Source organism: Archocentrus centrarchus, chromosome 8 (assembly GCF_007364275.1).
Source record: "Archocentrus centrarchus isolate MPI-CPG fArcCen1 chromosome 8, fArcCen1, whole genome shotgun sequence".
In the NCBI taxonomy this organism is placed as follows: Eukaryota; Metazoa; Chordata; class Actinopteri; order Cichliformes; family Cichlidae; genus Archocentrus; species Archocentrus centrarchus.
In genome coordinates this window covers 3,563,264-3,704,048 of record NC_044353.1, presented here as the reverse complement: position 1 = coordinate 3,704,048, position 140,785 = coordinate 3,563,264, and the positions used below count along the sequence as shown (strand labels likewise).

Genomic DNA, 140,785 nt, shown 5'->3' with positions numbered 1-140,785 from the left:
TGCAGCCGAGCAGCGGTGAAGGGCTGCTTTAAACACAAAAACAACTTGATTAGACGGAGGCAACGATCACGGCCGGGATGAAAATAAGTACCTTTAGAGGTTAGAGGACCACCATCGTCATGGTTACAACTATAAAAACCTTGGTTGTTTAAATTTCCACTTTGGAAAAACATCCCTAAAATCAGCCGGTAACAGCTGTGAAACTGTGAGGCCACGTGAACATCGGTAGCCTCTACGGGCAGGACACACTTGGGTATCTTGGCAGGGACTGCTCGTCACACCCCATCAGTCACAGGCTGGCATAATTAGCTCGCCAGGGTGGCATTTGGACTGGAATCCTTTTCTTTGCTGGGCAGGATAGATGGCTTATTAGAAATGGGAAAGACGCCACTGACGTCAGCGAGATATGCCTTTTGATGCTATTACACTTGGTTAAAGCAATGGTTAACAGTCCTCTTAAAGAGTGACAATGAGGTAATTCTGTGTCATATTTGTGAGTAAGGTTTGGGCAGAAAAAAATGCTTGGTTATGTTGAGGAAAAGATGGCTAAAATTCAGAAATTGAAAAATGTAGCTTTACCAATTGCTTTTAAATGTGACACCAAGAGTTCCTTTTCAGGGCTTGAGGAACCCTTCTCACTGCTGCCATCACTTGGTGCATCATGGCACCAACGCTGAAGGACACCAGCAGCTTTGATGGTACAGCAGTTTTTTCTGCTCTGGGAATGAGAGCAGGCAGTTTCTTCACATTTTAACTAAAGGTCTCCTTACCTACATCATCTGACCACAGTGGGATTTGAAAACTGCTACACGGACCAACAGTTTTACCTCCATCCATGCAGCAAAACATGAACACAAAAGTGAAAATAAAAAGCTGCAGTTCCTCTAACGTCCAGCAGAGGCTCCAGCACTGAGTCAGTCCCCATAGACTCCCATGTTAAAACTTTACAGCAGAAATAACCATGTTGACAACCTGCAACAGAAACTGCTTTGGCCTCTGTAGATAATTTCCCCCTTCATAACACCTGTTTTTATAACTCACCTGTTTCAATAAACTCTGCATTATTAGGGGCGTGGCCTGCTAGGCTTCACCTCATCTCTAACTGGAGTCCCTGAACTGGACCTCTGGACCGTGTTTGTGGTGTTGGAGCATTTTTAATGCAGGTATCTGACCAATAATATGGCTGCTCTGCACTTCACTGGACTAACAGACATTCACGAAAGCTGAGCTCCAGTTTTTGAGCCTCCTCACTACATCACCTGACCTCCCCTATATAGCACGCGTCGTTAATCAAGCCATCACAATAAAAACATCATTGTGACTCATAAAACGCTGCGTGCACAAACAGCCTGCAGGGTCATTTTTTACAGGAGGGCAGTTATGTTAAGGTTTTTGGCATTAGATATTGTTTTTCATCTATGCATCAGTTACTGGCACAGGGGAGGCATTGGTAACTTTCCTATTTGTTTGATAAAGGCTGCAGATTTATCAGTCCCACCCTACAGGGAAAATAATAAAATGTAAGCTTTAAGCTCAAAAATCAATCAGTCAGATTATGATAAAGATGCAGAGGGCAGGTTATTATTTCGGGCCTGAATCTGTCAGGCCGTGGCAGACGTGTATACCTGTAATAAGGGAAGGTGCCTCTCTGCTGTTTGCGCAGGTGTGACGTGCTCAGTGAATATGTAGAAACTGAGCATCACTCTTTATCGATCAGCCGAGCAGAGAGCTCACGTCTCCGGGCACGAAAATCACCAGCGACAAGGCCGAGCCGCCCACCGCTCCGATCCATCACCGCTCATTTTATGGCTCCCACCTCCAGATCAATACAGCCAGCAAGTGTGTGTGAACATGTGTGTGTGGGGGTTATATATGTGATGTATGGAAGCTAAGGCTGATTCAGACTGATAGAGTACCTCAGGAGAGTCAATAAACAGAGCAGAACAGGGTACGCTGATAAATGTGTGATAATGCTGTTGGATTTATCCGCAGTCAACTCAGAACACTTAAAATATTAACACTCAGTTCATTGAGACCCACCCAGCTTATTTTTTAATGCCAGTTCAAACACACGAAGAAAAGCTCAGAGCTGTAGTTTGAAGAAATCCTGGTTTCAGTGCAGAAGAAACATAGAAACATGCTTTTATATCTCAGTCGTGCCTTTTGTTTGTACTTGTTTGTGTTTTTATCTTTCTCTTGTCTCCCATGATTCAATGTTTTATTTTTAAGAAACTTTAATAAACTGTATATAAAAGATGAATGGATAGGCCGGAGCTATCGAACGACCGGGAGTGGGGGGTGGGGTACTGAACGACCGCCAGCTAACTGTGACAATAGCGATCCATTCCGGCAGCGGAAATTCTCGGCCCGGTGTGACCGTACCTCAGCAAGGCGCAGCACCGGGCGGTCAGGCGCTAGCTAGAACAATGATGCTAATAAGCTTGATTTCCAAGTAACAGACTTAAACTGGAGCTTGGACGGTTAGTCCAATGAAGCACAGCAGCCATATTATTGGTCAGATAATTGCATTAAAAATGCTCCAAAATGCTCCAACAGCACAAACATGATGCAGAGGTCCAGTTCAGGGGGTCCAGTTAGCTGAGGTGAAGCCTAGCAGGCAGCTAGCAGCTACAGCCGCCTGTGTCGCCATCCACTCGTCAAACAGGTCACGCCCCTAATTCTAACATTTCAGTAGATGAGTTAAAAATTTTCAATTCCCGTGGCATTGTTATGGAGGGAGAAACTGTCTGTAAATAAAATACAGTGTGTGGTTCGCTCACATTGGTTTAAGATTCAGCCTGGAGGTCTCTGGTGTTTGTCCCACCGTAATTGGTTTTACCTCATCTATCTTATGCATAGCTCCCTGTGCATTTTTAGACCAATCCAGGTGTGATCTACTGCTTCTTAAGTCTTATGTCATTTTAGGGTCAAGTTAGAAGTTAACAGGAATTTAACTATCTAGTTTCCATCTAAAGATGATATATCAAGTTCTGACTGAAGTCGGGCTAGTTGGCAGATGTGCTGGGTACAGCATTATCTAACAAACTGCTCTCAGTAGAGGCTCATGTTGCCAGTTCAAACAAAAAAAAAGAAAAAGTCCAAACTGTAGTTTAAAGAAATCTTAGTTTCAGTGCAGAGACTGAATGACTTTGGAGAACAATTTAATTAAATAAAAGACTTATTTAGGTTCAGAGTTAAGGTTAGGGTTAGGGTTGACATCGTCACCAGTGATGACTTAAACCTCAGAGGGTTAAGTGCAACAGCGACAGTCTTCTGGCTGGAACCTTCAACTTACCCTCCATAACCCTCCAGAGATACGGGCAGAGACAAACATCATCATATGGCAGGAAGAAGATGGTGAAAACGGTCCAAATTTCAGCCAACAGAGAGTCTGAGATGATTCATCCACAACATGTTTTATTTATTAATATGTTGCTGCCTGGTTTGGATTACTCACTATGAAAAGTCCTGATCCTAAGCTTCATGCTGAATACGAACACCAAATATTTGAACACTCTTCTAAAGTGTTTAAATATTTGGTGTCTGGGACCCTGTGATCCCACTGGCTGCAGTCACGCTGTGGTTTTTTTTACAAACTTCCCTTAAAGATGTGCTGCACATGAGCAGTGGAAGCCTGAGAGGCTGAGAATGAGACTGAAGAGTTTCTTTGAGCTCGAGTCTGTTAAAAAAAACAAGAAAGCAGGAAAAATCTCATCCAACGAACCTGAAACAGGAAGTGACATCATTTCTAAAAAGACCTTTAAATGCTTACATCATAGTAGAAGTAGAAAACATGTCCTCTGGCTTCTCAGCACTTTACAAAAACACACAGAGGATGTAATATATGTTTTTTGGTTTCAGCTTTTACGTCAGCACATGATTTGGTTTCCTTTCATTTCCAAAAATAGAGCTGTGAATCATTTCATCTGTGCGAGGACCAAATCCCCTTCCTGGGCTGAAAATGCACACCTGCACTCTCTCACACTCACACTCACATATAAATGCAGTGCTGCTGGATTGATGCCCCTCACTAGATTTCCCATTGGATGTATGGGACCATCTGTGGGTTCGCCCAGGCTTTGTTTGCCGTCTGAATTGAATCCTGGCACCAGCGAGTAGATCACGACGGCCGAGTTAACACAACTCACTGCAGCAGCAGCGGGTAATACGATACACCCCAGGCGGCAATAACAACAACAGCACCAACAACACACACCCCTCCTATACACACCACACAAAGTTCTCCTCAAGTGTGTGCTCGGGATTTTAAATGTGATGAAATCCAGATTCAGGGATCTTTTATGCACTTCGTTTCAGGTTTTGGAACAACTTTCGCAGAGTGCTGGATCACTAACTTCAGCGTGATATGGTCAGCAAGGCTTTGTTCCAGAAAGCAGGTTTAGTGGACGCTCTGAAATGATTGACCCTGAGATGAGACATTTCTCAAACAGGGCTCACAAACTGTGGGGAAGTGCCGTCTCCTGCAGGTTAAACTGGACTTACCAAGCACAACAAATCCTTTAGCATCATGAAGGCTAAAAAGAAAAAACATATTTACTACTAAAACAGTTGGACAGGCTGACCTCATTTATACACAAGGTGTCCTTTAGCAGTGTGAGGAAACGGGTGGGAAGGTGTGCATTTTAACTCAAAGCCTAATCCAGTAGTTTGAGCCTAAAAGCAAAAGTAAAAACTGAGTGGAAAAGAACGATGAGAGGGGGAGAAAGAGGAACTCGAGCACATACAAAGTGATTATCACGTTGTGCATCGCTAGTAGATATTATAGGCTCCGGCTGTGTAAGTGTGTCAGTCAGCAGTGTGTTTGCTCTCATTGGTTGGTCGGATCAATCACTTCAAAGCTGAGAGTTTAATTCGGGACCAGCTGACTTTGCATCGTCAGGAATTATTTTGTCTGTTTGCTGCTTGCAGTTGCTGAACATCATTGATTTTCTGTGGTCTCAGAGGTGGATGGTGCTTAACCCTGCGAGGTCTAAGTCAACATAGGCGCTAACTCGAACCCTGCCCTCACCTTTGTTTTGGAGAAAAAGTCCAAAGGGACTTTTTTGGAAAACAAGTAAAAAAAATTTAACACATGTCAGTTACAGTGATTAAGCTGTTTGTTTTCTGATTGCCAAGACTGGAGAACAATATGTAACAAAAATTACATAATTTTATTGCCTAGGGTTAGAGTTAAGGTTAGGGTTAGGACTGATGTCATTGCATTGATAAATTAAAACCTCAGCAAATGAAGTGCAAAAACAATAGTCTTCCAGCTAACTTCAGACTTAGACTTACCACCAGCCTCCTCATATTCTTCTTTTTGGATCTATAAAAAGGGGCCAAGCTTGCTGTGGCCGTTGTGTCAGAGCACTGAAGCCAAAAGAACGTTTCCATCATCACCAAAATAATGTTAAAGCTTCAAAATGCAGTCTGACGTCACCCATGGGTGATGTCACTGTGGTTATGTCTGTATTTGATATGCAGTTATACAGACCGAGGGGGGGGGGTTAGTAAGGCTCAGGTGAACTCAATCAAGATGATAACAAAGACAGGAAACTGGAACAATGCAGGGGAGTAAAGACACACAAAGCCACCCGAGGACCTAACAAAATAAAGCAGGAAGTAAAGAGAAAAGGAAACAGCACAAAGGAAGCGAAAACTAAGCATTAGTCCCCCTCACCCCCAACCAGTCACAGAAGATGACTGCCCCTCCCTGAGCCTGGTTCTGCTGGAGGTTTCTTCCTGTTAAAAGGGAGTTTTTCCTTCCCCCTGTTGCAAAGCACCTGCTCCTAGAGGGTTGTTTGATTGTTGGGTTTTCTCTGTAATTAGTGTAGCGTCTTTACCTTACAGTGTAAAGTGCCTTGAGGCAACTGTTGTGATTTGGCGTCGACAACAGACAAGCAAGAAAGCATCCACAAAACTCTTCAGTTTGTTAGTGTAGTTCAGACAGACAGGTTTGACTGCAGATAAATGGGCCTCACGGGAAATATGTTACCATCGCAGACGTCTTCAGGTGAAATTAACACCTCTGACAGGAAGTGGTCAACATCTGGATCCCTGCAGGAGCCGTCAGAGGTGGAAAAATGCTCTCAGTGGCTCAGGTGACACATTTCTGTCTGCCACAGAAAGTGATGCAGTAAACACCCAGTCGGACGTTTAGCTCGTGTCTGAGTGCTGTCGGCGGCTGAAAGTGACCTTGGATGAAACCAACTCTGGTCGGATGTTGTGTTTAATCAGAGTCAGCGGTTCAGGTCAGAGACTCAAATCCAATAAAACTTTATTTTTGTGCCAACTTTACAAGTGAATGACAAGCTGATAAAATATTTTAAATGCAGGTGCTGTTCTGAGGTCAGTGGAGAGCCGAGATTTAGCGCTGAGATCTTTGGGGCTAGAGCACGGATTTACTTCTCATTTAACATTTGTTTTATATTCAGTCCATGAAGGAGCAGAAATTAAATGTGTTTAGAGTCATGAATCAGTCCATTTGTTAAATCTGATGGCATCAGATTTAACAAATGGATCCCAATGTTTACTCTTTTTTTAAAACTTTTTATCTGACAGGTGTCAGATCTATATCAGGATCATATCCATGTAGACAAAATGTATATTTTCCATTGTTAAAGTTAGGAAAAGTCCACGTTTGTGGACTGCTGGGGTTGGTGTAGGCCTGAATTCTTTAATTCAGTGCTCAGACCAGAGGCCAAAGATTGAGTCTCACCCTTTACACTTCAATGTTCTGCCTCCTGCACGCTCTGTAGTGGCCAATTTGGACAGTCGGGACATTTCCCAGTGAGGTGTTTAACTGCAGGCCAATGTTCTGGCCACAACCATGCTCAATCTGTACCAGTTTCCCTCTTTACAGCCTCTGACAAGCACTAAATTAATAGATGGTTGCTACCACTTCACAATTTGGTTAGGGTTGGTTGTACCCGTGCGACCCAGTTTAACATTTTGTTTCAGTCCTGAGTAGCTGTAATAAGCATCAATAAAACCCAGTGAAGGTGGAGAGAAGGAAATTATGGAGACTAACAAAAATGGAAAGAAGAGCTGATAAAATGTTCGAAGTTGACGCAGCCGACATTTCGGGATAAAGAGCGAGACAATGACGAGTCTGGTAACCGACATCAGCCTGTTTCCAAGTCTATTACGTATACCCCAAGATCCCAAATGGCAATTTTTAAAGCACGTGTGCTTTTAGCCTCTAAACAGCAGATAACCCAGCTCCTCACTGATGTTGGCCCAGAAATTAGTCATCATGAGGCCAGGACTGCTGAGAGAACAGGCAGGACACCAGCATAAGAAACAGTTCAACATTAACTGCTGTTTAAAGAAGAGTGAACTGTAGCTTTATTGATCCAGGATGCTCCACCATGAAAAAATGGGCTGGCCTGAGGCGTTTTACTCCAGCTGAAACCACATGAGCATTTCCAGAAGTGAGAACACATTTGAAGTGGGCTATTTCTTGCTGAAGAAGGACCACTGTGCAACATATCTGAACTAATTCCCCCCAAACTCTCTGAGGGGGATGTATGAACATGGTTCCAGGTTCTTGGGTTAAAAGTGGACTGCTATGTCGCTTTTCATGTTTGTGTAGCTACAAAATAGGAAAATTCACGTCCATGAACATGAATCTATAGATTTAAAGTCATGAATATTTCACATGCTGCTGTGAGACTGCATTGCAGCGAGTTAATGTGAACAGACTGGCAATAAAGCAATACAGGGGTGGCGGTGTGTTTACTCCCTGCTGCAGCTCCTCCTCACACCTGTATTTACCTCAGTCAATCATCTTGTTGGACACGCTTCTCCAAGAAAGAAAAAAAGAGGGAGAGAGATAGACCAGCAGTTTGCAGTGAAAATAACCTGTGAATCAATTCCACGCTCAGCAGATTTCACCTGGTTCTGTTTTTCCAATTATGTGTCTGGATGGGAGAGAGGGAGGAGAGTGAGGAGGTGTTAGGTGTTTATTCTGACCAGTAAATGACATTTATGCAAATTCCCTCAGGACAGATTGCTGACACAGATGTGTGTGTGTGTGTGTGTGTGTGTAGGTGTGTGTGTGTCGATACAGATGCATTACCAATCGTGTTGCTGCCCGGTGTTGTGGTGGGATTAAGTGACAAAGCAGCAGTCTGAATTCTGCATGACACCGGAGCTGCTATTCTTCCACTAATAACTTGCAGACTGAAGCTCTCCACGAGTCCTACAAAATGTCGTTTTGATGAGTGTCTCCAAAGTGCATGGTATTTATTATCTAAACAACAAAAAAAAAAGAATAGTAGGATATTGTTTCAGTGTGTACATAGACAGCATAAAAGGTGGTCGTAGCCACCGTGATGTCTCATTATGAAGCCTCCAGATGAGCATTTCCACCTTTACCATCCTGATATTTTGAAACCGGATGTGATTAGCAAGGGGTGAACCTCAGCAAACACTCCTCACCTTACAGCTTGTCAAGCACAAATCCTTAGCTAATGAGGATATTCTGGATAATCCTCCATTCTCACTCTTAAAATGACCAAAACTTACAAAATGGACTTCATGTTTTGTTCAGCATGGCCCGAATTGAGTGGCTGAGCCCATAAAGTCATCAGGAAAGTGTTTACAGCGGTCAGGATGGAGGGCTGTTCTCCCATACACTTCAATAGGACAAAAGTCATTTTGCAGCCACAGGCATCGCCCCCCTGGTGGTCATTAAACAGAATGCAGGTTTAAGGCATTTCTACGTCGGCTTCACTTTTCAGACCTGGAAGCTACGTCCATCTTGGACAGCCAGACCGGACAGCTTCTCCGGTGATGCCGATGCTGTACCGGCCTGTTATGACGAAGAGAGAGCTGAGCGTGAAAGCAGTGCTGTCGGTTCACTGGTTGGTTTATGTTTCTACCCTCACCAAGTGGTGGAAATGAGCTTCCTCTGGGGGGGGGTGTTTAAGCTCACTCTTGACAGTGGGAGAAACCCAGTCGTTTGGGTGGGGATCAAAGTAGAGCTGCTGCTCCCCAACATTGAAATGAATCAGCTGAGGTGGTTCAAAATCTCCTGGATGCTTCTTAAATGAGGTGTTTTAGGACATGTTTGGCCCAAATGCAGACCCAGGACATGCTTAAAAGATTACATCACTCTGCTGACTGCCTGGTATCTCCTTGGAAGATGTGGAGGAGGGGACTGAGGAGAGGGAGGTCTGGGCATCTTTAACTGCAGCCTCGATGGAGTGGACCTCAATCAGTTGCAGAAAATGCACGTATAGCATAAAACTCTCACTCATAGTGATCCTCAAGCTTCAGGTCACCTCACTGTTGCTAATTCTTCTTTAGCGAATTTGGCTCCATGGCCCTCCTACACTAACACTATGCTTGATGAGCTAAAATGAGATCTGTGCTTCTTTTTACTTTGAGCAGAAACCTGACAGACAGACACACGATGTGAGAATCGGTCTACCTGGTCTAACCCGATAAAGGCTGGTTTATTATTATTTTAAGGTTAAGAAAATGTTGTGACCAGATGCTGACTTCTTTAAGCTGCAGAGCTGCTGTGTGAAAGCAACTGTATTCACTCTGTGTGTGTTTGCAGTCAACTGCTCGCTCCCAGTTTTTCCTGATTTCCCTTCGGTAAAGAGCTGTGGCTGCGTGCTGACCTGCAGCTCATTATACCCTCAGCTGAACCTGCTCTCCATGCTTCTCTCCATCCTAATCTAATGGGACTCTGTGTCTATCAGTCTCTGGCAGCCATCCGTATCAGGGTTCCACCAAAATGACTTCCTGAAGGCCACTGCCAGCATTTTCATTATCTTAAGACATTATCTCTGAATGATTCTAAGCTGAAAGTTCCCTAAAATTACAAATATGTTTCTGTGAGAGGTTTTTATTCTTTCCAAAGAGGAAAACGCCTCTGAATGTGGAATGAAACTGTAATATATTAATGTGTGTATCAGTGTAACTAGGGGGCTGTGCAAGGACAAACTAAATGTAGGCTGTTTAGTCGATTTATGGTGTTATGGATGCTTTGAGTTGGTTCCACATAGCTTTAATTTGACTAAATATGTGTTATGTAACATTTTCATGTGTTAGACCAGCTGATGTCTGAACAGGACGAGGACTGGGTGACCTGCTCCATAGTCTAATCATCCTAGGGGATTCTGTGGGATCATCAATAACTGATAGCAGGACAGCAGAGGAGGTTAACGTGCACCTATGATGGCAGCGTGTTGCAAGAATGCATGAACTCACTGGAGTGCACGTGAGAGAAAAACATACACACTCGGAGTTTATTACAGTTGTCGGCTCTTTACTTTTTTTTACCTTAGACATACGGTCCTACTAACTCATCCAGCCTGGTTTTATATGTTTAAAATCTCCCACCTGTCTCTCTTCACTGTGCCCTGCCCACACGCAGCCGAGCTTTCCACCCACAAAAACACCCGGTGGGAAAAACAAACATCTCTGCAAGTGCAGAGAAAAAAAATCTGTGCAACAGTCACAAATATCCTCCTGTTTTCTGTCCTTTAAAGATGATTATGATGGGTCAGTGTCACCACCCCACATCTCCACATACACACACAGCAACCTCAAAGCATGCACAAGCCTGGCCACTGAACTTGTGTACAGCTGTGTGTAGACCTACAACATGAAACTGTAGGAGGCAGATTCAAACCGTCATGAATCTGGTAGTAATGATGATATTACTTCAATGCATTAAAAGAGGACGTTTCCTTAAAATCGCTTTGATGGTGACCCTGACATCATCCTCCATCAGTACAACCCCAAACAGGACTGATTTATATGTGGGGGACTCAGAATTTATTTTTAATTGAAATCCAAAAGATGTTTATGCTCCGGAGTGCCTCAGTCGTCCTCGTCTGCTCGCTGCATCAGCACAGAGCACCAGCGCCTGATGGCAGTTATTTCTACACAGTGGGCAAATTGGGAAGAGCTGGAAATGATTACGGCGGAGAAAACAATCACAAAGGTGGGAAAGAAGAAACAGATGGGAAGTAAAGACACAAAGGAAGTAACTCTTCAAAATAAGACAGAAGCCACTGAAAAAAAGAGTTAAGAAACTAAAAGGCACAGGAACACCTGAAAAAAAATGGCTTCTACAGAGAATGTGACATATAGATTATTTTAAGATCAGTTCTTCTAATAAATCCTGCCAAAGCTGTCCACATCATAATTCCTCTTTATGATGATTTTTATGGCTGCTTTTGTGGTTACGCTGGAAACAGAGGAGCCAGTTTTCACCCTCATCCCATGGAAATTACATTGAAGTGATGGATGGATGGATGGATGGATGGATGGATGGATGGATGGATGGAGTCTTTTTGAGGCTTAATAATGTCCTACACAAAGAAAAAACTGACATTTTCTAGTTGATCTCTTCTGTATTCGAGGAATCAAGAATTCTTTATTGCCATTCGCATCACATTTACATGCAGTGGGATGAAATTTCTGTCCTCAGGTCCCAGTGTTGCCCTTAAATGAGGAAACTAGTTATAGTACTTTGGTTTATATTTTATCACATATATGGAGAAGCACAAAAATCCAAAGACAGGAAGGTGTTGCAGTTTGGCCTACTGCCGTGTGGAGAGAACATTTTTTCCCCTTTTTTTGAAGCGTGGCACGTTGGCTCAGTGGGTGGCTCAGCATGATGAGTGTGTTAGAAAATAGATGGTATTCTTCGGCTGCTTCAGGGTCCAGCAGAGAAAAGAGAAAGGTTAACTTGCTCGTATAGTGACGCAAACACTGTGGTGTCGGTGGAACGCTGGCAATCAGTCCGGCCACGTAGCCCGACTTCAGAGAGCTCAACAGGCCTGCGCTTGTATTTCAAACCACTCAAGTCATAATTTAATTTCACACCTGCTCCTGCCTTCACGGGACCCGGGCGAGCTGCCTCACAGTCGGAATGGGACTCGAATGGTGTCAGCACCTGCCACAGCGTCTCAACTCAGGTCGCTCCGACCCGACTCATCTGTTCAGCTCCACGAGAGGAAAACTGGTGCCGGAGAGATGACTGAAAACTCAGTGCAACCTGTGGAGGAAGGATACTGAGAGCCTTAAAGTGCTTAATTACAACAATCAGATCATCGTTGTCTTCTTTCTCTTTTGTTTTGGCCTCTGGCTCTTTTCACTTTCATTCATGCTGTAGTAATGTAGTAATGGCATATTTTCTTACCCATTGCATTTGTTTTTAAAAACATTTCTATTTATAAGATAACGCATCTTCTAAGATGCCCAGAAAGTCATACACACATTTTTGAGTCATGTGCTGCCCTGTCAGAGTTCTGTGATCAGTGAAAGCAGAATATAAATATATAAATATAACTCTTTTTTTTTGCTTTTCACATCATTTCGCATCATTAAACTTAACCCAAACTTTTCCATGGATCATTTTACAGCACGAGTTTAAAATATATAAACGTGACATGAGAACTGCATCTTATATCGCCTGCTGTTTATGCAATATCCTGATATTTTGTTGGTCAAAAGGTAAATAACAATAACCTTGGTGCCAAAAACTGCAGTTCCTCTAATGTCCACTTGAGGCTGTCAGTCCCCATCCACTCCCATGTTAAAGTGTCACAAACATGTTTACAGCCTAATACAAAAAACTGTTTTGGCCTTTAATATGTTTGGCAGTATCCATATGGGCAGGGTGCAAATTTTGCACCCATGCAGTTTACAGCTTACTAACCAAGCCAGCTAGCTTTAGCTGATAACTGAGCAGTCCGTCCTCTTGTGTAAACGTGGTCACTTCTTGACTCTCAGTCGACCCCCCCCCCCCCCCCCCCCCCCCGCTCTCAATCCCACACAAAATTCACCTGACTATAAGACAAATTAGCCATTCGAGTGCTAACTCACTGTGAGTGATGACCTGAATCCTAAGAAATCCTCTCCAGAGTCTTACTAACAGACATGAGAAACTAGTTACATCTTTTCCAAATGTAATTACATTTCTATTAAATAATTATATGATAAGTGTAGTAGTCCTGCAGCTGTTACACTGCTCCTGCCTTTATTCTTCCTACATGTCCAACCTTTGGATCTTAGTGTGTACATGAAAAATGATCATTAAACTTCTTCAGAAACAGAAATATATAAATCTATGATTAAACAGCAAGGCTGCACTATGCATGAACTACCAGCATCTGAGCACATTTTGTAGATGTGATGGATTTTTTGGAGCTGGCATCTCTTTGGTGATTTCTCAGTATTTTCGGGGGGGGCAGACTCAGGGTCAGACTCGGTGGAGCCTTTTGGAGCACGATGACCTGACCGGCTTCTATTTGAAACCTTTTTTTTCCTCCAAGAAGGACCTCAAACAGACCTCAGCTGCTCTTTCACAGTGTAGAGGCTTACTGTGTTCTTTTAATTTGAAGGAGGGTAAAGCCTCTGCAGCCATAAACAATGAGGATGACTACTGTATGCAATATTTGCTCATTTCTTTATTTAATTTAACTTAAATGTATCTATAGTTTCTAATTTTGTATGGTTGTATCTCAGAAACTATTCTGCTTTTACCACCCTAACTATAATGTTTTATGAAACTCAGGAAATATTAATACATCAAACATAATGTTTTTAGAAATAAATGTAACATATTCACAAATTTATTTTGTGACGTTGCCACGATGGGACCCTCGTCTTATGTTTCAGACACACTGCAGTCATCAACCTGCATGTAACACTACAGTATGAACACTCAGTCACTTTATTAGGTACACCTAAAAATCATAGCATAGAGTCAACAAGGTTGGAAGCAGCCATCAGAGGATGGGCACACTGTGGCCATAAAGGGATGGACATAGTCATCAACAATACTGAGGGAGGCTGCAGAGTTTAAATGATCCTCAGCTGGTACTAAGGGGGCCAAAGTGTGCCAAGAAAATATCCCCCTCACCATCACACCACCAGCAGCAGCCTGAACTGCTGACAGGATGGATCCAGGCTTTCATGCTGTTTCTGACCCTGCCACCTGAACGTAGCAGCAGAAACTGAGACGCATCAGATCGGGCAGTGTTTCTACAATCTTCTATTCTCCAGTTTTGATGAGTCTGTGTGAACTGTAGCCTCAGGTTCCTGTTCTCAGCTGACAGGAGTGGTACCCGGTGTGGTCTTCTGCTGCTGCAGCCCATCTGCTTCAAGGATCAACATCCCGTGCATTCAGAGATGCTCTTCTGCACACCTTGGTTGTAACGAGAGGTTATTTGAGTTCCTGCTGCCTTCCTGTCAGCAGTCTGTCTGCATTTTCTCCCCGAGAGCTGCTGCTCACTGGATATTTTTTCTTTTTCTCTGGAAAACTTAGAAATGGATGTGTGGGAAAATCCCATGCCACATTCAAACTCACCTTCCTTCCTCATTCTGATGCTCGGTTTGAACTTCAGCAGCTCCTTGACCGTGTTTATATGGTTGAATGCATTTTTTGCCATGTGATTGGCTAGTTAGATTAACGAGCAGTGTCCAAAAAAGTGCCCATGAGTGCAATCTCAAAGTTGAATTATTTATCTGTCCAGAAACCTTGTACATCAAGCCCAGATTTGGCCAGATGAGTGGCTGATAAACTCTGAACATCTCTCCCAGCTGCACTTGTCAACCATCCAAACAGTTTTAAACCAGAGCAGAACTTTGAACAGACGCCAGTGAGCTTTCCATCCTTTGTCACAGCGAGGCCATAATGTTCCCACAGCGCAGCGGCCTTCCACCCAATCAATGGAGGTTTTTAGAAGCTTTTCTTCAGGCGGTTTTTGTTTTGTATCATCGATTGGCAAAACTTACATGAGCGCGTGAGATAAAGGGAGACAGAGTGTGACACCCGAGCATCAAGGCTAAAGTTGTAAATCTGCAGCCTCCTCTCGGCGCGCACGGAAAGTCGGCCATTACAGTAGAGGCAGACGTAATTGATGGTCGTGGCGCTTGAGGAGAGGCAGCGAGGGAAAGTGACGGACGAGGGACAGACGGCAGGAAGGAGGAGGCAGATAGATCGTCCTTCTGTTTTCACTTTCCGTCTCTGCGGGCGGATAGACAAAAGACGTCTTCACCTTCAGCATTAAAAGCACATTTCTTTGAACATCTGAATGCTGCTGAAGTCAGAAAGGAGCAGCTGGGAGCCTGAAAACAGAAGTTAAATCTAAAGTCAGTGCTTCTTACAAATAAACATATCCTTGAGCTCTTTGAAACCTCACACTCTTTACTTATTTATGTCTCCTGGTTGGGAGTTTTCTTCTTATTGGTGCACTGCAGTGTTTTTTTCTCACTGTTTCTTCTCCACAGGCTACCTTTGTATGATTTGTTACTGGACTGAAATACATGATTGCACTTTGCATGAGATCTTTTTGATCTGTGCGCTCACACAGATTAGACTGAGCAGGACTGTGGATTGTGTTCTCTTCAACACTCCAGTTCACCACACTGGGCTGCTTTTCACCGACTTTGCTCTTCATGGTAACACTTTAATGCTGAATGAAAGGTCTTTATTCAAGATTTGTCCTGATATGTGGGCATGTAAAATGTTTCAAATAATGATGTTGTGAAGCAGTTTCCTGAATGCAGCTCAGGGAATGCTGCAGAAGTAGATTTATAAGTAGCTTTCCACAGGGAGCTTAGGCAATATGAGACATAGATGTAACTTCCTGCTTCACGGTAGCCGTGTTTGTACCGTCTCTGAGAGGAAGCTGCAGGTCAAAACTGTTGATGTTTTCTACATGTAGCAGAGGTCCAGCAGTTACTCATTTTGGGGCACTGAAACTGAGACTTAACACGCGGACACAGCGGATCGTTGCCTATCAGTCTGCAGTCCTCCACAGTGAAGGTGGTGGATAATGCAGGCTCCGGAAATATGGTGAAAATACTTTGGCTGACGCCCTTTTTATAGTAAAGTAAATTTACACATTTTTTTGAAAGCATATTAAAATATCCCCCAAGAAATATATTATTTTTTTATTGCCAGTGTGCTGCTGAAAGTACTGACTCAGTGAAATGTAGATAACCATTGTGTTTCCTCTCTTGGTGCCCTACATTCTTAATGATCAAGTTTAGATTTCCATAAAGTGATGAAACAACATATCATAATATTCTGGGTAATTGATAAATTGTGGTAACTGAGAAAATAACATTTCTCCATCCTCGACACAACATATTGACCCGACCTCTGAGGCCAGGCTCTAAATGACTTCACTGAGGTGGAATGACCGTGCTGTGCTTTCTAATTTCATCTTTCACATTAAGTCATCTCAGTTTTAACACTGCAGTGATAATTATTCTCAGCTGTTTTCATTTAATGTTATTTGAAAGGCTGTCTAAGAGCATCACTTGCTGTTGAATTTCTTTTACATAAATAAAGACATTTCCACCATAAACTGGTGTCATAAAAGCTGCAGAGTGTTGCACAAAAATCCAACAAAATGCAGAAAATGAAGCATCAGAGGCTCCAAATCTACAGTGGAGGACCTCCAGACCACCCCCGACGTTCAACAAAGCCTGTGTCCACTGAATTAATGCACTACTTACAGGGTTAAAGGTAATGTGTCACGTATAACATTTCTGAGTGACCCTTTGCTTTTAATTATGCAGCTTTTTCTCACGTTCCTTTCCTCGCTCCATCACACAGAGCTGTGTTTGTATAAATGCAGATTTTGAAAGCATCGGCTGAACTCCGAGTTCCTGTGAGAAAACTCACTCAACAAAGTCTCATTCCTTGAATCCTTTGAGCCTTGATTGAAATTCACAGGGACCATTACCGCCTGAGGGTGTCGTCCAATTCAGAATAAGAGCGCCCCCTTCCTCCCCCCCACAGCAGGGACCCCGCCATGAATCGCCGCCGTCCTTCTTTTCTGAGGACCCGTCTGTCATGTGTCAGGATTACTCAGGCTCAGAGGTGGAGCTTGTTATTGGAAAGCTCGCCTGTCTTGCTCGCTCTCCCTCCGCCCGACTACCTGATCTCCAGGAGAAGGAAATGTCCAATTTCTGTGATATTTTACTTTGTAATGAAAGTGTCAGAGGGGATGTGAGAAGGAGGAGATGCACCATAAATCCCCACCTTTGGAGAACAGGGTGGGGTGTATCCATGTCTGTGCCGGTCGGACTGCTCGGTGAGTCCATGTTTTATTCACAGCTCATGTTCACCTCTCTGGGTTTTGACATCGAAGAGGACGGGCCTTCAGCTGGCAGGTGAAGAAGGACAGACAGACAGCTTGTGAGTTTTTTACCCTTTCATCTGTAAACTGTCCATTTTTTTAGAAAGAAGAGACTCGAGGAGTTAAAGTGGGCATTAAGGATGAATAAATGTGGTTCTTCTTGAATTTAGTAGAAGCTTATCTGTGGAATCTGTGCTTGTATGTGTCTACAAACCTGATTTATCTCAATTTGTGATTTAAAAAAGTTCAAAATGGGCATAAAACATAAAAATGACCCAGAGCATCCCAGACTAATCCCCCAGGATGCCCCTCCACAACCTTTAGGCCAGAGCTGAAAAAGACGGTTGGTCAATTATTTAATCAGCTAACAGAACAGGAACTGGTAACTGATGAGTAATTTATAAGCAAATATGCACCAAATTAATCTGATATCAGCTTCTTCAGCCTACAGTAAACTCTTTGTATTTTGGTTTTTGATAGTTGGGCAGACAAAAAAAAAAAAAGCACTGAAGAATCAGTGAGTTCCTCCCTCCTGGCTCCCCTGAGTTTTTATATTTAATGCTTTATTATATTTAATGAAGACTTTTCTGTAGTTAACTGATGAAAACTGTGTCCAGCTGAGCTAACTGTCGAGTTACACCGTATTGCCAAACGTCATCACTCACCCATAGTTCCATAGTACTGGAACCACTGCGCCTTTACTACAGAAGCAGGTAACTCTCTGCTGTTCTCACCTGAGCTGTCAGGGAGTGTTTGAACCAACCAGACAGCTGATTGGTCGATTTTAATTACCGGCCCCTGTGTCCCTATCTTTCTGCTGCTGATTGGACAGCTTCATTAGCTGACAGGAAACACAGTCAGTCCTCACTTTTAATTGTGTATCTGTGGCATGTCTGTGTAAAAACCAGGCTGGCAGCAGTGAAAAATATGAGCTTAAGGAGAGGAGAGAAGAGAAGTGTGTGTTTACATGAAGGATCAATAGCTAATCCTGAGCTTAATCTGGTGCCTCTGGTTTACGGCGTATCTGTCCCACCTCTCTGTGGCCAGCTGCTTCCTTATGAGGACAACAAGATCGTTTGTGTCTGACAAAAAGCTGCAGTGATTTAGGAGCTAATGCCTCCACCGGAGCAGTGTCTGCACACCGAGAGGAAGACAGAGGGACAGCTTATCTCAGCCTGACGAGATGAACCACAGAGGGAGAGAGATACAGACGCTGATTTTAAAGGTTTCCCACATGCAGTCACACTGTAAGAAAGCATCACCGTCAGCCTCCTCACTGCAGTTCCTCTAATGTCCACCAGGGTCCTCATGGACTCCCGTGTAAAACCATCCAACTTTAGAGCAGAAACAAATGTGCTTACAGCCTGATACCGAAACTGTTTTGGTGTCTTTAGCTAATTCCTTCCTTCATAGCAGCTGACGTACAGGGGAGAATGTTTTTATAACTCACCTGTTCAAAGTTTGTTAGGGGTGTGGCCTCTTTGGCTGACAGGCGGATGGTGACACAGGCGGTTATTTCTAAAATGAGGATGAAAATGAGAAGAAGGCCAGGGAGGCAACCCTCATCCATCACTTTTATGGAAATCTCCAGCTGACAGCTGTTTCATTCAACAACGATGCAGTTAAAACTAAAATTGTTGAGAAAATGTTCATCAGGATGGCGTGCATGACAATCGTGGTGCATTTGTTTGCTTTATTTTCCGTTTAATAACAGCTACTTTTAAGCTTCTGTTTTGTCATGGTTACTTTCCCAGTGAGGTGCAATTCCCTCGATCATGCTTTAAAACTATTCTGTGCACGGACACTGCACGCCCTGAACCCTAAAAGCGGGTTGGCTCCAACATGTTTGTGTCCAGAGGTCTGTAAGATGCTGATCTGGGAATGCTGATTAGTAAAATCAGCCGCTCTATTCTTTGTGCTGGAGAGCTGGCAGGTGAAAGAGTCTCTGAGGTCCAATCTGACTGCGTTCTCAGACAGAGGCAGTGCTTAGTGATGGTTTTGTTTCGTGAATAACCAAAAACAAGAGCCTAAAACTCCAGCACAGTTCTGAATGAGTCCACACAGATTCACCCATATATTCTCCCACACATGTATCCCTCCCTCTCTCTTTCATAATATCTTTGAGGCTATCTCACCTCAGATTCGATCCCGAGCCAACGCTTCAGTGCTCAGACTCATCCTCTCCCTCCTCCATCAGCCTCCAGCTTCAGCTCCGAGGAATAACTCACCGCCGGCCCGCAGTAATATCAGGCCGCCTATCGATTACAGAGCCGGCCACAGAGAGATGGAGTTCTTCAACCACAGGCAGACATGGAGGAGGCTGAGGGACACTGCAGTGTGGAGCAAATGAAGCAGAGAAATGATCTGAACACACGTGGAGTCCTGCCTTCATGCTGCTGCGCCTCTTAAACATTCAGGATCACATGTGAGCTTGTTTGTACGTCATCTCTGTGAGCTCCTGAGGCTTCATTAACCTGAGCGGGTGGGCGAACAAGGACTAATCAGTGGAGGCTGCCATCTTTTGACTTCCATCACGCGAATAGGAAATTAGAACCAAAGACGAGTGATTGTTTTCAGGCTGGAAACACATTCAGGCGTCCTTCGGCGTACTCAGTGTGTGTCTCCCACCTTGTTTCCATGTGATCCTGCAATGACACAAAGGCTAAATTAATCAAATTAAGCTCGAGATGTCCGATGGATCTGCGACCTCCACTTTGTCTTCATGCATACACAAATATATACACTGCTCACATTCACGACAAACGTACTCACCTGCCCTTCATCCCCCTCTCGCTGTAAATTTAATCAAGCTCCACTCTGATCATTAGCCTAACCAGCTGAAACTGGAGTGAAGGGAATAGCAACAGGCTGCAGAGCTCACTCGCTGCTTGTTAGCCTTCAGCTGTATTTACTCTGAGCTGTGTGAGAGCTGCTGCTGCTGACACTGAGGCAGGAAAAGAACAGTAGGACGCTCCCCATCCCTGACCCAAAGTTACCTATTCATGCCACAACTTTTAATCAGGTCTTAGTCAGTTATAGACAAAAAAGATGCGCCAATAATCAACATCTTCACCAGGAAAAGCAAATGATAAATTTGGGCCTCTGAAGGGCTTGAGAAACATTACGTTCTTCTTTGAAGGTCAGAGGTTTTCAAGTCTATCAAAAACAGAAAAAGCTTTGTAAAAGCACATCAAAATAATTTCTTCTAATTTCTTTCAAATCTGGCCTCAGTGGACATGTTGATTTTTCAGTCTAAGGATGTCCTCCTTCACTTGGACTTTCAGGGAAAATGCAACACCTCAACTCCAGATCAGCTTAATTTTCATGGAATTACGAGGAAAGGGCCTCACCTGGCCACGAGACAGTCTATTGCCCACTTACCTTTGAGCCTCTAAAAATGGGGGACTGTGTATGAAAATGCGCTTCCTGTTAATGCAATACTTTTGTTAAACCCCTTAAATTAAAGCTGGAAGTCTTCACTTCAATCATGTCTTTTAAAATCTGTGATGGTGTACAGAGAAGAAGGAAGGAAAAAATGTCTTCATCCAAATACTGTAAAACCTGCAGTAACTTCTGTTTGGATTCGGGCCCACTACAATAAATGCTTCTTATTTCCACAGCCAACAGAAACGTCATTAATTTGGAGTCTTGTTTTTTTATTGAATTAAAGTGTCATTTTCACCCTTTTGCAGCTCTGCTTTTGGATTCTACACAAACTCCTGAGGGAAATATTCAGCTCTTTAGCCATTAAATGATCTTCCATGTTCACCTGCTCATTTCTCTGTCTTCAGTTTGCTGCTAAGCAGGGAGTGAACAGAAGCTTTTTGGAGGCTTTTCTTTGAAAACAGCTGCCTGCTGCCAGGCTGAGACCACTTTTAATTTAACCCCATAAGGCCTCATTGCTTTTTTTCCCCCTTATTCTTTTGAATTTACCACCTGAAGAGCATCCTTTGGCATAGAGGCAGGAAGGGCTGAATTTAATAACCTTGGGGTCCATATGGATAAAAGTCATTTGGTATAAAGTAGCACTGGAGGAAATGGATTTAAGAACAAGGGGATGATGAAGGAAACAGTTAATGCAGGTTAAGTGTAAAAGAATCACTACTGACAATTTAAAACTGACCCGTTATCCTTATTTTTCTTCATTTCTGTCATATTTCTCCTGTTCCAGCAGTGGATCTTCATTAAACATGACACTAGTCTCAGATAAAGAGTCTATGTACAGGAAATCCCTGTGACCCAAAGGCTCACACTTCAGACTGCTCTAAACGATCAGTTTCACACAGTTTTTTTCTGCTCTTGGCTCTTAATGATCAGGATAGTATATCCGTATTGTGGTTATCTCAGGTGCAGAAGCCCCTCCCACCTGCTGTTAAACCCTTCTGTTTAGTTGCCTTAAGGAGGAGGAGGTGAAGAGCAGACGTTCATCCTCTGTCTGCTCTTTAGGAGAGTCCAGAATGAAAAATTTTCCTGAAAAAAGTGAATTACAGCAAAGGTTCCTAACAGGAGGACAAATCTGGATTCAGCAAGTCGACGAGACATGAACAAAAAACGATTTGCAAATGGTAAAACCAATGAGAGGCAGACAGGACTTAGAGAGTAAAGAAGGAAAGTCATTCAGGAGGGAGTAAGGGATCTGAGATAGTGATTGTGTGTGTGTGTGTGTGTGTGTGTGTGTGTGTGTGTGTGTGTGTGTGTGTGTGTGTGTGTGTGTGTGTGTATTTTCTTATATCCAAACATTTGTGCACCGTAAGCTGCTGAGCTGGAAGCTTTACAGAGTTTAACACTCATTACTGGAGTCTGTGAAAAACAAAAGATTACAGCTGACAGCAGTGAAAGTGTCCCAGAGACGCTGCTTTTACACCTGTCACTACAATTAAATGCTGCAAACACACACAAATACATCATACATACCGACAATTTAACAGCTTTAAAAGAAGCAGAAGAAGACAGGCAGGGGTAGTAAAGGTTCATCCTCTGGAGAGCAGGAGGGTGATCAGTAGATTTAGCTGATCTTTAAAAGCTGGTGAAAGAAGAAGAAACTATACAATAAAACAGAAAAGTTTTAACATGTTCAAAACATTTTAACAAGGAAATTTTAAAAAATCATAATAATAAAATATTATAGTAAATAACTAAGATAAATCTCTGCCAGCCTTACCTATTCATAACCAGGAATATCTTAAAATGGTAATAATAGATCGGACGCTCGGGGCCTCTTTCCTCTGACTGCCACCCAAATCCACCTCTCACCAAACACCTACGGCCCCTCCTCTAGTTAGTATCTCCACAGGAGCCCATGTGATCTGGCCACCAGGTGCACCAGTGCCCCAGTCCTGGGTGAGATGTGGTTCCTTAATTCATTCTTTGTAGGTCTTTTGATTAGTTCTGAGTGAGGAGCCAGAGAAATGTGCCTTCAGAGATCCTGCCAAGGGCAGATTGACCTTCACCTGGGCAGACAAACTCCTTCAGCAACAAAAGGTTTAGTCCCGGCTTGTTTTGTGGTTAACTTCACAGATTGAAGCTGAACCCTGAAGCAAAAGCAGCTACTCCAGTTTTATTTTTCTGGCACATACTAATGTTGGTTTGATCAGTGCAGTTATCCAGAGCTTGTATGAGACCCTGGTGATGTGCTATGAATATTTTAGGAATTTTATGACTCATCACAAAATATATTTTCAGTGAATATATTTTGTTGTTGCCAGTGGGAGCATGTCAACATTGAACAGAAGAGGCCCAAGAATGGAGCCTTGGGGTACTCCACATGTCATTTTTTACTTACTCAGATAATTAATTACCTATAGGCACAAAGCAGCCTCTGTCCATAAAGTAGGATTTAAGGATGGGGACTGCTTAGTAGCATAAGATCCCAAATAATTTGACAGCTACTGTCAGAAATGCCACTTTTCATGCTATGTGTAACCTCATAGAGGTGCTAAATGAATTTTACAACATCGTTTCAGCAGTTGTGTAGATATTTTTGCTTTGAATCTGATTTTTACTCACACAGAGTCACAGCTGGTCCTGACCTGATTCTGATTCACAGAGTAATAAAAGTGTCTGTGGGGAATAAAGCAGCAGGATGTGGGATGTTTGACTTCACCGGGGCAGGACAGGGGGGGTGCCGTGGCCCAGCGAGGGGTCACAGCAGGGAAAGGTTGAGACCCTCCATCAAAGGCGTGAATCCCAGCATCTGTGACGTCCAGGTGGGATCCCCTCACCATGGTGTGACTCAAACACATACAGACTCTGTAACCACCTGCTGGGTGTCTGATTTCCATAAGGTGACAATCCACACACTGCTCCTGTGACACCTGAGGAGAGAAAGATGAAAAATTGGTATAATCATGACAGATATTCTCATTTATAAGAAGTTTATCTCACAGTGTGTAATGAGGATGTGAAATATGTGATGCTGCAGTAGCACATTTACTTCTTTATGCATCATGACGGTGGAGAATGAGCTTCATTATCACTGAAACAGGCCTGACCAACGTCTTGGTTTGGCTTTATTGGTTTGACCACACTCAGTACCAGAGTTATAGTTAATCAGGTTTTATTTTGTTTTGTCACGGTCCAGTTCAGGGACTCCAATTAGCTGAGGTGAAGCCTAGCAGCTACAGCCGCCTGTATCGCCATCTACCTGTCATTCATAGAGGCCACGCCCCCGATGCCTTAATAAAAATTTAAACAGGAGCCAAAATAACAGCAGCACAAGACTAAGAAAGAAAGAAGGAGCGATACAACCAGATATACACTGATGGCTCATTGGTATCGAGACACAGGTGGAAACAACTGAAGAGGCAGGAAGACAAAAAATGATTTCCAAAATAAAGCAAATACAAGTAAGACCAAAAACAAGACGGGGCCTATTATACAACTCATCTATAAATCTAATATTTTACAAGAGGGAAATTTGCTACAAACAGTTTCTGTATCTGGCTTTAAACATGTTTGAACATTTTAACATTGGAGTTTTTGAAGCTTGAATTGGAGGAACAGCAGTTTCTGGCACATTCACCTCGGCTTAATTTTTTTTAACCCTGGAAGCTGAAGAACCAGAGGGCTCCAGCACGAAACCAGGATAGATGTCATGGGAGGAGCTTTAAGGTGGATTCTACCACACAGTAAAGAGGAAGGCAGACCTGCCCATAAACATTCAAGGCCCTTGCCCCACGTTGCTGCAGTGGAAGTATGCAGCATACAGATGTCTGCTTTTTAGAGGCAGCAGTACCAGAAAATGTATTCTTCACGTCCCAGCTACACCACGTTCACCATGGCTCAGGTCCATATTCTGCCACAGTAAGCCGTGACAGCGAGCCAGTGTGCACAGCCCAAAGACCCTGGAACAAGCTCATCTAAAGAGCGCCGCATGGGTGAGTTTTATGTGTGTGTCTGTGTGTCTGTGTGTAGACCAAGCCATAAGTTAGCATCACCCTGCTTTCCTCAACAAAAAGCCAACTGGATTCAGCACAGAAAATAATCTCTCAGGGGAAATAAAAGTTTGTGTTCTTCAGCTAGATCACCTCCACAAACCACCACCACCTGAATTCTCCAGAAGAACAAAAACCGCTCGGTGGAGGCTGGTTGAAGAAGCTCGTCCAAAGTCGGAACATTTGATCGTATATATGTTAACGTGTCATCAGTGGAAGACGGTGCGCCCGATCAGTGCGTCCGATCTGTCTTTCATTTGTTCCTTGTTGTGTTATTCTGCATCTTTTGGGGTTTTTGTTACTTTGCAGTTTTGGACTCTGTTTTGGATATATGTTTATGTGACTTATATCAGCCAAATAGTTATGGCAGCACTCTCCTGGGCAGGGTAAACTGGTTTCTTGGTTTTGTAGTCCTCTAGTCTCTTACCAAGGACCATGTTGCCCACTACCAGTGGCAATCCCCTCCACCACAATAAGGTACCAATTTCCCTCCATCACTCTTCACATCCAGTTTTAAAATTCCAAGATGATGTTGTTGGAAATGCTCTGCTCGCTACATCAAAACAGGATTTCACAAATCAGTGACTTAGGAAAGATTTCCTGTATCCGACCTTAGCCACTTGCCACGTAACATTTACTGTACTGTAACATTTTTAGGTTGTAGAACAGCACCTACCCAAACATCCCTTAAAACATGTTTGATTGATTTTCTGGGTGACTTTGAGACGAGGGAAAAGTCGGTGTAAAGCTCATTTCTGTTTTTAAGAACTTATCTGTGCTGCATTTTTTTATTTTAATGGCTTCTTCTGTGATACTGCAGCTATCAGCCCATACAGATAATGTAGCACTGTTTTAAATGTTTATGACACAACAGGGACTTCCTAAACACACCACAAACTTTAGTTCTTTTTTAAAATTTCGTCTGGTCTGCACGTCTTTGAGCTGTTTGGTGAAACCTTCAGACACTGAAAGGACAGCGTGCAAACGTCCCGTCGTTCCCTCTCTTTGAGGGTGAAGTTGGCGATATTCTCGTTGCAGTTTTCGGGATTCTCCGGCTCTGTGTGGTGCTTCGGCTGATCGTCTGTAATGAAACACCTCCTACTGTCTGGAGATGACGGGCACGCATACACTTCAGACCTCGTGGGGGGAGTAATAAAAGGAGATGATTTCTGGGTGAGTAGAGCTCAGGCTGTCTCACACACACACACACACACACACACACACACACACAGCCCCACTTGCAGCAGGAAGCATCTGGTCTCAGCGATGATACAGGTGGTGGAGTGTGTCACTGGCCACCTGGCTCTCTTTAAGTATCCTTTTATAGATGAAATGAATGACATTATGTCCCTGTGTGTGTGTGTGTGTGTGTGTGTGTGTGTGTGTGTGTGTGTGTGTGTGTGTGTGTGTGTGTGTGTGTGTGTGTGTGTGTAATTTCATCAAAGTCTTTATTAAAACACCTGTGTGGTTTTGTAAGGAGGATCACACCTGTCCATCAGTGAAGACACTGATCAAAGCTGCCCGGCTCTAACTGTGGATTCCTTATGAATCTGCCGTGTGTGTGTGTGTGTGTGTGTGTGTGTGTGTGTGTGTGTGTGTGTGTGTGTTTGTGTGTGTGTGTGTGTGTGTGTGTGTGTGTGTGTTTGTGTGTGTGTGTGTGTGTGTGTGTGTGTGTGTGTGTGTGTGTGTGTGTGTGTGTGTGTGTGTGTGTGACTTGGTCACCCTGCCCTGAAGCCTTCCCTGATTTATCTTCTTTTTGACTTGTATGAGGACAATAATTTCTCAAATCAGCATCATCTTGTATTCAATAAGGCATTTTCCAGACCCTGGAGCTGTGTCATTGATTTACACACAGTTAAGGAAGGTAAAAGCAGCTTAATTAAGTGAGCTATCAGGTTTTTGGGCAACATGACAATATAGCAATATAACCAACAACAGGACCTGAAGTATCCTCTTTTGCAGTACATGAAAACCTCATCACACACAGACAAAGCTGCCACTGTTGCTGGTTTCCTGCAACGTTGCCAATTACACTGACTTATTTTATCATTTCCATAAGCTGATGTTCAAATTAAACTTGGTTAGCACTGGTTCTGTAGATTCCTCGGGCTTTAAAATTATTACTATATAAATATTACTTTCAAATGTTTCTATTAGAACCAGAATGACAGCAGTACTCATGAACTTTGGCTGGTAGTTACCTGGCTCTCACAGGTATGCTAGCTAACAATAACTTTGATCATAGAGGCTAATTGTGCATTTTAACAGAATTTATGCCGACTTGCTTCTGACTGGCTGCTCCGCTCAGATTTGAACAGCAGGAGCTGCCCAATTAAAGGGCTGACCTCTCTCTATGACATCATACAGACCCAAGAGTAGAAATCACTGTGATAAACTGAGTGTTTACAGCAGTTTGAACCGGTTACTGTACATACATGGACCTCGTTATCTGAAACTTTGACCATGTTTATAATGAACATCCAACCGCTGGAACAGGAGCTATATGGCAGGAAATAAGGAGAAGCTGAAGAGGCCGGCTGCTTGCTAATATTTCCTCCCTGTGAGCGCTGATGGAAACACTTGCACACTGCTGGACAGCTGCCATGACTGTTACTCTATGTGACTCATCGTCTGCATTTTTAAACCATATGTCTCGGCTCTGGTGCAGTTCTGTGTCGGTGTACTGTGGCGCTCACGGGGCACCCAGGGGTGCTGCTCATCGGCAGGATGAATGGGTTGTTTTTCTAGAGAGCTGGAGGATCCAGATGGAGCCCAGAAATGTGGAGAGGAGCCACAGAGATTTGGTTGTGATGATGATGATGAGGGATGTGGACCAAAGAAGAACACCTGCACAAGTAAACAGCCACAGGCCATTCAGACTTTAATGAACTCCCAGTTAAAAAGGTAAATATGTATCAGTTTAGCAGGAAGTGACACGGGTAGTAAGCAAAATGCTCGTTATGAGGAAATATTGATTGTTTGAGAAGGCCCGGCCTGGAGAGACTGCATTTTGTGCACACAGACACCAATCAGTACATGTGAAAGCAGTCTGAGGGAAAACTGTGTTCAGGACCATGAAAAAAAGAAACTCGGCATCCTGCAGGCTGCTGTCAGGTGCTCGGATAACTGCAGCTTAGCTTTTTATTTAATAGCAGGTATGAAAGTAAATCCTGAGCTGCTGTAAACAGTGCAGTCGTTTGGGCTGAGGTTTGGTGTGCGTGTTGGTTCGCCGATGTTGGTTCATTGTGTGATTTGATGTTGGTGAAACACATTTACAAAATCTTACACATCCAGACATGAAGACAGGCCTGTGGATGGGCTGCAGTCCCACCGTCTGTGGGTCCCACATGGCCTTCAGACCAGGGCCAAACAGAAAACTCAACGCCACTGCCAGCCTCCACCGTCTGCTACGTCTCCGTGACCAGCTTATGAATGAAAGGTGTGTGTGCGTGTGTGTGTGTGTGTGTGTGTGTGTGTGTTTGTTTGTGTGTGTACATCTGTTATGGTTGGCATCAGTTGACAGTGGAGGCTCCTCTGTATCCCACTGGGAGGGAAAAGTTCATCTCTGAAGCCTTCAAAGTAAAACAGGAAGTAGCTGAAAGATAAACGCTAAACTCAGAGAGACAACAAGAGAGGGGAACTACAGAAAGAGGGAGGAACACTGGTGAAACTTGAACTACTCATACTCAAAGGCTCAGTGATAATATTACCACAAATAAAACACAATCTACTAGAATGATAAAGAAACAGGAAGTTCAGAAAAACACAAAACCTTGAACACTAGAATAACAAGAACACTTAAAGAGCAAAGAAAGCAAAAACAACACAAATCCCTGAGACCATGGGGACACGGAGAGACAAATCTGAGTCAAAGGGAAGTGCAGAAAGGTGAAAATCTTTCCAAAATAAATCCCCCATCTGGCCCGGGCCTTTCTGTGTGGCGTTTGCTTGTTCGCTCCAGGTTCTCCGGATTCTTCCCACAGTCCAAAGACATGCAGTTAGTGGGGTTAGGTTAAATTGTATGATTATAAATTGCCCATAGGTGTGAATGGTTGTGTATCTCTCTGTGTTAGCCCTGCGACAGGCTGGCGACCTGTCTCACCCACTGACAGCTGGGATAGGCTCCAGCCTCCACCTCGTTCTTCTTCCAGTTACATGAAAATACAGTTTAAAAACACATTTTGCATGAATAATTTTTAAATAAATAAGGCCACCACCTTATAAGTGTTTATTCAAATTTCTGTCCATGATTGACTGAAAGGAGCTTTATGGACCTCTGGCTCAGAGTTTGACTGTTCCCAGTCCACCCAGTATGATGCTGGAAGGGCTCAGCTGCTCCCGTTTGGACTGATTGGACTCGGATAAATCCAGCTCTGCAGAAAAGCTCCAAACAAAGCTAACAGGATCACAGGCAGAGACGTGTCCCAGGAGATCCCGCTCTCTTTAAACTCTCCAGCACAGTTTCATACTTCACTGACAGAGCGCCGGCTTCAATCGGTCACAACAGCACAGCAGCCACAGTTAGCCAGTCTATACCAACAGCAGCATTTTCAGGTAAAGAATCATACTTTAGCAGGCTTGGTGTTGGAGTGCTGGTGTCTGTGTGTCATAGCTGAAACCAGAACCTGTGGACCCAACACAGAAACTGGAAACACATTTTCAGCTTTTTGTTAGAAAGGCTGGAAAGAAGCAGAAGCTCCCCCCGGGCGAGCAGGAGTCTGTGACAGCGAGGTGAAGAGTGGTGGAGAAGCAGGTGACTCTTTCCCAGAGGCGAGTTTTGATCGTGAGTGGGGTGACAGTGAGCGAGCAGGCTGGCGAGTCCTTCTCGGGGGAAGTACTCTTCGTTCCAGAAATGATTTGCAAAGATTTTACATTTAAGGAAGATGCAGAGGAGCTGAGATGAAGGATGAGAAGTCTGACTTGTTATCACCGCTGAAGCTGCATCAGTGCGGCGAAGAGTGGATGATTGAGCTGGCACTTTAATATGCAGGTGATCCAACAGGAAACGGTAAGAAGACATGAGGACAGTAAAACTGCCACTCACAGCAGAAGGGGAAAAAGCATAAGAATAACTCAACAAGCACCCATTGAAATACATGGAACTTCAAAATTTCTACAGAGTTATTGGAGCAGATTACAGGACTTTTTTAAAAATGTTTGCATTTTTATGTTGCAAATCAAGCTCAATGAAGTGACCAAACATGGTTCCTCACCATTTTCCCATAAAGGGTGTACATAAAAATATAGGAGAAACACATATAACCTTAAAGGAACATTTATTTACAAACACGTTTCTTGCTATAAGGTGTTAATAATCTCCAATAAGACAATGTGGCCACACATTTATACTTTTCTTCAGAGACTAAGGTTCATTCACTGAATTGTGGATGAGGTTTCCATAAATGAGCCGAGCAAACAGCTGCAAAAAGAGTGGCTGCTGTGTCTAAAAATGGACTTTGCATCACTCACGTTGGTTTTAGGTGAACACTGCGTATGCTGCCATTGTGATGCCACAAATCTCACTAATTTCTAGAAATCCTACACAAACAGCACCTATCTCAATTTTTAGAACAACTATTAAACTACATAATTTATGAGTTTCATCAACTTACCACTGTTAGTTTTGATGTTGTGACCACAGGTGTGGGAGCAGGCAGGGGCAAAAAAAACAATTTCCCAAATTCCGGGCGAACACTGAAGTTTGAAACACTCCAGGCCACTGCTGATTGGTCAGAGTCAATAATGTCACTATCTGTCACACCGCATGATTTTAGCTGATTGGCTGGGAGAAATCTATGTGGTTAAATAGGGTTCCTTGCCCAATAACCAGCAACCGTCAGCCGAGTCTTTTCTCTGCGTCTAGTCTTGGTTGAAAAATGAAAACTGTGCTGATGACAGAGACGTCACCTCAACATCTGCTGGATGTTATTCTAACAAAGAGGCATTTGTGTGCAAGAATCTTTCTATAATATCCATTTTTTTGCCTGTAAGATGAGTTAGAAACTCATGACAAATACAAACAACCACAGAAGAGGTCATGAGTGGGTGACCGGTGGTTCCAAAATTAAAGCTCTACTGAGCTGTTTAGAAGAATTTCTGCATATCTTTTTATATATTACAACAAAAAAAACAAGAAAAAAAATGAATGTGGAACAACCAAAGGTGGGATCGTCCTCACAGCGTCATCATTGCTACCATAGCACCATAACTCTGACTAAAACCTTTAAGTATATTTGAACCTTTCAATCAAAGAGATTAGAGTTATCTCATTAAAAAATCATAAGTCCGGTCTAGCAGAAACAGCACTTCTACAAACATTAGCTCAGCAAATGTGAGCTCACATTAAAATTTGTGTTTGCCTTTATGCTGGAATCTGTTTCTATTGTTGATGTTTTATGTTTCTACTGTTGGGCTTCATTCCTGCAGCAGCAGCAGTGTTATTTACTTTCTCCTCTGTATCCCAGCTCAGGGATACGTGCTGCATATCAGGACTGTCTTAAATCAACGACAGCGAATCCCTGGCAGGTCAATTACTGTCTGACCTTGTGGGTTCAAATTTAAACTCAGAGTGAATCACAACACAAAGTCTGCGCTCACAGCTGACACTACAGGCTCGCTGCCACTGCTTTAATTTATTAAGCCTGACATTATGCTGTGGCTCTAGTCACAGCATTCAAATACATTTAGCCTGTGTAGTGTGTTTTCTACTGTTTGAGCTCTTGATTCAAAGGTTCAGCAAAATGGCATTTAAGACACAGCGTCTCCTTTCAGAGTGACTGTTGTTTGCTTCTGTCAGCTGCTCGATCTGGGAAACTTGGGATCATTTTAGTGCGACAGTTCTGCAGCCCACACTTTTCACAAGGTGCAGCTTTTAATCTGAAGGCGGTTTGCGTCAGTTTTTAAAAAGTTTTTCTACTGCTCGGCTAACAGTTAGCAAGTGTTTGCAAACTACTGGTGACCAAAGCAGTCATAAGGACGATTTTGGTGCAGCACTTCTTCACAATTGATTTCAACCCAGTTACAGCCAGCAACCTCTGGCAACCTCTGACAACCAGCTGGAGAATACACATTTTTCCTTTGTGACTGGTGATCGTATCACATCCAATTCTTGATTCATCTCTTTCTCGCCACCTTGAATTTTTTCTTCTGTCACAAAATAACACTTTAATTAATTCAATTCAATTTTCGATTTACTTTTATTTCTGCCAAGTCACAATAACAGTTGTTTCGAGGGGCTCCACGCTGTGAGGTAAAGACCATAAAATAGAGAAAGAACCCCAAGAATCAGACGATCCCCTGTGAGCGAGCATTCGGCGACGGTGGAAAAGAAAAACGTCCTTTTTTGTTTAACAGGAAGACAGCTGCTGGGGAAGCAGACTCTGGGAAGAGTCAGCCGTCTGCTGCTGTCGGTTGAAAGGGAAAGAGAAGAGGAAGAGAGAGGAGCAGAAAGAAGAAGGGAGGAAAAAAGCACAAACAGGACAAAACATGAGCTGCACTGGCTGCTTTAATGTGATGTGTGACATTTTTGTAATGGAAAATTTGACATTTGCTTTGAGACTAAAGACAAACATATTTGATAAACGCTGGAGAGGATGGGTCGAGTTTATCAAACTTTAAAGAGCACGTTTTCGGTTAAAATGCTACGAGCTTCCCTGCAGTGACCCTGGTTTTCTGATGCATTCAGATATATTTTATGATAATCGAGTTTTTCCCATGTGTTGCACATTCATCAAAACTGTATCGTGGCTTTTTATATGATTTTTATTCTTAAATGATAGAACATGAGCAAAAGAAAAGCCTTGAAGACTTCTCAGGTTGTATTTTCTGGATTAAAAAGGTGTTTGAAGAGAGTTTTCATTGAGTTTGTCTCCAGCCACACCACAGATGGTCTGTGGCAGGCAGGTAAAGGTGGATGAGGTTATTATGGTGCAGTCACGGCACAATGCCTTCTATCAGAAGCACAGTTAAGGCATTATTAGACAGAGATGACAGGCGTGTGTGTGTGTGTGAGGGCGCATAGATGAGAGAATCAAATTGACAAGGGAAATTTTCCGCTTCAGGTGTCTCCCACTTGTTTATCAAAGTGTCTGTAATCAAACTGCCTCCTCGAGAAAATGGAGCTGCCATCGTCTCAGGCTCCTAATCAACCTAACCAGCCTGTCTGTGCAGCCAATTTGGAGTCTCCACATCCTGTAGCATTGTTGTCCTCCAGATTTCCTGCGACAGATATGCCACCCTGCTGAGAGACAGCCTGCGACCTGCTGTCACTGAGGCCGCTGTAAATGTCAGCAGAGCCGTCAAGGGCCAGAGATCCCAATGGGAAACACGTGACATACACCTTTTCTTTTCTGCTTTCTTTTTTTTTTATGGCTAGCATTTTAAAGCCTCTGCTGATGAAAAGAGCCTCCTCTGTGCTTTTGGCCTTTACTTCTCTCATCTGACATTTCCCCCGAGTGTCCTGTGAAAGGCGTCTTGTGTTTTTAGCATTTAGAGACCGGCCTGTCAATTCACGAAATGCTTTGGGGAAAAAATAAAAACTGCTTGGACTGTTGTTTCAGCTCTGATGATAAAATACAAAACTGCAGTCCAGAGTCCATCCAGGGTAGATTTTTCTGTTTCTGACACTTCCTCCAAAATATAGTGAAGTGTTTTGGGAGCATTTCTTCTTTCAAACCTGTACTTTGAATAATCCGACCTACAATAAAGGGCATGTTTAGTCTGCATACTAAAGTATCCTTGGGTGAGATGCTGAACCCCAAGTTGTTAAAAAAAAAAAAACAGTTAACTTAAAGCACAATGCATATTTAATTATCTTTAAGGACCGAAGAAGTAAAATGTTTCAAAAAGACCAAAACAGCAGAGGGCTGTAAACATGTTTATTTCTGCTGTAAAGTTTGACATTTTAACACAGGAGTCTGTGGGGACCGACTGGCTTTTGAAGCTTCGAGTGGACATGTTTTTGTACTTGGGCACTGGCTTCATTTTTCAGCCCCAGAGGTTGTGGCTTGGACTAAACAAACAATGTGACTGTTTAGCTGGAGGACAAGAGCAGGAGTTTTCCAGTAAAGATGCTTGAACTGTAAGAAAACAACCTGACAAAGAACCAGGGAGCTGGATAATAAGGCACAGGTGAACTCAGCTGTGACATAACTGGGGGGGCTAAATCTTTATATGAATTTGTGCTGGGAAAAAAAACCCAAGGAAGATTACAGAAGTGTGGGAAAGTGGCACAACACAAAAACTAAAGGAGAACACACAGGTTATAAGCATGTCAGAGGTGGGGATTATAGGGCACAGGTAAACTCAATAAAGACAAAAATCAAGGGAGGTGAAAGCAAGACAAGGAGCAAAATAAGGACAGAATGCTGCATAAGGACCTGACCTTCAGAATAAACAGCAAGACACAAACAAGGGCAACACATAAAACCTAAGGTTCAGGTAAAAATGAAGTCTTAGTGTTTATCCAGCAGCTGTCCGGGTGAACCGAGCTGCGTACAGCACCTCTGTCTGGTTGTTGTCCACGACTCTGTGATTAATTTGGCCTGATGGCGAGCCAGCTCCTTTAGTAGTTTACCAGTTTAAAAATGAAAGTGAGCCATTAGCCGGTCTGATGTGCTGCAACACCTTCTGCTGTTTGTGACTCGAATCCAAAAAGTCTGCAGAGTCTCCAAACAAATTAACAAGATACTCCCCAATTCCAGCTGTTTCCTGCTTTGTTTCCAAACAAAATCCCTCTTTGTGTTTGTGTGAGCTGAGCTGCAGTGACCAAAACACACACACACACACACACACACACACACACACACACTAGTTGGCTGAGGAGCCCGGGGCATCTGGGACTTGGATTAGGAGCCATGACAGGGAGATGGAGGAGGGATTACTGTGCCTGACTCATTTTAGCTTTCCTGCTTCAGTTTGTTTGCATTAGCATGAAAGAAGAGGAAGAGGAGGGAAAAAGATGTAGTGAGCATGACTGTGCTGGTCTGACTGGCTGCTCTGTTACAGGAAAAAAAAAAACAAAATCAAAGTGAAGCAGAGAAACAGCAAAACTCAGACAGGAGATCAGTCAGGAAAACAACACAAAGTCTCCTGACTGCTGCTGGAAAGTGACTGCAAACCACAAAGTTTGGATATTTTTTAATTATTCACTTTATTAGGTACACCCTGCTCATCCTCAGATGGACCCACACAGAGTCAACAAGGTGCTGGAAACTTTCCTGAGTGATTTTGGTCCGTGTTGATGTGACAGCATCACGCAGTGGCTGCAGATTTGTCGGCTGCATCCATGATGAACATCTCACTGTAAATATGTCAGAATTAGCCAAAAGGCTACTTTACATCTGTAGTCCCTGGCAGGTCAGACAAAGACGGGGAAAGAAAACACATCACACAATGTACAACAATATAATCTAGACAACAAATGCATTAGATTACACATGAAAGGTTAGGGAATATCTCCCCGCCTTTAACTGATAACACCTGTTTACTAAATGTTGTGTCTAAAGGTTATTACACCTCTAGTAGAGACTCTGGTTAATCTTCCACTAATATTTGATTTTAACACTACGAGACTCCACCCAATGAGGGTGGAGCAAGGCTGTGCAAGATTTTATAAGCAGAGGAAGCAAACTTAAATTTAAAAAAATCTTCAAAACTCAAGATATTTCTGAAGTACGAAACGATGATGAAAAGAAAACAGCTTTTAAATAAAGATTCAACTGGTTTTAAGGCAGTAATACTTGCCACTGACCAGTTAGTAAAATAATATTATATAAATTTTGTCATAAGTCACCGCCTGTGCTCAGTGATTGGCGTTCACAGTGGACATCGATGGCTTGCTTGAACAGTGGCATCCTCAGCACGGCGTCCTGTATGCCCTCTGTGCAGATGTAGAGCTGTCGAGGTGGCTGTTCTATGCTATGATACTACTATGGTATACTACTATACTACTATGATGACTGAGAACCTACACAGACATACTGTGGCATTGTGCTAACACACACCTGAATGCTTCAGACCTGCAAACTGCCCAAACTTCAGCTTTTATGGAGGTGCTCACACATGCTGATGATGAGTTAATCAGTGCATTTGATTTAATTTAATTTAATTTTTTTTTAATTTTTATTTATTTGGGACAATGCACATTAATAAAACAATCAATACTTAGTACAGATTGTAAATGAGCCAGATTATAGCATATTTGCTAATTTGCATCTGTAGTCCCTAGGCAGAAGGACAAACAACAGAAAACATCATGAATATACAATAGTAGTAAAAGACAACACATTGACAAACATTAAAACAATATACAAATGGAAAAAGAAATAAAGGAGAAAAAAGAAAAAAATAAAATAAAATAAAAATAAAAATTAGTGAAAGTGCGAACATGTCTGGGAACTTTTAATGAAATGCTTAAGGTGCTTTTTAAAAGTACTGTAAGTGGAGCATTCTCTGATGTTAGTCGGTACAGTATTCCAGAAATGACCCCCTCTGACTGACAGAACCGTTTGTCCAAAGGTTGTTTTTCTACGGGGGATCTCAAGGTCTCCTCTGGAAGAGGCTCTGGTGCCAAAACCTCGGTCAGTTCTTGATTTAATGTATGTTGAAAGTGGAACTGGAGCTAGTCCATGAAGAACTTTATAGATCAAGCAGCTATTTTTAAATTTAATAAAATTTTCAAAATTGAGCATATTGTATTTTTCCAAAATATTACACTGATGATATGATAAGGGCTTTTGATCAAGGATTTTTATAGCCTTTTTAAATAATATTTCTATTGGTTTTAAGAACGTATCTCCAGTGAGTGACCAAGATGTAATGCAATAATCTATATGTGATAATATCATTGAATGTAGAAAAACCTTAGCTGAAACAATTGTCATTGATGGTCTAATTTGTTTGAAGTTATTTAAATTAAATTGGCTGCTACTTACCCTCTTAATCTCCATGGAAGGAGTGAGGGTGCACTTAGTTTTTCACATGACAGTACAGTGAAAACTCCAAAATATTCCCTCAGTCTCTGCAAATTTCACACTTTACAAAGTCGTCCAGTGGGCCTGTTCGGACTGTTCTTGCAGTATTTTTGATACCGAAGATTAAAATGCTTATTTGTACAATTATGAACTGTTAATTGGTGTGTGTCGGCTTATCAATCCACTCAGTGCAGCATCATTATTGATCAGAAAACACTAAAAAGTTTGTAAAATCTTTTTTAAAATCTTTTAAAATCTCTTGTTCAGAAGTGCATTTTTTCACTTTCGGTCTCTTTTCACAAATACTGAGCGAATCTCATTTCCCTCGCTTTGTTAGGTTTAATAAAGCTGGCTGTTATTTCTGTGTTTCACTGTTTAATCAAGCAGCAGAGTTTGGGTTTTTTTTTCTCTGAGAAAACATGAAAGTTAATATTTGCAAATGTTTCATTATAACAGCCACAGTCCTTTAGGATACTTCAGTTCTACAATTTTGTGAATAATACATTTTTAAAAGAGGGTGAGGCTGTGCGAATGAGGCTCCTGTTCATCATTTAATTACTTTCCAGTCTGGTGAATAAATATTTTGCCTACGGGGCCTGAGCGGCCAGGGATGTGTATCCTGATCCGAAAAGCAGTTACCATCTTGGAGAACTTGCCGCAGTTGGTTTGTGGATTTAGCTTCTCTCTGCACTCACTAACTTTTCACTTTTACGAATTTTACTGCAAATATGGCACTTTATTTCACAGGCAGCTTTTCACATCCCTCGCAGTTACCTTTCAGACCAAAATAAAATCAATCAGTTCTTTATTTTCATTACAAAAACTGAGGCTGTTCATCTTTCCCTGTACATTTTTATCACACAGATGTTATTGCTTCTTTTTGGCGAGAGTTCCTCAGCATAGTAATGCATAGAAAGCCTATGAGAGATCACATGAGAAGCTCATTTAGACCCCAGTGTCTGTGAATTCAAACAGTAAAGATAAGTGTAGATCTGCACCTGCTAAATAATGAAAGGATTTCTGTGTCTGCAGCTGAGACTGAGGAGGCTTTACATACAGCAGTGAAGAAGTGGTGGATATGTGGTGACCTTTCATGCATCCAGCTCAAAATGCTTCCACGAGAAACGAGAAACCCCAAACCAACAAATAGATGAGCAGATATTTAAAGAAATATTTCTTAAAGGAAAAAAAGAAAACAAAAATTTATTAAAAAGCAATGAAATGTTTGAAAATAAAGCTGCAGCATTTATTAAAAACAGTAATAATTGATCACATTTTAGGATTAAATTTAACTAGCGGACAGTGATGTAGTGCTGGGCGGACAGTCGGTGCAGTATCTCATTCGTTTATTGAGCGAATGCTGCTTCGGTTAGATTCTCACCAAGTGGAGTGAATTTAAATGAGACCACTTCTGCTGCCTTTGATGGTGTACAGCAGCTGCTTCTGAAGTGAAAAGACAGCAGAGCAAGAAAGTTCAGGGAAAGAGAAAGACAAGCCGGCTCTCGATGGAAGCAGCCTGATTAGAAAAGATCAGAGAAAGGAGTCACTGACATGTAAATGATTAGAGTGGGTGTGGTAGCTCACAAAGTTCAGCCATCTCAGCGGCGCAGTTTAAAGATCAGCAGAGTTGGTTAAGTAGCGGCAAGAAGTTCAGTTTCAAACATGAATGATTAAGAGCAGGAGCGTGGGTAAAAGCTGGGTCTGGGTGCCCCCAGGGTGCCCCCTACTCAACCCCTCTGAAATCTAAGTGGTGCTCCAAAAAGTGTGTTTGCCTATCAATGCAACTATGAAAGTACGGGGAGGTGTCAATGGGGTCTGGACTTTTTGTGGGAAAAGCTGTTTTGTGTGTTATTAATATAAATATATAATGTCATATTAAACAATAACATGTACTTAAAGTGTTTAGGTGGAGGTGGGCAGGTCCTGCCCTGAGCTCCACCTGCTGGTGGAGCCTTCTGGTTTCCTGCCCATCTACGCACCTGATTCTCACCAGACTCATCCACGATCAGTATTTAAGAACCAGCTCAACATGGGGACACAGTCATACGTGTAGTGGGCATAGAGGAGGGGGCTCAGCCAGGGTCAGGGTGGACCAGAGCTGATCCAACTTAACAACATGTGGTCGGATGTTTAGGAAGTCTTTGATCAGAAGCAGATGAGCGGCGGTAAGTCCAAGTCAGCCAGCTTCTCCACCAGGTTGTCAGGGCTGATGGTATTGAACGTCAAGATGTAATCGATGAACGGCATTGTGACGTACAGTAGGTTCCCAGGTGTGGAGAGCAGTTTGTTGCTGGGTGGGGAGAGGGCTGTGTGGAGAGCAGTGGCAATGGCATCCTCCGTGGACCAGTTTGCCCTGTAAGCAAACTGGCATGGGTCAAAGTTCAGGCAGAGGTGAGCTTCAAGGTGCTGGAAAACAAGCTTTTCAAAACACTTCATAACTACAGACGTCAGTGCCACTGGTCTGTAGTCAGTGAGGTCTTCTATGGCTGTTTTATTAGGTAACAGGATGATGGTGGATGGCTTTAGACAGGGCAGGACTTCAGCCAGGGACAAGGAAGTGCTGAATATCCCTGTCAGTACTCCTGCCAGCTGGTCTGCACAGGCACGAAACACTTTGCCCAGAACCCCGTCTGATCCAGCAGCTTTTCATGGATTTACAGCCGTCTTTGTGTTCTTCACTTGGTGTACCTGAAGAATGACAGGTTGAGGGCTGGAGGGTTGGCAGGGCACCAGGGGTGTGGTTAGTCTGGATGACTCAAGGCGGGCAAAGAAATGGTTGAGTTCATTCCTTACTGAGGCATCTGCATTGACAGCTGCTGACAAGTTGCCTTTGTAGATGCTGGATTCCAACAAAGTGAGTTGTTGATAGCTAGGTGAAACTCCACACTCCTCCTTAGCAGCCTTAATGCCTCTCAGGAGGTCAGATCTAGCTGTGTACAGAGTTCTGTCACCTGAGTTGAAGGCAGAGTTTCTGGCCCTCAAAGGTGCCTTCACCTCTGAGGACATCCAGGGTTTTTGGTTTGGATAGACCCGGATCCACTTATTTACAGTGGCAGTGTCTGTACAATATCTGATGTAGGATAACCCAGCATCTGTGTACTCCTGTATCTCCAGATGATCGAATACAGTCCCTGCTGTGCTCTGAAAGCAGTCCTGCAACTGAGTGAGTGCACCCTCTGGCCAGGTTTTGACCGTCTTTGTCACAGTTTTTGGAAGGTCGGGAAGATGCTTGGAATTGGCAGCTTGTGTGGTTGTTGTGCTAGCCTTACTAGCTCTTAACCCCCTCTTCTGTTTAGGATGCCTCTGCCAACAGCGCAACCTCCCAGGTCTGAGAACAAGCCAAGGAGAGCCCGGAGTTCTGGCGATATCCTCTAGAGTCCTCCACCATGACGGCCATATTTGGCTATGACCCTTACTAGCAGACAACGATCATTTACAGATGCCTCTGTTGGCACACCTGTCAGCAGCAACAAAATCCAAATGGATGAGTTCCAAAGAAATTCAAACCCAAATTCACAATAGAGATCAAAACCATTTTTATATCAGGCTGTAAACGTGTTTATTTCTGCTGTAAAGTTGGACATTTTAACATGAGGGACTGCCTCACTGCTGGACCCTCTAGTGATCAATTGAGGAACTGCAGTTTTGTTCCCCTGGGAAGTAAGGTGGCAGCTTGCTTAGGAGGGGAACAAGTCACACCACTGATGTGACTGATGTGAGGCATGAATGTGAAGAACATCTGATGAGCTGATAATTCCAAAGGAAACAGTATCAGGGTTACCAGTTTATTAACCTTCCTTTTTTGTCACATTCAGTAAGCACACACAAGGGAGTTCATAAAGCAGCTTCCAGCTCATGCAGATTAAGATCCCAAAATTAAGGGGAGGAGGCAGCTCGTCACAGCTTTGCCTCCGGGGGCCTCGTAAGTTTACCCTCTAATTTGAATGTTGTCTAAGGCTGCAGACTTTCTGTCAGTCTGAGACTACCTCTTCCTGTGCAGGGCGAAGCATCTGGACGGTCACAGAAGAAATGAAAGAAAGTGGCAGCTGCCCTTTTTCCTGACTTTAATTTATTCATGCAACACTTTGCTTGAATTGCACCTTTCAGAAACACCAGAGCACTTTAGGAAAAATGACGTCTGTGTCTAATATTACATCCCGCTGCACGGCCGCGCTCACTGCTGCTGACGAATGGACCTCCAGTGCAATGTTCTCCCACCAGAGTTTATGAGCGTTCATTCTCATCTTTCACCTTCTTCTTTTTTTTTTTTTCTAGTTAAGTCACACCACAAGCTGTTGAAGAAAATTCACCATTGAGCTATATGTAATAAAAGTCTGTTTACTTTATTGGCCAAGGGATCTCTTCTTAAATCCAGACAATGATGCAAACGGCTCCAGGATGGCGCATCACCGGGGAAAAATGATGCAATCATCCCGTCTCCTGCAGGACAGGTAAGACTGAAAGTATGCAGCTGTTTTACAGCCAGATGTTCAAATGGTGTATATATCATCCGTGCACCTCTAAAGAAGAAATCCATGTGCCTGAATACGTACGGTTAGGTTTTTGAAGCGCAAATTTATCATTTTCATTTTTTATGAAAGAAGAAATTCTGAGTGCATCATTGCAGCTTGTATAGAAAGCCACAAAGGCAACTGTGTGGAGTCAGTGACCCACTTCAAGTTTTATTTGTAGAATCAAATATGAGTTGTGAGCTTGTGAAAATGCTGTTCGTGTAATCAATAACAGCTGTGTTGATTTGCTGTAAAGCTGCTGGGTTAATTGTTGAGATATCAGAGGGCACAGAGAGATCTGCTCAATGCAGCAAAAACTGCACGTCATATCAAAAAATGTTCTACCAACTGGATTTTACTGGAAAAAAATACTGTTCAAATCCCAGGACTGTATTATACTGAAAGGGTTGCAGGAGAGAGACACACTGAGCTTCAGACTTTCTGCTTCATAATGTGAGAAGTTCTGGTCTGTGCTCCGAGGCGGGTGGTCTCAAAAATCATCTGTTCTGTTACAACAACAGTAACATTGGGTAAAAATATCCAAGTTTTGATGGATGAATTGTGCATGTAGAGGATAAGGTCCGGCCATGAAGCCATGGGAAAGCCGTTTTCTTGTGTGTCATCACTCTGGCATGCAGAATGATGGGAAACCAAAAAGTCCAACTGTGACTTTAAGAAAAAACACACGATATTAAAACAATATTTCAGTCATCAGAGTTCTGGGATATGTTTTAAACTTTGAAGCCTCATATTCCAGATCGAGCTGTGCATTTTGATAGAAGCTTTTGTCGGGTTTTCTCAAAGCTGTGGGATTCGTTATTTGCCAAAATGCAACAGAAATGGAAAAATAATAAGAGAGGGTCCACTGTGTAAACTCAGCATGGCACAGTTTCTGTTAATATTTTTTAGGTGGGATTCAAGAAACATATTAATGTATTAAATTCAGTAAACACTAAAGAATTAAAGTCAGAGTATTATGTCATTACTCGCAGTACAGAATCTGCAGGATGGATGAATGGATGAATGGCTGGCTGTGGATCAGTCTGCCAGGGCCTCTGTGCCCAACACACATTGCACCTGACCTTTACAGCGCCTCCTGCAGGTGGTGGGCCTACATAAGGGCAGGCTCATGTTTCCTCTTCTGGCTGTTCCCAGCTGGGTCCCAATGGCTAAGGCCTGGCCATCAGGCGCTCTCCCTAGAGCACCTTCCCCAGGCCTGGCTCCAGGGTGGGGCCCTGGTAACCCTGTATTGGGCAGGGTAAACTGTTCCCTTGGCCTTTTTTCCATCGGGGTCGTCTGAATCGCTCTTCATCTGGCCCCTCACCCAGGATCAGTTTGCAGTGGGAGACCCTAGCAGGATGATGTGATCACTGGGATCACTGGGACACACAAACCCCTCCACCACAATAAGGTGGTGATTTGCAGATAGTTCTGCATGTTTGATTTGGCATATCACCTTCCTGATGCAACCCCAGAGGGATTTGGGTCTCTTTATTTAAAATAAATAAATAAAGAGGCTCAATATCCTCTCACACATTTTCCTCTTGCAGGCACAGAAGATGCAGAAAAACATAACAATACGATCAGTTAAATGCTATTTCATGCATACCATGATTCAGGCAGGTGGGCCAAGTTTTGTTTTAAATCATCTTAAAAGTCTAATAAATGTTTAAAAATTATTAGGCCACTACAGTATTTTGGTCAGGCTGAGACAGCTGTCTGCTTTAAAGACCCTCTGAGCTGCTTATTCTGCGTTCTTATGTCATCTGCAGCAGGTCGCCCTTCTCCTGCATCACCTCTGCGGCTCTTCAAACAGCTACATGTAAGTTTAACGAGAGGCTTTGAGAGTCAGTAAATATCTGAAGATGACTTCTGTAACATGAGTCAGAAACAAGTTCTAATTTGTAAATAATGCAGTGAATGAAGGTCAGGTTAGGACTGATCCCTGCAAATAAGAGTGTGTCTGCTCCTCCGTATCAGCCCGTTGCACCGGCTGCACCAGCTGCAAAGTCAGAACGCGCCACACTTCTTTAGAGATGCAGTATATCGAGGTTCTCCAGCAGGATGCCACATGTAGCAGCCACCGTGCATGACTCCAGTTCAACAAGCTGAAATAAGAACCTGAGGATCTCACCTTTGTAGGTGACTCAGATGTAGATGATCAGACATCAATCATTTTTAATTTTCTCTTTAAAAAAAAGGCGACGTGTAGTTTTTACACTTACCAGCCTGCTTGATGGTAACTGAACAAGTCATGGCCGGATCAGGAATAGGACCAGGACCAGTGGCACCTCTACTTTTACAGGAGAGCAAATGGAGACAGTGAAAGCCTGTTTCTACTGCACCACAAACTGTTTCAAATAGCACTAAAAAAAACTCAGAAGGGGGATTTTCCACTGAACAAAATCTTTCATGTTCCAGAGTCTCTTTTGTTGTTTTCTCTCAGCATTTTGGATTTCTTTGCTTTTGAAGCTCGTTACAGTTTCTCTCCCTTTTTTGAGGATTTTGTTCTGTTTCGGTGACTAATTAAAGCTCCTTTTTACCACCCTGCCAGGCCGTCTGTGTTTGGTCTGCACCTGTGTCTACTTTATGTGACAAAAACATCAGCGTGCCAAGTAAAACAACTGTAGAGTAATGACAATGACTATAAAGGCATACAAAACCAGCCACACAGAAACATAAAGCGAAACAAAAATACCACAAACGGGTGCAAGAGGCATATTTTTATCATAAAGCAGAGACGGCGTGCTCTGCTGTTCAGCTTCAGCAGCTGATTCTGGGCGATGTGTGACGACTCGCGGCTGATTTAAGAGGATGCACTCTGACCTCTACACTAAGTCAAGGCCGGACTGCGTGATGAGCTGTAAAATCAATAGTCATATCTGATTCAGAGAGATTTGTGACTGCCTTTCAAGTGAGGTGTCAGAGGTCAAGGTGTATTTACAGCATCACAGAGGAAAAGGATAAAGAGGTTTTTTCCTGCTTTCAGTGGGATGAAAACAAGAAGAAAATCACATTTTATCTTTGCGCATCTCTCGGGTGAGTGCGGTGGTTCTTCTTGAGTCAAACTGATACCAAAGCTGTGTGCGGCTGACACCATAGGCCATGAAATTTGGTATTGATCTGAGCGCTCCTTTGACACTGAATTACATGTAGGACAGTTGAAGAGCCGCAGGCAGTGAATCCACTCATGAACCGATCGAGTGAGGCAAACCAATAACTCTGCGTGACCATGAATTACAGCATGAAAGTGAGCGCCGGGCTGGAGTTTTTCTGTCCACCACCTGCTCTCATGTTGTATTCATCGGGTGATTCAGCCAGCTGTCAATGACCCAAGTGAATCTGGAGTTCATGGCTTTTCTTTGGAGCTGCCTCACAAGAGGAAATCCCGCCGTGTTTGTCCGCAGTAATCACAAATCTGTTTTCTATTTTAGTGTCTTCACATATTCATGCACAATCAAACACGAAAGTGATTTAAACTAACACAAAGGTAAGCTTAATTATCTGTAAATGTTTTTCCTTCAGCTCATTTTTTCCTGTAGGTCAGTGAGGTTTGACACTCGCTGACTTACATGCGCTGGTGCGTCCCACGGTAGCTGTGACACCGGCTTTGTTTGAGTGGTGTGATGCTGCAGCCGTGGATGCGATGCACGCGGAGGACACTAAAGACACTAATGCTGCTGAGTTTGACTCAGGCACTGAAAACTGTAGATTTAGACTTTTAAAAAGCATTTGTTCAGGTTTGGGAATTTCAGCAGATACCGGCACGTTGTCAGATAACCACACCAATCATGGCAGTGGTGCCTGCAGAGACCAACAAAGCTCCCGTTTGAGGGTTTGTCTTTTGCACTTGGTTTAGATTTTTCCTCACTGAGTTTAACTTTCACTTGTTTGTTGGATTTTGGCACTAAGAACTACTTGGTTGTTTGGATGCAGGAACTAACATCACGATTCACAGGATAATCGTTGTGTTTAAATCATTCTGATTAAATTCTGACCTGGAGAAGCAGCATTCTTGTTTTCTGTGCACAGGCAGACGGACGTGTGGACACGTTGCCACAGTATGAGCTCGTCCCTTGGCCAGATGAGCAAACAGCTACTTGTAGGCATTTTGATGCTTTCTCACCGGGGGACAGTAGATGGAGTCTGTGTCTCATAAAGACTTCAGTGTTAACAAATGCTGATCCAAGTTGCAAATACTACTCGAATGCTTCAGCTTGCATACGTATCTAACTTTAAATGACATTTGGCTATTTAACCTTTAAAGGCTTTCTGCCTGTTCTCGCTGTTTATTCCTGTGTCTTAATTCAATTCAATTTTATTCAATTTTATTTATATAGCACCAAATCACAACAAACAGTCGCCTCAAGGTGCTTTATATTGTGGGTAAAGACCCTACAATAATACAGAGAAAACCCAAGAGTCAGAACAACCCCCTATGAGCAGCACTTGGTGACAGTGGGAAGGAAAAACTCCCTTTTAACAGGAAGAAACCTCCATCAGAACCAGGCTCAGGGAGGGGGGGTCATCTGCTGTGACAGGACAAAAGACACACTGTGGAAGAGAGCCAGAGATTAATAATAATTAATGATTAAATGCAGAGTGGAGTATAAACAGAGTAAAAAGAGGTCAATGAAAAGAAAACACTCATGGGAACCACTCAGTAAAACCACTTATGAAAACGTAGGTGAGCAGACGAGATCGGTAAGAAGGACACAGAGTCAAGAGAAATACTGTAAAAGTGTTGAAACATTCATTTGTGAGTTCTGCAGTTTATACTTCACGCTTTAAGCAGCTGACAGCCGCCACGGTTGTCGTCCTTTAATGTTTCTTTCACACTTTCACCTCCTCTGTTGCCTCTCTGTGTGATCCTTCCCACGTCGTCTCCTGCAGTGAGTCAGAATTGAGAGCAACGACAGATTACACTCAGTACGTTACAGCGTGCGGGATTACTCTCTCGCCGTGGCTCTGATGTAATGCATATGTGGGTCGCGGCTCAGAGGCCCAGTTAAAGCGCAGTTTCACTTTTTTGTTGCAAACACTTTTGAATCGAAGCCTCCGATGGATCACATTTCATGCCCTCAAATCCGTAAACATTTCTAGGCTAAGCTTGTGTTGCTAAGAATGGATGCTAAGTGTCACGTCTTTTAGATTTTAATAGAAATCAGTCTAAAGGCTGTTAGAGGCATTTGGTTTAAGCATTGGCTGCGAAATACATTTAATATATAATAAAGTTACCTGATACACATTAAGCATTTACTTGTCCTACCAAAATGGTTTTCTTAGCCGGGCTTCACAAACAGGTTTGATATCCACACTGGACACAAAGCTCGGGAATCACAATATATATATAAAATATAAAATATATGATGTTCACATGAAACCAAAAGAAAGATAGACGCCAACAAGTAATGAGGAGGAAAACTCTCAGCCACTCTGACACACGCAGACATTTCTGCATCTCATAGCCTGCAAGGACACTTTGTTTAAAGTTTATTTTACTTAATATTTAAAAGTGTACTTCAGCAATGAAGTCTTTTTTATGTCTTTTATTATGGGACAATACTTCATTAAAACACTTGATGATATCCAGTCACGATCACTGACACATTTCCAAAGTAAAGCATAAGGACAGCTATGCTGGCTATGCTACAGTGTAGCTACACCCAGGGTAACAGCCAAATCTAAGGTGTGTAACACAGCAACAGTCTAACAACATGTAAACAGTTAAATGTGTTGTGATTAATAGCCAAAAAAAACACCTACAGATGGTTTTTGCCAGGTCTGCAGCACTTTTTCAAACTTGTCATTCTGTATTTAGTGGTGACTCAAAGAAAATTTGTCGTAGTCCTCCACTGGTTTGTTCCCTTTGACTGTGGTCTCTGAGCTCCAGACGGGGGGCGGGGGGGTCCTGCCTTTCAGCGTGCACCTGCTTCCCATCAGCCTCCTCTGGAGCGTATATATGGACTCAGTGTGGTAATCAGGCTCCTAGAGAGCTTTTGTGTGTTCTACTGTTTTCTTTTTGTTTGTTCTTTTTTACAGTGCTTAAGGTCTCTCAGAGTTTCCTGTGTGCCTGAAGGACAACGCTGCAACCAGATGTGTTCTCCTGCTGGAAAATAACCCCTGAATCACTGCCCTCTCATCCTCATCTGCCAGCAGCCCCGCCCGTTACAACCTGCTCCCCCTCTCCAAGTAGGCCAAACTCTGGATGAATGCAGTACCACCAATTCACAGTAACCTACCTGGACTAACTCACCTTTCTTCTCCCCCAGCATCCCTGGGAGTTCCCGTGTCTCTGTCTCCCTCCTTTTTCCCCAACCGCTCGCCCCTCCCTGAGCCTGATTCTGCCGGAGTTTCTTCCCACTGTCACCAAGTGCTTACTCAAGGTTATCTGACCTTTGAACTGAATTGAAAAAGCAGCATCTATCTCCATAAATTCTGCTTACATACTTGGACTTTTGTGAACAACATTCCCATAATACACTGTTGGTTACATCACGAGCTCTACACAAATGAAAATTCCCTTTCATTCGAATCAAATTAACCTCATTTTTGAAGAAGTTTGAAGCAGAACTCTTGAGTGAATGCAATGAGTTTATTTGCAGCAGTAAGCATAAACCAGTATACATGTTTGTATAATAAGCATGCAGAGCGCAGACACAGGGAGGCCTGAATAAGGCAGCAAAACATTAAGATCATTTATCTGTGAAAAACTGCATTTATTTCCATTTTGCTTTGGTTTGTTTGTAATTAGAAAATTAAGAACAGGTTTGATGGGTCTGGATCCTGGAATTCTTAGAGAGAGAGGATCATGTCGGGTATTTTGTGTCATATCTTCACAAATACACAACAAACTCAAATCATGAAAACTGGACATTATCGCTCTTTAAGCACTAGAAATAACACCAGAAACAGCTGCTATCAGATCATTTCTGGCAGTGTTGCATTAATTTGCTTGCCAATAATAATGTGTTGGCATGTGCGCTCTGGGTGGCTTTGAGGAAATTAGAAAACTGACAGGTATAATGGAGGTGAGTATAAGGCTCCAGGCTGAGGGCTCCAGGGACCCTAAACAGGTTAACACGGCCACACGTGGGAGCTCTCACCTGATGATAATGATGAAAAAGCTCACTGCTCACTGTGGAGTCTTAGGAAAGTGAATGAAAGAGGAGCATGATTTTTAGTTTCTCTGTCCACTAATTGCATTGATTAGTAAATTGACTATAGCCAATTTTAAGGCTGATTTTGGCATTTTCCTGAATTTGCACATGCACATGAACATGCAAAAGCTCACCACACTGTATACTCTGATAATGAGAGAGTTAAATGAGGATTAGCTTCAGAGACAAACAGTCTGAGAAGAAGCAAACGTCAGAGAGGAAGGAACTCATCATAGTTGTCCGGTTAGATTGAAGTGGTGGGCTTTTTCCTCACCACCTTCCTGCCCGGCTGTCTGGCAGCTGGAGCCACAGCCGAGCCAGTGCTGGAGTCAGCGTTGGTGTTGGTGTTGGTGTTGGCGTTGGTGCTGCTGGAGCGGCTGGCTTTGACCTCGTCGATGAAAGATTCTATGGCAGCGAATTTCTCAGTCAGGTCGCCCAGGTGAGTCTTAAGAGCATTGAACTCTTTGTAGAGGTCATCCAAGGCCTCAGACAACGGCTGGATCCTGAACACAGAGCGAGAGAAGACCACACAAATCTTGAACACACATATTCGTAATTTGGAGACATTTTAATTTCCTCCTCATCCTCTACTGTTAAACTGACTGCTGCCTGCTCGACACAGGCGTAACTTTCACTCTTTGTTTTGGTGATGAAGTGCACTAAAAGCCTTTTTTTGCATGACATGTGTATGACGCCTGTCGCTGCCTGAGCTGCACCAGAAACCCAGTTAGTTCTATGCAGTTACTACTTCCTGTTATAGTTCAAAGGGAGTCTTTTTCCTGCTGATTTTACCTGTTATCTGTATGCATGTGTGTGTGTGTAAAGGAAAGCTTTAATTAATAGAAGGAAAAACATTCAGTGAGACCTCATACATGCATGAAAGTGACCAGCAGTGCAATCTGAGCTTCAACAGAAAATCTGAAAAGCAGAAAGACTTTGCTTATGTAACTTTTGGACCACGGTGATGTCGCGTTCACTGACCCGCGGTCAGAGCCAGGAAGCTGCAGACTTCCCTTCTGGAAAACTCCGGCTTGTTTTGATGCAGCTTCTTACAACAGCATCGGCCTCAGAGCGTACCCAGCAAACCCTCAGCTTCATTTCCAGCCCGCAGGCTAAAGCACATTCCTGTGGTGCCTCTCAGAGACAGACTCTTCCACTTCGCTCATGTGGAACAGTTTGTTCTCATTCTGCTTTTCACAGTGAAGAAGTCACTTACACCGATTTATGTAGCGAGAAAAGACCTAAATATACGCTTTCTGCTTTATGTTTGTCTTGATAACAGCTTTTCACACAGTTGTGAGTAAATCAGCCACTTCATGAGCTGGTTTTGGATTTCAGGACTTCTGCATGTGCCTGTCGGTTGTGCTGCAGTGAGATGATACTGACATACAGTGCATTAATCCACATACACTGCATTAATCCATATTACAGCAGGAACACAGTAGATCCAAACTGTAAGGCGCATCAGCGGTTCCTTTGTGTGCCGTGGGATTTTTGACAACCATAACTTTGTTTGGCAACAACAAAATCAAATGAATGAGGTCGTCCCCTCGTACCTGGCGTAGTCCGGCAGGAGAGACTGGTGGTCATTCTGCAGGAGTCCCTTCATCTGGTTGATTATGTCGAACTTCCAGTTGTCCAGAACCTCAGTCAGGTTGGCCACATTGCGCATGTTCACCCTGTCAGCTGGGACAGAAAGTCACAGCACACACTTCACTGCTAATTTTCAACACACAGTCACAAATAAGCCCCAGAGGTCCTAATCACTCCAGACCAAAATAAATTCAGGTTTAAGCAAGCTGCTGTTTGAGCCTCTTAAAGGAGTTTAGAAGCCTTCTTTAGTTACCCAGGGATTAATGGGAGCGTTGCACGTTTGTCCTCAGATAGCCCGAGCAGGCTGAAGATAATTTCCATTACATTTGAATTCACAGATTTAACAGACAGGATTTCTCTGACCAGCGTGATCTTTCACCTCTAGCTTTGACATCATCATGATGGGCCCTGAACTTGACCTGTGACCCAGAGTAAACAGAGAGTAATCTGGGTGCTCACAGCCATCCCTGTAGTTCCATTCGCCGGTGGCTTTGGGCGCCGGGCGTCGCCTCTGGGCCAGCACCGTTACGGCGGAGACAGCCAGCACCAGCAGCAGCAGCACGCTCAGCCTGGAGGCCATGATGGCAGTAGCACCTGGAGGGAGAAGCGGGAGAGAGATCTGATGAGGAGGAAGGGTTATTCTGATTCATCTGAGCCCCACTTTGATTGCTCATGTTCTCTGTTATCACCCTGTTTAATCCAGACCACACAGCCCACCGCAGCCTAGTGGTTCTGTCATACAACGCAACATATTTATCAGAAAACATGAAAACACGTCAACATTAAACAGATCTCAGCCTTCTTTAGTCTGATCTGTACTGTAACTATTAGAAGCGTCCAGTCTCAGAGTGATGCTCAGACTAGTCCACATGTGTTACTGCGAGGCTGCACTGTTGAAATGCTTTACAATCAGGCTGTTCTAAAAACTCCAGTCTTCAGTTATACAGCATTAGCTTCTTCCCAGAAGTGAATTTAAAATCCTTCGCTTTACATACGAAGTTTTAAATGATCGCAGTACCGTACGATCCCACCAGAGCTCTTCGCTCTCAGACTGCAGGCCTACTTCTGTTTCCTGGAGGTTCTAAAAGTGAAAAGGGGGCAGAACCTTCAGCTGGATCATGTGTTCAGTTCAGATACGTTGGGCGTCCTGCATGAACTTGTGTTCATCATCTGCCCATCTGAAATATATTGTGCCTCAATCTGCAATGAACGTGATCATACATGCTTTTATTTCTTCACACCTCACTTATTTAATTCGTCATTCCTCTGCCTGAGCAAATCCTCCCTGGATCTGCGAGGCCGCTCATGTAACACCAGCTCTGTCCTCTTTACGCTGCCTCCCCATAAAGTTTACGGTTCAGTTTAAGATTTTGGTGATCACTTTCAGACCTCTTCATGGCCACATGGCTCCCTGTGATCCACCACATCCACATGTAGCTACTTACTTACTATCAGGCCCCTCTTCTGTGGAACCAGCTCCCAGTTTGGGTTCAGGAGACAGACACCCTCTGATCATGCTTATAGCAAAGGCTGGATCAGGTGACCCTGAAGCTTTTATTCCCCCTGTGATTACGTGGGTTCTTCTGGGACACTGGGTCCTCCCACAGTCCAAAAACATGCATGTTAAGATAACTGGTGACTCTAAATTGGCCATCGGTGTATATGTGAGTAAATGGTCGTCTGTAGCCCTGCGATGAACTGGTAACTTATCCCAGCTGGCCCATATATATATATATGAAATGACCAGATAATTAGTCTGTTTGTACACTCCTTTCCTCTAGAATAAATCGGCACATTACCTACAAAGATGTCATTTTTACCTTAATTTTATATGGCATCTTATTCGGCTCTTCTTAAAGGGGGCCTGTTATGCTTTCCATTATTACCTATTATACTGCCAGGGGATGCACATATAAATAAACTTGGCCAAAATTTCAAATAATGAAGACGTTCACACTTCAGTGTCCTCTAAATATTCAGTTTCAGGCAGTTTTTTCCTGCTTCGGGCCCCTTTGGGTCCCACTTGTCTCTTTTAATCCTTGTTTATTTGCTGGCTTCACACGCAGACTCTGGGATTTTATGTCACCTCATCTTTTATTGACCACTTTGAATAAACTCTGCTGTGTAAAAATTGATTCTTTTACTGGCTGACTGATTGATTTAGAAATAATTGGCAGAGACGGTTTAACTTAGGCGCTGCAGTAATTTAATTATGTCACCAGCGAATCACCAAAGGTTCTGCATCAGATTCAAATGACTCAGACATGTCGATACGTTTGGTTGTTTGCATGACATTAAAATAATTGAATCGTATATTCAAGCTGCTTCTTTGGGCTCAGCCTTATGAAATGCAGATTTCCTCCTGCTGAAAAACAGATATCTGTGAGTTCTGTCAGGAAACATTGTTCTGTACGGCTGAAGTCAGGATGCTGTAGGGATTTCATTATTCCTCAGTGCTGTGTAAAGCCTTATATGGCTTTGCTACCACTGTGTCTATCAATCCTAATAAAGCAGAGAGAAAGGAAATCTAACTTCTGGGTGTACAAACTTCTAAGTCTTCCAAGCATGTCAGGGGTGGAACAGAGGAGGAAGCCCCGGGGCGATAAACTCTCAGCTCCTGCAGTCAGCTCGCATTAAGGAGCGAGTCCGAGCTCAAGTCAGAGAGCTGATGCACAAACCTGAACTGACAGAGCGACTTGGAGGAGAGCTGCAGAGGCACGCCGAGTACAGACTACCTCAGCAACTTGGTGTTTGTCCCGCACATGCCTGCAAAAATACACAGAGGCTGGAGCAGACTATACAGCTGGCCTTCCTGTCCACGTGTGTTTAAGAGGAAATAAACCTGCTGTAACCTCAGACTGAAGCTGTCAGCGTTTAAAGCCATTTCAAGGATAATTCTGGTTTATTTCACCCAGCTATATTTAACATTGGTGTGTCTATTTTCTGGGGAGACTTGATTGATGACATAGTTTTTTGTTTTACAGCTGTATTTTTTTGGAACAAGTTTCTGGACTACTCATTTTGAAGCCTTTTTGAAGCATTGGCAGCAGCATTCATAAACACAGGTTCCTGGTGGGGTGGGGGTATACTAAAGTAAGTATTTCTGGGGCTGAAACATGTTAAAGTCCCAAAAACTGCAGTTCCATTGGTGTCCAGCAAAGGCTCCAGCAGTGAGTCAGTCCCCATAGACTCCCATGTTAAAACATTAGCTTGACAACATTTATAGTCTGATACAGAAACTGCTTTAGTCTCTATGACTAATTTCCCCCTTCATAACAACTGGGGGTGACCCTTCTTACAAATCAACCATTTAGATTTTGTTAAGGATTAAATTTAGGGGCGTGGCCTCTTTGACTGACAGGTGAATGGCGACACAGGTGGTTGTAGCTGCTAGCTTTCTGCTAGGCTTCACCTCAGTGAGTTGGAGTCACTGAATTGGACCTCTGAGGGGAGTATTATGAAGCCAATGGCTAAGTGAACTATGTCTCTTTTTACCTGCTTTTATCAGCATGGTAACTGATGCTGATCTGGATGGGAGATAAAAACTATGGATACCGCAGTGCAAACACCTCTGGAGAGAACAGTCTTTGCCCCTGTAAAATATAAAGTATATATTCATCTGTGTTCTCCAACTGCTTATCCAGCCCCGCCAGTTTAAAATCACCAGTCTGAGGAAACCAGAGCCCCTGGACTAAACTCATCGTGCATAGCAGCGGGACTCATTATAAAGGGTCTGGTGTTGAGTGATGCCAAAATATTCTTTGCAAAAACTTTACTGATTTTTGTATTTCCAGCCAGATTATTTGGAACATCGTCCAGTGGCCATAAGAGGAACTGCACCTTTAAATAGTACAAACACAAAGCTGTGCCATGAAGCAAATGGTGAAAAAACATTTATATAATCAGCATTGTTATTAACTATAAGCCAGTCTTCCTCCAACTTTGAGTTTATAATCATAACAGCACAGATTAAGTGCCATGAGCACAACTGTTCCTGCAGGTCTGCAGACGACAACCAGATTATCTTCATGCAAACCCATCACTTACTCAGGACTCAAACATATCCTTAAACCAGTGAAACACGCTTGACCACCCATAGTGGAGATATACACACTCCCACAGGATCCAATGGATAATCACACACACAAACACAGATTTTTGCCTTTGTCTCTGCTGCAGATTTCTCCTTAACAAACATTTTAAGCGACCAAAATCTCATCAGCTCCATCCAGCCTCAATCTGGCAACCATGAAATAAGTTTGGCCTTGCAGTAAAGAAAGTCACACAGAAACATTCCCAACACTTCTTCAATATTAAAATGTCAGATGCCTGATTTATATTCATGCTCAGCATTACTAAAGAACCTCATTCAGTTTCATCTCAATCATGCATTAGACAGCAAAGTAGGAATGCAGCAGTTTAAATCAAAATAAAGCAACTGGGAAACAAGACATAAAATACTACCATTAAATGCAGATGTCTCTGACAGCGCTCCTTTCCCTTTTCTGAATCACCAACTATAAAATAAATGTAAATCAATGATCAATATCTCTGCACATACCTGCTAATGTTAATGTGTACCTGTTGTTTTGCAGTTCCTCAGCTGCAAAGCTTCTCACTCGTCCCAACAGAAGTGAGTGACGGGCATGCAAGAAGTGCAGAAAGTACCAGAAAGAGAGAGAACAAAAAACACACACACACCCCTGCTACACACAAGCATGCATGCACATGCATATAAACACTAAAAAAAGAAAAGTTAGACTCTCGCATTTACACACTCAGCATTGAGCCTTCCCTCCGTCATTATGGAGGCCCGGTGGTCAGCAGTGTGGTTTGGGTTTGAGGCGAAGCTCCAGGTTTCATCTGTTTTAGCCACTGTTTGGTGTGTTTGTGTGTGTGTTTTCTTTTCCTAAATCCTCCAGATATGAGCTCATCAGTAGATTTTAGCAGCCTGTGCTTGTGTTCTGCTGTAGGAGAAGAAGGAAATAGAGGAAGAAAACAACTGTAGGCAATAAGTAATAAGGAGTCATGTGTAAAACATATGGAAGAACAGGCCTTCAAAGCACAGGCCCAAGAGCACAAAGGATCAGAGGTCAGTGGTGATGGTTAATATTCTCACTCACAAGCCAATCAAACAGTCAAAGAGACAAAACATCAACAGGCACATACAAAATCAAAAAGTAAAGAAACAAAACAAAAGAAAGATGCAAAACCAAGACAAACAGGAGCAAAAATGACTGCAAAGAAACTGAAAGCTACCAACTGCAAAAAGAGACAAAATGACAAGAAAGAGACGCAAACTACAAAAACATATTAACATAAATACACATCAAACAACTACAGAAAGGTTTCAAAATGACAAGAAAGCAATGAAAAAGACAAAATTCACACAAACACGTGGAAAATGAAAGCAAATAGTAAAAGATGTGTTGTTCTGTATCCTTCTGAGGGCTGTTTTCCAGAAAATAGAATACAAAAGCGTCACAAGAAGAAATACAGATGTTTTCTGCCGAAACGTGAACACTGTAAACCGAACAACAAGAAAATAAAGGTTCTAGAAAAAATTACATTTATCCTCGAAGGTGATTGGCTGGTACATACGTCCGACACGTCCCTCTCCGCGCGCCTCGGTTGCTAAGTAACAGCTGCTATGCTCTCCGGTCGTCGCTAAGCGGAAGCTAGCTCAATGCTAGCTAGATCGAGATTTTAGGAAACGCGGAGCCGCGAGCGGTTTGTGTTTGATGGGAGCGCAGGTCTGAAGCAATGGCAGCTATAAAGGACGGAGAGTACACGGCTACGATCTACGGACTGGTGAGAACACAGTCCTTTAGTCAGCGTCTGAGCTTATAGTGTGGAGCTAGCAGCTGCGCAGCACGAACCAAACTCCATTCACAAATTTTTCATCTTAGTGTCTCATCTTTAATAATGGGACATGCCTCAAGACGAATTGCTTTCCCGGAACTGTGTTGTACTTCTCGTAAAATCGGCATACATTTTCATGAAACAAAGACTGAAAGAAATTTTATAAGATGTAATAAACTTCTGTAGGTTTGTGACGTCCTCGGTGCTGCAGTACATATAGCTTAAAGCGAGTGATAATTAATCCACGTATTTTAAAATTTTCTCAGTATATTTGTGTCTTTCTTTAGATTAAAGATGGTCAGTATGTGGAGGCCATTCACATCCTGAACGGCCAGCTGCAAAAACACACGAAGGTAAGTCTGTCAGTCTTTGGGGAAAATACACACAGTATACACACAGTATACACACAGTATACACACAGTATTTTAGGATGTCTCCAACTCTGGATTTCAGGGTAAACACCCCTCAAATGCCTATGCAACACCCCCAGTAAAAGACTGAAAGAAACAGGAATAACTGAGAAAAAAACATCATAAAATTTCTCAGTAAAGGGAGGGTCACTTACACTGCCAAAATATGAACACACACACACACAGTGTTGTGATCTCAATCGACAGCAGTACAGCATTCTCTCCTCTCCTCCATGCAGACGGTTTTATAACCAGTGAGGTGCCAGAAGGAAACAATATGAGGAGGTCCTATTTTAGAATGACTTTCCTCAAAAGTATAAAGTTTGAAACCAAGCACATCACATGACACATTTGTTGAGTTATTAACCTGTTAACTCACTGACATTTATATGTGACCACTCAAAGCTTTTTACACCACAGGCCACAGTTACCCTTTTTTGTGTGATGTCTCATTACTGGCAGCCAAGTTTCTCTGCACACTGATGGATTTGCCCTGTTTCAGGTTTTTAGTCACATTTCTACACAAAAATCAATCCGTAGGGAAAAGTTCAGAGACTACTCTGTGGCTTTTCTCAGCAGTGCGCACAGAGCTCTGAAACATTACAGCTTGACTGACAGCCCTGAAAAGGTGAAGTGGAAGAAGATGGATGGATGGATTTAGGATGTTTTTCTGGTGTTGGGGGCTATTGCATACCATATTGAAATATCTGTCCAAATACAGCAATTAATGGGGCTCATTTTTTTAACAGAAGGCTTCTTCCTTGGATCAAAAACACATTAATTCTCCTTCAGCTGCCTCTCATTGATCTGATTTGCCATTCTCTGTCCAAAGGGAAGCAGATGTATAAAACCTGTGCTTACACAGGTACCTGTATAACTACTTTGGGCAGTAGATTACTCACTCCTTCATCAGATTCACTCACTTTTGCCCTGCTAATTTGCGCTGCTCTCAGTAGATTGCATTGGTCATGACTGACATGAACTGGCTGCATCTTTCTTTCACATCAGTGCATTTTTGCACATTGCAGCCTTGCTTAGTAAATCTGGCCCACTGTCTGTTGCGATACATCATTTTGTAATTGTTCTGTCTTCATTTTTATTTAATGATATCTTAAAAAGCAGTTAAAACCTTAAAATGGAGCAGCAGACATCCTCAGGTTTCCACAGGTGTGCCTCAGTTGGTCACTCTCTCTACCTTTCACCTGTGTCTCAGTCCAGGGCGGCGCTGTCTCTGCTCGGTTTCTGCTATTATCACATCCAGGACTTCGCCAACGCTGCGGAGTGCTACGAGCAGCTCACACAGCTGCACCCAGAGGTGGAGGAGTATAAACTGTACTACGCCCAGTCCCTGTACAAAGCTGGTGCTTATCCCGAGGCCACCAAGGCTTCGTTTGCACTGGACAACCACGGCAGCCACACCAAGGTACAGCAGACACACACACACACACACTGCTGGGTTTAGTGTGTGTGTGTGTTTTAAATATATAAACAAGGAGTTGGAAGTGTTGTGGTCCAGGTGTTCCAGCATTGCTTCAAATTTGGCAGTTCACGAACGATTCCACTTTATTTGTACAGAATTTTTTACACCATCTGTTCCACGATCTCCATCACGGGGAGCATTTGTTCACCAGATGTGTTCTAACAAATGCATATGGCCCATAAATGCACAACAAATGAACTAAGGCAAACAAAAATGTTTATAACTCAGCAACAATGGCTGGAAAGTTACAACAAGGCAGCCGATGCCTCAGTTTTAACCCTCTGAACACCAAAGCTGGGCATCGGGGTGGAAAGGTGTCATTTCTTTACAAAAAAATCACAAATTATAGCATTTATCACAGTCTTCTAATCGAGAGGAAATGACATAACAGAAGTAATAATGTGACATTTCATCAAAATGAATTTATTCAACATGTCACTTTTAAAATTTTGGCAAAAATAAACCATTTGCACCTGTAAAAAATACATTATAAATAAAATTCTCCAGCTCAGCTGAGAAGCTGAGGCTGAGTCCGCTGGAAGCAGTGGTCACGTGACTCTTTGGTCCCCTCAGGTGGGGGTTTGTTTGTTTGTTGCACTGAATCTTAAAAAGTTTTTAAATTCTCACACATGCTCCTAAATACACTTTACAGGCAGAGAAACGTCAAGACTAAATTAAAAGACAAATGGCAAACTTGTGAGAAAATAATTAAAATTTGTGAAAAACTTTGAAAATTTCTAAGAAAAAAACCTGTAAAATTTAGGGGAAAAAAAGGAAACCTTGTGAGAAAAAGAGTGGCACATTTATGATTTTTTTAAAAAATGGCAAGTTTACTCATATTTATGTTCTCTGCTCATAAACTTCCCATTTTTTCTTGTAAAGTTAAAAATCTATTTTGTAAAGTTCAAACTTTTTCCTGCCCCACCCCATAAATTATTTTTACTGTGACGACCCCCCTGTCGTGCCTTCCTTTCCGCCTGTCTGTGTGGCAGCTCAGTGTGCAGGTACAGCCTGTTTATGATCAGCAGCACACCAACGCTCCATAAAAGCCCTCGGAGCTCAGCTGCTGGGCGGCTTCCCTCTCTGAGACACCTGCTTGGATTTTGGTGGCTCCTTGGTTTGTTCTCTAAACAACACTGAACACACCATCTATTCACACCGCTGACAGTCCTGAGCTCACACCTCATGCTTCTGTTTCGTGCTCCTTTCATTAAAACACTTTTCTAATTCCCATTTATCTGCTTGGAGTTCAGAGGATGAGGGAAGTTTTGGAGAAAGTGTTTTAATGTGGGAAAACCGGCTCGTGAAAATTGTTATAGATGACAGTTTGGATTACAAATGACACTTTGCACTGGTTCTTAGTTTTATTTTATTTGTTTTGCCCCATATTAAAGTAAGCACTTGGCCGCCGTTGCCGTGTCCCTGTTTTACCCTCGGTTTATTGTCTCTGGCACAGATGGTCAAGCTGCAGGCCAGCATCAAATATTGTGAGGAAGACTACTCCGCTGCCAAGGTGACGAGCTCTAACACGTCATCTGTTAACACATACACATGATGCCATTTCTGTTCAATATAGCAGCAGATTAATCCTTATTATCTGCAGCCAAACACGCCTTCATTAACATAAATTTCTGCCATGTTTCTGAAGTCGCTGTTGGAGCAGCTGCCGCCGGACGACCCGGACTACGTCTACAATATGGGCTGTTTGCTTTACCAGGAGGGCAAGTACGAAGAAGCCTGCAAGAAGTTCATGTCTGCCATGCAAGTGCTGGGATATATGCCAGGTGATCAGTTAAAAACTCCTGTTTTTGCTGTGTCTCCATATAAAAGCGATCTTGAACCAAACAGTTCCTCGTGCGCACAAACAAGAAGCTAGTCCTCCGTTTTTTTTATAGTCGGTGGCGTCGGGAGAATCCACAGTCTGTGGGAGAATCCACAGTCTGTGGGCCCTCGTGAATCAGTGTCAAGAGACGTTTTTCCTGAAGTAGAAATCTTTTCAACTCACATGCACACAAAATACACAAAATTCTACATGTTTCCTACACATAAGCTTTACCTGAGTGGGCTGCTCAGGTATATTTTGCATTTTGCACAATATTATTGATTTGTTGGTGGTCACTTCCAGCCAGCTAGACCAGCCCTTCCTCTCTGGTGTTACTGTGCCAGTGGGCTGAGTCCAGGGACAGTATAAAAGATGGGCGTGGTTCCTGGGTCTGAAAAGTGAACTCAGAAATACCTTTAAATTGAATTCTTTTTAATGGCCACCAGGGGGCGATGTGTGGTAAGGACCTGAGGTTAAAAGCTTTCCAGTCCTATAGAAGTTCATGGAAAAATCACCCTCGCTCTGTGACCTCAGCACGTTCCTGATGACTTTATGGGTTTAGTCACCAGTTTGGTACTTTGTGAGTGGTTGGAGTCAGAAAGTAGAATTATCTGTTATATTCTCATTGGCTAACCATTTGTCAGTTGCAAGTGGTTAGCCAATGAGCATGTGATCTCAGAGTCAGATCCACCCCTTGCTTGTGTTTCAAAACACCAAGATGGCGAAACTTTCATCTCGAGACTTCTTAACAGGACACCCACTAACCAGTGGGTGGCGTCGTGGAGGCTGCGCCCATCTTTTCTGCTGTCTATGGCTGAGCCCCAGAGAGTCTCTGTCTCCACCTCAGCTGGTGACATTAGTCTCAGTTCTTCTCTGGAGAGTCACAGGGAGATGGTTCCCTGTGCTGCACAGGGCTGTAGAGCAGAACAAGAACTATCACAGACGGGACGGTTCAGGACGGTGGAGATGGACTGAGGTCGATGTCAGACAGAATTATTCCTTCATTTCTAGTCCTCTGGACCCCAAAATAGTAAAAATAGCAAATTTTCACATATTTTGCTTTGCTGCAACAAAATTATTGAGTAACTTTTACCCGGTCCTCCTCTAATCCTTTTGTCACCATTGATACATTTTTTGTACCCCTATTTGCCCCAGACATCAATTATATGGATCTCTCTTTTTTGTACATACATTTATTATAAGGAAACTGTATGATATCTTTTTCTGCGTCCTTCTATGAACTTTCTCATGAGTGTTAATATATTCAGTAAAAATAGACTGACTGTGTTTGATTCTCTATAGGGTCCCCCCTTTTTTTTAAAAAATTTTGACAGATAAAGTTGTGAAACTGAATATTTTTCCGATAAACTGAAAACACTCAGATTCTTCTGGATGGTTTTTATTTCTGCTGAACAAGAAGAACGAGAAACCAGCTTGGATTTGATTCAAATTCATCTTTAATTCAAATTTAAAGAAGAATTGATTTCGGATAAAATCATAAACTCAAAGTTCATCCTGGGTATTTTTTTATTATCCTCCCGCCTGATATAAAGCGGGAGGATTTTGTCATCATACAGACGTCTTTCCGTCTGTGAGGTTTTATTTTTCTAGTCTATAGACTCCAAAACCACCAGGAGTTGAACCGTGAGATTGGGCATCACGTTGCGCAACATGATATTCATGGATGGATGTTTGGTACCGTTTGTACACCTTGGCTGCATTTACCTGAAGTGGAGGGTAAACAACATGGAGGATTTCAGGCCTCCAAATTAGAGATAAAATAGTTTTCTGAAGGGTTTTCTGTTATGAAATTTGTGCTGTAATGTTATCCAGACTTCTAAATTTGTTTTATACTTTCATTAATAGCAGGAGGATATCCTGATTGGTGATGAGTCTTGTTTGTGCTTCTTTTCCCTTGTGTTTCAGCGTTGTCCTACAACATTGCCCTGACGTACTACAGCCTGAAGAACCACAGTCAGGCCCTCAAGTATATCGAGGAGATCATCGACCGTGGAATCAGGGAGCATCCAGGTAAAAATACCTCTCATTATCTGCTCTTTTAGATTTTTATTGGTTTTAGGTCGTTTTCTTTTGAGCAGTAAGTTTTATTTTTGTTCATCTTTTTTTCTTTGTGTCAGAGCTGAGCATCGGCATGACGACCGAAGGCATCGACATCCACAGCGTTGGCAACACGCTGGTCCTGCATCAGTCAGCCCTGATCGAAGCCTTCAACCTCAAAGCTGCCATCGAGTACGAGCTGAAGAAGTGTAAGAACCTCAGTCTGTCTGCAACACGTCACGTAGGGAGGCAGCGAGGCGACAGGCGAGCTCTGCGTGATCTCAGAACTGCAGCCAGCGCTCAGATACAGCAAACACACAACAGCTGAGAAACCTCAGGAAGCTGCCCGTGCTTTTTTCTGTAGGCCACAGTTAACCCTAGAGGTCTGTAAAACTCGTGGTTTCACGTGTCAGTAATTTTTGCTGTCTGTTGTGACGTGTGGGGTATTATTTTAAGCAAAATCCTGCAAAATTCAAATTGTCAGATAAGAATCCCGTCAGTGTAGATGGTCTGCATCTTTTCCAGTCCTTTAACTTTTTACCTGAAAGAACATGTTGGGACTGCTTGTGCGTTTACCTGGGTTATTGTTACTCAGCTGCAGGTTCAGTGATTTCTGTCCTAAACCGGGTCACTGCCGCAGAACTTTCCCCCGTTAGTACGAGGAACAGAAACCGAGAGAAACAGATGAAAATCAGCTGCGAGAGCACTTGTAAAGCTTCCTTTTATCTTCAAAAGCAGGGTAGTCCTCCTTTCTTTCACCGTCCTCTGACACATTATCAGACCAAAGCTTTCAAGAAAAGTGATCAGAGGACGACATGCAGGAAGGAAGCCCACATCAAACGGCCGGCTCTGTCAGAAGGACGCAGAGCTGCATCACCTGCTGCATGAAACAGATGGAAGGATGAGGCGCTGCACCCAGGCTGCAGATACGGAGCTAAGAAACATTTTTAGGGGGCATCCTGAGCACGTTTTGGTTATTGAACGTTTCTCATTAATCTCATCGTCACCGTTGGTTTGGCTGTGGTTTGATCTCAGGCACATGCTAAACACTTCGAGTTTAAAGATATTTAAACCCGACCCTTAGATGGTTCTCTGAAGGTTCAGGACGCTTAAAAAAATATTCCAGTACAGTCCACTGTTTAATTATTCTTTCATCCCACATTTCCTCTCCACCAGCTGTCTGCTAACGCTCTGAGGTCTGAGGCATCATCTGTGACGGTCCTAACCCTAATCCTATTCCTAATCCTCACTCTGTCCAATGAAAAAATGTAATTTTTGTTCTTTTAAAATTGCTTTTCCCAGCTTTGGAAATCAGGACAGAAAAATTACTCCGACACACATCAAAGACTATATATTTTCCAGAATATTAGCATCATCACCAGCGAGGACTCAGACCTCACGGGATTAAAAGTAAAAGAACTTCATGACGTAGCAGTAGTTGGCTTTCCTAGATTTCCAGATGAATCCGCGCACTCTGCTGAGTTTTGGCATCCTGCCCTGAAAGTTTAGTTTGCGCAGCACCCTCAGCCTTTCAAGGTGATTGCACAGGTCACCTGGTGGGAGGCAACGTGTCTTCAAACAATTTTGGTCCGACTCAGACTGAACGCAGACAGATTGGTGAAGGTTTGCAAATAATTGCTGGCTAATTGCCAACATGCTGCAGTCAGTGTGAGTGTGTGTGCACTGGTTGGCGTCTGGTTCTATTCTCATTAGGTTCTTATGTAAGAGGAAGGTTGCTGAGCGCTTGTGTCATTCTGCAGTTACATCGCTGTCCTGCAGCGACTACGTCACTGTTTGTGGAGGAATTTCTGTTTCATATCTATGACTTATAGGCTGAGCTCTTTCTGTGTATGTAGACAATAACAGACTTGTTGTTTTTGCCAGTTTATCTCAGTTAATCACCATATTATCACAAACAGACTGCATGTAATTGCCAGCCTGACCCCGTTCAGCCTCAGAATGACTCGGTCTTTTTGCCGTTTTATCACCGTCATGATGCAGCAGAGTTGCAGATCTGTTTCCCGTGAACCATTTCAAAGGCTTCGAGATTGCAGGTTCATTGTAATAAATTTGGTCGAGCTGTGGTTTCCAGACACTGTTTTCTCCAGTGTCACTGCAGCATTACTCTAAAAGAAGGCTTTTATTAGGCAACTCAGTGGTGCAGTCCACTTGGGAACAAATTCAAACTGACACCCCAGATGTAGACAGTGGTCTGGAGAGGACCAGTGGAATATCTTTAGTCCAATAAGAAGAAATTCTAACTTTATGTTTTGCAGAAAAACTTTGTTTTGTGGAAAAAGTGGATATATTTCCTGACATGTCTCACATTGTTGCTTCATTAGATACTGACAGTTGAATGACAGGATGGTAGAGAGAGAGAATGAGGATAAAAAAATCAGCTTTACTCATATTTGAGGAACGGACTCAACACATCTGAAAGCAGCTCCACAGGGGGCACCGTCAAATGATGATTATTGACTTTCTTTATGAAGTTGTTGAGAGTCTCTTGTGTTTAGGTTTTCCAGGTGTATAACGTTCCCTCAAAGAGAAATTCCTCAGCAGAAATCCTCTGTGTGCACTAACATGAACTGTTTTCTTCTCTGTTGTGCTCCACGTGGATTCCTGCAGTGAAAACAGCTCAGGAGGCTCTGACAGACATGCCCCCGAGATCAGATGAGGTAAGGACCTGAAACTGTTTGCAGTCACACCTTGGGGGCTCCTTATGGAGGTCCACATAAACATAAATGAATTATTGTTAGGATGAAGACTTCAGGCTGGGTTATAGGCACATAGGGAGAAGGAAGGAAGGAAGTTGATGAATATTGTTGAGAATATGCTGTAGTTGTTTGAATTAAGGCCGCCTGCCTGGGCTCGCCTGTCTGACAGCCTGTGGATAACAGAGATGAATTCAAGATTAGGATGGAGATGTAGGTGTGAAGGCTTACATGGAGGCAATGATGGTATTTTTATTGTCCTAAGATGACTTCATTAAAATTAATGTACAGATGGGACACTGTCCTTGGTCCAGCCTGTCACTGCCACTGAGTCATGGCTTCCCTGTGTGAGAGCAACTAGTGCCCCCTAGTGGAAAAGAATGCAAAGTGCACTGAGTCAGATAACGTCTGTGAAACATGGGCGATTGAAGTGAAGATTTACCCAAATGCTCGCAGTCTCCAGAAGCTGTTCCAACCTGAAAACAGGGCGGGGTTTCTGGGGTTGCTTCACCTGCGTCCAAGGTGCACAGGATCAAGTCTGAAGAGGTTAAAGCTCCAGTAACACTTAAACAGCACAGGTAGTAGAAAAAATACAAAGCATTTTTATTTTATTTTAATTAATGTATTTATATGTTTTTAAGTGGATCTGTGGGGCCAAACTTAAACACCACCCCTCAGTGTCACTTTTCCAGTTCATGACTCTGTAGGATTCGCCCTCATTGGACAGTGGGGGTTCGTCTCCTCTGTCCTCCTGCCTGTGACCTGGAGCTCAATCTCAGACTGCCAGTTTGAAGAAGGTCTCAGTTTCAGGCTGAGGGATTCTGCCTTTTTCATTCCCCAAATTGCACGTCCTCGATTCGTCTCCTCAGTCCCTCCCACCTGAGACGTGAGCGGAGGAGGTGAAGGAGACACACGAGAGTGGAGATGAGACATCCTCAGCTCTGAGCATTGTTTTAAAGTGATGTCAATTAAATATGATGTTTGACACACCATCACCATAAACTGTTTTGTTGTAGCCCAGCTACAGCTGATCTTGGGTGTGATGGTGCTCGGGGGCCACTTTTAATTAAGCTCAGAACATGGAGCATCGTGAACAGAACATTTTTGCTCACACGCAGAAACAGTGACGGGGGGGGGACGTTTGATCATCTTTAAAATCTGAAACAACAATTTAAACAGGTTGTTTAAAGAGTCCTTCCCCCTCCCTGCTTTTTAGCTCCAGCTGTGCCTCTTTTATACGCTGGAGCTAAAAACACTTCTAAAGGATCCACCTCTGCAGCCTCCTCTCTCCTCTGTCCTCCTTTTTAAGAACTGAGGCATCCTTCATCAGATTGATTTCCAGGCAGTAGGATGGAGGAGACGAGGGGGCACAAATTAGAGAAAGACTCTGAACCTCATGGCCGTAGGCCCAGCCCATTCTTGTTGGTGTCTCCTTGGCAGATGTGTGTGTGATTGGTTGTTTTCTATTTTTATCTACAAACTAATTCTGAAAAATCTGAGACCCTGTATTAGCTCACGATACTGAGCAACATGTCTCAAAAACGTTAGGACAGGGTCATGTTTCCCAGGGTGGAGCGTCCCCGTTTAACAACAGTTTGTTTGGGAGAGGAATATTGTCCCATTCCTGTCTGATAGAGGATTCTAGCTGCTCCGCGGTCCTGAGTCGTCTTTGTCTTTTTTTTTTCCCACACAAATGTTCTCAGTTGGTGAGAGCTCTGGATGAGAGCGTATGCTGATCTGAAGTCTGTGTATACCTTTCAGCATTCATTTGACTTCAAGTCAAAAATAGTGCAGTTATTGTGCGCTGGTGCAGTCTTTAAATGAAGTGATATTGCTCGATTTTGTTGTACACTATTACGTACTTTAATACCATAATGTGTGTGTTTTGGCAGGAGCTTGACCCGGTGACGCTCCACAACCAGGCTCTGTTGAACATGGACACGAAACCGTCGGAGGGTTTCGAGAAGCTGGCCTTCCTCCTGCATCAGCCCTCCTTCCCCCCCGTCACCTTTGGAAACCTGCTGCTGCTCTATTGCAAGCATGAGGTGCTCAGCAGAATTTTATCTGCAAACTGCAGCAAAGCATCCCACTGACCTGCTTACACCTCAGCACAGAGATAGCTGTCTCTCTAAGGCTGCACAGGCAATTTTAGCTTTCCCTTGTCCTGCTGATTTTTGCTGAGATTGGTCAACATTTCGCTTTTTTAGGTACTTTTGTCACCTGCTGCACTTAAAGTGGACCTGTTCTGCATTTCTTGATTCTCTGTCATGTATCTGATGCTCCTGTGGTGGATGTTCATATTAAACATGGCCAAAGTTTCTGATAATGAAGTCAGTGCAGGTACAAGTAATCCCTGTGAGCCAAAGGCTGCTTTAAAAATTCAGTTTCAGGTAGTTTTTTTCTACTCTTGGCTCTGTATGATGTCACTGAGAGCAGATTTCCTTACTGTGATCATATTAGGCACACAGCTGGCCCTTTGAAGCTGATGTTTCTGAGAGGCAGCCAATCAGAAGCAAGTTGTCTTAGAAGCAGAGAGCTAAAACAGCTTGTTTCAGACACATTACGGTTTAATAAAAATAAAAAATATGGACATGGAAATAAGCACAGTAAGATCCTTTTTAATATTTCCTGCTGTGGCACAAACTCACTGAAGGCTTTGATTCTGCTGTAGAAACACGGCAAAATGAAGCGTTCTGTATTTAGTGGTATTTGGTCTTTTAGACCGCCTCTTGCTGTAGTCCAGCAAACCTCTGACACCTCATCAGGTGTCCTTTACGTTACTGTAGAAAATAATTCGCTCTGCTCCAGCAAGGCCTAAAGGCTTCTCACAGCTCAGCTCAGGTACAGGTGACTGATATAAGCTGTTTTCAATGAAGTCCACATGGCTGAACAAACCAGGAATGCAGGAAACATGAAGGAGCAGGAAGCGGGAAAACACAGACAGGAAGACAGGAAGTAACAGTAAACACAAAGAAAAGCAGACACAGTGAAGCATAAAAGTCATGGAAAAATGCCAACAAAAATAAGAATTTAACCAAGAAAACATGTTTGAAATCCTTCATCTCACATATAAGGTCTTGAATAATCCATATCACCCCAACAGAGCACTTCTCTCTCAGACTGCTGGCTTACTTGTGGTTCCTAGGATACTTCAGAGTAGAATGGGAGGCAGAGCCTTCAGCTTTCAGGCCCCTCTTCTGTGGAACCAGCTCCAGGGGCTTTGCCTTACAATATAAAGCACCTTGAGGCAACAGTTGTTGTGATTTGGTGCTATATAATTAAAATTGAATTGAATTGAAACAAGCATCTGCTATTGGACCATTACAGTATGTATAGGACAGATAAGAAAAAACAAAAGAGGTCCAGCTTTAAGCATCGACACACAGATCTGCTGTTCCAGTGTTACAGAGAGTTTTACAAATCATTTCCATATTTTTCTTTTTTTCTCAGTAAATAAAAAGTTTCCTTTCAGTTAGTTTTAATTTGCAGCTGTATAAACTGTAAACAGCTCCTCTCCCTGACGGCGCTCACGCTGACTTCATTATTCTGAGATTTATCGTGCTGTTCTCCATAAACACCACGACGCCTCTCTGTGACATGTCAGCATTTTCCACCAGTGAGCGTCCACGCAGGGAGTAACGCTGTTAGCAAAGGGATTTGGACTCATGCAGTGTGAGTTCTAGTGGAAAGTGCTGAAAAAAAAAACCCCACCAAGAGAGCTGCGAGTCTTTCATTAAAATGTCATTAAAGTCTCTGCTGGATTTTTCACAGTACTTTGACCTGGCAGCTGACATCCTGGCAGAAAACGCCCATCTCACCTACAAGTTCCTCTCCCCGGTGAGCAACGTTCATTCACAAGAGCGGAGCCAAATGGTTTTATTCTAATTAACACATCTTACCTCGTGTCATCTGCACAGTTATTACTAATAATAGTAACAATCTTCATCTGCATAAAAATCACAAAATGTTGCCCTGTTTGAGTTGTTTTTTTCTCTTTTTCAGTACATGTATGAGTTTCTTGATGCCCTGCTGACCTGCCAGACAGCACCAGAGGAGGTATGAAACACCTGACAGCTTATTGCAGCATTAAAAGCAGGACGCTGGGCCATTCCATATAAAACCAGTTGTCCACGTGATATACACCTGAAACTGAAAACACATTTAAGCTCTGTTAGAAACTGCAGTCAAATCAGTTTCTGTTTTTTGTTCAGCATTTTTGTCCTCTCACCAGCTCTGAGCAGTATGATATCGATCATAGTTTGAATAATGACATGCAGCAGTTTAATGAGGGTCCAGCATTGGCACGCTGGATGTTAATTTACTGGAGAAAACTTCCAAAAGTCCATTCTGGGAAACTTTAATGGCTCAAATGGTGCAGGCGGCTGATCGCAGTGTCAGCGTCATTCGCTGGTTTCTGATTTCTGGACTTTGCATTTTAAAGCTTTTTACACACATTTGATACCAGGCTCATCTTCTAGCCACAATTCTTTCTGTGTCAGAATTCATTTTCCAACACGATGGCTCGTATATAATACTTGTGAATTTAGCTTATGGCTGTGAAATGGAGAAATAACCTTAGTGTTCACATGTTCAATATAATAGTTTGTACTTATCGCACCGATCAAACAACTTTACGTCCTGAAGACTGAAGTGTTGCAGCAGCTGGATGTGAGTAAAAGGGACAGCGAAGCAGCAAAGAGCTGCCAACATTTCCGTGATCAGTAAGATCAGGTCCATTATAGATGGATATAAATGATAGCAAAATAAAAGTTGTGTCGACACTCAGGATATTATTCCTCCATCTAATCGGTGTCTTTTCAACTTTGTGAGCAAGATTTTTTTTTTATTAATTAGAAATTAAACAGGTCGGGCGCCCGGGTGGCTCAGTGGTGGAGCAGGCGACCATATACATACGCCATGTTGCGGTACAAGAGGCGCAGGTTTGAGTCCCGGCCCGTTGCCAGTTTGCCTGCGTGTCTTTCCCTGTATCTTTCCCCCATTTCCTGTCTCCCTCTACTGCAGACAAAAGCCGATGTGGCCAAAAACACAAAAAAGAAATGAAACAGGTCATTTCGGCGATGTGGCAGGGTGAGAATTAGCACCTTTACCCTGGGCCATGTTCTGAGCTGGGAAAGGGCAGAATGCTGACTGGGAATGAGTTGCTGCCTCAAATGAGGAAGTTCAGTTTTGTCAGATTGTTGTTCGCAAGTGAGGGGAGAGTTCAGAGAGGAGAGTGACAGATTGGTGGAGTATAGGACGCTGTAGCGTTCTGTTATGGAAAGGAGAAACCGTTTACCTCTCAGTCTGCATTCGTACCCTCACCTACGGCCACGAGCTGTGGGCAGTGACTGAAAAGGATAAGCAGAGGATGGATGGATGGATGGATACTCACTTTGTTGACAGTACTGTAGCCTCCTGAGCTAATCAGCATTCTGTCTGAATGAACCACATATACTGCTGACAGAGACGGTTGGTTGGAAAAGCCCACCTTGATGGTTCACCATCTGATTTAGTTTTTGTATCTTTTACACTTTTCATTATCTGCATTGTTTTTCAGGCCTTCAGGAAGTTTGAAGAGATGAATGGAAAACTGGCAGAGCAGCTACGCAAGCAGACGAAGCAGGTTGTTTACCTCACTGTTCTCTTTCTGTCTTACTGCACACAGCAGTTTCACATTGCCTGTATTTTATTTTGTGAATTTATACATCAAACATTTTTAATCCAAGAGGATGGTTTTTGCTATAGTAGTGGTCAGAAACAGGAGGAGCTGAGTTTGAGGTGGGTTGCAAAGCAGCTTGCAGGATTACAGCTGAGATTGACACTTTCTTGCATTAAAACAAATAAAGGAGCTGAATATGAAGAACATTTTTGTCTGAACTTCCATCTTCTTTAAGCTGCAGGAGACCAGGCTGGCTCGAGATGATGAAGCGCAGAAAAAAGCTCTCCAGGACTACGACCTGATGCAGGAAAAGTGAGGACACACAAGCATAAACACACAAAATCATGTTTCCATTTCCTCAGAGGATGGATGGATGGATGGATGGAGTGAGAGAGCGACTGACAGACAGACAGACACCAATAACAGAGGATTATTTTCTGATTGGCCGGATCCCCTCCCAGGTATATCGTGGTTCTCATGGCCCAGGCCAAAGTCTACTGGAACCGCGACAACTTCCAGATGGTGGAGAAGATTTTCCGCAAGTCGGTGGAGTACTGCAACGATAACGACACCTGGAAGCTGAACGTGGCTCATGTGCTCTTCATGCAGAACAAGTACAAGGAGGCCATCAGCTTCTACGAGCCCATTGTCAAGAAGCACTACAACAACGTGAGTCCTTCGAGGCGGATTATCGCCTGCCTGTTCACCTGTCGGCACCAGCCAGTGACAGTCTGAGGTCAGGGCTGACAGCTGACAGTGTGCCTTTTTGTCCAGGTGGAGCAGTGTAACATACAGGAGTGTCCCTGCAAGTGCAAACCATCGGTAAACAACAAACAGGCCAAACAGCTGTTTGTCTGCAGTGTCTTCACACCTGTGCATGACGCCTGTGTTTAGTGTGATGGTTTGCAGTGTGTCTAAGAAAATCACACTGAAACATGTTAACAGAGTAGACGAACACATAAAAAAAAGTTTGAGTTTTTTATGTGTTCCAGTTCACGTTTAAATTCACGTCAGTGGGCTGATTTCTCCATGTTTTTAAGGCTTCTGGTGCTGACTGAAAATATTTCCTGTAAGATCAGAGGTTGAGCCTCCGGGTCCTGCTGATAAAAACTGTGTGTTTCCTTCTGTAGATCCTGAACGTGAGCGCCGTGGTCCTGGCCAACCTGTGCGTGTCCTACATCATGACGAGCCAAAACGAAGAGGTAACGTTCAAACACGGTGCTGTCAGCTCAGAGCTGTTTCCGCTCGGTTTGTATCCTGAAGAATGCAGTTATAATAAATCCAAAAACTAAAGAACCTTTAAAGCAGACACAGAGCAGCTGTTACACACCAGCTGAGACAGATGAAATAGTTACGCATGCAAAAATATTAAATTATTCCAGTTTAATGTCCCTTCTCTAAACATTATAGAGAAAAATGATGAATAAGCATTTGTATTCTGATTGAATTAATGTCCACTGAGATGTCCTCCCAAAGACAGACTGCACACTGAAAGCTGTTTGGATTCATGTTGTTTGAATAATGTCTGCTGGGCAGAATAAAACTGAAGGATTTCTGTTCACACAGACGCGTGTAAACACTGTCAGGACTCGTTCTGTGTGATGGCCACCATCACTGTTCATTCTCAAACTGCTTGTTTCTTTCTTTTATTTTATTTCTTTCTTATATTTCTGTATTTTTATGGGGGGGGCAATATTGAATCTCCAGACTGATAGTGACGGGAAAGCAAAGAGGCAGATAAATCCAGTGATTCTGGTAGACAGGTAGCTCCAGTCCCCCTCAGTCGCTGCTGTTAGACTCTCGTCATGACTAAAAAGCCCATTATGATAATAATCCTATTATTATAGGACAGTTTGAGAGTAGTGGGAATGGCCCAGGTCAGAATCAAAGCCGGGCCTCTGTAGCAGCCTTGCTGTATATGGGTCACCTGCTCAGTCTGGTAAGTTATACCAGCACCCCCCCAGAAGGCTTTTGATGGTAGTCTTTGTTGTGCTGAGGGTCACTCTAACCAGAACCTGAAGCAGGTGGAGAACAGGTGCAGTACAGCTGCAGCTGTTATTGATTTTTGGGGGATTGATTTTCCTTTTGGGATGTTGGGGGCTGGATTGAGATGGCTGCATTTTGCCCACGTGTGCAGTAAAATGTAGCACTTTCTTCTCTGTGAGGAGAACATCTCTGGGCTAACACGTTCTTTTAACTTGTCTGACTTTGTGGATCTCATCGTGTCATCCTGGTTTAACAGGCTGAAGAGCTGATGAAGAAGATCGAGAAAGAAGAGGAGCAGATCTCCTACGACGACCCGGACAAAAAGGTCTTTCACCTCTGCATCGTCAACCTGGTCATCGGGTGAGTCTGAGGTTACACAGGAAGTGCTTTGGCTGTCTTCTCTAGTTGTAGATGCAGGACTTTGAAGTGCTCACGTACAGTATCTCAGCTGTTTTAAGTACACTGCAACCAGTGATCAAGGCTGGATGGTCCATCAGGTATTTACTGTATTCTTCAGTACTAATTAAAGGGAGTTATGAATTACTTTAGAATCAAAAATTGGTGCTAAGCATTTCATTTTTCATCATTATCAGAGAATTATCAGAAAAAAGTCCTGCCGTCATCATTAACATCATTCTGGTGTTTTCTCTTTCAGGACGCTGTACTGTGCAAAGGGGAACTACGACTTCGGCATCTCTCGTGTCATTAAGAGCCTGGAGCCTTACAACAAGAAGGTCAGTTTGCCACAGTCAGATACAACAGCTCACAGACACCTCTGGCTCACTGCAGTTATGACCGCACGCACCTCTTACCACCCAATTTAATACCCCTGATGTCCAAAAGGCTCCTGATACCTACAGCTAAGGGCTCAAGATCAGTGTTGAAAAGTCAGAGGGACAGTGGGTCACCCTGGTGGGTCACCCACACTGTAGATAAAACAGCTGAGATTTTTGGGTTAGTGTACAGAGTTCTAACCCACTCCAGGAATTTATCACAAAACCAGATTTTTTTAAAGGTTTTAATCAAATAATCACTGCATCATATCAAACCCCTTATAGACATCTACTGATAATATTGCTGCCCCCTCACCGTCATCATGTTCGGCATGCAAATTATTTAGAAATTTCTGACATTACAAAAGGAATCCATGTGTGGGATAAATCCCATCTGATCCAGATGAATGATTGTTTCTACAAGAACCAGTAATCACCTTAGGATCATAATTCAGCAGGGAGTCATCCCTACCTTTACTTTTAATAAAACACAGATGTTGGCTTCAGTGAGGGAGGATGGGAGCAGCTTGTTTTTGAAGGAATCATTAATCATTCTCGGCAAAAAAGAAGCTAAAACATCCTGAAGTGCTTGATGGGCCAAACTCATCCGGGCCGGCTGCGCTTCCACTCGGGAACGCTTTAACGGCTTCTTGGACAGCAGATGCTGGGCCTTCTTCTGCTCTCTCCAACCTCAGTAAGCTTGGGAAGTGTTGGAAGAGCAGCGGTCCCTGTTAGAGCAGAAGAAGGACTGCTGTCTCCAGCTGCAGGACTGAGCCTAACTGATCAGCAGCACCTAAACTTTCAAATTAAAAGTGACGGGCTCGTCCTCGAGTAAATCCGCCCTGGCTGGCATCATTTTTACAGATGGATGAAAAAACTGAAAAGCAAAACTAAAAGAATGAAACTTCTGTGTCATTTAACAACGGAAAGACGTCTTAATACAAGACACAGAGGCAGCAAAATGAACAAAATGCAGGCGTTTAATGGCTGCTGCAAAAAGATACAGTGAGCTTGTGCCTTGTGGCCAGGACCCGACCCTAACCAGGCCCACCTCTCTGTGGCCCACCAGCTGCAGGAGTCCGGTGCTTTAGGCAGCACTCAACGACAGAAGAGAAAACTGGCTTTATGGAATTTTTTTTCATATGTTTAACAGCTGGATCGTCTTAACTTCCATGTCCAATAACACAGATTTTTATATGAAAATGAAATAAAGGAGGGTTTATATCCTTAAACGGTTAAAGACGGGAGAGAAAATGAGGCTCTTGTATGTATAATTTTAGATTGAGAGATTTTTGAATGATGACATGCACATGCATGGTTTTCTAAGTCTGATCAATAGAACTCCTATGAACGTTTCTTCCTACGTGGATTAATTTTACTCATAAATCTGCAGTTTTGATGCATCTGATTCCAGTTACAGCTTGTTTGGACACTAATGATGATGATCCCACCGGCAGTGTTTGGATTTTATGTCCAAAGATTGAAATAGCTGAAAAACAAATACAGGCCTGATTATTTTCAACCCAAATCAGCTGCATGAGCCCTGCAAGAGTCCAGCACCTTCTCCGGGGCCGAGCTGCTCTTTTGATCCCGTTCAGTCACCGGAGTCCAGCTGCAGCTGAGTCCACTAAAATCCAGCTGGGAACACAAGCTGTCGTCCTGAGTCTTCTCTCTCCTCCCCTCCACAGTGAAAGCAGAGAGTACTTCAGGAATTCGTTCAGGAAACGGTCGTTTCCAGCTTCTCATCCGTGGTTACTTCAAATCATTTCACACAGTTTACGTCCTAAACCGCCGCGACTTCACCTCACAGTGTTCATGAAACAAAACCTGCTGTCAGGAGCTGGTTACATGTTGTTGTTGATCTGTTCTGTTTGTGTGTAGCTGGGGACGGACACGTGGTTCTACGCCAAGCGCTGTTTCCTCTCCCTGCTAGAGAACATGTCCAAACACATGGTCATGCTGAGGGACACCGTGGTACAGGAGTGTATTCAGTTCCTGGAGCACTGTGAGGGTGAGCAGCTGTCACAAACACACTTACAGGACCGCTCCCTGTTTTTTCAGATAACACATCGATGTATAGATTCCAGTTTTTAATTACTGTTAAAGGTTTCGGTGACTGAAATTCTGGGATTTTATCAGGTGTGTGTGTCTGAAGGTTGCACCGGTGCAGTTTCTGGATTCGGCTTGCTAACCAAGCTTGGTAGTGTTAGCTGATAACTTTGTACACCACCCTCTGATTTTTACCATGAGCTTCAAAAAAGATTCCTCCCATTTATTTTCCTTAACACTTTTCATGTGATCTCAATGGAAGCTGAAAGATAAAAGACTTTAATTATAGGCCAGCATCAGCTCCTCTCCTTTCATCAAGGGTGCTCCAGTGTGTCCTCTGCTAAAGGAGGTAACGAAGGAAGCACTGAAGCACCTTTCCTTCCTACTTAGACGATTCTATCACACAGCCATGCTCATACTTTAGTGTTACCTTGCTCATGGGAACCATAGTAAGAGAAACTGACCGCAACCCCACACCAACATGGCAGTGACCAGCATGGTGGCAACGTCCAGAAGTCAGTGAAGGACACAGACTCCTGTTTTGAAAAGAAGCCCGCTGCCCCACATGCTGATATGAGCCATGAAAGTTCACCAGTGAATAAAGAGTGCAGTAAAAAAAAACGTTGTATTGTCCCGGCTTTAACCGATGGGTTTCTTCTCCGCCCTGCAGTGTACGGGAAGGAGGTGCCGGCCATCATCGAGCAGCCTTTGGAGGAGGTCCGCGTTCACATCGGCAAGAACACCGTCACCTACGAGGCTCGACTTCTTAAGGCCCTATTCTACGAAGTGATTGGCTGGAACAAGTGACATCATCACACCGGTGTCACTGCCCGAGTTTTGTCAGTTTGTTCAGTTTCGAAGAAAACAAACCTTGATTTAAAAGACAGTTTGCACACAGTGACGTGTTTTCATGGGAATCGAACCTTCGTGGCTTGTGTCTGGCTGAGGCGAGAGACTTTTGACTGATGGACGTAATCTCAGTGAGCTCCCACAGATCTTACATAATCACATTTATGGACCCGCCGCCCTCTGACCTCAGCTCTGCCCCCGACTCTCACAGCCGGTAATATATCAGAGAAGGTTTGCATTTATCATCACCATGAACACATATCAACAGTTTTCAGCGCAGACGTTAGTTTTATCAGTTGTGTTTATTTCACTGACATAAACATACATGAGAACAGTCCATGCCTTCAGCTCATGCAGATCCTCTGCAGCCAGCGGCTTAAACGTTCCCGCTCGGCTATGTTTGTTGATTAAATACATGTGAAAAGCAAAAATGTGACTTAAAGCAAATAAAGATATTTTTAGAAGTAAATCTCAGGCTCTTCATCTGGAAGACAACATGAGCTGATTCTGATGTTCTTTTTCTTAAAGTAAATGTAAATATGTGTTTTTAAATAGAGATGCTTCAATCAGGGTCTTCAGCTTTATATCATTTAAAGAAAAATCCTGCAGAATCCTCAAATCTCTGAGCAGCCCAGGCTGTACCTGCTGCATCGTCTGCCCTTTTCACGCTGTGGTGTTCACACAGAGGTCATCTCCACCACCCTCCACACACAGCTGATCTCTCATTAACTCGCAGCCACTGTAAAAGTTTCTCCTAAAGCAGCTACAGCAAGAAAACACTTTCGTGGCCTTAAGTTCAGTAATGCACGGGGGTTAAAGTGGGATTTGGCTGGTTGAGTCTGTGTGGACTTTGCATGTTCTCCCTGTGTTTCTGTGGGTTTTCTGTGGGTACTCCGGTTTCCTCCCACAGTCCAAAGACATGCACTTACTGGGGTTAGGTTAACTGGTGAATATAAATTGCCCATAGGTGTGAAAGTGAGTGTGAATGGTTGTCTTTCTCTCTGTTAGCCCTGCGACAGGCTGGCGACCTGTACAGGTGTACCCTGCCTCTGGGTTGTGAACCAAACTGCTCAGAAACAATTTGAGGATATTTGTCGAGGTGTTTGAAACATCTGAAATGACTCAGAAAAACTGCGGTAAGTGCACTTTTTGGAGCTTTCTGGAGCAGCCTCATGAAGCTGTGCATGCTGCGCTCTCAGCTGAAAACTTTTGGGCCCCCCCATGGCCCCCATCATTGTGGGACTTCAACACTGTAAACAGACTTTCAGAAAGCACTGACTCTGATGCTCAGTCCCCTCCTGCAGTCTTAGCTAAATGCTGAAGCTTATTGAAATCCACATATGTGAATTATGACGTGGATGGAAGGAACTGTGCAGAGTGTGCAGGCAGTCATGTGGTCACTTTACCTTCTGATTGGTTGAGGTGGGAGCAGCTGGAAGCAAAGCAGCGCTGCAGCATTAATAACTGAACTCACTTGATATTAAAAACTGCCTATCAGACTTAATCACTCATTAACTGCAGGTGGCGTGGAGCCTTTCAGGATCGTTCTGGCCCACTTTAACCCCTGGGCATGCCAGAAAATATTGGGGACCAGCACTCTCATAAATTTAAATATCATCCTCCTAAACATTCTCATTTTACTCAGAAAATGAATGACCGTGGTTTAAATGTAACTACATCAGAGAGAGAGCGTTTCTGACCTGTCGTCGTTTGTAGGATTGGAGTATCACTACTTTCAAACTGCTTGTTTGTGGTTTATTATTTATACATAAAGGTAAAAAAATCAGCTTTACAGTTATATTCACAGAATCCCACATGACCAAAAAAACTTGTTTCCATTTTGTGCCACGCAGCCACATCCCAGGTTTTTATTAGGAGTTTTCATCATCTTAAGACTATGTTCATAAAGCATCGTGTTGTGTGGAGAATCGGTCTCATTTCATCGATGAGGAAAGTCTCTACCTGATGAACTACAGTGTTTGTCTCGTGTGAACGCCCCTCCTGGGGTTCAGGAGAGCGGCCTCTTCGTAATGTCCTGTTCTGTCAGGTAATAGTTCAGGTATCCTCCCAGAGCACCGACTGCCACCGCTGTCATGTGACTGGAACAGCCATCTGGCAGACAAAAAAATGACAGAAAATCAGCGGATATGAAGTAAAAAATACATTAGACAAAAAACACAAAACCAAATCAGATGAACTACTTAAGGTGGAGAAGATTGTTCATGCTAGCTACACACATAACATCAAATCAGATATTAGCACAGGCAGAAGGTAGAAGCTCCAAAAGCTCTGCATCCAAATACATCTTTAATTTGAGCTCCTCTGGCTTCATAACACCAACAACTCACAGCTCAGATTTCCTCCAAACCTACAAAACAACTGAAAAACTGCTGTAATTCATTTTTTAACCACAGTGGCTGAATATGAGCTCACGTGATCCTGTTACATTACGATCCTCCGCTGAGAAGAAAAACACAAACTGACCTGGAAGTATCTTCTCCCTCCTCTTCACTCTCCTGTGAGGCTGCAGCTGTTCCAGCAGCTCATCTCCAATGATCTGTGAGATGATGCTCTCTGAGGAAAACAGCAGCAGAGGGAATAAACTGCCCATCCATTCATTCACAGTGACGGCACAGACGTCAATAATTTACCTCATAAAATAGTCTCTGGAGCCTGAAAAAAGGCGACTGGACTTCTTTTTTTGCTTCTTGAAGATGTTTCACCTCTCAGCTGAAAGGCTTCTTCAGTTCTTAAAACCAGAAGAATTTTCTCCAAGCATGACATCCCAGGATACTTCAGACCAAGTCACACCCTAAGGCAAAAACTGGTTCATCCTAAGGACAAACCCCCCAAACACAAGATCAGCAATGTAGTGTCTGCTGTCCAGTGCAGTGAAGAGTGCTCGGACCTCTGCATTGGAGAAACCAACCACAACGACAGGACAAGACTCAGCTGTACATCTGCATCTGAAGGTCAAAGGTCACTCTTTGAGGATGCTAATGTTCACATTTTGGACCAGGAAGACAGATGGTTTGAAAGAGGAGTAAAAGAAGCATCTATGTCCACTGTGATCAACCATCATTGAACAGAGGAGGTGGATTTCCCCCCCTTACAGTGCTGTCCTGAGCTTCCTCCCCAGACGTCTCACCCCCCATTCACACCTTTGTTCAGGTGACTTCAGTAGGCCACAGGAAACAATGGAGTGAAGTCCTAAATTGGTTTCATCTGAAACCACTGATTGTAATGACCCACAACTCCTTTCACACCTTGGCACATGTGATTATGCACCTGAACAATAGAGGGTCACAACCACCTCCAGGGGACCACGCCCACGGGGGTTTGAATACCTGGGTCTCTCCACCATTTGGTTTGAGAACTGAAGAAGCCTTTCTGATGAGACGTGAAACGTCTTCAAGAAACAAAAAAGTCCATTCGCCTTTTTCCAATTCCAGAGATACTATGACCAGGATGACTGAGTACCATCATAGACACCTCATAAAATACAGATAATTTAGTCTTATGTAATCCACATCTGTAATAAGGGCATGCTTGTTTTCTTTAAAACTATTTTTTTAAATACATCTGGCAAATGGGATAATAAACCAGTACAGCAATTGAATATACTTTTGTTTGAAGTGTTGCATTCAAAATCATACTTAAGAACAAGCACAGATATGTCAAAAGTACTTGGCTGATATATTTATTATGTGTGTTACTGCAGGATGCTTTTACTTATCTTTGAAAGTGTGACTGTAATATTATTCTAATGATGTGGGTGATTTGATGACTTCGGACATTTGATGTTAAATGTGGTGATCCTCAGGGAAGTATTCTAGGTCCCCTTCTGTTTTGATCATACATGCCTGGGTATATCACCCGTGAGTTGTATGAATGCACCAGCTCACTGTCTTTTTTACTTGACCAAAGTGTAAATAACCTGCATCTTCTTGTATCAGAGACCATCTCTCACTGATTGTTCCATTAATCCTCCGCTGCCTTTCTCAGGTTTGCTACAAAAAAATCTGGTGAACCTGCTTTAAGCTGCTTGGTATTTTTCAAAAGAAATGAAGGACCGTCTCCTTACTGCTGTATATATACATATAGTCTATATCTAGAAACAATGAGACAAATACATTACCAAGAACATATATTTCAGGAGGCTGTAGCTGAATTTATGATACTCACTGTCTCTCCCGAAGCAGCCCACTTCCTCGTCCTGCAGCCTCAGGATGTGCTGCAGCCAGTCGGCTTTGTGGAAGTCAGAGAATCCAGACAATCCACAAATCAGGACTGCCAACACAGAGAGCAGTCAGTCAGAAGCTATTTAATTTACAACTGACTTCTCATCCTAATCCTCCAACCTCTTTCAGTTTAGTCTGAAGAGATTTTTAAAATGTTCTCAAAACAAAACAAAAAAACTTGTTTCATGAATTCTCTAAAAGTGAGCCTCGGTGTCTCATGAAAAGAGACTCCTTCTGAATGGGACATTAAAATCCACAAATTCTACAACCAACACTATTAATACGCTGAATTTTGTTGAAATTCACCAGGTTTTCCTGTGTTTTATGTAATTTGCATCATTTTTTATATTGTAATGGTAATTTATTCAACAAATGTGTAAGCGGAAATATAGACAAAGCACCAGGACACAATCATATTTGACAGTATTGTTTTTACATTCAGGTCAAGCATTTTATGAGTTTATTACTTATTATAAATTAAGTCATTTTTAAGCTTTTTTGAAAGCATCAAAATACCCCAAATATATAAAAAGCATGAAATTTGCAGTTACTAAAAATATTTCAACATTAATCAAGAAAATATAAGAATATCCAAGAAAAAGTTTCTTTTGTTTAATGACCCTCAAATTATGTGTTAGTCTTGGTTCTGGGAGTATTCTGCATCGACACTCACTGTTTTCAATGAAGATGTCTACTGTCTGTTCAGTCAGACCGTCTTTGATGATGTCCTGGTTGGTCTTCATCATGTTGGAGCAGAAGATCCTCTGGTAGTTCTGCTCGGTCATGTTGGCTCTGGATGCTCGTGTGTCACCTTTCAGCAGGTTAGTGCAGCCTTTCTGAAATGGAAATACAAAACAGTGTGATCACACTGCCGAGGTCACAGACTCTCCTCATACTGAAGACATGAATCTTTAATGGTCCCCACTACTTTAGAAATAAATTATTTCTAACAGTGGTTTTGCCACCTGTGGTGTTCCCCAAGGCTCTGTCTTTGGCCCTCTACTGGTCTCTATTTATGTCATCCTATTATAGTGGACCTGCTCATTTCCAGCTCTGTGTATTCATTCTTGAACTCTACTAGAGTTCAGTCCTTTATCTTATACTGGGCCTCAGTCCATTCTCTGTCTTTAGCTCCTCCCCTTTACTACAACTGTCTTTTGATTGGCTGCCCCTCGTCAACAGAAGATTTGAACAGCATGTGGGTGGAGCTTCTGTGCTCACAGCCACAGCTGTATTGGAGATATCCCCCCTCTGTGACATCACGCTGAGTCAAAAGCAGAAAAAAGAAAATCTTCAGCCTAGTTTTTAGATCAGTCTGCGGCCCGAGCTTTTGGCTCACAGGGATTGCTGCGCACACACACACTGACCTCGTTATTAGAAACTTTGGTCACATTTAATATGAACATGCACATATACCAGTGTAAGAGATATCTGACAGGAAATAAGGCACAGCACAACCTGGATGTCTCAAAAATGCATGCTGATCTTGATTCTTTTGCACCCTCCCCTCACCCCTAACCGGTCACAGCAGATGACCCCCCCTCCCTGAGCCTGGTTCTGCTGGAGTTTTCTTCCGGTTAAAAGGGAGTTTTTCTTCCCACCATCGCCAAGTGCTGCTCACAGGGGGTCATCTGATTGTTCTTGTTTTTTTCTCCCTAATATTGTAGGGTTTTTACCCTACAGTCAGCACTATATAAATCAAATTGAAATGAATTACTGCAACTTGTGTATTGAGATTTGACTGGCAAAAAAAAAACCTGTCCTGATCAAAACCAAACTGCTGTAAAATTACTTGTAAAAGTAATTTTGTAACTTTACAGAGGAAACTTTAATGAATAGTTTTGCTTTGGATTCATTGAGTTGCTCTGTCAGAGTTTTACCTGAAAGTAAAAAAAAAAATTTTAATCTTGTTTGTAAAACTGTCCTGGGCTGAGATAGGTAACATTCACCCAGCACTTCAGTTTGAACTTGGAGTTTCTGTCGATTGTGCAGATATAAAAACTCCACACAGAGGCGCCTGCCTGGGTCTGAACCTGGGGACCATCCTGCTGTGAGGCAGCACTGCTGCCTAAAATAAGGTCCTTCCTTTCTCCAAAATGTTTTCCGTCTCACCATTTTTCCGATCATGAAGTAGAGCAGCTGGTGGGACAGAGAGTAGTGCGGACACCCAAAACGAGTCATGGTGTCCCGGCAGGGCTTGGTGACGATGCACGGCGTCCCGTTCATCTTCCTGTCCAGACACAAACATGACTCACACAGGTGAGTGTCCTCACATTCTAACAGGTATTATTACCTTCATACATAATTACATCATAGTGAAAAACAGTCCAAACTACTGACAGCTACAGTGAGAAAAAGCATGAAACGTCCTTTTTAATGTAAATCAACAATCTAAAGTTAAAAAACGTGCCGAGGGCTTTGCATAAAAGGCAACAATCCAAATGTAGGAGAACCTGTATACACTCAGAGAAGTTAGACCCAGCACTGGGCTGTTGGTGTGGGCTCGTACCAGGTTCCCAGCAGCAGGGTCAGACATTTGTCACTGAGCTGCTCGTCATAACACTCGGTGGTCATGGTGGAGGGATAAACCAGGCTGGGATCTGTGGAGCACCATTCCCGAGGAATCAGCCAGAAACTCCACGACAACAGGGGCTCGAACTCTTGAGAGGAGGACGGAGGAAAGAGAAACCTGTTAAAAGACTCACCTTATGTAAGGGAAATCTGTCTGTGCTACCTGCCTGCTCGTTTCTCTCCAGTCAGACCTTTAAATTATGTAATTAAAAATTCATCAATACATGGGGATGATTAAAAACATAACTGGATACAAATGTAACTCAGAAAACAGCCACTAAGAGATCAAACAGCCTTTAAATGAGCTGCTCCTCTTTCAGTGAGTCACCTTCAGAGGGTCTGATCATGTTTCCACTTTGATGTTGATGTTTGTTCACTCGCTCCTGTGTGTCAGTCGTGTTTGTGTTACAGTGTCTTTTGTTAGATCACTTTTGAGAAACAGGATTTTAACCTCACTGAGACATCTGCATAAATAAAAGGTATAATAATAAAATATATATATATTTGAGACTGCCTTGAACTTCTGCAGTGATGGTGGATGCTGGGTAATAGTTTGAACCCAGCACCTTTTACCAGTGTTTTCCCTGGAACAAAATGCAATTTCTTCCAGCAAAGGACCAAAACAGTTATAAGAATGATGAGCAGTGTACCTGCAGGCTTCTGGGAAATGGAGTCTGTAAGTCTCACCTCTGTAGTATTTGGGGTCGTTCTGTCTCAGGGCGGCGTTGGCCTTCTCGAGGCTTTGGTCGAGACGTCTGACCAGAGCGACGGCGGTGGTTCTCTGAGCCCAGCTGACCGGGTCGGTGTGAGGCCACGTCCGAACTGCCTCCTTCAGTTCGGCTGAGACACAAAACAGTTTCTCTTTACTTCCTGTTTTATTTTAAAGGTGAGCTCCTTGGTGTTTTTTCTTCAGTCTCAGTCACACAGCTGCTGAAACTGTTTCAGAAGGCTCTGATTGTTCTGATCTTCTTTGTTGGTACAGTATCAGGAGTTCACATTAAAGAGTTTAATGTATTGAGGTAAATGTGTGCTAATGTGATCCCTTTAAAACAGTTTAATGCTCAAAAGTACTGGATGCTGCCCCTCAGCAGGTGCTCAGAAGCTGGCCAATCAGGAAAAGGGAGCTTTTAGGGAGGCATAAGTCTTAAAGAGACAGGATTTAAGACAAAGGATGAGCTGAAGGGCTGCAGAAACAGCCAGTGTAAAATAAAGAAGGATTATTTTGGACTGTGAATCATGCAAAGCTACTCTAACCAAATCAAGAAAAAGAAATACAGATATGAGGTGGCAAAATGAGGTAATCACAAGAAACAAAATATTTGATCAAAAATAAATGCAATGCAGAAACTACTGGGCACCGTGTTTGGGCTCTTGTAGCCCTGTGCTCTAAATACAGATGATATTACCAGAAAAGTTGGAATATACTGAAAAAGATTTTTTTTTTTTTTCCTGGTTACATTTGTTGTTTGTTTTTTGATAGAAGGGGTTGAAACAATGGATTTAATTCCAATTTTAGATTTTTGTAATAAATACTTTAATCAGCTCATATCAGAACAGTAATTAATGCAGTAATTTACTTCAAAAGCCCTGAAATGTCTGACAGTGGAGCAGAAAATGTGTTACTTTCAGACACTGCGAGGGAAAAAGGTTCAATGCATTCATTTTACTTTCTAAGCTTTTAGATCTTTTAAGAACCTCTAAAATCTGCAGGTTTCTCTCTAAAATGTAGAAATCACGGCTCACTTTAGATCCGTGATTTCAGATCAGTTCCAATACAAGCAAGCAGTGAACAGCTGCTGTTTTCCTGCAGCTGGTAAACAGTCCTACCCTGCAGCATGACGAACCCGACCACTCCGTCCAAGTTGATGTGCTCGTGCTGGCGCTCCAGGAAGGACACTCCGCGGGAGAGGCTGCTCAGGATGTCATCGATCACCTCCGCCCGAGACCCGCACACTGCGGCAAACAGGGCCAGCGCTGCGGCCAGCCGGAGAAACGCAACCCGCATCGTCCAGTCTGAGGGCTCCGGGACCGTTTCAGGCCAGCAGAGAGACGCAAAGAGAGGCGGAGGAGGGCAGACTGTCTCCGTTTTAACGGGGGGAGAGGAAAGTCAAGGGCTCGACACGGGGAGGGGGGGGATCCATGACGTCAGAAGATTATCATCAAAATATTGACAACATTTTATTTTTATTTCTGCGGGACACACAATTAATATTTTATACACCAAGCAAACCTTATCAACCTTATAGAGTTTCTGAGAGGATTTAAAGGGAACCCATCATATTTATTTTACCAAATCCAAAAAAAACAAAACTTTTTTTAAAAAGTAAATTTATGGCATAAATTCTGCACTGTATGGAAGACAAAAGATATCAAAAAGAAAGGTTTGCAGGGGTGTTTCCAGTGTTTTTGGGTGAGAGAGGGAGTCTGAATACTGGACCAGAAATATGTTGGATAGTGCAGGAGATGGGTGCAGAAAACATTGTGTACACTTTCAAGTTATTTACAGGTGGATGAATTAATAACAATCTGTCAGTAATTTACATGTAATTATTTTGTAAATATATTTTTAAAAATTACGGCTCTGAAGACAGATCTTATTTCAGTTATTTTTCTCTTTTTTGTCTATTTTGTAAAAATTTGTGAAATATTTTATATAACTACAGAATTCTCATTTAAAATGTTAAATTTAACATTTCTTTGGAATTGACTGTCACAAGTTTTTAATAATGTAAAGGGGCTCTCTGTAACGTAACCCCCGCGATAGGTGACAATCCGCAAAGTAGCAGCGTTATATTTATTTTATCATTTATTTATATTTGAAGGCTTTATAAACCCTTCCCACACTCCTAAAAACCTTTCCCACTCTCTTACTACAACTTGAATGATGAAGATGATGTAACTGTGCAGTACTGATGGCCCTGAAGGTGATGACGATGAGATGTATGTACAGGACTGCACAGCCAAGGAGAGCGTTACAGCTCTTCTGAGGGCACCACTCCATCAGGGCTTCAACAGCATCTTCATAGGCATAGGTGTAACTGATCTCTTCATCTGAGTGATGAACATAGTTATGGGGAGTTATATAAATACTTATGTACTGCAAAATCCTGCGATATAGGGAAAAGTCCACAATACAGAATTAGATATTAAAAAAAAAAAAAAAATGCAATACAGTGAAGTCGCAATAAGTAAAATGTAATATATCGAGGGACGACTGTACGTCTGTGGATTCTCCGTGCAGGTTTCCATAGTGTAATTTCGTGGGTTTATGTGTTTCTAGGATTTTTCAGGACAGGAAGTCAGATTATTTGATCAGAAATAAGTGCACTCTTTTGTCACGTGGGGTCACCGCAGTGGATCGCGGTTTGGTTTGGCAGAGTCTGCCGAACAATTTTAAGGTTCATTTGCAAATGGAAGAATATGTATGTACTATTAATTTGTTAATTCATTTAAATAATCAAAATTTTACTCACATCAATCTTGAGCAAACTTTTCATTCTTTGCTCCAAGAGGTGTGGGAAAAGAATATTTATTTAGACAAAATGTACATATACTATCAAAATCTTAATTTTAAACGTGACTGTGTGGGTAAACTTTCATTCTTTTTTAATAATTTTGATAATAATGGAAATGACACATGCTTTGATCGCTTTTATAAGTCCTTGAAAGGCTGAGATGAGAGTTCCTGCGTTGCTCCTGAACGCATCATGATGCGCGGTCTCTTTAACGGTGAAGCCCCTCCCCTTCACTGAGCCGCGTCATCACAAATCTCAAACAAATATGGCGCCGCGCTGTACCTACCCGGCGCTCCTGGCAGTTTCCGTGCTGAGTTTAGCGCTCTTAGCGGCGTTTTATGCGTCAGACTCAGTAGTGCGGGGGCTGGCGGTGTCTCTGACGGCTGCTGCCGCGTTGCTGCCGCTGTGGGGCCGCAGGCTGCGGCGGCGGGACGATGGGACGCACCGGCGGGTCTGCGTGCTGGTGCTTGGGGACATCGGTCGCAGTCCTCGGATGCAGTATCACGCTTTATCCCTCAGTAAACACGGATACCACGTGACTTTCGTGGGGTTTTTAGGTAAGATTGCAGCTCCCTGAAGCTCTGTTACACATTCATTCATCTTGCTGAGCCTAAAGCAGCTGACTCGACTTCTTTGAGTTCTCATACCGGTATGTCCAGGTAGGTGCCAATACTGAACAACGATACCAGCATTAAATCTACACGCTGTAGTATGAGGGCAGAGAGTCAGTGCTGGGGTGGGATTACATCAGGGATCTGCTCTTTGCCCCTTCTTATTTCTGATGGTGATGGACAGACTGGCAGATGAGCTCAGGCAGGAGTTTGCAGAGGACGCTGATCTGTAGTGAGAGTATGGAGCAGCTGGAAGAGAGCCTGGAGAGCTGGAGGTATGCTCTGGACAGAAGAGAATGAAGGTCAGTAGAAGCAAGACTGATGATGTCTGTGAATGAGAGGGAGACAGGTGGAAAGGTGAAGATACAAGGAGTAGAGGGAGTGAAGGTGGATGAACTTAAATAGCTGAGGTCAACCATCCAAAGAAGCAGACAGTGAAGAAGAGAGTGCAGGCAGGGTGGAGCAGGTGGAGACAAGTGTCAGGGGTGATTTGTGAGAGAAGGAGAGCAGCAAAAGTGAAAGGGAAGGTTTACAGGATGGTAGTGAGACCTGCTGTGATGGATGGTTTGGAGATGGTGGCACTGACACAAAGACTGGTGGCTGAGCTGAAGATGTTCAGATCTTCAGTGGGAGTGAGCAGGATGGACAGGATTAGAACTGAGTCCATCAGAGGGACAGCTTAGAGTCAGAGAGGCTGAGGTGGTTTGGACGTGCAGAGGAGGGAGGGTGGATACATTGGACTAAGGATGTTGATGATAGAGCTGCCAGGCAGGAGGAGAAGAGGAAGACCACAGAGAAGATTCATGGACGTAGTGAAGGAGGACATGCAGAGGGTTGGTGTTACAGAGGAGGATGATCCAATGTGGCGACCCCTAAAGGGAAGAGGATGATTCCTCGCTACGAGCAGGAGACTGGGAATATGTAAAACTACTGCAGGATTATATAAAACTGAAGAAATCATCTCTTAAATCATTGTACATACACCATATAGTTCCCTGGTAGGTCGTGACCTTCTTTACTGTTTGGGGGAAACACAAACAAACACTAAAGGGTTCATGTCCATTTGCTGCTGTAGGAATATTTCCTGCAATGTTTGACATGTGTGTGGCATTTCTGAACAGTATGTGCTCCCACGTGGATGTGCTGCAACTTCCATGAACCTCCATGAAAACTACAGCACCTTGTATGCAGTATTTTAAAGAAGCAGTATTTACATCTTGTACTCTATTAAGTTTTTAAACCATGACTCAAACTCGGGAGCAGGAGAAAGAAAATGCACAGTGAATTTGAAATGTGAGTTTTGGACCCAAACAGTCAGGATGACTTCACTCTCTGTCAGAATCTCGTGAGCTGTGAAAATGAAGGATTTTTGCTGTGGATTTCTTTCAGAAACGAAACCTCATCGAGACGTGTTGAGTGAGGAGAAAATCGCCGTAGTGCCCATCGCAGAGGTGAAAGGTGTTCAAGGTGAACTGTGGGAAGTTCTTTTTCTTCGTTTGTTTTTCGTGGTGTATTTTTTCTTTTTTAAGAATCTGTTTCCTGTTTCCAGCCGGACCAAAAGTCCTCACGTATGTGACGAAGGTGGTGGTTCAGTCTCTGCAGCTGCTGCGTGTCCTGCTGACGATGGAGCTGCAGGAACATGTCCTGATGCAGGTGTGTTACCTGGAGCTTCAGAGATCATACTTGTGTTAGTCAGACATGGAACCACACAGAGTTTTTTTTATTATTTTAAAAACCAAAAGAATCTACAATAACCGACTCTATCGGTCGTGTGCCTGTGACTGTGTGTGTTTCCCAGAATCCTCCTGGTCTCCCCAGCATCGCAGTGACCTGGTTTGTGTGTGTCCTGCGCGGCAGCAGATTCATCATCGACTGGCACAACTACGGCTACACCATCATGGCGCTGAGCCACGGTCCGACGCATCCCGTGGTCCGCCTGGCACAGTGGTCAGTACCGCCGAGAGGCGGCGAGGCTGAAGGTGGAGGGTCACCATCAGTTTTAGAGACATTTGAATTATGGGTCACAAATAAATCAAAGTTTCCAGGCTTTATGGGGGTTTCATCACTAATTATATTTGACTTAATGGTGACACATTTTACCCCACTGCTCACCCAGAAGTCCACCTACAGGGAGACTTGTTTTCCAGAGCTTAAAATAAAAAATCTCAGGATAAACTCCTGTTAGCTAACGTGATGCAGACTCCGTCCCTGCGTCTGCAGCCAGGCGCCAGAGGATGTTCTGAGCCTAGAAAAACTCTTTGTTTACCTTTTTAAAGTATGTATTGTGTATTATTCATGCACTGCACCCTTTTTGTTGCCACTGGTGAGCAGATTGTAAATTAGAGGGTTTTTTTTTTTGTTGCAGGCCCATGTTTTTTATTTCTAAATTCAGATTAACTCACATTTAACTCCTGCTGGGTTTCATCCCGATCTGAGGTGTTTCTGCCTCCGTCGTCTCTGACGGGTGTTTTCATTCTCGTCTTTCAGGTACGAGCGCTTCTTCGGCCCACTGGCCTCCCACAACCTGTGTGTCACCAACGCCATGAAGGACGACCTGCAGAAAAACTGGGGCATCAAGTATGACTTCCTTTTCTAAAATGTGCATCACTTTTCTTTTTCTCTGTTTGGCAGCAGAAGAAGCCGGTGACAGAATTCTAACTGAAAAGATGCAGACGTGTTTTTAAACATCACTTTCTAATAAAGTTGAGAAAGAAAAGTTACACAAACTGAAACGAATGAGGTGAAAGGCCTGATGTCTCACTAGCGGCCTCTGGAGGCTGTGGTGTTCATGACAGCCGAGGAGAAAATGAGGCACTGAGCATTAAAGGAGATACAATCATCGTTTTTGGCCCTTTTTTAGGCCCAAAATAAGTCAAACTGAAACTTTTGGTGACCTAAGATAAGATGCTGCAGGTCTGTTTTATACTCTAAAGCACTGCGCTGTCTACTAACAAAACAGTTTGCTCCACAGTGATGCTGATAGAAAGTCATTAAAGTCACCACTGGTCCCGCTCAGCAGGCGACTGACAGGCTGTAGCAGCAGGAAGTTGAATGAGCTCTGAATAAAAGGACGAGATTACACTGTTGTCGGTTTGTCGTTTGCAGGGCGATGACTCTGTACGACCGGCCGGCCTCCATCTTCAGGGAGACGCCGCTGAAGCTGCAGCACGAGCTCTTCGTGAGGCTCGCCGGCGTTCATCCTCAGTTCAGGTGAGCGATGAAGCTGTGAGAGGGTCAGAGAGGTGTTTTATCACGTGATGCTGGACATGCAGGACCTCTTTATTTGTGCGTAATCGCAGAGTTCAGTTTTTGGGTTTTGTTGTTTTTTTGGATAAATTCACGGTTTGAGGAAAAATGTGTAAAAGTTTATTTTTATGGGTGAAAAAAAATTCACAGCACACTCTGAAGTGCTCACCTGCTCTTTCAGGTCTGAAGAGGCGGAGGCGGAGAGGACCATCCTCTCAGTTCGTGACCCCGCTGACGGCACCGTGACCCTGAGGGCGGAGCGACCGGCGCTGCTGCTTAGCAGCACCAGCTGGACAGGTCAGAGAACGTGGCCAAAATGACGGTTTAACGAGAACGAACTCAAAGTTTATGATCTGCAGCCACTTGATGTTTTATTTGCCTTCAGCGGCCCTCATACACAGGCAGGCTGTTCTTACTCCTCACATTTTGGTGATTGGGAATAAATGTTCTTAATTTAAAGAAACAAAACAGAAGTCAATGTTTGGAAGCTGTGACCTCGACTTCTTCGATCCACAGGAAACCCTTTAAAAGATTGTAGGAGCGATTTTTGGCGACAGTTTAACTGTTCATAAAGAAATAATGCTGTCAGAACGAGTGTGAGGACTCTGAGCTGACACACCGCCGTGCACATCGCAGAGGTGGAGATGTGAGAGGATGCTCAGTGGCTGCAGCTTCTGCTGCAAATACAGAAGATAAAATTGAACCTATTTCATTTCTTTGTACATTGGCTTTATTTCCGTGATGATGTGGTTGTTTCATCTCTCAGTAAATCAGGTACAAATGTGTGCAAACACTGATTCACGTCAGTCAGAAAAGCTTTGCTCTCAGTTTGAGTCGAGCTGTTTTTAAAGCGCCATTTTTCGTTTTTCCTCCTCAGAGGATGAAGATTTCTCCGTCCTGCTGAAGGCTCTCGAAGGTGTGACCTGTTTCTTTTATTAATACTGAAACTAAAGTTAAAAATAAAAGCTTGTTTTCTGACCCCTCGTCTGTTTTTCCCCCCACAGAGTACGAAGGTTTCATTAAGGGAGGAGCTTCGTTACCACCTTTACTCTGCGTGATCACAGGTAATCCTCACTCTGTCCGCAGATTATAACCTCAAATAACTTCACGATTTTTGTTTTCCTTTTTTCAGAGTCCACCTGCGTTTTTATTAAGGTGTAATAAGAACTTTATAACTAATTTATTTTTATTTTTTCCCACCGAGCTGGAGATTTTCTCTGAGACTAAACTGGTTCATGAGAGACATTTTTCTAAAATGTATTTTTCAGTTTTTCTTCATTTTTATTTTTCAGTGTGACGTCCGTTTAGCCCGTGAAGTGTTTCGTTTCCTCGGCAGAAAAAAGAAAAGTTTGTTTTCTTACGTTTGTGACTAAAATCTGAGTTTCTTTTTGTTTTTCTTGCAAACTTATTTCATAATCTCAGAAAAATACTGCAATTTTTTTAAACTAGCAAATATATTCTCAAATATGGTGCAATTTGTCCAGTTTTAGAGACATTTGAATTATGGATCACAAACAAATCAGAGAAGGGGGGCGGTAAATGAACCCTTTTGTGTGTTTGTGCAGGTAAGGGTCCTCAGAAGGAGCACTACATGAAGCTAACTGACTCGCTGCATCTGGAGCACGTGAAGATCTGCACCCCCTGGCTGGAGGCAGAAGATTACCCTCTCTTATTAGGTATTTTATTTGACATCTGTTTAACCACTTTAATCTCACTGGTGTTTGATCACATTTATGCAGAAATGGAAGAAACCCCACAAGACATTAAATGAGTTTTACTGTCACGGTCGCCCAGGCTCAGCAGACCTGGGTGTTTGTCTCCACAAGTCGTCCAGCGGTCTGGATCTGCCCATGAAGGTGGTGGACATGTTCGGCTGCTGCCTCCCCGTCTGCGCCATCCACTACAACTGGTGAGGACGCAAATACCCGCTGACCGCTTCCCGCCGGCCAGCGCTCCTGCAAACACGCCCGTTAAATCCTAACGGTGTTTTATATTTGCAGCCGGTGTGTTTCATTCAACACAATAAGGTGCACGCTGAAGCTGCTTACAAGAAGTTGTTTTCTTAAAATTATAATTTTCTCCCTGTTTTCATGTTCAGCTGCAGTGAAACAATGTCAAAAACTTTGGAAAATATTGTTATTTTATTCCTGTGGGCCAGGAGGGGGCGACTCCTTTGGTTGCTTAGGAAGATTATCCTACTCTTCATCAGTGACCTCTTTAAACACTTTTTTATTGACTTTAAGGTCTTTTTCTTAAGTGCTGCCAGTTCACATATTAAACCTTCCCATCACAATCTTACTTTTTGAACCTTTAGGCCTAAGGGGGTTAATCGACACCCCTTTTTTTTCACCTCAAACTACATTTGTGCATTAGCTGACACAGAAGTAGCTCAAAGCTGCTCAGAAAACATTTGCCAAGTGTCCATTTACTCTTGAACTATTAGTCGGTACATAAGCTGTTAGAAGTGCTGTGTCTCCCACACAGTTCTTCTATTAAATTAGAGCTGAGACTTTGCTTTTAATGCAGCACAAATTTGTTTTTAAACTCACAAACATGCATTAAATGTGACTCTCCGGTGTTTTCCCCTCAGTTTGGATGAGCTTGTGAAGCATGAGGAGAACGGACTGATCTTCAGAGACTCTGCAGAGCTCGCCGAGCAGCTCAAGGTGAGAGACGAGGTGTAGGTACATGGTCAGGAAAGAGATTCAAGCAGACCTCCAAACAGACTCCTACAGTAATATCCAACACCAGTTACTCCTCTCTTTAAACATAGACTGTATATAAAAGATGGATGCAGTTACTGTGACATCACCCATTGGTTGTGTATTATAGTCACTAATGTCAGAACCTTAAGTGACTAGATCTGGGGTAGATGTGCTGAGTTGTTGGATGATGTTGGTTAGCATGGTAGCTAGCCAAAACCTGCAGTTCTGCTCATGCCCACTTGATGTTGGCTCCAAGAGTGAGTCAAGCCTTTCATAATAACAGTATTGGGAGGGTGGGGTATTTTTAGAGCTCATCCATTTAGATTGGATTAAGGTTTAAAGTTCAGATTGTTAGAGGCGTGGCCTCTTTGACTGACAGGTGGATGGCGACACAGGCGGCTGTAGCTGCAAGCTGTCTGCTAGGCTTCACCTCAGCTAATTGGAGTCCCTGAACTGGACCTCTGGACCACGTTTGTGCTGTTGGAGCATTTTAATGTAATTATCTAATCAAGACCATCCAAGAAGGCGGAGCTTCAGTTTTGCTGAATGAAATTTATTTGGATGTCACTGCACACTGATTAGATATGAACTACTAATAATGCAGCATGCTAACCCAGCTACTAGTGTTAGCTGATAACATTTCACCTTCTCATCCAAATACGGTGACTTCGAGCCCCAGAAAACCACCGGGGGGGTTAACTTCAATTTTCCAAATCCCAGAAACAAATGATGTCACAACAACTCTTTAATTTGATTTGAGTCAGTTTGTCATTGCATATCTCACAAGTATAAAGCAACAAAATGCAGAATTAACCAGAAGTACTTAAGCAGTGATTTAAAAGAGCATGAAATTAATATGCACAGACGTTATATAATAGTGTCTACATGAATGTATGTGCAGTTTGACTCTTTATGCACTACGACAATAAAATTGCAGCAGTTACATCTCCATCTTTTATTTACAGTCTATTCTGTATGTACGTCTCTGATTATGAGTCGAGACCTTTCACGAGCCTCATAAATTGAATCTTCTGTTCTGACTTCGGCTCTTATGTTTCCAGTCTCTCCTGTCAGGCTTTCCCAGTTCAGACGGCAAACTGGGAACCTTCAGGAGAAACCTCCGTGCCAACAGGGGGCAGCGCTGGGACGACAACTGGGACCAGAACGTCCTGCCTCTAATCACTGCTCCGAGATAACCTTGGATCTGCTGGTTGTCCCTGGTGGTCACTTGTGGTACTGCAACCAAAAAAAGTTCCTGGTGACGTTCTTGAACTGCTGCCAGCTGCAAACGAGGCCAAGCTTTACTTTTTGTTTTTTAAACAACAATGTGTTTAATCTGTGGAAGTCTCACCTTTGTAAACACTACTGGGCATGTGCGGTGGGCCTCAACGCTTAAGACTTTCTTTGCTTGTGCTGCAGGCAAATCAGGCCCCATCAGCCCTCATTTTGAGCACCAGAGTTACAGCAGAACGGGAATATCATGGACCAAAACTGATATTTTTCTAATAATTGTACATTTAAATTTAAATGTTCTAAACTGTTTTCAGTGTGATGAAGTTCAGCAGCTGGATGATCAGTGAGTGATGAGATGAAATCTTTCATCTTTTCGGTCCTTTTCCTCCTCCATCATGAAGATGCACATTTGTAAATAAAATCTTTATCGTGCTCCCTTCGTGTCATCTGTGCAGTTTGAGGAGCTCGATGGCAGACTGTCTGTTATAAGGAAACACGTGGCTGACGGGTCCTGGGATCACCTCATGGCTGATTCCTTCATTTTCTGCCAAAACAAACAGACGGTGACGTCATCAAAGCTGCATCATCAGGTTCACCGTGAAAATCCTGATTTTAGAACAGCAATGTCATCTGACACACACACACACACACACACACACACACACACACACACACACATGCACGGCTATGCTGCTGTGATAAAATCATGTTTGTAATCCCCCCAAACACGTAAACAGTGGTTTATTCCCACTGTAAGGAGGAGGTTTCCCCTCAGCAAAGATCTGCTCTGAAAGAGAGAGAGATCACTACAGAGTAAATTGTAGTAAAATGAACTGTGGATGTGCACAGCTGTTAAAGGACTTCGAGCGCACTAATTAAAAGTATTTGTCGGATTATCATCCCCACATTTGCCAGCAACCGCTACAGTATATGTCTGATTATAATTGGGTACTTCAATCATTTTTTATTGCAGTATTTGTACAGTGTGATGTACTTCATCCTTTTACTGCCAATGAAAAGTTTGAGAGACGACAATCTGAATACAGAAAGATCTTCAACACAGCCGCCTCCTCCTCCTCAGTGGCGTCTTACCAAGTTGCTGTTTAAAGCCGCCGTACGTCTCCGGGTTCCTTATAGTGGAGCAGATGAGGACCTGAGGGAAAACCTCAGCAGAAGAACACCTCAGGATCGTGGACAGCAGCTTCACCAGACTTCCTGCGATCTCGGGGTCGTACACCACATCTGCGTCACGAAGAGAGAAACGGGAATCTGCTTTAACAACGAATCTGAGAAACCAGCGTGTAAAGTGCTCCATAAAAGCAGGAACAGACTGAGGTGTGCGAACACGTGTCCACGGCATCTTTCTCGATAAATCTGACCTGCAGCGATGATGACGTCAGCCCCGACCTTCCTCAGCTCTTCCTCTGTGGCTGCCGTCCAGTCCAGCTCCTCCACACCGACCGACCGAGACGTCTGCTCGCTCAGCCCGTTCAGCCGGACATTGTCTCTGAGTTTCTGCAGCACTCTGGAGTGACAGTCACTGAACACGAATCTTTTCAGGCTGCAAGAGCGACAGATGGCGATACCTGTCAACCCCACGCCGCTGCCCAACTCCAGCACCGTCCTGAAGGTGGAGGAACAGATTTAAAATCACCAGGAAGCTCACAGCAGGAGGAGGAGGAGGATGATGGCCTGCAGTTTCAGGCGGTGCTACCTGCCAGTGAAGACCTGCTGGTTCTCCAGAGCCCACTCCGCCAGGTAAAGGGCCGCCTCCCAGGTCACCAGCCCGGTGGTCCCCTCTGAGATCAGGGCAATGTTTTCCAGCAGGCTCACAGCGCCACCAGCAGGCTGCAGGAAACAAACGTCACTGCACTTTAAATCAAGAGTCCTGCAGGTAAAAGCTGTCAGGAGCAGCGACGGGCGATTCGGACCAAAAATCATATCTTGATATTTTTATGGCTCTACACCAAGTATGATGATGCCAACACCAAACAATTTACTATAAAAGATGAGCTAACAGTGACACTAAGTGGTTTCCTGTGTTGGTACCAGCAGGTAGCTCTTGTAGCACTCGGTGGTCTCCTCAGCTCCCACCACCTCAGCCAGAGCATTGTACAGCTCATCCAGAGGTTCACAGTCTGCAGCTTCCAGCTTCGGAGACAAGAAACCACCACACACACACACACACACACACACACACACACACACACACACACACACACACAGGCAGGTTTTTACTCTGTGAGCATTTCACCATCATTCTGTCCACAGAGAAACACTCTGAAGGCCTCCACCTACCCGCCTGATGAGCTCAGTGAGAAACAGCCTCCTGTATCTGACAGAAGGCGGAAACTTCCGGCACAGTGGATGAAGACACGTCTGTAAAACACGCGGGTGTTTATTTCACTGATGACTCTGAGCTGATGTATGATCACAGCAGATGGAGGCGCACTCACCTGTTTCAGTACCTCTGAAATGAGCTCTGACGACCCGCTGCTCCGAAGCTCTTTCTCTACAAACTAAGCAGATAAAGTTTTACAGTGGAGCCCAAAAGAAGGTCTCACATATGAGGAAAAATTATTCTTGGGGGTTTAAATGTCACATTTTACGTCCGTTAAGAAATCCTAATTAAGATAAAGATGATGTGTGCGGACTGAGGCCTGCTGGTTGTTTAAACCTGAGCTGAGCTGTTCAGGAGGGCCCGCGGACTGATTTCAGTATAACTTCACTCGTGTTTTAAAGGCCGCGGGCTGCTCGGGAGCTTTGGGGTTAAAACGCGCACATTTCTGAATGGAGATCGGCGCGTCTCGTACTCACAGTCCAGGGAAACGAAGGCAGGCGGCTCATAGCGAAAAATGCCGCCTGGAAATCCTTTAAAGCGGCTTCCACCGAGGACTGCTCTGAAAGCGCCATCTCACACGTGTGTTTGTTTACTTCCTGTTTACCCATAAGTCAGCGCGACACTCTATTGGTAGAGCCTCTGGGTAGTGAAGTTTATTTTTATGTTTTAGCATAAGCTTAAACTATAGAGAGCCAGTGGGTGTGTATAACACTTACATGAAACATTACACACTTATTTTTGTTTAATATGTTTATGAGTACTGTTTGGGGTTTATTTATTCAAATATAATTTATTTATTATTTTATTTTGAAGCCGTGTGTGTGTGTGTGTGTGTGTGCTTTCTGTGTGTTTTTCCTCTCATTTTGTTGAGGGGGGTCTTCATAGCTGCTGCAGAGCTCTGCTTCTTCTCTGTGGATTTTAACACAGAGGTTCAGGGTTCGAGTCCATCGGCAGCTCTTTATTTTATTGAATTTTATACTTGAAACCAGGACAGTGTTCTCGTCCTTCGTCAGCTTAGAGGGCATTTTTATTACTGCCTTTAATAAATGTAAGGGCAGATTAACTCAAACAAAACCTCTAATAAAGTTTCGCTGTTTAAGTCATTTCCAGCCCAGACTGCTGCGCACATTTACTGTCCTTCAGATCTCTAATGAGAGGGAAACTGCAGCAGGTGAAGTCATAAATCGATGGGCGCACTCACGTTGTTTTAGGAACCGATAACCGGTGATATCTGACAGGATTTCACTCAGAGCTTCTGCTGTTTCATTTCTCCGCAGTGGAAATGCCGCTTGGTCCAGAATATTTCTCCCGCTCTTTTGCTGCTGTGTCACTGCAGCAGGAGATAAAATCTCTTCAGTTGGACCAACTCTGCATTCACAGCAGCAGCTCCGGCACGCTGAGCGTTTACTGGTGAGTATGAGCTGATTCATTTTTAAAACCACTTACTTTATTTTTCTAATTTAAAAAAAAAAAAAAAAAGGAAACGAACGGCTTTGATGAGTTTTAGATTTTTGTACATGAGGTTTGCTCTCACTGTTAGATCCACACAAACATTTCTGTTCAGGTAAATTAACTGTAAAAACGTTTACTCCAGTAAGACAACACTGCAAAGAAATAAATATATAAATAATATAGAATACCTTCATAGAGGACCAAATATCTACTGCAAAGATAGAGATGAATTCATAAAGGATGGTCAGAAAACACAACCACTAATTGTTGTCTTTAAAATCAGAGGAACTTTTTGTGACCAACGCTGAAGCCTGTGAAAGTTGAACAATTAAATTATAAAGCAAACAGAAAGCGAACATGATAAATTCAGCAGAAACTGGAATCAAAGGTAAGAAGAACTCCCTGTGGCCTTTAACTGCTTATTTTATTGTTCTGTTTTATTTTGAAAGGTTTAATTCTAGATCGTGCTATTATCAGTAGAAAATAACTATCAATTTCAGTTTCAAATTAAAGTGAGAAAACTGTTTGACAGGGTCTTTAAAATATAAACAAATACTTAATTTGTTTTTTAAATATATATTATATCTAAGAGTTTTAATTATTTCAAAAACTGAAATCTAATTGCGGTGGGAGGAACGCGGCACGTTATTGCGTTTCTCACCGGAACGTTTTGTGGGACGGACTGTCAACAAAGAAAATGGCGGCGGCGATCAGCGAATAAGTGCTGCGGGAAGGTGAACGCTCGTTTTCGTGTTAAAGAAGGTAAATGGTGCTTTTTTTTGACGCTCATATCTTGTCTCCGCTCTGACGTTAGACAGTTTGACCTTTGCACTCTTTGCTCGAGCTTCGGTTCATTGATTTTTAAAGAGCTTTTAACGGAAATATGACGAAAGTTTAGCAGGAGTGTGTGTCCGTTTGGGGACATAAAGCAGCAGTTTGGTGTGTAGCAATCCTCTTTGACTTGTTGAGTGATTCCTTCGTGTTCCTGCGGTTATCCTGTCCTAACGCTGCAGATAACCCACTTTGTGGCCTCTGAAATCGATCCCTGCCCCGGGCTTCGGTCTGATGTCTGATTGATTGAAGGGCAGAAATGAGGACAGCTCATCCGCTGTGTCCCGTCACCAAACTTCCTCCAAAAAATGGGAAATTTAGTGTTTTTCCTGCCGTCGCGTTTAAATAGAAACACGGGAATATTTATCGTTAATACAAAGAGCGACTCTTCCACTCGGCGGGTTTTTTGTGTTTTATTACTGTCATCTTTCATATACACACATACGGGCTGTTTCCCACACATGGATTAGGCTTGGTCCTAAGGTAGAAGAAATATTCAGTGACGGTCTCCACTGAAAACAGATCTAGGCTTAATCCATGTCTGGTAAACGGAGGCTTAAGGACACACAGATGCCGAAGGTCACTCAGACTTACCTTTTTTATTCAAAGAGTGTGTGTGTGTGTGTGTGTGTAGCCAGTGGGAAGGTGGAGTTTAACAATTAAATGAAAATGCACCATCATATTGCCCTTATTGGGGCAGTTATTTTGAAGCATTAGCCTATTCATTGTCCTATTCAAACTAATGACTAAAATGCCCCCCAAGGAAGAAAGAAAGAGGAGGTTAATTGGTAGATGCTTGCCAGGTGTGCCCATTCCCTCACCTGCCACACCTTTCCTCCTGCAGCTGAGTCAGAAACCACACCCCACTGCCACAACCTCCATTTCAACAGACATGAAAACTGCACATAAGGAATAACCGGAGTGAATCTGACTATAAAAATTTGCTGAACTCATTCTCCTATAAAAGAACAAAATGAAACCTTTGCTCATTATTAACAAACACAAAGGGCGTAGCATCTGTAAACCCACTGTCTGTAGACACAGGAGAGACTAGATGGTGGTGCAGAGGATGTGTGATCCTTAAACATCTCCAGGGTTAGATGAGTGTCTCAAACAGAAACAAACCCCCATTTAGGTGCATTCGGTTTTAACAGGCAGCGTCTGCTGCTAACAGCAAACAAGAATGGCTGCTCACTTTAATCAGCCGCCCTGAATGACAAATCTGCAGCACTTTCAAAGCAGCTGCAGTGATTTTTGTGTTTGTCCAGTCAATGATGGAAGAAGCTGGTTGAAGGCGGAGTGGTCTGGATGAGACGCAAGTGTGGGCGCCAGTGAGGGACCTGCACATACTAATGAGCAAACATATCTATGGTGGATGAAGAATTTCAGCTTTAAACTTTGCCTGTCACTGAAGTTAAAGCTCACCTCTGATCACATTACTTTCCTCAGATCATCAGAGCTGCTGGAGGCTGAACTCTGAGCTGCAGCAAAGTCATGGTGCTGAAGATCTTCTTCCCACAGTGCTGTAACCGGGCAGAGAGCGGGCTGCTGGTGGGCCGCTGGATATCCGGTCATGATTCAGCCGTGGTGCTGGCAGTCATTCACTACCCCTTCATCCCTGGGCAGGTCAAACAGTACATCCAGCAGGTTGGTGACTTACTGAGTCCCAGCAGGAGATTATAAACGGGGAGCTTCATCTTTGTAGGTCACTAGTTGGTCCAGTAGGTGTCACCTTTGCATTTTGAAACACAATGAGGATGATGACTTTTACTCAGGTTGCAGGTGATCAGATTAATCCAAAGACTGAAGCTGGAGATGACAAATCTTTGAGCCATTAGCCAAACTTAAAAATTCCTCCCCCAGTCACTCAACCTTCCTCTGTCTCTAAGATGCAGGCCCAGAGCGGGGTAGAGCTGTCGGTGCTCGGTGCCTGGAGTTTACCTAAAGAGGGTCAGGAGGGCATGGAGAGATTCCTCAGGGACCTCAGCACTGTCTTCCCCCAGGAGCGCTGGCTCCAGGTCAGCCGCCAGATGGGAAAGATGGGCTTCACCTGCAAGGTCGTCTACCGGGGCCAAAGTAAGACCCTCAGACTGGTACTCTCAACTAAATGGGCTTCAGACGTAAATCTGTTTCCTTCTTGACTTTTCTGCAGCCTTATTTTTATTTTGGGCTCTGCTAGAGTAGCTTCATGATTCTCAGCTCAAATAAATCCTTATTTATCTTAAACTGAGTCTTGGTGCAACCCCTCAGTTCATCCTCTGCCTGAGCTAAGGTGCTGTTGCTCCTCCCCCTTTAAGGCCACCATTTTTTGCAGCAGCAGATCCTGGACTGATAGTTCTTCTCAGCTGTCTTTCATATATTCAACCAAATGTGATCCCAAGAATGAATTTATGTCCTTAAGAGGGTAGTTTTGAATAATTATTTTTAATAAAGTATCCATTTATTTAATCTAAAAAAAGTGTTTCCTGTGCACTGATTTTAATAAACTGTCATAAGCAGATGAGCCAGCCGCTCAGCAGGAAGCAAAACAGCAGAATGAGGAAGAGGACGATGAGGAGAAGGTGATCTTTGTCCACTACGAGCAGAGGAAGGTGATGTTGTCACAGCTTCACCCCATTGAGAGCAGAGATCCTGACCCCAAAACGGAGGCACCGTCTGAGCTGAGACAGGTGGGGGTGTGGGGTGGGGCGGGCTCCAGGACATCCATGATGTGTCCACGTTGATGCAAAGTTTGGCAATCAGTTCCTCCACCAGCACCATGTAACTCCTGATGTGAGGAGCTGCTGTGTCTCTAACATGCTCCTCCTCTTCCTGTTCCAGGTGTTCCAGACAGTGGCCCGCAGCCAGCCTCTGTTCTTCCTGGACCGATACGACGACGGCCCGCTGAAGTCAACGCACTGGCAGTCCGAAGGCCGAGAGGCCAGCATCATCGTGGAGCTGCTTAAACAGGCCTCAGTGCCGCTGTGTGTGCTCATCAGCTGGCTGCTCGCTCTGTGGACGTGGATCTGCAACATCCGGTAGGAGGAAGGAAGCTAGAGCTGAAAGATTACTTTTATCTAGTGATCAATCAGCTGATTGTTTTATCAGTTAATGCATTACGCTGATACCCTCCCCCAGAGGGGGGCAAAACATCCAGTTAATTCATGACATCTGAGATGACTTTTTTTTTAACCTAACTTCCCCATGATGTGTTGTTTTCTCCTCCTGCCAAAGGTAGCGCTGCAAGTCGGCTGCATGACCCGAGGACACATATCCCCCTATGTGTGTTGTGTTTGTGTATTCTTGGATGGTGTTCTGTAACTGCAATTTCCAATGTGTGAACTTGTTCACCCACATGGCAATAAAACTTCATTCATTCATTCATTCATTCATTCATTCATTTTCAAGTGAAGCAATGAGGTGATAAAATGGCTTTTCTAACGAGAGAGAGAAACCTTAAAAGTCTGAAGAAACCACAGAGTAATTTTCCTAATTTGGCTCAAAAGCAGTTTTTGAATAAGATGATTCTTTTTCAGTGGTTTGCACTTTGTATCTTTTAGTGAGTTTATACAGTGTGAAACCTTTAAAATGCCTCTAAAAGAACAAAGCAGGTGATTTAAACGAATGAATGAAGTCTTGAGCTAATTACACTTGGTTACATCTGAGGGCTTTGGTGTGTATTTAATTTGTCTATTAAGAAGACGATTTATACTGAAAACAAACAATAGGCAGGAAATGATTCTTTTTTTCTTCTGTCCATTTTTGACTGTTTATCTACGACCGCGCTCAGGAGAGATACACAGACCTCCCTCCCCATAATCTCTCCAGTGTGTCTTAACTCTGCCCCAGAGCCTCATCCCAGTTGGATAAAACAGAATACCTCAGGTTTAAGGTGCCTGGGAGGCATCCTAGTTAGATGTTGAACACCTCAGCTGGCTCCTTTTTAATGTGGAGGAATAGCATCTCTACTCTGACCTGAAAGGGGGAGGAACACCAGAAAACACCCATCAGAGGAAGCTCATTTCTGCCACTTGTATCCTTGATCTCACCATCAGTCACTGCCAATAACATGAGGGGGGGGGAACGGTGGGTGGGAGCTTTGCATTCACACTCAGCTCTCTGTTCACCACAACCAATCAGTACAGGATCCACATCACTGCAGACACCGCATCAGTCTGTTTCAGTCTCATGCTCCTTCACCCATGAACAAAACCCCTATTTGAACCCCTCCAATTAAGGCAGGACCTCCTCTCAGACCTGGAGCTGAGAACCAAGACTTGGAGGAGATAATCTTCATCCGAGTTACTTTGCATTTGTCTGCAAACTGTTCCAGTGTGAATCCATGAAAATATGACTCCAACAAAGGGCTCTCCTGTCAAAGGCCCATCCAGAATGAGGCGAAATTACTGACAGCAAAGCTGATTTTTAACTTGGATAAAAATTATGAAGTCCTAATCCTGTCTCTTCTGTTTTAATGTGCAGGATCTTCAGTCTTTACCCGCTGCGCTTCCTGTCCAGTAAACTGTCCACATGCGTCCAGATCAGCTACAGAACCGAACACATGAGGACGCTGAGCTCACCGAAACCAGCCGCCGGGCACACGCAGTTCATGAGGTGGGTGTCTGGTGAAGAAATGGAGCTTCAGCTGGTGTCTAGTGAAAATGCTGCTGAAACAAAGCTGATGGTAACGCTGGGCCTCTGGTTTCATGTCTGCCGGCAGGAAAGCTAACATCCTGGTGTCGTTCCTGGTGGACGTGGCGCTCGGCGTCCTGCTCATGTCGTGGCTCTACAGAGACAACCACATCACCATGCTGGCTAATATGCTGGTGCCTGCAGCTGATGTAAGTGTGAGACCAGGAGTACAATACAGATATTTGCTTGCTGCATCTAATTACACCGATCAGGAATAACATTATAACCACTGACGGGTGACATGAAGAACACTGATTTTCTCTTCATCATGGCACTTGTTAGTGGGTGGGATGTATCAGGGAGCAAGTGAACATTTTGCCCTAAAAGTTGATGCGTTAGAAGCAGGAAAAATGGGCAGTCTGAGGATTTGAGTGAGTTTGAGGGCTGAACTGTGATGGCTAGACCACTGGGTCAGAGCATCTCCAAACCTGAAGCTCCTGTGGGGTGTTCCCAGTCTGCAGGGGTCAGTATCCATCATCAGTGGTCCAAGGAAGGAACAGCGGTGAACCAGCGACGGGGTCATGGGCAGCAAAGGCTGGCCCGTGTGGTCTGATCCAACAGATGACCTGCTGTAGCTCAAACTGCTGAAAATGTTAATGCTGGTTCTGATAGAGAGGAGTCAGAATACAGAGTGGATCAGAGTTTGTTTATGGGACTAGTCAGGGTGCCCGTGGTGACCCCTGTCCACCGCTGAAAGCTTCAACAATGGGCACGTGAGTCACCAGAACTGGGCCACAGAGCGATGGAAGAAGGTGGCCTGGTCTGATGAATCATTTTTCTTTTACATCACGTGGATGGCCGGGTCCGTGTGCGTAACTTACCTGGGGAACACCTGGCACCAGGATGCACTATGGGAAGAAGGCAAAGCCGGCTGAGGCAGTGTGATGCTTTGGACTGCTGGGAAACTTTGGATCCTACCATCCATGTGGATGTTACTTTGATATATACCGCCTACCTAAGCATTGTTGCAGAGCACGTGCACCCTTTCATGTAAATGTTCTCCCTGATGGCTGTGGCCTTTCTCAGCAGGATAATGCTCCCTGATACAGACACTGATCAGAAATGCTTTGAGGAGCACAGCAACAAGTTTGAGGTGTTGATTTGGCCTCCAAATGTCCCAGATCTCAGTCCAATCAAGGATCTGTGGGATGTGCTGGACAGACAAGTCTGATCCATGGAGGCCCCACCTCACAGCTTACAGGACTTAAAGGATCTGTTGGTGCATCCTGGTTTGATAATAAAAAGTCTCTTGTTAACCGAGTAAACGATGCTCCGAAATACACGTTGGTCATATTGTGTAAATGGCCTGAAGTTAAAGAAAACTTTTCCCTGCTTTCTTCCATGTTGATGTCTGTTATAAATTTAGCAGATGGAGTTCTGCTTCACCCTCCTCCACAGTACCGATAGACCTCATTAAGTCGTTTAACTGAGTGTATTTCAGCTTCCTTTCTTCTGTCATTAAACTCCTGTGGTTCTTCCTCAGCATGTGGCTAAAGAGCTGGATGAGCTGCTGCAGTGGCTGATGGGAGTTCCAGCGGGGCTGAAGATGAACCGGGCCCTGGACCAGGTCCTAGGCCGCTTCTTCCTTTACCATATTCACCTGTGGATCAGTGAGTAGCAGGAGGATTTCTGCACATTGTCACACTGAAATGACACAGAAGCTTCTGCTGGTGATCTCTCGAGGCTCATGATTCAGGTTCTTGATATCTCGCCTCTCCATCCAGGCTACATCCACCTGATGTCGCCGTTCATCGAGGGGATCCTGTGGTACGGAGGTCTGTCAGCCTGCCTCGGTCTGACCTTTGCCCTCTCGCTGCTCTCAGACATGGTGGCCCTGCTCACCTTCCACATCTACTGCTTCTACGTCTATGGAGCCAGGTACTTCTTAGAGATGCCCAGCTTTTACACTGCTATGAAGCAAAGAATCAGGGGCTGTAGTGGGGGGTGGGGGGGCTGTTTTTAATTCTTGTTTTGGGACTAGCTTGCATGAAGGCTGAGTAATACTTATGCTCTGCAAAGTAATCAGCAGTAAATCACATACAGCACTCCTGCTGCACTCAACCATCTGCTGCACAACTCTTTAATTCCACTTTAATTCTGAGGAAGACGATAAAGTTGCAGAAAGCCAAATTTGCCAAGCAGGTCTAGTGAAGAGTGTGTGGATGTGATTCAAAAAGTTGCATTTAAAAATGCCGCATGCGCCTCACTTCAGGTCGTTTGTACTCAAAGTTCCTCCTAAGACGCCTCGGGATCCTCGCAGACTTCATCAAGCAGTGAATCTCACTGCTTGGCAGTAATTTTGGAGCTTTTATCCAAACAAATGAGGAGAGAACCTCAGTACTGATTTCATGATGTCTCGTGGATATAAAAACCTCATGTACAGAATCAGATCTGGTATTTTGCATGTTTGACAGCCTTACAGCTTCATTAACTAACTACATGCTAATTCACATTATGGACTCAGTAAGCCAAGAAAATTTCATCTTTCCTCCACCACTCTGGACAGACACAGGAGACATTGTTTCTCTGCTAGCTTGGGAATACCTCTGTTTACCCAGAAAGCTGGAGAGAAATATATCTGCTCTGAATGGGGATGAGTACAGGATGAATGGACTATTTAGGATTTGGGGTCACTTTTCCAGCTCTAAATTCACTTAAAAAAAAAAAAAAAGCCTGGAATCAGTGTGTAGTATTGACCCGGGGCACAGCAAGGCTTCATCTGAGATGGTACTTCTGATAACCTGCAGGGGGCAGTTCTGTGAAATATTTTCCTTCCTCTGTATCATCAGAAAAAAACGGCTTAATTACTGAAATCTGTCCTGATTTTTATGCTTTGTTGGGTCGAAAATGGCCAAAAAGATGCCACAAAATCTGAGACATGGAAACTTCAATAAATCTAATGCCTCTGTAGATGATGACTTTTGGACAATAGTGAAAAATGAAAGATGAAGATGAGGAAAATCATTCTTGTATTCTGTGTAATGAGAACTGCTCCAGCAGCTGGTAAAATAACTGAATGTGAGTTGCAGGATGTTTTGTTTGACGTCATGGTTGCGTAACTGGGTCAGACATTTGGAGAAAGCTTCCCTCATCCTGCCTCAGCTCTGCTCGTCAGATTCAGAAGATGGTCCAAACTGTGATGAAATCTGGCACTTCTGTTATAAACATGCTACTGATGATGTCACAAAGGTCACCGGGTCCTTAGGGTGTCACAGTTCTGCTTCCCTTTAAATAATATTTTTATGTGTTAGTGTTTCTCATGCAGTAGAGACTGTTTCAGAAGTCTTGATTCACCCCTCATTTCTTCATATGTTGCTTCTATGGAGCCGAGCTTTATTGTCATGTTTATGGTGGTCCTGAGCAACAGTTCTCCAGCTTTCTGGAGGTCTCTCAGTTTTTCAGTCCAGTCCTCGTACCGGACTGTTTTCAGACGAATGTTTTCTTGTTTGTCAAGCTGCTTAACACTGACCTACAAATCATCCCAAACTGAGGGCATGAACCAGTGTTGAGTCTACACATCACAGCTTAGTGAAGAACACATTCTTAATTGTACCTTTAGGCACTTTGTTACTAGCAGCCAAAAACATTTTAGTTGAATCTATGAAGATAACGTGTCATATCCCAACATGGTGTGCAGTGTGTCCTTAAAACATTTGAGGAAATTGGACAAGTGAGGACAGAAGAAGGAGTTTCAGTCATGAATAACGATCTACAGCAGATGAAAGTCACGTTCTGCTGTTCACTGAAGCCTCGTCAGAGATGGGCTCAGTGGAAGGATGGCTGTCAGGAAGCCATTCTTTTTTTTTTAATTTGCCACAGCGGCTTGTTTATTGACAGTATAGGTTATGACATGAAAGCGGGAGAAGAGACGGGGGAAGACATGCGGCAAAGAGCACAGGCCGGGACTCGAACCTGCGCCGCCAGCTTTTGCCTCGCAGCAGGCATGTGGGCGCCCGCTCTACCACTGAGGCACCTCAGCACCCAGGAAGCGATGAAACGGGGAGGAAAGACTGGGGTTTGCCACATTACACAAGAACTGGACTGAAAATCAGTAGCAGGTCTGATGGGGGGATGAATCCAAATCTGGGGGCTGCATTTCAGCCAGTGGAGTTGGGGATCTTCTCAACATTGTTGGAATTATGAACTCAGAAAAGTACCGTCAGATTTCGATCCACCATGTAGTACCATCTGAAAAGCATCTGATTAGCAACGGCTTCGTTTCATAGTATGGCAATGATCCCAAACACACTGCCGGTGAGCATGCCTGGATAGAAAAACAGTGGAACACCGTCAGTCATGGACTCTCCTGGACCTCAACATTACTGAAGCTGTGTGGGATCATCCTGACCAAGAACTCAACAAAAGGCAGAAACATCCAAACAAGAGCTTTGAATGTCCTTCAAGAAGCCTGGAGAACTGTTCTGAAGCCTGCTTAAAGCAGTGGTTCTCAAATCCAGGCCTCGTGGCCCAGTGTCCTGTAGGTTTTAGATGTGTCCCTGATCCAACACACCTGAGTCAAATATAGAAGTCATTAGCAGGACTCTGGAGAACTTGACTGCATACTGAGGAGGTAATTCAGCCATTTGATTCAGGTGTGTTGGATCAGGGACACATCTAAAACCTGCAGGACACCGGGCCTCGAGGCCTGGATTTGAGGATCCCTGGTTTAAAGGAGTGACAGAAAGCTGCCTCAGAGTTCAGACTGTGCTGAAGAATAAAGGAGGTCAAATATGGACTTGGAAGCTCGTTAGAATCATACAAACTCTGTTTCTGCCTTATAGACTGAATTTCTATATATGATTGCTCACTTTTCAATAAATCGCTGCACCCATTTCACTAAAGAATATAATGAAATGAGGGGTGGCTCAAGACTTTTGCACAGCATTTTATTCTAAAACGTTCTAACGTTGGTTTCCAGTTGAATTTATTTCTTGTTATTCCACAAAGTACAACGAAACTCATACTGGTTGAAAACGGCACCAAGTAAGAATAAGAAATATATAAATACACTAATAAAACATATAAATACACACATACGTATACATCCATACATATATACACATGCATAAATAAGTACCAATATATATGCATATACAAATATCTGAGAATAACAAAGTAAAAGAAATTATTAGGTCATCAGAGGTGGCAAAAGTACAGACAAACAAGTACATATACTTGTGTTAAAAAGTACTTTGGTTAAAGTTGAAGTACTGATTAAACTTCTTAAGTCAAAGTGCAGAAGTTCAGATCCAAGAACTGAGCAGTCCTTCGCTCTATAATCCATCTTCTTCCTCTCCTCTCCCTCATCTCTGCGTGAGCTTCTCTCTCATTCGTCCAGCAGCTGGACCTTCACCTCACAGACACACTGTGTGACAAACTGCACACAAGCAGTTTGTGTGTTTGCTGATATGTGATGAGCTGATAGAAAGGTTGCATTTGAAATGACCTCCCACAGGTTTCACTCCTCTCCTGTAGCACTAGTTTGATGCTGAAGTACCACAACTTACAGACATCTGCACCAAAAACAGCGTTCAGGATCAACACAGCCCTCTTTACCCGCTGAGTACAGCTCTGTTAATGAAGCATAAAGTATATGGTTTGGCCCTTTTCATCTCCTTGTAAGTGGTAAACCCCAGACATGGATGCACCACTAGGATTCCCTTTTATGTGTTATTGTTCCTCCATGTTGGCTCAGATCTGATGTTTGAAGGGGCAGTGATGGGATATTAAAAGCTTCCCATAAATACCTTAAACCTAAAGTAACGAGTCTGTTTGGAAAATGTAAGGAGTAGAAAGTACAGATATTAGCTTAAAAATGTAGGCAGTAAAAGTAAAAAGTTGTACAGATAGCTGAAAATTCTGCTTAAGTACGTCCCACCTCTGTCGGTCACCATGTGTCAGTAAAACACCAGGATAAGCTGTTTCATGGTTATCCAGAGTTAAGTATGATGATGGTTCTGGGGGGTAAAGACTGTTTGAGTCTGCCTGTCCCTGCACCACCTCCCACAAGGCAACAGTTCAAACAGATGAAGTCCCAGGGCGTCCACCTCCACCTCAGCGTGTGACGAGTCTCTGAGAACGTCGGAGCTTCTTTATCAGGCAGCGGTGGCTGTAAATGAAGGGAAGTGGGAAGCCAGTGATGTTTCTGTGGTATTGGTGCTGCTTTGAAGTGGAGCAGCTGCTGAGCCGTGCAGAGGAGCAGTAGCTCAGTATGCTCTCAGTAGAGCAGCGGTTTTTTTGGGGGGGGGGGTTGAATTGGTCCCTTTCCGTCCTGAAGACTATGACGAGTTCCTTGGTTTGAAGGATTTTAGGGACACGTCAGGGTAATAAAGTCTTTATCTACTCTTTACAAAACAAATCCATTTTAAAAATCATTTTAACACCAAATTACAGATGAACTGGTGACTCCATCATAGGTTGATGATCACCTACAAATGACAGTGAAGGCCTCACAGGCTGCTGTCACTCCAGTGCTTCTGTTTCAGAGTAAAGCTGAACAAACATCTGGTTTGGAGACGAGCCGTGTTTTAAATAATTTGCGCAAAAACAGGTAAACTCGAGGCTTCAGCAGCAGGAAATGTTACAGTGTGTCTCTGATGAAGCCTGTTTGAGGATTAAAAGGTGACATTTAAGTCGTTTATTAAGTCATTATTAAGTCATTTAATTTAAGTCAGGGAACTCTCAGGTACATTTTCCTCCTTTAGTTGTAACCAGGAGAAATGAGGTCTCTCAGCCGTGTGGTGGGATGGGAGTGTGAACACTGTCATGAAGTCGAAAGATTGACTAAATTATGTATTTGCTCTAAAGATAGCTCTGCCTCGCCTCACGGTGCACAATGATATATTCCCCGTTTCCCTCCTTACATATTTATGCTCCGCCAGCTCTTCCCTTTGAGGGCCTTTTGTCAGATTTTCTTTTATTAAATCTGCACGCCCGGGTCTAAAAATATCTCCTGCCGTGATGACACTTCAGCTCTGCAGAAGATAAAAGTCGAAGAAGCTTCACTGTGCTTCACAGGGACGGCTTTCAAAACCCTCTCTGTCTATCTTTGTTTTTATCAGACAGACTGCGTCAGTAATGAGTGCTTCTGTTACAGCTTATGGTGCTTTTTTTGCAGCCGCATTTGAAATTATTTGACAGCGTTGCTGCTTATGAAGCTGGTAGGTTACCAGCTAAACAGGCCTCTGCAGCGTTCTTCTAGAAAACCTGTCTTCATATCACATATTTAACTGTTTTTAGTCGGTCATCAGCTGTTCGTGTCTCTGTCAGGCTGTACTGTCTGAAGATCTACGGGCTCTCGTCGCTCTGGAGGCTCTTCAGAGGGAAGAAGTGGAACGTCCTGCGGCAGCGAGTGGACTCCTGCTCCTACGATGTGGACCAGGTAACACACAGGAGCACCTTTGCTACCAAAGTCTCACCAAAGTCTCACCCCTTGGGCCGTTATTTTGAAACTCCTCTCAAAATGGACAGGAAGAGATCCATAAATTTGATTTCAATGTAACATCTACATGTGTAGAATCACCCGTGAAATAAAGCTTGTATTTCTACTACGAAAACACACAGCTGAATTCAGTTTTACTTATATAGCTCCAATTCACAACAACAGGTATCTCAGGTCACTTTATATTATAAGGTTAAAAACCCTTCAAAATTAGAGTGAAGTCCCCAACAATCTCAGACAGCCCCCTGTGAGCGACACTGGGCGAGGGTGGGGAGGAAAAACTCCCTTTAAACAGGAAGCAACCTCCAACAGAAGTTACAGATTGAATTATAGTGAGGAAGAGGAGGGAAGTGCACAGGGATTAAGATGAGAAGGTGGACTTGGATGTGACTGAAGGGTATCATAATCTCAGAGACACCATCATCTTCATCAGCTTCTCTGTGAGTGTTCTTGTGTTTGTGGTTCTTCCAGCTCTTCATCGGGACGCTGCTCTTCACCATCCTGCTGTTCCTGCTGCCCACCACTGCGCTCTATTACCTGGTCTTCACTCTGGTAAGCCTGTCTGTAAAAGCGCAGCACGATTTCCTGCAGAATGCTTTTAAAATCAGCTCTGGGCGTGTCGGTGTAAGTAGGTCACGGGTGAACTGTCCACCTTAATTATGAAAGTGTGACCCTGGCTTGTTGTGATTGGACGTGTAACCCAAAATGATTAGTTAATAGATGGAAGCCGTCCTTGTAATCCGCTCTGACGAGCCCGTGTTCAGATTTTAACCAGAAAGAGAGTAAAGCAGCAGCGAGTGTGACTCCAGCAGGGTGGGTTTGTTTCTGACCCCTGGGTGTCCCTGTGTCGTGCAGCTCCGGCTAGTGGTGGTGCTGTTCCAGGGCGTCCTCCACCTCAGCGTGGATTTCATCAACTCCTTCCCTCTGTTTGCCGTGGGCCTCCGCGTCTGTCGACCCTACAGACTGGCAGGTACATCGCTGTAACGTCTTTAAATGACACCGGGGAGTAAATGTGCTGATTTTTACTGTGTGGATTTGTGTTGTGCGCGTTTTCAGAAGGAGTAAAGTTCAGGGTGCTGTGTGACGAGCCGGGCACCGCCCTGCACCTGCTGATGGAGGTAAGAGGTCACACTTTGTTTCTGGGAAGGTTTTGTAGGTCCCTCAGCTGTCTGACAGATTCATACATGGAGGCATCTCATTGGCTGCTGCCATGTTGGCACAGGGAAGCCACACCTCCGGATACACGCACATCTGTCGGGACAGGAGGCCCAATCACATTTAAATAATCACAGCTGGATGAAATTTACACGATTGTCCAGCTGTGTGCTTATTTTAAATGCTAAATATTAATCACTGATTAATGTTAGTACAATAAACCACACAGCAGTGGTATTATTGGTTGCATTAAAAAGGCTCCAACAGGAAGCAATCTGGTAAAACTTACCGACACTTCAGGGTGAAAAGTTGTCTTCCTCTAACAAAGAGGAAGATGAACACACAGGAACTTGATTATATGACATGTCACAGGTGGGAACAGAGGACAGGTGAGGATAATCAGGGCGGCGCAGACGATCACAAAGACGGGAGTTAAACTAACACAGGACATGAAGGAAAACCTTGAAATGAAGACAGAAAATGAATGGAAGACAACCCTGGAGAGGAGCTCTGGAGCTTCAGAGGGGAACAAAACACAAAGAAAAGGGTGGAGGCAGGACAGAAGAAGACCTGACGGATGGCTTTGACGAGGTGTCTGACAGGCCTGCTGAGGTCATGCTTGGTAGCCCAGGAACAGACTAGAAGACCCTGGACTTGGGAGCCCACTGTGGTCCAGAAACTCAGGATGGAGACTCCATGACTTGAAAATAGGAGCAAAAGATTAAATACTAAAACAATAAAGTAACTTAAACAGGCTGTAAATGTGTTTATTTCTGCTGTAAAGTTGGACATTTTGACATGGGAGTCTATGGGGACTGACTTACTGCTGGAGCCTCTGGTGGACATTAGAGGAACTGCATTCATTGTTTAATTAATGTCGTTAATTTGATGTTCTTCCCTCAGATTAACCCTCTAAAGGGCAGCACTGTGGTTCAGACGTACCGCACCCCGACGTACAGCTGTTACCCCAGAGACTCGTGGGCCGCCCTGGTCAAGAAGCTGTTTGTCGGGGAGCTGATTTACCCCTGGAGGCACAAAAGTACGAAGACTGATTGAGAGACGGCAGCTAAAAATATGATGGAGGAAGAGGAGAGACGAGGGAGCAGAGGAAGGGGAAGAGACTGAATAAATAAAGAGATGGAAACAGACAGGAAACAGACAGACGACCTTCGGGAAGCGCTTTTATATTTGATGGGAAGAACGTCACCGAGAGCGTCGCCTGAAGCTGCCGAATCATCGCATCTACAGTTTTGTGATCAGCCTGAAGGTGGATGATGAATATTTGAACTCGCATGGATTCTAGAAACACAACAACCAGCAAGTAGTCCCGTCCTGCTGATGTAAGAACTGTGAACAAAAAGTGAGATTCTGGTAAAATGATCATTCCCTCGACTTCACAGATTTACTTTTTTGATTTGTTATTGAATGAATGAAAGGGACCAAAACCATTCCTGTACGAGGTGTGATCAGCCATAAAAAGCAAAAACTATACCTGTAATTTAGCTTAATAGGCCATTTATCTACCTGTGCCATTATCCTCATAATTAAAATTAAATGCAGTGGTGCGGCAGGAGGTCAGAGCTGGACCTCCACAGGTCCCAACAAGCCCCAGTCATCACCGTGCTAACGGAGCCTGTACGGTCTCAGGTGGAGCTCTTGGCTCTGTTGCTGTTTCTCTGAGCTTGGGGTCAGTTTGATGGGGTATTGTGTTAACACACCTGAATGCTTCAGAGCGGCAAACTGCCTAAACGTGTGCTTTTATAGAGCTGCTCACACTTTCTGATGATCAATTAATCAACAAGTATTTGATTAGCAGCACCTGCCTGCTGCTTACTTCATCTATGGAAGCCCTGGGTGTACTTACTTTTTTACTGATCCCAGTGAAGACGTGATCTTTCTCTGACATGGTGACGTATGTGTTTGAAGCTTGGACACAAAGGTGGGTGGACCACAGTGCTTATCAGACTGCCACCCAGTGTGAGGTTTATGCTACAGCTGCCCTAAATTAACAGCATTCATAAAATAGAAATATTCTTATCCATGAATTTTCACATTTACTGTTTTACAAAAAGGAAAAAAGTAGTGAAGTCGTGATTATTTTTGATTAAGGAGCCAAATCAGAGTTATTTACTTTCCTGAACGGAAGAATTTAAAGGTTTGATGTCACATTTGATTCATTTCTGGCTCCTCAGAGGCGTCCGGTTGGGTAGAAAGTCATTCAGTTGCTTAATAAATAATAAAATTGTTAGTTTTTGACAAGACTTCTAAAATATTTTTCATGTTTTTATGGCAGGTGGTCTGATGCATTTGTTAAGCACTGTATGTGCATAAAATCACATTAAATTTAACATTAAAAGTGTTTTTTTTAAAGAATGGCCATCACAGATCAACAAACTGACCTTCGTTACTTTGTTCTTTTGGTCTTAATGTGAGTGAACGCTGTGGACCGTCCACAGTGCCGGGACACTCGTCTCTGCTGTTCCAAACTCTCATAAATTTATACTTTATATTAACCGACTTGGTGTTATTAGATGTCAGGTATTTATTTACCAACTGGACTGATTATAGTATAGTTGGAATCTTTAATCCTTTATTTAACTTTGAATAATTGTAACCAGAAAACAGATTTTTTTTTCTTCTTTTAAATGTCTGTGTTTTTAATCTTAAAGCGATTTAGTCTCAATGAAATGAGTGTTTTATCACTCATTTCATTGAGTGATAAAACATTTATGGCCTAGCTCCACACACTGGAGCTAGGCCATAAATTCTGATGTTACTCCGACTCTGTTTTGTCAGCTTTTGTCTTTGGTTTAAATTTAAATGTGCCTCTTGTGTCATGTCTAATGAACTCTTTTGACTAAATTTAGCTTTTCATTAAAAGTTGTGGGGAAAAAAATCCAGAAATCTGAGTGTTTTTGCTTTGCTTCTGATGCTTGTGCTGAGTCAGGAGGAAAACTTTGTGGACTTACAAAGTGTGAAAGCTTCTGATTACATGAACAGGACACAAAGGGCCTGGATAAAAATGTGACAATATTATATTTGGTCCTTTATTTTCTAAGAAAAATGATCCAGGATTACGTCTCATAGAGTAGCAACCAAACAGCAGACAGGTAGCCTCCAGATTTACTCAGACTAATGAATGTACGGCTAATTTGACATGTTGAACATGAAATATACAGATGATGCAGTGACATCTGCTTTAATGACATTAAAATTATTGTGCACATCTGGAGGCGTTTACTTGTTGTGGTAGTTTTCATCAGATAAACACAAAGAGAAAAAAGGGAAATTATTTCTGAGAAATATGAGTGTGACTGTTGAGGGATGCTCGCTGGTTATTTTCTATCAGGCAGTCTAACTTCCTGCTCTGGTGCCTGGTATCTTTCTTTGTCTGTTTAATAATGCACTAAGATTTCAGTTCAGCAACAACACAGGATGACAAAGCTTTGTGAGTCCTGATTGGTCGCTGAGAGGCAAATGAATGAAGCATCACAGCCTCTCCAGAGTGATGGAGTTACCTGGGAACACCTTTGCAGACTTAACTGTGTCTGAAGAACTTGAATCCAGTCTAGCAGAAGTCTGCTGAACAGATCCAGGCGGTATGAGGTGTGTGTCACTTGTTCATTGTGGTGCTTTGGCTCTTGGTAAGTGTTGCCGTACTTACAGACCACTTTGTGTTAACAAAACTAACTTAACTAAGCAGCAGACCTTAAACGTTTATTCTTTCCGATGACCAGCAGGGGGCGACGCCTCTGGCAGAGAAAATGACCCCCTTCTCACTTTAATGGTTTCAGTCTCTAATTTAAAGTCTTTTTGAATATATCACGATGTCAATTTTGCAAACTGTGGCCCCATCAGAGTCAAAAAGGATGATAAAGCAGGATATCCTTTTAGCAATTACCGAAAAAAAAATCACCCTATAAATGGTCTGAAGCTTTTCAGAATAAAAGCACTTAGCTACAGAAGACCTGTTTTGCACAGCCTTCATTGGACTGCTCAGCCAGTGTTTATTTTCACTGCATGAACGGTATAAATATGATCCATACCAGATGTAAATACGCTTTAATCTCTATTTTATCTTAAATTACCTCATTCAAGCTGTTGCTGCCAGAACTCTTCATTCATTGTGCGTGTAGGAGGCTGAAGCGAGAAATGAGTCATGGTGCGATAAAAACAGGCCTGACACACATACAATCAGACACACTCGCAGCCCACTACTGTACATCACATTTCATAATATTCCTGCTGTGGTTATGTAACATGAATAATAGACTGGAAATTGGTCCAAATGTGTTTTCCTCCCCTATAAACAGTGAAATTTGAAGTATGATTGATAACAGAGCAGCTTATGACACTCTGCAGGGACATTTGGCATGCAGTTGTTATTGTTTTAAATATTTTTTGCTTTCATGGAACAAAAACAGTCCAGCATTTCAGGAAGTATTGTCCGATGAATCACACGGAAGGTTTGATGCAGTTTTTCATCTCTTGTAATCTGACTTTGGCCCGTTTTATGCGCCCATAATCAGAGATTAAACTGAGACGATTCTCTTTTTCATATAGACTGCAAGAAGGCAAACAGGATTTCCCCAAATCCCCCCACAAAAATTATCTTTAGTTTACTATAAAGGCCTAAAGTGTACGGAGGGTCAAAAGTGCCAATCAAATGTAGAAGAAGAAGAAGAAGAAGAAACAGCCTTTATTGTCCCACAGACGGGAAATTTATAAATAAATAAAGAATATATAAATAAAAAACAGAAAAGGATTCAAATTCTGGTGTATAATTAAAGTAAAATAAAGATACATATACTGTATAAAATGCCTGTTTATAAGAATGAACTGCGTATCTTGTGCTGTCAAATATGCACAGTATTATGTAATAATATGTGAAGTGTGTACTGATAATAATCCACAGGAATTTATCTGAAAGTAACACACACAGGTGTGGTAGCCCAGTAACCTAATAATTGACTCTGAATGACTCAGTAGTTACATAACTATGCCATTAAATTCAGCCAAATGTCAATTAATGTATTCATCTTAATGTTTATTTGCTTTTATAGGATTATTAATTTATGTATTCATTTTCCATTATACACCATTACTTTCTTTCTATTTTATGTGTAACAAATGAATAACTAATAGTTATGTATTTTATGTTTATGTATTTATATTGTTTTCCACTTTGTGACCCATTTTTTCTTTTTGTTTAATATGTCATTATTTTTATATTTTTTATACATACTAAACTAAATAAACAAATGAGTGAAGGGACAAAGGGAACTAAATAAATAAATAGCAAACGATTATTTATTTATGCATTAATTAATTAATTTATATGTTTTTTCACTTCACTGTAACCCTATTTATTTATTTATTTTATGACTGGGGAAGCGAAAGGTAAATAAAAAATAAGCATACCATTTTTTTTTATTTATTAACTCACCTGTACTCCTCGGTGACAGTACAGGTGTCGCTGACGCACTCGGAGCTATCCTGTGATCCCGTTTGTCCCACGTGATCACGTAAAGCACATTCTTTGCCTTTGTTCTGTTTACACTCGCGGAGAAATGAATCATCTTTGTTGTCTCCTTCACCGCCATCTGCGCCTTGTTGACGGCACTCTCTGATGGGTGTTTCCGTTGCCCAGTGGAAGCCGCGGCTCATGTCAGCGCGGTGTCAACATCCAATCAGATGCAGGAATGGGCGGGGCGTTGGTGTGAGTGGGTGGGAACAGTAGAGCAGGACGGAGCTGTCAGAGCTGCGCTCGCTCAGTTGTGTTGTAGCTGTCGTGCGGCATTGAGGAGCTGCAGTTATTATGACTGAGGATAATGGAGAAAAATGGAAACAGCACGGACTGAGCTTACCCACAGAGATCTGGACTGGACGTAGATACCCCGTGGCCTTTTGATCCCGCTGTGGGAATTTTCTGGCATACAAATGAAGTTTATGGAATCTTTTGTCATCCTGGACTGAAGAAAGAATCTAGGCGGCCTGAAATCACTCAGAGGTCCGCTGAAGCTCCGCTGCGGTTAGCTGCCTGTTAGATGGAAATATTGTTTTTTTTATTTAGTGGAAAGATATCTCGTAAGACTCACCTGTGCATGGCTAAAATTAGCGCTGTGGTGTCGTTAAGTAATTACTGTTTCAGCTGTCTGGGATAGCGGCAGCAGGGATAATAGCTAAGCTAGCTAGCGGGGCTGGGGCTAGCCTCTTGTTAGCCGGAAAGCTCCTCTGAAATGACAACAAAAAGACACCCTCCAGGTCTGAGAGTTTGTTAGCTGTATCATAAAATATATCTGCTTTCAATTTAGGCAATACCTGCCAGGCTTAAGTTAAAAATAATTGCAGACAATAAGAATATTTTTCTTGCAGCTACAACAGGCATCCTACAGCTCCAGTTATACTTTAAATATCTGCTTTAGTCTTTATCTTACAAAGACAAGAAAAGTATTTGGTCTTTTTTTTTTTAGCATATTTTAAACTCTCAGTGCTAGTTTTCCTCTATCCTAAAGTTATTAATTCTCTTATCTTTAAGAATGTTTTACTTTTCACAACCATATTTTTGGCAGCCAAGCAGGACATTCCTCTGAGACTGTGACCCCCCTTTTTTCCTATTTTTTGTCTCAAATTAAACTACCCGCAGTTCAGAAGACTGTTAACAGGCGAAACAAAGACTGCCAGACCCTCATTCAGGACATTCATGGCACAACAGACCTTGTTTGGGATCAGGGAATAGCAACACGTAAGGGTGCTGTTTGGTTTCCCCGTCAGCTGCTGCTCCCTTGACCTCCATGTGAGACAGGATGGGCAGCCAGGGCAGCCCCGTGAAAAGCTACGACTACCTGCTGAAGTTCCTCCTGGTGGGAGACAGCGACGTGGGCAAAGGCGAGATCCTGGACAGCCTGCAGGATGGATCTGCAGAGTCCCCTTACGCTTACAGTAGTGGTGAGTCACTGTTGCCTCAGCTGATCAGGCTCCTGCTGGCTCATCACTGAAGTCCTGAAAATACTAGCTGTGCACACTGCTGCTACTGCTGCAGAGAGCGTACAATGACACATTCACATACACTAAACCTCACAACACAGAAGTGAGTCAGACGGTCATGGATGTGTGTATGCATTGTTGTTGCACATAGTGGATAATTTCAATAGCTAAACAATGCTTTCCCCGGTGTCAGTCTAACAGCAGGTTATTCTTCAGTCAGTCTAGTTCCTCTTATTCCTGAACACCTTTAGGGGTGGCCAGCTGTTAAAACTAGTTTAGCAACATCAGCTCTTTTTGAGCTTTGTCCACCCTGCCATAGAGGTAGAGCTAGAGGTCAGATGGTCTCACCTTCAGTGTAGGAGCTCAGAGAGGTGTAACTAAAATACTGGGCAGTTTTCTGATCTGTGATCTACTGCAGTTCCAACCGTGTAAAACAGACCAAATTTTCTGCATCACCAACTGAATCTATGCAATTTCCCATGACAGCTGTGACTTTGCTCCATGAGTTTGTCCAATAGTGTTAGTGACAACTCAACAGGTTTCTTGTATAAAATGTTGCACCTAGAGCATGCAGTCATTAGACGAGTCAGTGAAAACCAGCAGATTTTAAACAGAATTTGAACATAACCTACGACAAAGTTCAGCAGCCGTCGAGGTGGAGTTATGGGCTCGTTATGCTCACAAACGGCAGCTGATGTCAAAAGTTACATAATATCTGCTGGCACGAGGCGCTCTTTGGTGTCATTGTGGCTGGTCGTACACCTTTGAATTTTTGTAACCTAGCACGGGTGCTGCAGCTTGCTCGACCTGGTTGAAGACATGGATGTAGGAGCCTGTTGGTTTCTAGTTTAATAACATATATGTGCAGAAGCCCAGAGAGTCACAGATCGTACAGAGGGAGATGTTGGAACAGATGACTTTCTTTTTTTTTTTTTTGTACAGAGCAATGGTGATGTCACTGTTTACGCTCAACACGACCACTGTGGCAAGTATAATGGGCACTTTAAGCGTCCGTGAGTCTGCCAGGGCCCACTCGGGTTAGGGTGATGTAAAGTTTGTCATCAGACGGTGGGCACAGGGGTCCGTGGGGACATATGTGTGTCTGCAGACTTGTCTGCAGATAATTTGGATTACAGTGCACCAACTACCCATGCACCCTGGGTGGCAGTCTTCAGAAAGGACTACTTCTACTTCTACTTCAAAGCATTGCACTCTGTTGTGGACTCGGACATGGACAGCTGGGGACCCAACAGCCAAGTAATCATTCCTGTTACACTTCTTTTTCTTTTTTTTGGGGGGGGGTGCATAGTTGTGCATGATGTGTAGTTGGTGCATTTTAATGTAAATTCTCCAACCACAACGGGAACCTGTTAACCTGCAGGTAGGGAAGCATGAGACTGAGTGGGCTGGAGTTGGCTCGTTAACAGAGATTAAACTTTAAAAACAACAAAGAGAGGATTTTTGAAATAGTTTAATTTCCAATCTATAATTTGGAATCCAAAACATAAAAGATTTTAGGTGATATTGATAATCTGTTGGTCATTTTGGAATGCTATGTAAACAAAATAAAGTTTTTTTGTTTTTTTACCAGCACTTTCAAATAGTAATGTAAAGAATAATTAGCGATGCACTGATCCGGCTTATTCCATTTCCAATACGATACCAATATCTTTGCTTCAGAATCTGCAGATACAGATTCAATACCTATATCAAATCAATAAGCTGGTATTTCAAAATCTGAGGAAGAAGATGGGAATCCTGTTTTTTATCATCAGGCTCCACTTGATATTTGTTATAAAATAATCAATGACAACAGGCCAAATTGCTGCGTTTGGAGCGAAGCTCTTTGTCCAGGTCAGCTTTCATTTACCTTCCAGCTCTCCGTCACTTTGGGAGCTAAGAATGGAGATTTATGAGTGTCTGTGGATGTGATGCTGTCAGATGAACCAGTCCATCACAATAACAACACAATGGACTGCTGAACCTGGTCGAGCCCTTGGGAAATATTTCATTGTTATGCACTGAAAGGAAAAAGGTTTAAGAGCCTCACTTGTTTAAATGATGCACTGAAACGTCTTTGCAATCGATTTTTTAATTTTTTTAAATTGTGTTCTCCGCTAAAGACCGCTGTTATGATGGCTGACATGGAGCATATCTCAGCTCAGAGAAAATTATTTGAAATCCTCTTAGAAATTATTCATTTGCAGCAGCTGTGGCACTAACAAGAACTAACTGGCAATTACACATCAGCCCTGTTCTTGCTTCCTCATTGCCTCAAAGTGAAATTTTATTTTGAAATGTCATTAATGGTGCCAAAGCCTGGCATGGCTGTGGCCTGTAAAGCAGAATTGCTGAGACCGTGTTCCAGCAGTCGGCCTCTCCGATCATCTGATTAACTCCTCCACTCGTTAAATCTAGCTGCGACCACGCTTTTGAGATTGTAGCTCCTAAACGTCGGAACAGGCTTCCTCCTCCTGTCGGATCAGCTTAAATGCAATTATTCCAGCCCCCGTGGGATATATTTCAAAGAAAATGGACTAATGACATCCAGCAAAGATGGAAGCCATTTTAGTGAACAGTGAGATTCCCTTTAATTTATCCACAGATGTTGGGAAATTCCCGGATCTGGTTTTAATGTGCTGATCACTGTTGTGTATGAAAACTGGACCTTTTGTCCTCTGCTTCGTGTGGACCTGTTGGTGAAAGGGTCACCTATTACAGCTCATTACAAAAAGATTCAATGAGCCCAATGAGTTTGTAATAATTTTCTCACTAAAGAAAAAAGTCGAGGTACGGTCCAAACTGTGGGTTTGGAGAATCGTTCCATCTCTAATCAGCATAATAATGAAAACAGGCACCTCCTTCTCCTGCACCACAGACATCTTTTTGCTCTTTCTGTGGGGCCTTTGATACCATTGCTAGACATGTGATTTATGATCAATAAAGCACACAAACTCTAATCACAAAGCAGGAAATGTGACAGACCAGTCTATCCAGCTGGCACCCCCAAATCCGACAGCGAGCTAATCACAGCCTGAGGATGGCGTTATCCAATCAGAATCTGTCCTTCTGTCCTGATTTTCTCTTCTGAAATATTCAGGGTCCTCGCAGGCACTCCAGCCTGTCTTTGCCAGAGGGATGGAAATCAATAGCAGAGCTTCCATCTGCACAAACATCCCCATCGAAGCTGCAATCCACTCTGCCCTCCATATTTAATGAAGCTCTTTGAAGGCTTTTGATCTTCCTCTCATCAAATGGGACTACTTCCTCTTTTAGAGACTGTTTAGGAGCTGGCCTAACAGCAGGGCAGCAACAAACATTTGATTTATTATCCAGTCAGCTGGCAACAATCCTGAGTCTTTTTTCTTAAAATGCAAAAACTACTTTCTTCAGTCCAGTCCATTACCCAGAGCTGTTTCCTATCTGATGGTATTCATGCACAGAATGATTAGGTCATCAATCGGGGAAGTAATCAGTAGTTGTATCAATAATGAAAGCAAAGGCAGTTAACGTCATCTCCATTTAGAAGAAACTCTGAGTCACTGTGGTCTTGACGAGGGTTATCGATGCATCCGGACAAGTGAATCACTTCCTGTGTCGACGCAGCTTCAGCCATTGGCCCATTCACATCTCTTGGTCCATCCATCTTGCAGTCCGTGTTGCTGATGTGGCGCTCCTCCATATCAATTAGTCCATAGTCCTGCAGTCGGACGGACTTCAGTGCCACGGACCTGCTGGTGAGGGCTGATCTGCTCTGAAAGGTATTTTTAACCAGCAGGTGGAGAACTGGTTCATGCGCCGCCACGCCGAGCTCACAGAGTCTTCAGAGCAGAACTCGGGCCACCAGCTTCAGTCCAGCACAGTGGAGCTGGAGTTTATCTGTGGTTTGTTTGCTGTCAGTGTTGTTGAACAGGGGCGCTCAAAGAAGTGCCGTCACAGCTGCTGAGATTTATAGTTCTGCATTAAAATCCACTTTAGTTATATCATAACTCCAAACCCGTGTGGATCCCCATGCTGTAACGTACACCATAAGCTGCAATTTTCTGATGTGTAATTGCACACTTTGTCGACACAGCGCACAGCAACTGAGTAGTGGTACCTTCGTGTCTGCTATGCATTTCTGGGTACTTCTGGTACAGTTTTTCAGATTGACCGGTAGTGAAGGGATGAACCTGAAGAGAGGACCTCTGTCACCACCAGTTAGTGTTTTATCAGCTGCAGCTGTTGCAATGAAATATTTAATTGGGTTCACTTTCTCTGAGCCAATCTCTAAGCACACATGAACTGAGGGAGGGTCTCCATGTTGCCGCCAAGTACCAACAGGCAGCATCGCTCTGTGGCACAATTCATCAGAGAAGGGCTGGAGGAAAGGGGTCACTCTGTGGCAGATAGGGGGGGGTCATCTGTGGCTGCATCTCCAGAAAGCCCAAACATTCACACAAATGGATTTTTAATATTTCAGGGATCAGAAATTCAGCACCTGAGAATTTGCAGTTGACTTTTGCAGACATATAAAGAATATGTGCTCGCGTAGACAGAAGATAGAACTAACAGATTACCTCACCACCAATACCTCATCCAGCCTCTAAATAAATTACTTAAAAAAATAAATAAGTGTCCCTTTAAAGAACCATCCATTGACAGCCTTAAAAATGTTTACACGTAAACAGTGTACCTCATTAAATGAGCGTTTCACACCACAAAGGCTCAAAAGCACAGACTTTCTTAATTAAAAAAACTCTATTTTTGCACCTTGTCAAGTTCTAGACTCTCATTGTGTTTTCACTCCTTTGTGGCAGTGTTGGCATGACCTAACCCAGCAGTGCAGCGCATTTTATTTAAAAATTTTAAGATATTAAAAAAATGCAATGTTCACGGTTTGCAAAGCAGCCCACTAGACCAAATTAGAGCATTTAGCGGGCAGTTTCTGATCCCCCGGCCCGCATGTTTGACATCATTCATTGCTGTGTGTAAACAAGGCTAAAAGTGATATGATTGTGTGTGTGTGTGTGTGTGTGTGTGTGTGTGTGTGTGTGTGTGTGTGTGTGTGTGTGTGTGTGTGTGTGTGTGTGTGTGTGTGTGTATACAGGTTACTTTCTCTTCATGTTGGAGATCATGAGGAGAAAGTACATGATCTTACAACCTGATCTTTTCACCCATGTGAAAGTCAGATAGCATCACAAAACTGCTGTTGGCTTTATGTTGTTTGGCTCCAAGAGCTGTTTTTATATTTGGTTTTTGGATGTTTAATGAAGTTTCCAAACTTCATACATGTGGGTGAGCGAAATTTATGTTGAGATTTTGTAGGCGACGCTCGTGTGTCAGACCCAAAAAATATATAAACTTTAACCACTTGTGATTTGTGTGCACGAGTTTTTAAACATGTTTAGGCTTTCATGTATATATGTCTGTATGTACCCCATCTCCTCCTTAACTGGTGGGCCAATCTGAACGAAACTCTGCACGAACATCGTCACACATACAGTGGTTATTAACACCTATATGTTTTTAAAAAAGATTTATTATAAATCCCAGTTCTTTGGGTTTTCATATATATTATGTTTGTTTCGTTGTGCCCCTGGGAATGCGATGTTGCGTTCAGTGTTTACATTTGTTTCACATGTTACATTCGGTGGATTTCGTCCATACTAACTCAACGGTTACCAAAAATTTGTATCCAGGGTAGAATTTTGTTCGAGTTGCACTAAATATGAAATAGTGAATCTAAACAGGCGCTGCAGGCCTTTTTGCTAGTAATAATAAACAGAGTAGATCTGATAGAGCCTTGTGCTAAGGTCCTCTGCAAATCTACCAGATAAAGCAGACATCTCACATCTTTGCCCCATCACTGCAGGTGTCAGACACATTTGGGATACGGTGATTCATCAGGTTTTTTCCCTGCAGTCCGGTCAGTGCTGGTAATGCGATACGTCCTGCAGTCGCTTTTATAAAGGACAGATGGAACTGCCCATTAAAACGAAATATGATGCATCAACCTGCATTTTTTATTATGTTGGACTTCTGAATGAGACAGAAGCAGGATGTTGGCTTGTATTAAGTCTTTATTGTAAAGGGTTTAAGTGCACAGTGTTTTTATATAAGTTTAGATGACGTGCTCTGATTTTTGAACATGTCAAAGCCTCTTAGACACAGACTCAACAAAAGCTGAAAGCCTGACGCTTCACACATCTTTCCCACAAACTGAGCCCATTCCCAGAATAGAAGCAGCTGTTTTCAGCTGAGACATTAAAGAAGCTATTGATTATCTGGCATGTTCTAAGTGCGCCCTGGCAACGAGCGGAAAGGAAGCGCTCGCTACGAAGCCCTGCACTCACTCCAATTCAATTAGGCTAGCCTGAGCTCAGCACTTTAGCCCAGCAGCAGCTTTATGTTGCCAGGAAAATTGGACGATGTGGGTAATGTGGTTGGCCAGCAGCTGCTATCCAGCAGAGGCTGATGGATTAAAATTTGATTGAGCTATTGTCTTTTTCATTACTGTTAGTAATGCTGAGGAGTGAGGGTTCACTGAGCTGTGGCTCGTAGGGCAGTGAGAAAAAGTTGATGCAGTGAGAAATGCAAATAAATCAAATGTATGCAAAAAGTCAGTATTTACACTTCCCTGATCTTAAGCTGATCCAGAATCTGTGGCCAATCTTTAGTACGGATTGTTTTCAGCTGTGAATCGTGCAGAGCTGCACTCGTAGAGTCCCGGGATGAAAACACAAAGACTCAAACAATGATTTAGTGACAACACTTGAACCTGTCGAGCAGAAAGATAAACATCTTATTGAATGTGGAAAACAGATTATTCAGCGGCTCACCTGTGTGGCCTCAGGTGGTAGCAGACTCAGTGCAAACCGCAGGAACATGTCCGGACGTGGAGCGGCAGGGTGGCAGGTGTAGCGGTCTGACAGGTTTGTAAGAGAAGAGCTGAACAGGCCAGAACAGAGCGAGCTGTCAGCTGTCAGTCTGTACATTCATGGTTTCCACAGGATGGCTCTAATGATTCTGAGTGTAACCTGTTTATATAATGATATTGTATTAATTTATTTGTAAATTTATATTTTATATTATGCACCTAAATGTGCAAAAATAATTAGTAACTAAGGACATAAAATTAAATGTAGTGAAATAGTTTTAGCCTCACCCCTGCATGCTGCAGGTCTAAACAATCAGACCAATGATAAAGCTCCACTGAGTAGTGTTTGTTATCACTGCTAAACGCATGGCTGGTTTCTAAAGGACCGTCACAGTCGTCTGCGGTGGCTTTTAAGTGTTCAGGGTGATGATGAGTCACTTCCTCCAGCCTCTCTCTGTCTGCAGCATTGTAACTTGATTTTACTGGCTTCATGCATCTATTTGCCTAATGCCGGTCTCTCTCTTCCTGCCCAGGTATTGACTACAAAACCACCACTATTCTTTTGGACGGCAGGAGAGTAAAGCTGGAGCTGTGGTAAGGACACAGTTTTATTTATTTTTTTTCCTCTCATCTACTCTAAAACCCTTCAGTGTGTCACTGTGGCCTGAATCCAGAGTTTGGTCAAATTAAAGCAGAAATGGGGCATGCCTTTGGTTCAGGCACGGCGAGGACTGGGACTGGAAAAGACTTTACTGATACCAGTTGTGCCGATCCAACCAGTTTCTTACTGATTCCTATCCTAATCCTGTTTTCTGTGTTTGCAAAAGCTGCAGGCCTGCACAGGATTTCAGCTTGAACAGTTTTATTATTTCTGAGTCTAAACACGGTGGGGGTGGGGGGGCTGGGGGGGAAGTAAGGCATGCATGTGACTCAGTCACTTCTGTTTATATGGCACATTTAAAAACAGGAGATGAGCCAAAGTGCAGCGAGTGAAGGAGATTAGCATTTAAGGGAAATACATGAATATGAAAAGTGCATAATGATAAACAAATAAAACAAAAATAAATGAAAGTGTGATTAAAATTAACAAAGTGAAGCAAAGATGATGCTTAAATGGGAGAAAAATACAGCCCAATGATGGTCTGAAAGGAAAAAAACACTTAAAGACAGCAGTCAGCACTGAGCTCAGTCTAATGGACGAGGTTTAAAACATCATCTGGACAAATCAACTTTAAATGCCACACACAGTGTCAGAGCAATTAGCTGAGTGGGGCTAACATTAGCCTCCCTTACAGGCATGTTAACATCCACACGCCTGTGCAGAGAGGATCACTGCCGACATACGACGCCCATCCTCTGTGTCAAAGTGTTGCAGAAACCTCACTTCGTTTACAACTTGCCATCACACAATCTGTCACAAAGGAAACATTTACCAATAAGAAGTCAGACCACAGCCAACAGCTGAATAGGTGTTAATCTAAAGCCACACGACAAACCAAAGCAAAGGCAACAGTCTCCAGAAGAGAGGTAGAGAGAGACATTTTGGGAGGAAACCAGCTCGTATCGACTCCTGTACAGGTAAAGTCATTTCCTCAGAAGGAGGAAGCAAAAGGCCGGCGCACCAACCGATACGGACGAGTTCAGTAGATGTTTCTGAAGGTAATAAAGGCAAAGAAGCAACCCTATACTGGCATTTGACCAGTGCACCTCCTTCTGCCATTTTCCCATACTTAAGATCAGCTTTCATATAAGTTGTGATTTTAAAGCTACAAGGTGTGCGTATGTAGTCCTTTTGCACGTTGTCGTGCCTGTGAAATAATCCTGCATCAATGGAGCCGCAGCAGATGCATGTATTTGGAGACACACTGCAGTGCTAGGCGAGGCCTGTTTGGTGGAAGTAGGCCAAGGATTTCAGGTCCTCAGGGGAGAACCAACGCCTCGTCTTCTGCGTGAAGAAAGAAGTTTGGAGGCAGCTGCGTGATGCAGGATCTTCTTTATTTTGCTGCCTCAGTCTGGCTTGCTCTCCTTGCTGTTTTACAATGTAAATATCATCATCTTCCTCTCACTGATGCTCTTTTTTTTTTTTTTTCCAGCTTCCTTTTTGTTTCTGTGTCGTGACTGAGGCTCCTCTGAGTCTCTGGGTTGGAAAACTGCAGATGCTCAAAACATTAAGGATACATCTGGGATTATTATTACCATTAAATCCCATGATAAGACCAAAAGGCAACATGAAATTGTTCCAACTTGTTATTCCTCTGTGCCACGGGGCTCCATTGTTGTCCATTGTTCCACTGAGTGACATGTCCCTTCATTAGTTTACTGTGACTCAGACCCTCATACGCTGTCCTCCTACCACAAGTACGCACCAGAGCACCAAATGTGGATTAATCCGCCGCTGAAAGTAGTCCCCAACAAGCTTTCTCAGGCTTGTGCTGAGGTTCTGCCTGACCTGCAAATCCACTGAATAAACTGTCAAGCTATAAAGTCACTTTGGGAGCTAAACTAACAGCATGCACAGATTGCATTTAATCTAACCTGCTGTTAACTTGTGCCCACGACTCAGATCCTTATATTTATTTATTTATTTCAATTCTGTGTGCATGCAGTCATAGTAATGTGCAGTCCTGGTGACACCCATTACAGTAGGAACTACCTCAGGGACATCTTTCAGACAGTGGTTGGTGGGAAATATCTATCTTTAGACAACTGTGCACAGTACGGTCACCTTAGCAGGTTTAGAGGGAAAGGTAAATGGACTGGCATTTGTATAGTGTTTTCCTTACTCTCACTGAGCACCCAAAGTGCTCCTAAACTACACGCCACGTTCAAGAGCTCACACACACTTTGATGCAACTCTGCTCTGCTTTTAATTTGTGACTCACACTTGCAGCTGGTGCCTCAGGCGCAATTTAGGATTCAATTTCTTGCCCAAGAACACCTCGATATGTGGACTGAAAAAGCCAGGGTTGACCCCCCCCCCCCCTTCCCCACATGAAGTTGTAACGAAGCATTAAATTAGCTTTGCTTCTGATTTCCAGCTGAATGTTTGGAAGCTGTTTTATAATGCATCCCTGTACACTTGTGGAGGCATTTGTGTCGAAACTGTAAGTCCTTTTATAACAACAGTAACATGAGGTGAAAGAGGACAAATACGTCCACGCTTCGGTGTATGATTTGTGCTCGTGGAGGGGAAGGTCTGGGCGTGAAACAATGGGAAAGCCATTTTTTTTCCCAGAGTAATCTGCAGGCATTGGATGTCATCGCTCTGGAATGCAGAATGAAGGGGGAAACTCATTTCTTCACATAACCTAAACTGTGGCTGTGAAAAAGCTTTAAGAGATATCCAAACATCAGTTCACTCATCAAAGGTCCAAAGCTTTGTGACCGAGTTCAACTTTGAGTGATATTTCTATGATTAAAATGTGTCTAAGAGCACAGGTGCCGAAGGTAGGCTGGATTTTTCTTTAAGATGGTTTCTCATTCATGTCAGTGGTGGGAAAAAAACATGTCTTACTTTACAAATGTTATCAAAAAACATACGACTCACTACCAAAGATAGAGCACCCCATCTTTGATCAAGTCTCACATTTTTATATAACTTCCTGCAAGAGGTTCTCACAGAGCTGTCGGGCTAGTTTCAGCTTAAAAATTCATGATGGAGCTATGTAATATGCCTCAAAGCTCAATAATAAAGTAATAATGGCTGCTGAGGACTCGTGGGTCAGAACGTCAGCAGGTTGAAGGGTGTTGTGAATAGATGGATGAAGGCAATTGAATTGCAGCAGGACTCTGCTGCTGGCGCTGCTGAATCTGAAACCCACCCAAAAAAAAAAGTCAGCTTAGATTTTCGTCCTGTTGGCTGAAGCCTGCTGCTTGTCTTGCTGTTTACCCCAAAAGAGAAGAGGCATTTATTTGCTTGCAGCTGCACAAATCTGAGTGGAGTGTTTAATTGCTGCTGCCTTCCTCAGGGACACCTCAGGACAGGGGAGGTTCTGCACCATCTTTCGCTCGTACTCCCGTGGGGCTCAGGTGAGGAACAAACAGCTGCATTCGTTTAAAGGCTCTTGGAGGTTGCACGCTGCATGTTTCTCTGATAACTTTGTGGGATAATCTTTTGTCTCTCTTCAGGGGATCCTGCTGGTGTACGATATCACAAACAGGTGGTCCTTTGACGGCATCGACAGGTGGATCAGGGAGATCGATGAGGTGAGTCTTAGAGAGTTTGGCTTCATTTCTAAATCGAATCCAACCTGACCACATGACACAGAACTGGAATATTCTCTGCACTGTATCTCCATAAAGATGCAGAGTTTGGATGCACATGGAGCTTTGTTTCCTCTCCACATCATGTCCTGCTAAAGCCAGTGTTGTTTAGTTTTATGCTTGATTTTGATTCGATAGAATTTCATATCTTTAATTGTGTCATACAGACACAGATACCTGCTAATTAGTGCTCTGTAACATCCAAATAAAATCCCAGAATTTAACCCACCAAAACTGGAGCTCCGCCTTCTTAGACGGTCTGTTAGTCCAATGAAGCACAGCAGCCATGTTATTGGTCAGATAACTGCATTAAAAGGCTCCAACAGCACAAACACGGTCCAGAGGTCCAGTTCAGGGGCTCCAGTTAGCTGAGGGGAAGCCTATTTTAAACAGGTGAATTATTACAACACACACACACACACACACACACACACACCACACACACAGCTGTTATGAAGGAGGAAATTAGTTACAGCGACCAAATCAGTTTCTGTATCAGGCTGTAAACATGTTTATTTCTGCTGTAAAGTTGTAACATGGGGTCTCTGGGGGACTGACTCACTGCTGGAGCCTCTGCTGGACTGGTTTTTGAGCGCGCCTTCATCTTCACAGATCAGTCCTTGTAGTTGTCATATAAAACGCTGAATATCAGGGGAAAAGCATAAACTGCATAAAAGTATATAAACATGCTGATGTATATTCACATGGGTCTGGTGCAATACTTGTTGCAGAAAATTAGCTATCAAATATTTTGATATAATCGATTAACAGGCAGGTTCATTTTTTTTTTTCTTAGCAAACTATATCATCAGTTTTCATCTGTTTATCTTTCACCTTCCAGACATTCTTGAATCTCACTTTATTTCTGTCTTTAAAAGTGGTCACTTCTGTGGAGGTGGAGCAGGAAAGGCCAAACTGGAACACACATTCCAGAGGCCAAAAATACCAACACACACACACACACACACACACAGACACAGACACACACACACACACAGACAAAGCGGACATCCTCTTTGTTTCCAAGTCATCAGGAAGGACACAAAGTGAGCACACACATACACATGCAGGCATTGTTAAGTGATTTGCTGCTTACTCATATAGGGGTATATGAGAGTAAGACAAAAACCAACCTAAAATAATCCCTGCAGGACGAGTGAAAGATCAAGCTGGATTGTTCAGAAATAAAATATAATATTCCAGGGAAAAAAGAGGGGCGGGGGGTAACAGTAACACAGCAAAGTGTCCACAGCAGCTTAATATGCAGGCCAAATAAATCAGCTGATAAAAATCCTTAGATGGAGGTTCAGACATTCAGCATAGTTACAGTGATATTATTTATATGCATGTGTCCCCCTCCACCCTGAACCCTGCTGATTGGGAAAAGCCACATAGTCCTCCTTAGCACCACTGCATGGAATTTATTATAAGGCTTCAAAAATTGCTTAGGGTAAGGCCTCCAAATTAGGGCAAAAATTGTTTTGCAGAAGGTGATATGATGTCTGCTGAAGGGTTTTATGAAGTGGGGCTGTAATGTTATCCTGACTTCTACATTTATTTTATAGTTTCGTTTGTTGCAGAAGGATATCCCCATCGTTGATGGGTCTTGTCTTAATAGATGTCCGAAGTACACCAATCAACAGTTTCGATTTTAATACCATAAAAGGCTTTTATAGACCAAAGCTCATGAGTGTTTCTGTGGTAAATAAGAGGACCAAGAATGGCTCCCTGTGGAACGCTTGTACTGATGGCAAGGGTCCACGTTCTCCTGTGGTGAAGGTATAAAGAAAAAAACTGAGTATCTGCTGCTGCCTCCAGAATGATGTAGCTGGAGGGCTTCTGAGTGTAAAAAGGCGGAAGGGATGAAACTCTGAGAAGAAACTGATGAGTGGTGACAGTCAGGAGGAGTGAAGGAGGACAGCGGTCATGTTTCATTCAGTTTGTCAGGACAGATGGAGGTGAATTAGAGACGTACATTCTGCATGCTGACCTCTGGAGCCTGTTGAATTAATAACAAACCTCTGCCAGTCACTTTGTGTGGATGTAACATCACTTCATCACTCCAAGCACTTTTTACCTGTTAGGGACTCAGAGTTCCAAAAATAGCCCATAGTCCAATTAACCCAACATCTCACAGCAGTGGGTAACTCTCTTTTTTTCCCTCCCAGCATGCCCCGGGCGTGCCTCGGATCCTCGTAGGTAACCGTCTGCATCTGGCATTCAAGCGGCAAGTTCCCACTGAGCAGGCGAGGGCGTACGCCGAGAAGAACGGCATGACCTTCTTTGAAGTGAGCCCCCTGTGTAACTTCAACGTCATCGAGTCCTTCACGGAGCTGTCGCGCATCGTCCTCATGAGGCACGGCATGGAGAAGTTCTGGAGGCCCAACAGAGGTGGGTGGATGTGGCGCTGGGGGCGTTAAAGTGAGCTGCCGGATTCACACTGCTCCTGAGAGCAAGAGTAAATGAGAGCGAGTCCGTGAAGCACCGTGGAGCCCAGTCATCAGCAGATGGATGTCACGTCTCTGCACAAACTCTCTCAAACTAATTAATTTGACCTCATTCCTGTCATCGCTCTGTCTCCTCCGTGTGTAATTACAGTTTAAAGCAGTGGGAAGTGATGTCCTGCATATCCTTTGAGACGTAACAGACTCGGGCTCATCGTGCTGAAACTCGCCTCCTCTGCGAGTCTGAGCTTCATCCAGAGTAGCAGTGCGAGCTCTGCAGACACAAATGAAGTCTGAGCTGTTCTCCTGGAAGCAGCTTCAGATGTTTTGCTTTCCCTGCTTTTAAGGACAAATTTATTCAGACGAGCTATGTTGCTGTCAGATTAAAGTAGAGGAACCGCTTTAGTTTGAGAAGCATCTTTGGAAATTTCATTTAATATCATTTCTGCTGGGATTTTTTTTTTAAGCCATGTCAGAGTTTCTCTGCAGGTTAAAGGTTTAAGTCACAAATCACAACTTATAGGAGCTCCTTAGAAAATCGTTATGAAATCCGTCCACAGGTTTGTTTAGGCAACGAGATGCATGATGAACCTCTCTGTTTACCTCCCTCTCTGCAGTCTTCAGCCTGCAGGACCTCTGCTGCAGAGCCATTGTGTCGTGCACGCCGGTCCACCTCATCGATAAGCTCCCGCTGCCTGTCGCAATCAAGTCCCATCTCAAGTCCTTCTCCATGGCCAACGGCATGAACGCCGTCATGATGCACGGGCGCTCCTACTCGCTGGCCAACCCGGCCGGCGGGTCCAAGGGCAACAGCCTGAAGCGCTCCAAGTCTATCCGTCCGCCACAGAGCCCACCACAGAACTGCACCCGCAGCAACTGTAAGATCTCCTAACATGTGCTGCACCCCAGATTACGGTTTGGAGACGGCGTGGGATCAGGAGACAGATGTGCAGGCAGGGTGGTGTTAGCTGGAGGAAATCCCTGAACCCGAAGAGCAGGAATGATGGATAAAGGGATGAGTGAGCGGCTACCGCCCCACTACATGAGGTCATGTTTAAAGTGTTTAATGTTCTTTCCAGGTGAAATGGGGGAGGGGGGTTCGATTGGTGCCTCAGGAAATTTAGAGAGTGACTATGAACTTTTTGACCTTATTTACACTAAAACAGGAGAGAAAAGACTCCAGAAACTCTCCTCCCTGCTGGAGCTTCAACTACATGAACAGAAAGCCCTCACCAGTGCAGATTTAGTTACTCTACATGATGCACGCCGCTCTGTGTCTGTGCATCACCTCAGCCTCTATCCTTCTCTCTCACATCTTTCCTTGTTTATAACCCTTCCTGTTTTCTGGCCACACCGCCATTATTATTTTATTTTATGCCCAATAAGCTAACGATCAAAACACTAGAAATGATCAATCGCTCCTTTATCAGTACTGTTGTTTTATGGTGATTTTATATCATAAATCCACAGAGGTGTAGAAGTTCCCACCCCCAAAAAACCTGAAGGACGCGGCCTGAGCCGAGTCCAGACTTGTTAGTGTGCCTTGAGCCCAAGTGAACAAGCATGCAGCAGATAGCTCGCTAAAAGCACCACAGTAACCATGAAGATCCACAGAGTTTATTATTTACAGCTTTCAGTCCCTTCATCCTTTAATGAACTTAAAATGCAGCCAAATGCAGACCAGACACGAATAAGGGATCATATTGAGGAAACCCCCTTATTTTAAGCAGGCTTTTTATAATTTTTTTTAAGGAAAATGTGGTTGTTATTTAATATTTCATGTTAGCAGTCAGCAAATCAAATGTACAAATCCAAAGTAAGAGTTTTTCAGAGAAGGTGGAAATTTGCTGGGGACTATTTTCAGTGGAGGATTGATCCACATTTGGTGTTGTAGTGAGGAGTTTGGTTGTGTGTCAGTGGTGCTTCTTTTCTTCCTCCTCCTCCTCTCTTTGGGACTCTTCGTCATGCTTTTCACAACTCACCTATCATATCACACCTTTCCAGCATCACCACCTGCTTTTCTCAGATCATGCCACTGATCTGGACTCCACCCAAACTCCATGCTCATGTTAGTAACAGATCATTGAGGGACGCTGAGTTTGTCCTTTAATCCGTGTGTTGGTCAACAGAAAACATCAGCGTACAGCAGCTGTAGCATATTTAATGAAGCCGTGCAGAAGTTTGCTTTCATACTTTGAATATTTTCAGTTAGCTGATCTTGAAGCACATAAGGGTGGGTTAAGAACATTAAACTGCTGCAGTTTATTGAAGCTGTGATATATCCGAGTTTGTTACAGGAAGAAATTGTGACACTTGGAGTGGGTGTAAGGCTGATTTGGTTGCAGTTTTTGACAGAGCTTAAATGTGTTTTTCAGCCTTGCAACGAGTGTCAGTTAATCACTGATTAATAAAACCTCCATCAGCCTGAACTCCGCTGGCTTTGCTGGAATTGTGAGCCTTCCAGCAGTCAGTGAGTTTCTGTCATGTCTGTCTGCCACCGTGAAGCTGAAGCTGTTGTCAAACTGCTGTTCCTGTGCAGCGACATCATTCTGGTTGCTAATTGGTGATTTTGGTGGCCGGGGGCGGGATAACTGCCATCTATGGCGTTTCTGCTTTCTCCCATTCAGGCTTCTGTTAGTGCCGCGCCCGAGCACATCTCCGAAGAATGAAAAACTTTTGGGTGGAGTTTAACCCCCCCGAGTCCCAAATTTTAACCCACTGAACTTCTGCTGTAAGTCGGGGGCAACCCCCCCCCCCCCCCCCCCCCCCCCCCCCCCCCCACCGACTACCTCCTGATGTGTTTTCCAGAGCTCAAAGCTCGAGGGGAGCTCTGAGGCCGTCTGGAAAAACTCTTCAGAGTTCAAGTTGTGATGAGGGCAAACAGAAAGCAGTCAGGTCAGCTGTTCGAGTTGGTGGAAACTTTCCAGTATTGGTAGTAAACAGTGACCCGTACGTGTCGGTCTGCCCTGAATGTCACTCACAGTCTTTCATAACCAGCTTCTCTGAAATACTGACGAGTTTCCACGGAAAGCTCAGCAGAACATCAACAAAGAGGAACCTTTCAGATTTTAATCGGCTCTTCTCATCGCTCTGCGCCGCATCGCAGACCAAAACATTCACCAAGTCATAAAAACGATCAGATCATTAAAATATAAAGACTTTCTCTCTATGGAGGCACAGATGCTTTCACTTTGTTTCAGGATGCTTTCAACACTTTTAACTTCCCTTTTTATTTCATAAAATCAGCGTGTTTTAGAGAACCTTACAGCAGGTCCTCCCACCATTTTTTTTTTTTTAATTATTTAGGAGAATTTCTGAATTTTTTTCACAAACTTTATAACCTCAAACTAAAAATCTTTTACCTCATGAATGCACCACATTGATCTTGGAGAATCTCTTTTTTTGGCTTGTTTTTCTCATAAATTTAGAAAATCTCTTCAAATATTCCTCCAAGTCCTCCTGGCTCTGCACATTTTTAACCTAATATGATTAACTGGAGTCGGCCTTTAAAGCTCAGTCCTGATTTAGTTTATTAAATGAAGCCATGCAAATATTTCATACTGGATATTTTCTGTTTAACACGGCCTCAAAGTCCAGGAGAGATCCACGGGAACATTTCAGGGCTGAAAAACTCTTTTTGGAAAACTGCAGCCACATAAATTTTCCACCCACTCAGAGTGTCACAATCTGAAGATAAAACGTGTCCCTCGTCTCATTCACAGCACTCAGCTGCATTCACGAACGGTTCAAAAACAACTAGATTAGAAAACGTTTTTGACCCAGAAGGATTTGGATGATCCTGTCATCCAAATGTAGGTAAAAAGGAGACATTTCCTGTTCTCTGACTTGTTTTGAGCAGCCGCTTATCCCCCATGGTCACATGATCCTTGAATGTTAGTTAGAAAGTAGGATATATCCCATGACACTGATGCTCAGAGTCGGTTAAATAAAAACCAGCAGTTGGAGCTGCTGCGGTTTTTAAAGAGCTTCATTGTGTTTTTCAGGCCTGAAAGTTTCACATCTCCTGGACTTTGAGGGGCTGCGACTCAGAAAATGTTCACAGTGTGAAGGTAAAACTTTGCACAGCTTCCTAAATAAACTGAAGTTATTGTTCAACAAAATCAGCTGATTATTGGGGGGGGGGGGGGGGGGCTGCAGAGCTGAAATGAAGAAGCTCTGATTTGGGTTTTAGAGGATTGAAGCACAGACGTGTGAACTCTGCCTTTCTCGATAATAGAATCAAGCTATGATCATAAGGAATCGATGAATTGACCGCAGCCTTGCGTTCGCCCCCCACGTCCCCACTCTGATCTTCTTGTAAACACGGCTCTGCGTCGGTCTCTGCGGCCGATCCGCTGCTCGTGTAGAAATGAGCTGGAATGCGTGAACTCTTCCGAGTCGCTGCTTTTTAAACTCCTCCGACTGGATCTCCCACGGGAGTGAAAGCAGCGCGTCGTCTTCTCTCTCTGCCTCTGATGTGCACCGCCGCCTCCACATGCTGTCCCATGATTCATAGCTGCTGAATAATAGATGCTCCTTTCATAGATCTCTGGAGGGCTTCATCTTCGTCTCTTTCATCCTCCTCTCTGCTCGCTGCGTGGTTTGTTTCCTCCTCAGCGTCTGCCTCCTTTTCCTTCTCTTTGCTAACCTGCTGACGAGCAGTCTCGCTCATTTTGCTTCGGGTTTTGTGGCGTCTCCTCGGGCGATTGGTGGGAGCGCCCTCTCCATCCACTCAGCTTTGCTTTGCCTTTTTTCTCGCTGTCTTTCCTCGCCTTTAATGTTGCCCCTGCTGATCCAGAGTCAGATTATTCCTCAACCACACACATTAACTTTTGCTCCAGAACCACCCTCAGGACTACTGTAATGTTCTCTAAGAATAGCTAAATCATGAAGCTAGTCTTTTATTTATGGTGGTTTAATGTTCACTCAGTTCAGTTAACTGCAGGATAAACTGCATCCTTGGTGATTTTTAGTTCAAAGCTTCCAGAAAGAGCAGCTTAATCAGGCTGAATGCTGCTCAGGTTTATCTAAAATAATGCACAAGTCGCCTGAAGGGTCAAATAAAGAAGATTCAGAGTTCAAATTATTGATGAATTGCAGAAATATAAATCAGTTATTGAAGGAGAAACAATAGAAATCTGTATTCAGCTCATTTCCTGCTTTACTAGAGCAGCTTTGTATGATTCACAGTTCAAACTAAGCCGCCTTTATCTCATACTAGGCCTCAGTGCAGCCCCTCACTTCATCCACTGTCTGAACCTGGATATTTTAGTTCCTCCCCATTTAAGCAATCTTTCATCTGATTGGCTGCCACTTGCAAACAGAAGGTCTGAGATGACAGTATTGGGTGTGTTCCTTCTCTGTGACATCAGACTGAGCCGAGAGTAGAAGAAACTTGAGTGTTTGGAGCAGCCTGAGTCAGGGATTACTGCACACACTGACCTCATAATTATAAGCTTTGGCCATGTTTAATATGAACATCCATCACTGTGGCTTTAAAGAGTTGGAAAAGACAAACAGTGAGGAACACGATTATTTTCATGGTTCTAAACTTAATTAAATGGATTTGTATTTTTGAACCCCGTGTTTCCTGCAGGGTCGGGTCTAATCTGGATTGCAAAGCTATGTTTCTGTTGTGTCAGATTTTTTGGCCGTAGTTTCTAATAATGAGGTGAAGGCATGTAAATGTAATCCTGTAAAGCCAAAGGTTCAGCTTCAGTCGGTTTATAGCCTGTTTTCTGCCTTTTAGAGAAGCTAATATCAGCTCATCACAGGCAGCTTCATCCTTTCATCAAGTGCAGACAGTACAGCTCACAGACACTTTTAAAGCTGCCCCTGGGCAGACTTCCAGAAGTTAGCCAATCAGAATAAGGCGGGTGTTCGGGGTGGGGGTGGGGGCCTTAAAGAGATCGGAGCTGCATAAAGGGCCGAGCCAGGATAAACAAGTCCAGAATAAAGACAAATGGAAGAACGAGAACCCTTTAACTCAGAGCGCTGCTGCTGTGGTTGAATAAAAGGAAATCAGCTGGGCCAGCAGGTCACATGGTTTGTAGTAGTAGATGTGCAGAAACACTCGTGTGGCAGTAACAGCAGGAAGTGAAGAAAACGTACTCATGAAGGGGAACATGTGAATGTGGTTTCTGTTTTCCTGCAGCTCTCTGACCAGTTTTTGCCGCTCGGGACGAGTTCATGAATGAAAAGTGTTAAAAGCTCTCACACCATTAGATTTTTAGCTTCGCCCCCTCTCGGGCTTTTATTTTTATTGACTCTGCATCAACACAGCCGCCCTCCCATGTGTTGTTGTGTTCTTTGTACATCCCACCACTGTTTTCTTTTTTCTCTCATAACCATAGAAACGTTTGCAGAGGATGGTGGAAATGTTTGTACCGGAAAACACTACACCTGTCTTTTTGGCTGAAGCTGCTGAACGAGTGTGTGTGTGTGTGTGTGTGTGTGTGTGTGTGTGTGTGTGTGTGTGCGTGTGTGTGCGTGTGTGTGTGCATGTGTGTGTGTGCATGTGTGTGTGTGTGTGTGTGTGTGTGTGTGTGTGTGTGTGTGTGAGGGAGGGAGGGAGAGGTAATGATCTTAAAACATCGAGCTGAACATTTTTCTTTCTTTCTTTTTTTTTTTTTTTTTTTTTTTTTTAAATTATTGATTGTACAGTTCAAGGCAATGTGTATGAAGATTTTTCACAATAAAATTATTGAATGTTGACATCGACATATCTCAGGATTTTATTTATTTTACAGCCTGAAAAACTGAAACAAAATAACTGAATCTTTTCATCAGTCCCTGCTTCAGTGATGGGGCTTCATTAGAGCAGGCTGCCATCTACTGGAAGCTTGTGTGGCTTTATTTTGAAAAGAAGTCCAACAGGAAGGATTCGGACTAGTTAGGAGCATCTGAAAAATAAATAAATTTTTATTTTATTTTAATTAAAATGTGTTTTTCATAGATGGTTCTGCTTTTTAGTTTAATGTCAGTACGCTGTGAGAACATTTATTCAGGTGTCACTCAGGTAAGTAAATTATTTTTTTCTGCGCTGCTTTGCCGGAAAAGGGTGGAGTGCCATCTCCGGCTCAGGAACGAGTTCTTGCCTCAAGTGGAGGAGTTTAAGTATCTCGGGGTCTTGTTCACGAGTGATGGGCGAAGGGAACGGGAGATCGACAGGCGGATCGGGGCTGCTTCTGCAGTGATGCGGACGCTGCACCGGTCCGTCGTGGTGAAGAGGGAGCTTAGCGTAAAAGCGAAGCTCTCGATTTACCGGTCGATCTACGTTCCTACCCTCACCTATGGTCACGAGCTTTGGGTAGTGACCGAAAGAATAAGATCGCGAATACAAGCGGCAGAAATGAGTTTCCTTCGAAGGGTGGCTGGCCTCTCCCTTAGAGATAAGGTAAGGAGTGCGGCCATCCGGGAGGGGCTCAGAGTAGAGCCGCTGCTCCTCCACATCGAAAGGAGCCAGTTGAGGTGGCTCGGGCATCTGATTAGGATGCCTCCTGGCCGCCTCCTGGGTGAGGTGTTCCGGGCATGTCCCACCGGGAAGAGGCCCCGTGGTAGACCCAGGACACGCTGGAGAGATTATGTATCTCGGCTGGCCTGGGAACGCCTTGGGGTCCCTCCGGATGAGCTGGAGGAGGTGGCTGGGGAGAGGGAAGCTTGGGCTTCTCTGCTTAGGCTTCTGCCCCCGCGACCCGGCCCCGGATAAGCGGAAGAAAATGGATGGATGGATGGATGCTTTGTTATCCTCATACAAATAAACAAAAATTATGTAAGTAAAGGCTGCTTATCATCATCCACACGGGCATAATTTAGCGTAGAGGTCGTGTCCCTGCCACTTTTCTGGTCACCCATCAATCAGTCTTAATTCTAATGAATGCACTCAGCTTGAATACTGTTTTGTAAAACATGAGCAGAGAAAAAGAGCTCTGTTTAAAAAGCTCTATTTGCTGTTACCTGCATTTTAGAGGGTGAGTCTGCCTCACCTGAACGGGAAAATGAGTGCAGTCGATTCAGCAGGTAAGCTTTTAAGTTCCAGCTTATCATTGAGCAGTCCTTTCCTCTCCTCTTCCTCCATCTCTGAGTGAACTTCTCTCTCATTTATACAGCAGCTGGACCTTCAGCTCACAGACACTGTGTGACAAACTGCACACAAACACACAGTTTGTGTGTTTGTTGGCCTGATAGAAACATTGCATTTGGAATTAGCTGCCACAGCACGTTACTGCCTTCATGCTCGCTCCTCTGCTGTAGCGCTAGCTTGATGCCGAAGTATCATGACCACAACTTACAGACATCTGCACCGGTTTGACCCACTGTGACCCCTGAGTAATAAATGATGTGGTTTTGCCTCCTTCGTGTCTTTGTATGCGATAAGCCCCGGGGACGGACACACCACTACAGTTGTCCCTCATCTGCTGTTACTCCTCCACTTAGGCTCAGATCAGTTTGAAGTTTGAAGGCGCAGTGATGTGAAATAAAATCTTCCCTCAGATGTTAAAGTAACGAGCAGAAAGTTCAGATATCTGTGTAAAAATGTAGGGAGGAGAAGTAAAAAGTCAGAATAGTAAATACTCAAGTGCAGATACCTGAAAACTCTATTTAAGTGCAGTAACAAAGTATTTGTACTTCATTACTTTCCACCTCTGCTGGCTGAAGTGCAGCCCAAACCATGACGGAGCCTGCACCGTGTTTTACAGATGGCTGTAGACCCTCACTGCTGGACCGCTCTCCTGATCCATCGCTCCATCAGAGCTGCTGCTGGT

At 43.4% G+C, this 140,785-nt stretch overlaps 6 protein-coding genes across 9 annotated transcripts; 4 read left to right on the top strand and 2 right to left on the bottom strand.

The window, feature by feature from the left end:
- The first annotated feature begins 55,402 nt into the window (after positions 1 to 55,402).
- Positions 55,403 to 75,917, top strand: ift70 (intraflagellar transport 70). Of its 2 annotated transcripts, none has more exons than XM_030735350.1 (19): positions 55,403 to 55,603; positions 55,942 to 56,007; positions 57,278 to 57,487; positions 59,001 to 59,057; positions 59,193 to 59,328; positions 61,293 to 61,397; positions 61,505 to 61,633; positions 64,053 to 64,102; positions 66,031 to 66,183; positions 67,910 to 67,975; positions 68,141 to 68,194; positions 69,696 to 69,761; positions 70,039 to 70,109; positions 70,259 to 70,466; positions 70,928 to 70,999; positions 72,040 to 72,143; positions 72,439 to 72,517; positions 74,438 to 74,567; positions 75,276 to 75,917. In XM_030735350.1, the coding sequence occupies exons 1-19, from the start codon at positions 55,556 to 55,558 to the stop codon at positions 75,410 to 75,412; spliced, it is 1,941 nt and encodes a 646-aa protein (XP_030591210.1). In that variant the 5' UTR covers positions 55,403 to 55,555; the 3' UTR covers positions 75,413 to 75,917. The 2 variants fall into 2 exon arrangements, with proteins under 2 accessions (XP_030591210.1, XP_030591209.1); XM_030735349.1 differs by having other exon boundaries at positions 55,404 to 55,603; positions 70,033 to 70,109.
- A 468-nt stretch (positions 75,918 to 76,385) lies between these two features.
- c8h16orf89 (chromosome 8 C16orf89 homolog) lies at positions 76,386 to 84,330 on the bottom strand. Its single transcript, XM_030735353.1, has 8 exons — positions 84,094 to 84,330; positions 82,954 to 83,106; positions 82,205 to 82,355; positions 81,808 to 81,925; positions 80,369 to 80,531; positions 79,640 to 79,744; positions 77,939 to 78,028; positions 76,386 to 77,566 (listed from the first exon to the last, which is right to left on the bottom strand). Exons 1-8 carry the CDS (start codon positions 84,269 to 84,271, stop codon positions 77,463 to 77,465), a joined length of 1,062 nt encoding a protein of 353 aa, XP_030591213.1. The 5' UTR covers positions 84,272 to 84,330; the 3' UTR covers positions 76,386 to 77,462.
- A 1,716-nt stretch (positions 84,331 to 86,046) lies between these two features.
- Positions 86,047 to 93,566, top strand: alg1 (ALG1 chitobiosyldiphosphodolichol beta-mannosyltransferase). Its single transcript, XM_030735351.1, has 13 exons — positions 86,047 to 86,338; positions 87,782 to 87,859; positions 87,942 to 88,045; positions 88,191 to 88,339; positions 88,880 to 88,969; positions 89,498 to 89,602; positions 89,820 to 89,935; positions 90,516 to 90,554; positions 90,643 to 90,702; positions 91,204 to 91,314; positions 91,433 to 91,547; positions 92,229 to 92,304; positions 93,405 to 93,566. Exons 1-13 carry the CDS (start codon positions 86,047 to 86,049, stop codon positions 93,537 to 93,539), a joined length of 1,470 nt encoding a protein of 489 aa, XP_030591211.1. The 3' UTR covers positions 93,540 to 93,566.
- A 396-nt stretch (positions 93,567 to 93,962) lies between these two features.
- On the bottom strand, positions 93,963 to 96,525 carry eef2kmt (eukaryotic elongation factor 2 lysine methyltransferase). The gene is made up of 8 exons (XM_030735354.1): positions 96,394 to 96,525; positions 96,033 to 96,095; positions 95,875 to 95,955; positions 95,626 to 95,727; positions 95,291 to 95,424; positions 94,956 to 95,200; positions 94,669 to 94,818; positions 93,963 to 94,120 (listed from the first exon to the last, which is right to left on the bottom strand). Exons 1-8 carry the CDS (start codon positions 96,523 to 96,525, stop codon positions 94,020 to 94,022), a joined length of 1,008 nt encoding a protein of 335 aa, XP_030591214.1. The 3' UTR covers positions 93,963 to 94,019.
- A 677-nt stretch (positions 96,526 to 97,202) lies between these two features.
- pigq (phosphatidylinositol glycan anchor biosynthesis, class Q) lies at positions 97,203 to 114,352 on the top strand. 3 transcript variants are annotated; one of them, XM_030736832.1, is made up of 14 exons: positions 97,203 to 97,327; positions 99,650 to 99,847; positions 100,090 to 100,276; positions 100,700 to 100,869; positions 101,021 to 101,217; positions 102,662 to 102,793; positions 102,900 to 103,020; positions 104,355 to 104,481; positions 104,596 to 104,749; positions 110,141 to 110,252; positions 110,784 to 110,864; positions 111,168 to 111,282; positions 111,369 to 111,430; positions 112,371 to 114,352. In XM_030736832.1, the coding sequence occupies exons 2-14, from the start codon at positions 99,695 to 99,697 to the stop codon at positions 112,521 to 112,523; spliced, it is 1,764 nt and encodes a 587-aa protein (XP_030592692.1). In that variant the 5' UTR covers positions 97,203 to 97,327; positions 99,650 to 99,694; the 3' UTR covers positions 112,524 to 114,352. The 3 variants fall into 3 exon arrangements, with proteins under 3 accessions (XP_030592692.1, XP_030592691.1, XP_030592693.1); XM_030736831.1 differs by lacking the exon at positions 97,203 to 97,327 and adding an exon at positions 98,022 to 98,131; XM_030736833.1 differs by lacking the exons at positions 97,203 to 97,327; positions 99,650 to 99,847 and adding an exon at positions 98,041 to 98,131.
- Positions 114,353 to 118,261: 3,909 nt separating this feature from the next.
- Positions 118,262 to 134,792, top strand: rab40c (RAB40c, member RAS oncogene family). The gene is made up of 6 exons (XM_030735651.1): positions 118,262 to 118,415; positions 125,847 to 125,907; positions 129,282 to 129,342; positions 129,442 to 129,519; positions 131,745 to 131,967; positions 132,638 to 134,792. Exons 1-6 carry the CDS (start codon positions 118,274 to 118,276, stop codon positions 132,910 to 132,912), a joined length of 840 nt encoding a protein of 279 aa, XP_030591511.1. The 5' UTR covers positions 118,262 to 118,273; the 3' UTR covers positions 132,913 to 134,792.
- Positions 134,793 to 140,785: the final 5,993 nt, after the last annotated feature.

What these genes read in the sequence shown, in the direction of transcription:
- ift70 (XM_030735349.1), top strand. Translation starts at nt 55,556, where the DNA reads ATGGCAGCTATAAAGGACGGAGAGTACACGGCTACGATCTACGGACTG. An exon ending in AAGACTACTCCGCTGCCAAG is followed by an intron (nt 59,058 to 59,192) that starts GTGACGAGCTCT and finishes ATGTTTCTGAAG; the next exon opens with TCGCTGTTGGAGCAGCTGCC. An exon ending in TGCCCCCGAGATCAGATGAG is followed by an intron (nt 64,103 to 66,030) that starts GTAAGGACCTGA and finishes GTGTTTTGGCAG; the next exon opens with GAGCTTGACCCGGTGACGCT.
- c8h16orf89 (XM_030735353.1), bottom strand. Translation starts at nt 84,271, where the DNA reads ATGCGGGTTGCGTTTCTCCGGCTGGCCGCAGCGCTGGCCCTGTTTGCC. An exon ending in CGGGTTCGTCATGCTGCAGG is followed by an intron (nt 83,107 to 84,093) that starts GTAGGACTGTTT and finishes TTTGTGTCTCAG; the next exon opens with CCGAACTGAAGGAGGCAGTT. An exon ending in CGACCCCAAATACTACAGAG is followed by an intron (nt 82,356 to 82,953) that starts GTGAGACTTACA and finishes CCTCCTCTCAAG; the next exon opens with AGTTCGAGCCCCTGTTGTCG.
- alg1 (XM_030735351.1), top strand. Translation starts at nt 86,047, where the DNA reads ATGGCGCCGCGCTGTACCTACCCGGCGCTCCTGGCAGTTTCCGTGCTG. An exon ending in AGGAACATGTCCTGATGCAG is followed by an intron (nt 88,046 to 88,190) that starts GTGTGTTACCTG and finishes TGTGTTTCCCAG; the next exon opens with AATCCTCCTGGTCTCCCCAG. An exon ending in AGATTACCCTCTCTTATTAG is followed by an intron (nt 91,315 to 91,432) that starts GTATTTTATTTG and finishes ACGGTCGCCCAG; the next exon opens with GCTCAGCAGACCTGGGTGTT.
- eef2kmt (XM_030735354.1), bottom strand. Translation starts at nt 96,525, where the DNA reads ATGGGTAAACAGGAAGTAAACAAACACACGTGTGAGATGGCGCTTTCA. An exon ending in GCTACAAGAGCTACCTGCTG is followed by an intron (nt 95,425 to 95,625) that starts GTACCAACACAG and finishes TGTTTCCTGCAG; the next exon opens with CCTGCTGGTGGCGCTGTGAG. An exon ending in CGGCTTTAAACAGCAACTTG is followed by an intron (nt 94,121 to 94,668) that starts GTAAGACGCCAC and finishes TTGTTTTGGCAG; the next exon opens with AAAATGAAGGAATCAGCCAT.
- pigq (XM_030736832.1), top strand. Translation starts at nt 99,695, where the DNA reads ATGGTGCTGAAGATCTTCTTCCCACAGTGCTGTAACCGGGCAGAGAGC. An exon ending in ATTACCTGGTCTTCACTCTG is followed by an intron (nt 110,865 to 111,167) that starts GTAAGCCTGTCT and finishes TGTGTCGTGCAG; the next exon opens with CTCCGGCTAGTGGTGGTGCT. An exon ending in TCGACCCTACAGACTGGCAG is followed by an intron (nt 111,283 to 111,368) that starts GTACATCGCTGT and finishes GCGCGTTTTCAG; the next exon opens with AAGGAGTAAAGTTCAGGGTG.
- rab40c (XM_030735651.1), top strand. Translation starts at nt 118,274, where the DNA reads ATGGGCAGCCAGGGCAGCCCCGTGAAAAGCTACGACTACCTGCTGAAG. An exon ending in CCCTTACGCTTACAGTAGTG is followed by an intron (nt 118,416 to 125,846) that starts GTGAGTCACTGT and finishes CTTCCTGCCCAG; the next exon opens with GTATTGACTACAAAACCACC. An exon ending in CGTACTCCCGTGGGGCTCAG is followed by an intron (nt 129,343 to 129,441) that starts GTGAGGAACAAA and finishes GTCTCTCTTCAG; the next exon opens with GGGATCCTGCTGGTGTACGA.